We start from the raw sequence: 144,179 nt of genomic DNA, 5'->3' as shown, positions 1-144,179 counted from the left end.
TGGGAAATTGACTTATTTTTCATCCCCACTCGAAATTAAATGTTTAAAAATTGCACTCTAAAACCATCCCCCAAAAATAAAATTTCTATCCCCATTGGGATTTCAATAGAAATTTTCATCCCCACGTTTCACCGGGGCTGTGAGACAGGGTGTCAGTAGGGGATTGCACTAATACAATCTCGTAAAAGAAAAATTACAATTTGTCCAGACTTTAGTATATTCTCTACAAATTTAACTGATCAACCCCTGGATTTTCCCAGTTTAGTAAAATACCCGACGCTGAAGCGAATCTTCTACGATCTCGTAACCCTAGTACCCCTCCCGGGCTCACAACTCACATATCATTGAAAATCGTAACTTTTGGTAAAATACCCGACGCTTTGTAATCCATTGTTGTCTGAGACCACAATATTATTTTGATGAAATAAAAACAGGCTTAGAGGTACTTATTTTCTGTCTGGTATGTGGAGATAATCAAGCTTTCAGATAAAAAGACGTCAATTAAAGGGGCATTAGAGGGCTATTGCTAAATAAAACAGCTTTTACATGCAAACCTGCATGCCATGCCTTGTAATTTCTTTTACAATCTAAAGTATGTACAATATGGACGTCTTTAAAACATCTCTACATCGTCGTAATATACAATAGCGTCCAATCGATCATATATTGGACGTCTTTGTGACGGCTTATACACGTCCAATTCGTTTTTGGGTTCATTTGAACTTCTTAATTATAATTCTGGCTTTAAAGGCCAAAGCAGGATACCAAGGAAATTCTCTTAGACCTGATGATCTTTAAGATAATACATTTTTCAAAAGAGAAGCTTACCAAACAACTTATCTCATACAATGCACGTTGTCTTATAAGAACAAGCTATATAAGAACATAAGGCTTGGACGGCTAAAATGTTAAGAACAAGTTAAGAACATTTTAAGGCTTTATGAACTTAAAAACACTCTATTTCTTAGGAAAATGGGTAAGAATGGTCAAAAGTTGGTTAAAATAAGAACACTTTAAATCAAAAACATTTTTATGCTCGAAACACAAAAAGTTAAGAACATCGGAAAGCTTAAAAAATTCTGGATGTTCTTGTAAAAAAACGTGTATGTCACGTGAATTATGTGGAACGATACCTAAAATCCTACTAGTTATCCCTTTAAAACTAATCTCTACTAATCAACGTTGATTCATAACCATACAGCAGGGAGGACGAACCTTTTCAATTCAAAAAGAATTATTGAAAATGTGTGGATACCTTATCGGGGAAAACTTCGTCGGGAAAAATTTTCGTCGGGGAAAAATTCGTCACTTGCTGGTAGTTGGTAAACGCATTAAGGCCGGGGAAAATTTTCGTCGGGGAAAATATTCGTCACTTGTCCAAAATTTCGTCACTTTTCCCCGACGAAGTTTTCCCCGATAAGGTACCCCCTGGAAAATGGCAAAATTTGCAAAATTTCCCTTGGAAAAATTCTTTTCATACCTTAAAGTAAGGGTGGACGAACTTAAGTCTTACCGCCTGGAAATTATAGAATAACTTTTTAACTACTTGGATAAATGAAACAACACCCCTGGAAATTTTTTTCTCGGATAACCCTCTGGAAACGTTCGCACACCCCTCTGTATGGATATATAATGAACAAGTGATACTTAAATGGACTTACTCTTAGGTTCCAAATAAACGCCCCCCCCTGTTTATTAATTTTTAAAATTTTTCAAAGAGAAGGTCCCTTATTCTGCTCTAAATAGCCTGATTTTAACCTATATTTACCTTCGTTTTGGGTTTTCGTAATTACAATCTTCAATCCCCCCCGGCAATTAGGTGCACCCCGTTTATTAAAATTTTGAAAATTTTCAAACCCCCCCTCCCCCCAGTTTATTTGGAACCTAAGAGTACCTGGTTATGCACACACATATATAATTTTTTTTTACTTTTAAATACAATATATTTGGACCAAGAGATATACATTAAAATAAATATAGATATTAATAGACTAAATTACCTTAAGGGAACTATTTTTTGCGGGAACTAATTTTTGCGGTTCACAGTTCAATATTTAATATCAAATATTTGCGGGAACTTATTTTGCGGATTTCTCACTTGAAAGAAAATTAGAGCCGTACCGTGAATTATTCGACCTTTGTTTTTCGCATTTGAAAAGGTTTGCGGGAACTTAATTTTGTGGTTTGGGCCTAAATCTGCAAAAACCGCAAAATTCAGTTCCCGCAAAAATTAGTTCCCTTAAGGTAGTTAAAAACGAATATTAAGAGGAAAAAAATCTGAAAAGTATCACAAATTCACATCGAAAGGATGGTGGCATAACCTTGCGGTCACGACGGGCGCAAATTAATATATAATTGATATCTACTTGAGCGTGACCGCTAAAACAATCATTCGTCAATATTGAAGATTTATTAAAATTCGTCGTTTGTTTTCATCATTGATTGTCCCCATGCCCATTGGGGTGGTTTAAAGAGAGGGGATTGAAAGCAACAAAAAAACATCTATCTCATCAAAAAATTTAGTAACTTGGCCAAGAACATTGATGCATGCTTATAAATAATGATTTTTATAGATAAAGATTCAATACACGGGTTTCGAATTAAATCTGGCGCGAGAGAAAAAATCAAGTAAATAAAAAGAGCGATAAGGGGAAATGCCTTATAAAAGGTTGATAGATTTCCTTTCTTCTCTTTTGAAAGCCAGGTGTTCATTCAAAAGATGTTTTTCTATTTTAAATTCAATAAAAGAAATATGATTAAACGATTGACTTTTTATTTTAATGTTTTTTGTTTTCATAATGACCCATAAAGTCTGTCAAAATGGAAAAATGAGCTAAAATTGCTTGATACACGGCCAATTTTCGTTCTGTTTACTTGATATTTTTCGTGCAAATTTACATGGGATCAAAGCTAAAGCTAAGCAAAAATTTAATTCGAAACCCGTGTATTATTGAGACAAAAATCTGCTTCAACCATCTTTTATCAATGATGGTACCCTACTTTCATGCGAAAAATCAGAAAAAATTAATGGTCCAATTTTTCACAAAGTCCAAAAAAACCGTTTTTTAGCCGTTTTTGGGCAGGAATTTGCCTCCCGAAAATTTTTCCCAAAATCGGGCTCCGACGCATTCGAGTGTTTACAGTTAGGCACCTTTGTGCAAAAAAATCATAAAGAATGAAAGAACCAATCGCGAGAAAAGCTAATAACTAAGTAATTGGAAATACACTTATAAAAAAATATCGAATTCGGCCAAAAACACGTCAAGCAGCCAAATTTCATGTGTAAACACAAACATTCTACAAAATTAATCCTTCATGTGCAAAAAACACCAATCTAATCAAAAAAATGAGTAATTTGGCTAAAAACATTAATGTTCGAGGTGAAAAATTTCTATTGTTAAAACCTGCTTCAACCATCTTTTAATACAAAAAATCAGAAAAAATTAATGATAAAATATTCCAAAAACGTTTGGCTGAAATTTAACGAACGAACGAACGGTTAATTTATAGGACCTCCACCGGGCTAGGTCCAAAAAGTCAATAGATCATAAGTTATCAACTGAGAAATGTTATTCAAGGTTTGGGTCAAATTTTCATCCCAAGTTTGTGTGAAATTTTAATTATTCTTCCGCGAAATTAAATCCACCACAAAATTTTTAAAATCTCATTTTTGGCGGATAATCCAGAAAATTTCGCGATATTTTTCGATCGATTTAATCCGATTTTAGTAAAACAGGCAAACATTAAAGCCACTTTTTGCTGAGAAAATCCATAATTTTGGGCCTTTTTACATCCCGGCCCAATTTAAAGATGAGCCTTGACCCACAATGCATACCAAGATAACGCCAACAGGATGAAGTACAGTTTTGTCTCTCTAATTCGATCTTTAAGGGATAAAAAGTTTCTCTTCGAATTAGAGAAGGACTCGAATTACAGAAAGTAATTTATACCCCTCATTACCTGAGGGACTAATGTTTTAGGTCGAATTACAGAAAGACTCGAATAATAGAGGCTCGAATTATAGAGACAATATCAAGAAAGTTTGTTGGACGAGAAAACACAACCTCGGCCTGTTAAAATGCATCCAGATCGAACACAGTAGACTCTCCATAACTCGAATATCTATAGGTCAAATGTTTTCTTAACTCTAACAAGTTTTCTCGTCCTTTCAAATAACAATACCTTACTCCACAACTCTCAATTTTTTTCTGATCTCAAATAAATTTGCGTGAATGTTCGAGTTATAGAGACTCCGCTGTATCAAGATTTAAAATGTATATTCAAAATCACTAACTACACAAGCCCCACATCGCCCAACCTTGATTTTCATTTCAGCTGCTGCTCCAGTCTTCCTGGTATGTGTCCTGGCCAACTTCTCATTACCATTCGACGTAACTCTATAATACCAAGTACCATCAGCTTCCTTATATGATGTAACTATGATAACATATTCGACATTAGCTTGGTAAGGCTCAACAATGGTCTGGCTACCACTCACACCACGAAGACCCGTTAAAAGACTCCTAAGACTCCGATCTACACGGAAACTGATCCATTCGCTATTACTACCTGCATCAACCACAGAAAGAACTTTGTTATACGCAGAATTATATATGGCGGTCATCATAAATTTGAATTTGAATGTGTATTGAGGACAACCAGATGATGTTGTGCCAATTTCCATTATCTCTGAACTCAGTTCGTATGCTGAAAAATAAGAAAAAAATAAGGGATTAAGGTCGGTCTAAAGTAAGTCTGTGACTGCAGTCGGAGTTGACCCGAAGGCTCCTTTTTCGATAGTTATCTACCCGCCGAAGGTAGGAGAGGGCGCCACTCTTTCTCCCTGGATTGCTCCCTTACCTTTACTCTTCTCTTGATTGCTTATCATCAAGTAGAAGAGAGGCATCAAGTACCATTTTTTGAGTCTTTGGTATGATCTGGCCAAGGATTGAACCCACGACTTTGCGCACCGTAGCTGAATGCTTTACCTTCAAGCTATGACCACTAAGGTCGGTTTTGCATGTACCCCCCCTAGCACCACATACGATTTTTTCACATTTTTAAAAATCTTCTCGCAATGTCAACTGTGTATTCAGGTTGAATAAATATATCAACTTTTTAGTATTACATCAACCATTAATCCAGTATGCTGATATAATAACTCTGGTCACTTCAAGCCCTAAAATTTAATTTGGATGTGTAAATATTATAATACACCGTTTAGGTATCTCCACCGTGTTCTATCGTAAAAACGGTATCTCTATTGATAAACATCTTTTGCGAAAGTTGTCTATCATGTTTAAACCTATTAATAAGTAATTCTCGGTCGCCTATAGCAGTGCCTATAGACCAAGAGTAAGGCTTAAAAGCCTGGAGCTGTCTATTGTGTAGACTACAATCATGGTCGTAATATAGGGAAATTTACCGGGAAGTTTAGATACTATAATAATAAATTAGGTTGGAAGGGTAGATTAGAACTCTACGTTTTAACATGAGACTTAAGACTTAGGACCTTAGGATCTGAGGATCCAAAAATTCAAAAATGGTCTAATAAGGCTCATAATATAGCCTGGAAGTCTATAAACCCGAGACAAATTGAAATATGCGATTAAATTTAAGAGATGGCCCAAACTCGACTTTCTCGCCTGAACTCCAAATTTCGAAAAACGAGGAAATAAGCTTAATTCTCAATAGATTCCGACCATCATTGTACTTACCATCTGTATCATTTATGGTTGGACCTGGTGTACAAGTATAAACCACTGGATCTAAGCAACCTGGAAAACGACACTCACACAACGAGGTGTCTGTATCATAGTTTGGCTTACAGTATGTGAATTCATTTGGACATTTAAGGTTTGGATCTCCAACACTGCAATTACTCTGAAATAAATCACAAAATAACTCTGGTTTCTGATTCTGTATGGCAAGAGTTTGGCAAATTGTTTTGGAAATATAAACGGAAACAGACTTAAGTTGAGATCCTTGGGAAATCGACCCTTCTTGTCCTTCTTAGGAAAAATTTAGGTAACAGACTTAAAGGTTTTGTTTTTAAATAAGAGTGATATCGTTTGCTTACTCATCAATTTTAACTCACAAGCTTTTTCACATTGAATTGACACGGATGTGGAGCAAGATTGATCAAAAAGAGGAAAAGAAAATCAATTTTTTGTTTATATCAGCACAGTATAACAATAGGGAGACACTGTCCTGATATGAAATATGTGCCTGATATGAAACGGGAACACTTATGTAAAAAGAAAACCTCTAAGTTGAGCTTTGATTATTTTTGGGGAATTGGTTCTTCTGTTCCTTCTTAGGAAATTTTCAATGAAAAATTCTTTCAATTTTCGAAAAATTTTATATCCTTAAAAAAAAAGCTCCTTCTTTTAGTTTCCACACAGTATGAAGCCATTCTATTGGTTAGAAGTGACGTAACACTTGAATGTAACCAATAGAAAGGCTTCATTTCATTTTGGAGTGAAACGGAACCGTCACGTGCGAACATGGTCTAACAAAAGCTTCATATTCTAGTTTCCATACAAAATATTAATTTTGCTGAAAGTTTTTTGAATTTCTTTTTTTTTAAGAACCTTCTATTTTAGTGTAAGCATCGGGAAATAATGATATACAAGGGAGGGATTATGTGTCCAATTTCGGTATTCTTTAGGAATTCATACTTTAATACTTAGGATAATACAACAACAATTAGAGGGGGCGTCTATTCGGGAGACAAGAGTAGGATAATACCTTTATAACGAAATATTGATATCCCGTTTGATCTGTCAACAGTTGCTGGTCAATATAATGATCTGTATCAAAAAGTCGACAATCAAAAAATGACCCAGCCGGGAGGACATTGAAGGAGATACAGCTGTTAACCCGGATACATTCTGCTTTGCAATGAGTAACACTTTTAACCATGGTTGTTTGAATAGATGTTGGCCCTTGGAGCTTCTTGTTATTAAACCCGGTCATGATAATGTAATGGATTTTGATTTTGGATCCATTAGGTGATTCAATGATCTTGTTACGAACAATCTTTCCATTGTTGGATGATGCTTGGATCAAAATCAAGATCACGAAGATCAATTTAGGTGACATGGCCTGTAAAAAATAAATTAATATCAATCTTAGAAAATGGATCAAGAATTTGAAATATGATCTAAGTGAGGGGGTGGTCTTTTTTTTCAAAGCTAGCAGCAGTGTGTTAGCTTTACCAGTATACATTTTTTATAAGCAACATCTGATAGCTTATAAAGAATTGTGTAATTTCAGCAAACTTGGAAGTATTCTTGCGCTCCGTTAGTAATGAAGTTTCTACAGATGCTTGCAAGTCTTGCAATTGCAGAAATCTACAATTTTTTTGCTTAAGTTGAAAAACTGAAACTTGTAATCAAAGGCTTTGGCACCTCTAAAAAGTCGATCACTGGTTCATTTAATATCTCGGAATATGGTACTCTGCACCAGAGTTTATCTCACGTTTATCGCCTCAGAGTACACTCTGTGCGCATTGTATGTTTGATAAAAAAATTTCCGTACCGAGAGCTCTGAAGTATGATTTATATACATGGCCCCCGTCACCGGGGGGGGGGGGGGGGCCAGGGGGCCATTTGTAAAGTAATTTTTTTTTATCTTTAAAAAATCTTATATATACCTTTTAGAGGGGTGAAATAAGGGCTAAAAGTCGAAAATTTTCTTCGTCGCCCAACCATGGTGGGCGACATATATTTTTGGCCCCCTCAATTCAATTCGCACGCCGGGGGCCATGATATATAGCAACACTTCCCTCATCGTCTCCCCTCTCTCACCAACACTCCATCGCAGCGGTCGGTTTGCAAAATCTCTATGACAACAGACAAAGAAGATGGTCGAAGTGTAAGTTTTGGACCTTAATTTATTAAAATTCATTTTCTGTACCCTTTCTCAACTACCAATGGAAATAGACCACGTTTTATTTTATTTTATGAATAAAGATCTCTTTTTATATCAATTTGACATCCCTGTGTCACAGACCCGATGGACCCCCACCCCGGTGGGAAAATAGGCCAAAAAATCGTCCCCGGTGGGAAGAATATTTCAACCCCACTGCGAAATTGCTCTATGATTTTATCCCAAATTGAAAACTGAATGTAAGAAATTGCACTCTAAAACCATCCCCACTGGAATTTTCGAGCTGGAAACAATAGATTTTCTATCCCCATTGGCATTTTGATAGAAATTTTCATCCCCACTGAGGGAGAAAGTTCTACCGGGGCACTGGGACAGGGGTGTAATTAGGCTAGAAAGTAAAGACCTTGATTTAAAAGAACCTTGTTCCCAGGGCGATAATTTTTTTGACGTTTTAACCGTCCCAGTCCTTTTTTTGCACCTATAGACAATAGACGAATGCGTCAAAAAAGGATTGGGACGGTTCTAGTGTGATAAAGTGGACAAGAAAATGCCCGAGCGACTACGGTCGAAAATATATATTGTACTCACCAAATTTTAAACAATTCCTCTCTTTAGAAATTTTTTTATTTCAGTCTTCTTCCTTGTTGTTCCCGTTTCTTAGACCTGAACGAAGATAAAACATACAGTTGAAAAAAAAATTGAAGAAAAACTGAATATTAAAAATGGAAGAAAGCTCATGAATTGGGAATAAAAACAGGTTAAAATCAAGTTTTGAATGAATACTGAAAAAACTTCGTCATTCAAGCTTCTTTGATTAGTCATAAAACGAAGCCCAATGAATGCTGTTACCATAACAATGGAGACCCAACCACGAAAAATAGATCATTCCATTTTATATCCAAATAGGGGGGGGGTGGACGAACATTTCTAGGGGGTTATCAGAGAAGAATTTCCAGGGGTATTTTTTCATTCTTCCAAGGGGTAAAAGGTTATTTCAAAATTTCCAGGGGGCAAAAGACTAATTTTAGTTTTTCTACCCTCACTTTAAGATATGAAAATAAATTTTCCAAGGGTTCTTTTGCAAATTTTGACATTTTCCAGGGGGTATTCACACATTTCTAAAAATCTTTTTTTGCCTTGAAAAGGTTCGTCCACTACCCCCCAGTATGGAAATTTTATGGAACAGCCCAATGGGTCATTCCTTTAGACCCCCTGGAAATCCAGCTCAAATAACCCCCTGGAAATGTTCGTCCACCCCCTGTAAATATTTTGATATTTAGAAAGTGGACATTCTTAAGATCATTTTTTAATTTGAACCATTCGTTCTTTAAGTTTACTATCGAATTTTTAAAGTCAAGATTCCCTTTCCTCAAAGCATAGAAAACCCAAACAGTTCTGTAAAGGGCAGACTTAAACGCTTTTTTATAAGAATACACTTTATAAGAATATTCATGATGAAAATAGCCAAAGAATTATTGATATCGTAAGAATATAACCATCACGGATAAGGAAACAGAATCTAAGAATGCTATTTTAATAGCGCACCGCGCTGAATCTAAAAATAGATTTTATTTTTGACATAACCATTACTCTCGATGTGTTTGTACGAGTTCCAATCCCATCAACCTTTGCGCTAATCTCTTTTGCACATTAATTACATCGTTTGACAAAAGATATATAACAGCTTGCACGTATCTTTAATTGAGCCGCGTTGAATTGTGGGATTGCAACTCGTACAAATGTCAAAAAAAGTGAAAAGTAATAATTATGACGTATGTGTTGCGGAGCGCTATTGTAAATTGCCAGTTTTTCCCAATTAATCCATTAAAGGCTCAAAATATTCACAAAAATGCCATTTTTTTGCTTCAAGTGTATATTTCTTGTAAAATTTTGGTTGAATTTCGACCCTAACCTAATAAAATACCCTAAGAATATTTTAGGATGATTTTCCCAAAACAAGCTAGATGCTGAATGGACCTACCTGGTGATGAAAGTGTTCCCAAAAATCCGAATCGACCACATTTTGGGTATTACTAGTACGCATCTTTGTGAAAAAAATTGGGAAAAACTAATGATGAAATCTCAAGAAACTGGTTTTCCAGCATAATTCCAACATTTTTGGCCAAAAATTTTTTTTGTTTAAAAATCAAGCTCTGTCACATTTTAGATATTGCCATTTTGTATCACTGTACAAAAAATCAAAAAAAACTATGGATGAAAATTTGAGAAAATGTCAAAAACCGTTTTTTCCGGCATATTTCCGACATTTTCGGACGGAAAAAAATGTTTTTTGAAAATCGGGCACCGTCACATTTTAGGTATTGCCATTTTGCATCAGTGTGGGAAATTTCATGAAAAAATATAAAGTACAGCTCGAGAAATTCAAGAAATACTGTCTTTCCGGCGAAAATAGGTTGCTCCGGCGATTTTTAAATAGTTCCGGCTTCTAAAATGCTTGATGGTGGGCATTGCTATAACCAATTATAAGGAAAAAGTCCAATAAAAATCCAGAAAAACGGCGAATTCCGGCATATTTCCGGCCGAAAATTCTCAAAAATCGGATCCGGCCATATTTTGGGCATTGTTAATGCACATATTTGAGCAAAAAATCAGAAAAAGATAATGATAAAATCTCGAGAAAATGCCAAAAAAACAGTTTTTCCGGCATATTTTCGAAAATCCGGCTCCGTCACTTTCTAGGAATCATCATTTTGCATTATTGTGCCAAAAAAAACAAAAAAAAGTAATTAGCCAATCCTGAGAAAAGCTGGTAACAGACGAAGGAACGGACGGACGGAGGAATGTGGGGTAATATAAAGGACCTTCGAGGTAGGTCCAAAAATTAAGAATATCCATAATTTAATGAAAAAAATATCATTCTTATAAAAAAAGCGTGTAGTTACCAGGGACATTCTGAGGTGAATTAGAGGGTCCATTTACTACCACCGATGCAAACCATGCTTGTGAGTTATAAATTAAACTCGAATAAATAAAAAACATTGAAATATCGATCCCAATTGAGTTTCAATTTATCAATTTTACACCCACAAGCTGAAAAATCCTACCAGGGCTGTGAGAAAAGGTTGCAACTTCGACAAGTATAAACATATTGTCATGAGGGATTTATAAATAGAATTTTGTACGTTTGAATGTTTGTAAATATGCATTATGCATGAGATAAAAATATCTCAACCAGATATAGAAATTCAGATATTCTTCAGCGAGCGTTCGTCCGGACAAGACGTATTGAGGAATCACGGATTGCGTGGCCATCAGACCTAGGTTAGCCTGGTTCCACAAGTGGACCCCGTTGTCCCCAGTCTGACTGCCATGTGCATCCACAAAGAATGCTGAAGCAGAGTCGTTTAGAGACTGGACCGTAAGGTTGGTAAAGGGAAGTACCTGGATGAGACAGGTGGTGAATGAAACGGAGTGAACTGCAGAGTTATGGGGCTCTCGCGCAGAGTTAATAATAAAACCCAAGTCGCAAGACTTCGTTCTAGAAACAATTCAAAATAAAAAGGGTTACTATGACGACCAGCTAATGCAGTTAAAGGCCTTTATTGAGCAAATACCAGTCAAACTCTTACTCTTATGATGCATGAGCGATTTCTCAAAACTTTCATAGAGCAATTATTCATTTTTTTTGAATTTACTGCAATATCTACCTTTATCGCATTTTCAAGTTTTCTTTTATCGACCCTTACAAGGAAATTTTCTTTTCCTAGACCTGTATGGTCTCACGCACATAATGTCACTCATTTTGTCTGGTTGTTCCCTTTCAAATTTAAAATACCCATTGTGTCTCAAAATTAAAATTTTAGACACTTGGATTTTTTTTTCGGACATTTTCGAAAAAGAGCGGACCCGATTGAGCGCCCTTCGCACTGGAAAAATTTGCCAAAATACCATCCCCAGTGGAAAATTATACTCAAATTTTCGTCTCCTATAAAATTGATTAAATAAAGAAATGTTCACTGTAAAAGATATTATTTTTCAATCCCCACTGAATTTTCTTGACTTTAAAACAATGAAATTCAAATTCAAAGCAACAAGTGATACTTTTATGGACCTACCTGGTTATGCATTTAACACATTTATAATTGATATCTACGTGACGTGACCATTAAACAATCATTCAGAACACAAAAAGTGACGATCTATTAATATCAGTCGTTTATTAAAAAAACGTTTAGAAACCAAAATTTCATGCTTTTGAAATATTCTTTCATATTCAAGGCTTCGTGAGCAAAAAAAAAACATACAGTATGTGACCCCCAAAACGGCGATCAAATTTGAAATTTCTCTCAAATCTAGGGGAAAAGAGATTTTACAAAAATTTTTGCTGCATGAAAACCTTTAACATCTCTACTTTATTTCCTGGAAGTTCTTTTTCAAAATTTTCAATTTCCACAATATTTTTCAATCGCTTAAAGATAGGTAGCTTTTTTCTAATGGCCCCCAAAACGGAGGTTTGAAATTTCAGTGATTTCTCGAGATATCTTTAAGATATGAATACAAAATTTTGACCATAGTTTTGAAATATGATTTAGAGGGTTTTGGGCATAAATTTATTTGATAAAATTTTTACAGTATACCCCTGGTTGTCAAAATGCAGGTTTGGGGCCCCCAAAACGGAGGTGTAGCTAAAATCAAATTATTAAGCCCGGTGGTAATAGGGGGAAAAACTATGAACATATTTGTGTTTTCTCTTAAATTTACGACCCGATGGATGTAAAATTTATGATTTTTATGAAATATTTCAAGATTTTCGATCTTGCAAAGTCCAAACTGAAAATTTAGAAATTTTCAAAATGACAATTTTGATTTAACAACGTCTTAATCAAGTTTTTGAAAACAAATCTCTTTTGAAAATAGTTTCATTCATGTATGGAATAAGCTGTGAAAATTTTAGAAAAAAAGCTTAACTGAAACTGAAAATATTAAGCTTTAAAGATATTTTTCTCCTATATTTTGCAAAAAAATGACAGAATTTGCCGTTTTTGCTGATTCTTGAAAATTTTATATATAATGTCAATTTTTTGTTATAAACTATTAACTTCAAGGTGATAGGAATAGAATTCCAAGACTTTTTGCTTTTTCTCATATTTAGAATTTTCGGTTTTGTCAATGCTGATTCTAGGGCTCCAAAATACTTGTTGACCTTCAGAATGCTATATCTTTTACCCAGCCTCTAAAGTCACAGATGTATTTGCATTTTCTTAACGGCATTAGGTGTAGAAAGTTTCCTATACCCCGTTTTCATAACTTATTTTCAATATCCAAGGAGCTAGAGTGAGTTATATGCAATTTTCATCTAATTTTGGTGTTAAAATATTTCCTTTAGACCCAAATATGTTATTTTGAATCCGTCTCAAACCAGCAAAAACATGCTAATTTTTAAGTATAACCATCATTCTTTCAAAAGAAACAAAAATCGTTTAATTCTGATAAATCTACAAGTCAGAATCTTCATTTTAATGAAAACCTCCGTTTTGGGGGCCGTCTCCGTTTTGGGGGCCATATACTGTATATCTCATAAAAAAATTTAATAATTTGGCCAAGAACCTTTATGTATGCTTATTAGTAGTGATTCTTCGCTGAAAAATTTATTTTTTACAAAAATCTGCTTGAGCCATCTTTTCTCTACTTTCATGCAAAAAATCAGAAAAAACAATGATCCGATACTTCACAAAGTTCAAAAAACCCGTTTTTGGCTGTTTTAGATTACTAGTACAAATTTACCCCAAAACATTTGTTTCCAAAAATCGAGCTCCGTCACATTCGAGGGTTTATAGTTCAAATTCAAAGCAAAAAATCATAAAGAATGAAAGAAGTATCAAGAAAGCTAATACCTATGTAATTGATAATGTGCTTATAAGCTTATAACAAAATATCGAATTTGGCCAGTTTTTTTTTATAAAAACACGCCAAGCAACCAAAATTTCCTGTTTAAACACACATATTATTCAAAAGTAAGCCCTCGTGAGCAAAAAAAAACATCTATCTCATAAAAAGATTGAGTAATTTGATTGAAAATAATTCACCCCGGGGTGAAAATCATTTTAGGATACATGTCAGCAAAAGGCGGGGTGAAACCCTTTTTTTCAATCCGGGGTGGAAATTTTAACTTATTTTCACCCTGGCGTGAAAACCTAATTATGCATAACTCAACTTTTAGATTTTTATCAGTACATAATACATCGAGTAGCGTTGAAAAACACTCTTTCGTCTCTCATACGCGAGTAGGAAAGATGGCTCCTCTTGATAGAAAAAGCTTATTGATGTTAATTTCTAGTATCACCACAATATTATTGCTTAGCCTTCTGCTGATGCAAATTCATTTAGTTTTAACTAGACGGTTCCCGTCTTCGCAAACGCCGGTTAACGGTTTTGCTTGCACACCAAAAGCCTTTAAAATACTGTTGACTTTGTGTCGAAACTCTCTCCTGACAAGGGGGTCAAAACTGGTTCGACCTTAACGTCTTTACAAACTTGTGCCAAGAGAGTTGCCGTGGTGTCACGGATTGAGTTGTGTCTCTGTGTGATAAATCCACCTTTTTTGCATGATAGCGCATGGTCCAAGTTGAATTGTACACCACATGCACAAGTGGTTGGTAGACGATTGAGTTGATGACCATATCGTATCTTAATCAAGTCCCAGAATGATTGTTTGTCGATCTGGAAACCTTCATCTCTGATCGAGAGTGTCGATAGCCAGAGGGATGCTCCAGGTTCTTGATTGATTTCGATCAGTCTCTTCAACTCGTCAGATGATTGGCTTTTGATGGTGTCTAGCTTTTGACGGTTTATTTGATTTCGTTGTTTCTTGAAAGACGACTTCAGTTTTTTGATCTCGTCATTGTCGATATCGTTCAGATGGTTTTGTGTTTTGATGTTAGTCTGGAGCTGTTGCGTGAGTGCTTGTTAGTTGGAGAACTCTTGTTTCGAAAGGTCGCTGAATTTCGGAATACCTAGACACTAACCGAGACTTGGTGGTAAGATGAATAGCTCACGTTCGAGTAGATTTGGTTGAATTCCTCCCGTTACGGCTGGGATGAATTTGGTGGTAACAATTTCGTCCAGTCTTTTGAATTGTTCTTGGATGTTAGGAATCGTCCTCAGTGTGAAGCTTAGCTTGTGCTTGTACCCTGATGTGAAGTATATGTAAGCCTCTTGTGGAGCAATCTTTGCAATCTCCGAAAGAGTCTCGATCTCTCTAATTCAGGTGTCGACTTTTTCGATGACGAATTCTTTGCGGTGATTTTCTGAACCAATGGCTGCCCCGAGGTGTTTCTTTCCCTCGGTGGTGATTTGAATGTCAGTGCCTTTGAAGGCTTTTTCGAGATGTTCTTGCTTGACGATGATCCAGGTCTTTTCTGCCGTATTTGGGTCCCCAATGAACGATGGTGTCCCACATTCGTTTGAGTCCTCGAAGGGTGCCTCCTCCGAAGACATCGTCGGCATACCCAGCTGCTTTCGTCTCACTGTTGTGGTCGCGAAGCTCTCCAACCGTATGTAGGATGAGTGGGATTGTTGCGATTGCGTATATTAAGCCGGCTATAGGATCACCTTGAGTGGTACCTTCTGAAGACGGGATTTCTAGTCCCCCAATGACGAAGAGACGGGATGGTTAAATGTAGCAGTTTATGGTGAACGTAGCAATGGATGGGCAAACGATCTTGACGTTGTGAAGAAATGCTTCTCTATTGACTGAGTTGAATGCGTTTGAGGCGTCTATCAGCATTACGGCTTCACATTCGTCTTGTTGGAAGATTTCTCTTAGAGCGTGTATGGCGGCTTCGCAACCTGCATCTTTTCCGGCACATACTTGTAATGAATCAATTGAATCAGCGATGTCTTGTTTGAGGAGCCTTGCTACGGTCTTACCAACAATTCTACGTAACGTTACATCAATTCCGATTGGACGTAAGCCAGGATTTTTGTTGAGTGGGATAAGACGGCTTGTAAGGAAGGCTTCTAGTGATAAGTTATTTTCGATGTTGGTACACAGGTGTGTTGTCATTTTTGCAAGTGATGCACATAGGTCGTTTGATTCAGTTTTGAAATTGTTCGAGTAAAGGATACGCCTCCAACCATCACCATCAAGTCCTCAATGCTGACTGTCGGATCATTTCGCCGTCAATATCGTCAAATCTGACCAGGTGAAGTTTGATTGGTGAGTCATTGAGGAGAATTTCTTGGTCGGCTGGCTGGGATAATGGATGCTTTTGCTTTAGCGTGTTTAGCGTATCAGAATCGAGGGGAAGGATTCCATTGCTCATGTTCTTGCTTAACAGCTTTATTGCACCGTTGACGTTACCTTTTGACATCTTCTTCACGAACTCTTTCGATATCTTTTTGATCGACACACGTTTGACTTTTGACAATTGAAGGTGCCTTTGTATTGTTTCGCCTTCGTGGAGCAGTCCGAATAGATCACCTTTCTCCCATAAGTTGAAACGTCTCTTTAATGCATCAGCATGATCTTTAGATTTCGATTTTTGGGAAGGTTTTTGTAACAGAAGGGCTGGCATGACCATCATTGCTTTAAGGGAGATTGTTTTGATGGACGAGTCTTCTATCCAGCTGTTGACGAGTCGATTAAGCTCTCGGATGAATTTCTTACCGCTATTTCCGAATGGTAGACGAAATAGGTTTTGGCGCCAGAAAACTATCTTTTCGTAGACGGTGTTTAACGTTAGAATGTACTCCGATCCTTTGACGTCGCCCCAATAGAAGGTTTCGGATTTTTCGAGAGGGTTGAACACTGGGATGTTGGTGCCACTTTCTCTATTGGGAATTTTATCGTTCAAGCATTGGAGGTGGATGCTGGCCGATGGGTGTTCGTCTTGTATGTATGGTGGATCAGGAGGCTTTGGGTCCGGTTGTTCTGGTAGAGTCAAATCGACAAGTGAATGGATATCGGGGACAGTTTCTTCTGACAGGGTCCTATGTCAAACTTAGCGCGAGACTTTTTGTATCGAAGGTGGTTAGGTTTTCCAGCCGCGGCGTTCAAACCTTAATATGTTAGTGGGCTAGCGTTACAGAAATTTTTCATAAACTCAATTAGTATAGAAGATTCTAAAACTGTTGGCCCAAAAACGGGAGTTTGAGAGATTGAAGATTTTGCAAAAAAAGCATGTAGAATGTGTCTACGCTCGCGAGCACTTTTGCACGAAACAATTTGCAGGATTGCAAAAAAAAAAACAGACGCACATTTTTTTTCAACCTGGGGTGAAAAATAAATTGTGTATACTTGTAAAAATCTGCAAAAGTTTGCAAAAAAAATCCTCAAAAATTTTTTCACTCCGGTCCTCAGGGGAGAAAAAGAACATTGCTTATTAATAGTAATTCTTATAGATAAACATTTTTTTTGCAAAAATCTGCTTTAGCCATCTTTTACCTATGATGGTACACTACTTTCATGCAAAAAATCAGAAAAAATTAATGATCCAATTTTTTACAAGTCCAAAAAACTCGTTTTTTAGCCGTTTTTTGGCCCAAATTTACCCAAAAAACTTTTATTTCGAAAATCGGGCTCCGTCACATTTCGCCCAGCACCACTTTGCACCTTTGTACCAAAAATCAAAAGGTTTCTATGATTCAATCCTGAGCAAAGTTGGTAACAGACGAACGAACGAACGGACAAACACAGGTTAATTTATAGGACCTCCACTGGGGTAGGTCTAATAAAAAAACACGTGTGTTATTTTTACCCCTAATGGAGTTTTACCACGAGTTTTACCACATTTCCAGGCAGATCTTATCTGTTCATAAACTTCAAATTTCTCTACGGCTAATTCCAAAATTTATTGCCTTTTAGAGGGTCTCTTGTCATTGTCTTTTCTCATTTGAGATTTGTCAAACCGACCACTGCAATAGAGTGTTGGTGAAAGTGAAGTGAAGTGTGAAAGAGAAGTGTTGCTATTTATAAGTCATACTTCATCGCAGAGGTTTCCGTATGTACGGGAATCCTTTTTTATCAAACCGACAATGCGCACAGAGTGTACTACAAAGCGATAAACGTGAAATACACTCTGGGAATTTCTAAACGTCGACCAGAAATGACGACCACGACCGGCGACCACGACCAGCGACCAGATAAATTTGGGTTATCAAGTTTTTTCTATTTCTCCAACGTAGAGTGTCTCTCCTAATCATTTGAATATATATATCATATTTAAGAGTAAGCTCACCCCTGTCTCATCTAATTAAAGCCACGTGCCAAATACGTAAAACAACCATTTCGACGCTCTTAGAGCTTAATTATGGTGTCAATTTCTATCCTTTTGTATTATCAGCATCACAATAATTAGCGGCACAAATTCTTATGAAAATGGTCTGAGAAGCTTTGTATTTCATCATCAGATTGTTATTTCTGTCGAAATTAGTCATTTTGTCAGCATAAAGACAATAGAATGATTGATTAGATTCATATCTCTAAAACTGGCCTTCAAAACTGGCCTTTAGAACAAAAAGTTCTATCTATTCATACTAAAGGCATCAGCATGATTAAAATATTTGGTTTAACAAAGCTTACAAACATACTTAATAACCCTGTCAATATTGTTGTCAAATAGTGTCACTTTGTCTAGAAAATGACTGGTTACTTCAAAGGTCACTTTTTAGTATTCTGAGGACTTGATTAAAACATTCTCTACTGTGAAGAGAGCAGATAAACTCGATAATCCAAATTTATCTGGTCGCCGGTCGTGGTCGCTGGTCGTGGTCGCCATTTCTGGTCGATGTTTAGAAACTCCCATGAAAAAGGCCGCCTATGACCTCGGTACCTCAAGATTCATTTTATATTGTCCATCCCTTTGTTAAACATTCACATCGTATAGTTTGCATTCGTAAGCAATAGACAATCGGATTAGCAACGTTAAGAACATTTAATTCCTAAGTCAATTGAATGGTGACGAAAAAAAACTTGCAAAAATCTGTGGTATTTTTTCCCTGGTAAATTAAATAGAAAATATCATTTAACAGATGCAAGAATCCTATGAAAAAAGCTAATTAGGCTTCATTTCGGTACATCAAGATTCATTTTATATTGTCCATCCCTTTTAACATCTCCTGTATCTTTCAAAACAAATATATCATTGGTATTTATTGAGTAGACAGAGGTTAACTCTTTATGGTTCATCTCTCTATCGTGAAACTGTCCGCTAATATTATAAGATTCCTTACTGCGTTTTGTTGTGATTGATTTACATTTATTCAATATTCCATTGGAAGGACATAACATTGTTAAACATTCACGCCGTATAGTTTGCATTCGTAAGCAGTAAACAATCGGATTAGCAACGTGGATGGCCGACGCGAAACTGTACACCCAACATTTGACATACGTCGAAACGAACAAGTCTTTCCGGAAAAGCCGATAACCAGCATTAACTAAATACGGTAAATAACATATACCATATTGAATGATAATAGCTCTGGTCAATCGTGAAATACGACCCATAGCTCGTTTCACTTGAAGTCTCCCTTCCCGCTCAGAATACCTCAATCGTGAAGTTTCTCTATACACCACATACTGTACAACCAATGCAAAACCATAAACACTAGCTACTACAACTCCACTAGCAACTCGTATATGATGTCTATATTTTCGATACTTAACTAGAATAAGGAATACCGCCATAATTGTTATAACCCATAAAGAGAACATGGGTATCATAAAATATCGTCGCCGTAAACTTATACATTTCTGCATTTTCATAGGTTTTAGTATAGCAAGACATAGTTCCAAGGCGATAAACAACAAATTGATAAATGATACGAGAACAAGAGCATATCCAAATGCCTCTAGAATGTTAAAAACAGCACAATCGTAACCCCCCGTTTGACTGATGACCAGAAACAGATGCGAGGTCCAAGGTATGTGAATCAATCCACCAATGAAGTGTATACAGGATAATATAATAAGCAATAATTCGTTTAGTTTTTGGTATTTCTTGAGGCGTACAAATGCTCTGATAACGGCTAAGTTCAAGACGACTGCTAATAATGATAATAAAATGTTCCATGTAGCAACTAACACGAAATTGAGTTTACTCCCCGTTGTATAGTAAACGTATAAGCATGGTGTATTTATAATGTCATGTGGTGGAGTTGTTGAGTTCATAGTTTGTGGTCATTGGTGTAGAAATTCTTGGTCTTTATTTCTAAAACAAAAATAAATAATTACCAAGCTTGTAAAAAACACACCCTTGTCTCACAATACTATACACCTTTTCTTATACTTTGCATGAGATAAAAGGTAGGGGGTCATGGTTCTCCTGCCCCCTCCCCCGGTGGCGTGGACTTGCTTACAATATATGTTTTCGCGTTACAAAAAATGAATTCTTGATTTTGCCCTCAAAACATAATTTTTTGACTTGATTCCACTTGAGTATGGTCTCTGATCTATCATGTTCTCTTAAGTTGTTCTCTTAAAATCAAATTTATCTTTCTACAAACTCAAATTGATAATGGGTTTAAAATTTAAATAGCCATGATATGAATAAACCATATATTATTCATATCTCTACTTATATCTTATCTACTAAAGCTTCCTTTCTCTCACAACAAACAGAACAAACGACAAAAACTACTATAAAATGAAAATATTATCAGCTGAATCAACATAATTTGATTTCAAAATGGCTAAAATAGATATGCAAAAAATCAACATCGGCGGAAAGTCCCAAGGGGGGGGGACTGGCCCTGACGGCTGATGGGGACGTGCTGCTGGAGTTTGAAAATTGGGCCCTGTCAGATATGAATTTTTGGTAAATTTAGGAGCCTGTCAAAACATAAAATCAAAAATTAGAAAAACTGGCAAAAATGACTGAAATAGACAATGAATTTAAAAAATTTCTAATTGAGCCTAAAAAAGGGTCCCTGACCAGCGGCACGTCCACGTACCCAATTTTGCCTGAGTGTCCCCCCCCCCGGATACATGCACACAAACAACACAAAGTTGAAGTCAAATATTTGGTCTGTCAAAGAAGAAAAGCCACATAGCGCCAACAGTGTAAATTATTTGGTCTAAAAAACCAATGAAAATTTCCAATATTTTTTTATGACCATAATTTCCTTTTTATGAATCTGTCTCTCGAACCGAAATATTTTATCCCGTTATCATGAAAGAAACATTTTCCCAATATTTTCAATAAAGAAGATTAACCACATGAAACTAATTCAGTATTTTTTTTATGTTTTCTCTCAATATGTCGTCTTCTTTATCATTTTCATCATGTTTCAATAAAAAATCAATCAGTCAATATTCTCAATAGTCAATCAATTCCTAATGAGGGAAAATGAACAAAGACTATAAAGAAGTTCTTTTTTTAGACTCCCTATCTGACCCAAACCATTTATTTTGCCATTTATACATTTTAATTATTTTTCTCGAAGGGGATTGGTGTTACCGTGAGTATCACAGCGCGAATAAATTAATATTTTCTCTTTGAAAACTCAGGGTAGATTGGTGTAGGTAGCCCAGCTTACGCACAGCTTTTAAAAAGCAACTGGTCGAAGAGAGTTGACATTGTCGGGGCCTGTGCGCGCAATTATCCACAGAACAAAAAAACAGAATAAAAAATCGTGCGTGCTAAGAAATGACTTCAATTTTCTACTAATGAACTAAAGCACCCCCTTTCTCACAGACCCGATAGGATTTTTTCAACCACTTGGAGTGGAAATAATGAACTGAACTGCGAAAATCAATGGGGATTTATATTCCTATGTTTTTTATGGTTGGGGATTTGAATTCTATTTTTCAGCGGGGGAAAATATTTTCCCCATTTTTTTTTCAGTGGGTGAGGACCCCGTCCTTCGGGTCGGTGAGAAGAGAATTTACAATGTCATAGAATTTTTTATCTCCGAATTTGATATGAAAATTTTCCTTGACTCAATCATGATGGTTTGCTATTCAAATCCAGAAACAACACCCAAAATGTCATTCAAAAATGAAAATTTCTACCAAAATTTCTCAATGAACATGGTTCGTGAGGCTAAATTTAACAAATTGCAAGTGCATCTTCCCCAATAAAAAGATTTGATGAAAATCACACAAATATAGATAATTTCGCGTTAAATTTATAATTAAAGTTTGGCAAATAAAAAATCTCTTTGCTGGTTTTTCCTTAGCTTTGTACCAATAAAATAAACTAATATTTGCTTCAAAATATGCATGCCATAGAGTTCAACACTTTATCTGTAGCTTTTTGGTTTCTAGTTTTAGTATCTCGACTCTTTTTACTGAAAATAGTAGACTAAGCTATAGTCTAAGATAAATCACTATCTAATAAATAAGCCAAAAGAAAGAAAATTCGCAAACGGGTTTTTGCCAAAAAAAGTTTAAGGTCGGTAGAGTTTGTTAGTCTTAGACTAGTATCAAGTGAAATATCTTAAGTCCTAATTTCAAATTATACCAGGACGTTTTTTAAAATATTCCAAGTAAAACAATCTCAAAATCTCAAGGGCACCGGTAAAATAATACTATACCGCCATAACGCCATAACGCCATATTTTCCCGTCTTTACTATCACTGTAACGAACGATAACATTGACTATGAAAATAGTTGCTATATCAACGTCATATGACTGATAACATTAGGGCAACTTAGACTACACAATATATTGGTGAGCAATATTCCACAATATAGTTTGCGGACCGTAATGTACGGAGTAAACAACAGGTGCTCTATTATAAAAAATAATTTTCTTTCTGTAAACATCGAGCAAATCGAGCTGACAATATATTGCTGACACCTTTTCAATATATTGCCGGTATTCAGCAATATATTATCAATATATTTCCTGACAATATATTGTGTAGTGTATGTAGCCCTAAACGTCTTGGGTGTGACAACCCTTCTAGTACATTTGATGTTTAAAACAATTCCGTTCAGAATTTATGGGATTTAGCGACCTTATACATCTTTTTGACCGTAGTAGTAAATTGCTACTTCATTATTTCATTATTCACCTAAAGTCGATCCAATCCTTTTTTACACCTTTTTCTATTTTCTATTATAGATATGAAAAAAGACTGTGACGGTTTGAGGGTAGCCTATACTAGACGTCACCCGCGTTTTTTTACGCAATTAACGTCTATTCCACTTTACGATTTTTTCGAATGTTTTGAGCCCAGGTTTTAAGGCTCTAAACATTCGATTTTTTGACGTCACTTTTAACTTTCGAAGCTCCTGCAGTAGCAAAATAATCGAATTTTCGTCAAAACACTTGAAAGGCTTCTATTTTTCGAAAATCGTCAAAGTGGAACTCACTAAGAAACGAGATGAAAAATCCCGGTTTTTAATGAGGTGCTCGCTAGTTTTAGGGTGGTAAAACGGACAAAAAATGCCCGCACGGCAATTGGCGGCTACGGTCGAAAAGGTGTATTGGAAAGGTAAAGTAATTCGACTAGGGTGCACAAGGTTGCGAGTTCAATCCCGGAAAGGTCACACCAAAGACTTCGTACCATCTTGCTCAGTGATTGAGATAAGGATTAATGGTTAGTGGAGCATTTTAAGGGAGGAAGAGTGTTGCCCTCCCCTAAGTAAGTCTGCGACCGTAGGCAAAGGCACCTTTTTCGATAGCTATATACCCGAAGGTAGGGGAGGGCGCCACTCTTTCTCCCTGGATTGCTCCACTTTACCCTCGATCCGAAAATCTTTGGTATGACTCGGCTGGGGGTTGTACTAACAACCTTGCTCACCGTAGCCAGATGCTACACCACTGCACTACTACCCCCCCTACCTTCGGGTTATCAATCATGAGTGTCATTCAGGCGTTCGGGGTTCGATTCTCACTCGATGCAGTGATTCACTTGGTAACCATGTAGGGGGAAATAGGAAAACGGAAACTCAAGAAACCTGTCAGTGACCGTGGGTTAGATGAGTGTGCTGGTCTTGTCCCTAGTGGTTCGTGTCCGATTTACGCAATTGATCCAAAAACTGTGTATGAACTACTGCGTACGGTCCGGTACTAACAGGACAATGCCTGAAAAGCTCAATACTGAGAACCTCTATAAGGAAACCTATGTCTCACAGCCTGTCTCACAGGATAAAACTTTCTATTGAAATCGCAATGAGGATAGAAATTTTATTGTTCCAAGGTTAAAGAATCCAGTGGGATGGTCTAGGAGTGCAATTTTAAAAATTGAATTTCAAATGGGGATGAAATCAAAGTCAATTTCCCAGTATGGCTAAGATTCCAGGGTATTTTCCCGACGGGGACGAAATTTTTGACAGAATTTCCAGTGGTCCCGGCAGTTCTCAGAAGATAAAATTAGCTGTTTGAAAAGGTTATTCAGACATCCTTTAGATCTTGCAACGAAGACAAGGCTCCTTCTTTTATAAAAATACTATCAAAACAAGCTCAATAGTTGCGAGAGGGTAAATCACTAGAAAAATCTTGAAAACCTTGAAAATAATATTCAAAAGTGAATCATAAATAAAAAATCAATAAAAATCTCGAACACAATTTTTCGAGTGATTTACCCCTCGAATAGTTGTGGAAACAAAAATGGAATACAAATTTTGTTCTTATCTTTATATTTTCATTTTTCCGTTTTTTCCATATTCCAGCTCCAGATAATATTTCTATTGAACATTTCTCATATTTTAAACAAAATATTATATTTCTATTGGTACGGTAAAATTGTGAAAATAAAAGGAAGCTACAACCTAAAAAATTTCAAATTAAAAAATAAAAAAAAGAAAAAAAGTGAATGTTTTTAGTCTTTTTCTAGACGACTGCCCACCCTAGAAACTTTTATTTTTAACTAAAATTTGAAAATTTACTAACTTTTTGGAACGGTCTTTTCGTATAAGAACAAGGAATAGGAGGGCACAAGGCGTTAAGACTCAAAAAAATTAAGAACATTCTAAGAACAATATCAAACGGTTTGAAGGTCCTAGAACATGCAATTTCTTAGAAAATTTCGACTAAAAATTTTCAAAAAGCAAAAAAAGGAAAAAGCTCAAATTATTTCAAGAAGATATTTAGGCTTTAAAAACGCAAAAGACAAGAATATCTAAAAGCCTCAAAAGATTTGGAGTTCTAATTTAAATATTTCTTTCATCTTTCAATGCAAAAAGGGAAAATTGGGAATTTACAATATAATATCAGATTATCAAAGAATTTTCTTTCTATTTGAACTTTAGCGTTGTCAGTAAAGCTTTTTCCACATGCACGTAAAATTTTACTTTAGACCTTACGGATAATCGTTCGTAAAGCTTTTTTCACATGTACGTAAAATTTTACTTTAGACCTTACGGAAAATCGTTCGTAAAGCTGTCTTTTGGGAATTTCCCCGACATTATGTAGAGTTCTTGTTGATTAAGAGGGACTTACGCGACTCTTCCTTGTTCAAAACTTTTTGAACGTAAGCAAACTCTACATAAGGCCTTAAAACACTACGTAAGCTCAGGGAAATTCCCCACCCTTCAAGGTCTTAAGTAAAATTTTACGTACGTGTGAAAAAAGCTTAAATATCAGAAATCTTAGAATCAGAAGTTTAATAATCCATCAGATATGCGTATACTGTCAGATTGAATTAAAGTATGCTCTATTGTGCCATAAAGTCACGTTTTTGAGTTCTTCTTTGCAAAGCTTTGCAACGAAATAATCATTTTTATTGTTTTGTATGTCTCTTCTTTGTTTTCTTTTTTTCCCTATACTTCTTCAGATGCGTTATTTTTTGAGAAATCAAGCAAAATTGTATACCCAGTCCCTTATTCAGACTTGGAGCCATAGATTTATAAAGCCCGAAGGGCTAGATGGCGTACTTTTTCTGAAAAGTGTGCCGTGGTTAGGCATGAACCCGGGGGGGGGGGGGGGCACTGGGTTTGCGGACTGACGGTATGTGCGGGCCAAAAATTGGCTTTTAAAATTGCACCCTTACAGTGCAGCAAAAATCAGTGAAAATCATACCCTTAGAGTGCATTTTCCCCAAAATTTTCGATCCCTTTCGTGCAAAAAATGGTCAAAATTCTAGCATTTTTGGTAAAAATATCTAGATTTTTCAAGAATTTTCTGAAATTTCTACCCTAACAGTGCATCTCTAGTTTTTCCGACCCTTACAGTGCATTTTAAACATATTGGAAAAGGTACCCTTAGGACCTGCACATACCCGTCGGACCTTTTGCCCAGCTGCCCCCCCCCGGGGTATGAAATCCTACCTAGGTCACGTGACATTACAATAGAATTTCAGTGCTTGACCAATCAGAAGCTTTGCGGGTTTTCGAAAACAATAGTAGCAATATTTTTTCCGATAATCACTTTTTTTGCCTGCACGACATCTAGCCCTTTGGGCTTTATAAACCTATGCTTGGAGCTAACTCTCTCTCTTACATTCTGTCAGCCACGTTTTATGAGTAAATGATGTGTGCTTCTAATCAACTTTTTTTTACCATGAATCTGTATTTAAGTGTGGGGAGTGGAAACTTATACAGCTGGCACACAACGTGTTTCAACGTTTTTCTAACGTTCACAACGTCCATATAACGTTAGATGAACGTTAAAACAACGTTGTGTGCCAGTTGGGTATGCAAAACGACGGTATCAAGTGAGATCTTCAACAATGAGTTTTTTTTCTTCTTTGTTACTTGTTCTTTCTAAATAGGTGCTAGGTCTCTCCTGGCGAATAGAGCCATTGATATGAAGTCATCATTATCATAAAATCATCAGAAAGATCGGATAAAACCTTTTCATAAATTACGTCACGAACATCACTTGCCTCGTTTTGAAATTATCGCCATGGTGATTAACCTCCAGCAGATTTTATTAAAACTACTTTCTTTTCATAAAAAAATAATTTTTTTCTCAAGGGACATAATAACCATTGTAATTGTTTGAATACGAGGCAAGTGATGTTCGTGACAAGATTTATGAAAAGGCCTTTTCAGCAAGCGGGTTTTCGTTTCCAGGTTTCTAGACCGGATTATCAAGTGAGATCTTCGACAATGAGTTCTTTTTCATCTTTGTTACTTGTTCTTTCTAAATACGGGTAAGCAGGTAGATATTCAACTTCATGTGTAATTTTGCAAACTTCTTCTTGTTCATCGTTGAAACTGACCGTGCATGCGTTTGGAATTGATTTGTACGAATGTGTAACGTTTCCAGCTAAAAGAAAAAAGAGACTAAGTTTTTAGTCCTTAGATACACTTTTACTCAAAATGCATGAAATAATAGCACAATCAATGATTTATCATAGCCCGAAGAGCTAGATCCTTGGCCTTTATTGAAAAGTGAAGCAAGTTTTGGTAGGGTTTCCTACCAAAGAAATCACGTGACAACAATGGAAAATAGCGTTTGCCGCCTACTTTTGTTGATCTCGTAAAACGTCACTTGAAACCAATCAGCTTTTGGGTCCGTGGAAAACATTCCAATGTTGCATATCATGAATACCTTATCAGGGAAAGAAATGTCGGGGAAAAGTGACGAAAATGCCTCGACTAGGTGACGAAATTTTTCCCTGACGAAAAAAAACCCCGACTAAATAAAACTCCGACATTCTTTTCCCCGGTAAGGTATGCTTTATTTTTCTGCAGGCTCAAACTTACATTGAATATGTCCTGGTATGGTGCCAACGATGAGTTCAAATGGGACGCAAACATTGTTGAAACATCTGACATCGACATAAATGACAATCACATATCGTATATTGATCAAACTGCAGTTATGGATGCTTGGTTCAGTGATTGGTATCTGCAGTGATTGATTTGACCATTCAAGTGTTTCTCCAGGGTAAACTTTTGGCCCTGGAAATTTGATATTTTAGAGAATAAGGGTTGGAAAATTTAGTGGTTTAATGCTTGTGGATTTCTAATTTCTTTAAATCCAGTCGCAACGAATTATTGGAGATCAGGACTAAATGACCTCTTTTTATCCACAGCTTTCAAAATGTTTCTCCTGCGTGAACTTTTGGCCCTGAAAATTTGACATTTTAGAGAAATACAGTGTTGAAAAACCTAGTAGTCTAATGCTTGTAGATTATTAATTGTTAAAAAACCATTCGCAATGAATTATTGAAAATTAGGACTAAATGACCTCCTTTTATTAGTCGTCAGCCTTGAAATTGTTTTTTCTGACGGAAAATAATAACGTAGTAGTATCGTTGTTGACGTTCTCTAATTCGACTTTTAGGAGAAATTCTATTTTGATTGAATAAGGGAGTTTATCGAATAGTAGAACGTCGCTTCCCGGGGGAGAGAACACTGACCTTGACGGCTGAATGGGATGTGCCACTGGAGTTTGGAAAGTAAACCCTGTCAGATATGAATGTTTGGTAAATTTGGGAGCAACGAAAAATTCAGAACGAAAAATCGAAAAACTTTACATTTTCACCCTGAAAAGAAGCAAAGCGACTAAAAGGAGACGAAAATTTATACTTTCCACCCTAAACATTTTCCACAAAAACAAAAGTGCCTTGTCAGGTACACATTAAGAAAATTAGAAAAATTTGAGACCCTGTCAGATATCTTCAGAGCCTAAAAAAAGGACCCTTACCAACGGCACGTCCCCGTACCCAACTTTGACAAATTTACCCTCCCGCCGGGCGTCGTTTCTTGTAGACGGTAAGCCTTCAATATTATCGAATAATGCAGTGTTGCGAATAGTAGAACGTCGAATTTAAGAGCGTCGGCTGTATCCATATTCCTTGTACGGAAATTAACACTCTCTATCATACTTTAATAAGATAAATTCTCGCGGTTGAGCTCATGTTAACATTTTAAAAGTAACTACAGTTGACGCTCTCTAATTCGACGTTCTACTATTCGATAGGCTCCCTTATTCGATGAAATTTAAAGTCCCCGTCAATAAGAAACACTCATAAACGACGCTCCCTTATTCGATAAGCTTCCTTATTCGATAAGCTTCCTTATTCGATGAAAATCCAATTCCCCTTGAAGATCGAATTAGAGATCGTCAACTGTATTTGACATTTCTTAAGTCTTGCTCTAAAAAATTTCGCGGATAAGACCTTTTCATATTTCCATTGGAACTTAATTTCTCGGAAGACACCCAAATTCGCGAAATTTTGCGAAATTTAATCCCCGTTAAAATTTATCTATATACGACTGGATAATCTTACCTTTGAGTATCACCAAGAAAGTTTTTTGGTATCACTAGTGTTTTCCTTGAAATCTTACCTTTGAGTCTCACCAGTGTTTTCCTTGAAATTTTATGTCCACTTCCATCTTCGGCGAAATAATCCACCACTTGATCTAGCCTCGCTTTCAAACCTTTCAATGTCTTTTTAGAATGATTCTCGACATGCGCATTAAAGACAATATATTCACCAGGTATATAACAACCACGATCTATGTCCGCTTTGCAAAATACAGGCCCTGATTTTATACCAAAACAACCAATGGTTTGTAGGATTTCATCTTCTTTTCGTGTGAAGCAATACATTTCCGTCGTATCGATTCTGTCAATTACTGTTAATGGGACTTTGGTTATAAAATCTAATTTGATACCTGGTTTATGGATTTGTCCTGGAAATTGAAAAGTTATATAGTATGACACTTGAAATGTCACAGACCCGCTGGGACCCCATTCCCACTGGAAAATTTGACAGATATTTGGTCCCCGGTAGGAGAATACCCTGGGAAAATGACTGGGAAATTGACTTTGATTTCATCCCCACTCGAAAATCAATGTCTAAAAATTGCACTCCAAAACCATCCCCACTGGATTTTTTAACCTTGGAACAATAAAATTTCTATCCTCATTGGGATTTCGATAGGGATTTTTATCCCTCCTGAAGAAAAAAGTTCCACCGGGCTGTGAGACAGGGGTGTTGAAATATAGGCCATGCCACAGTCAAAATAAATCATCGGTACTCAAGACCGTACTGTGATAACAACTTTCTGTTGGTCTAAATTTGTTGATGTTTTTGCGTATCTAGCCAACGGGAAGCCGTTATGGAAGCGCAATCAGTCCTGATTACCCATGATTCATTTCGACTGTGAAATGGCCTATGTGGAAAATGGAAGTAGGTTATATTGCACTTAAATTTTCTTTTCTATTACATTCAACACGATTAAAACAACATTGGATAAAATACCTTTGCACACAGTGCATCGGGCGGCGTCAAGTACAGGGTCGTAATATTAAGCAGTTTCATATGATACCAGCTTCTTTCTTTTTAACCCCCCCTCCTTCGCTCCTTTTCGGAATGAACACCTCCATTTCCGTTGTTTTCCATAAGATTCCCATTTCCGCACTAAGATTCCACTGCCACTTTTCTAGTGGAAAAAGACCAGAACTTTGGGTAGTTGAATTTCTATTTGGTTGAGTTGCAGAAGGCTTTGAGGCCTATTTTCGCAACTATAGACGCTTTCAATGAGCGCCCCGTCAGCACCTTGGACTGACTACCCAATTCGCCTCACATGGCATGGGTTGACCCGGGCGAAGGTTCATTCACTTGCCAAGTGAACCGCTGCGAGTGGGAATCGAACTTCAGTCGCCTGTGCAGTAACCAAGGTCAATGACCACTATACCACAGCGCCTTTTTTCCTTTTGAAAAATGAGCTTCGAAAGTTAGAAAGTTTCGTGAGTAAACACAAGATTTTCTGTACCTTTAGAAAGATACCCTTTTCAATCTCATGTCGGTTATCCCAGAAAAAATAGAAGAAGAATTCCGGAAAGTAAGAAGAATCTTAGTGCTTGAGTAGTAATCTTATACAAAACGGCGGTAATAAACGCCCCATCGAATAAAGTATTTGATAAACGCCCGGGCGTATGTTAGCGCAAGAAGAGAATAGATAGTACTACAATCATGGTCGTAATATTTGAGAAAAAAGGGAAATCCACCGAGTTTTGAAACCACAATCTATTTGTAAGTGCTCTAAAGTAGGTTTGAAGGGTAGAGTTTTAACTCTGAGTTTTAACACTAGACTTAAGATCTCAGGATCCAAAAGTTCAAAAATAGTCCAATAAGGCTCAGAATATAGCCTGGAAGTCTACCCCCTCCCAAATTGAAAAATTCGATTAAGTTAAAGAGATAGCCCAAAATCGACTTTCTCGCCAGATCTTTAAATCTTGAAAAACGTTAAAATAAGCGGAATTTTCATTCTATTTCGACCATGATTGTACCGGGTACAAACTCACCTTTAACGTAATATCGGATACTACCAAAGGAACTTTCAAAAGACGATGGTAAAATTTGTGGGAATGTGAACTTGAAGTTGTAATCAAACTCTCCAGCTTTGTGCGGTTTTCCTGGCATCGTTCTCTTCTCAATTGATGTCGGTGCGTTGCCGAACAAAACCTTGTTGTAAGATACATAGTTGACTTTAATAAACCTTTTTGGCCTGTGATCTAGTTGAATTATTAGGGGTCAAAATTACTCAATATTGAATGGGCTTTTACAGAAATAGTCCGTGCCCCCCTGTTGAGGATATTGGATATCCAGGGGATTAACGATTTTTGCTCAAAAGTGGATATCCAGGGGGTTAAACATCTACAAGAGAGCCGATATCCAGGAGGTAAAGTGTCTTTTCAAGTAAAAAATATGATATCCAGGGGTAAGCATATTTTTAAGAGTAGATATACAGGGTCCAGGGGTCTTTACTAATAAAGTAGGATATCCAGATACTTCGAAAAATCAATATCCTCAACAGTGGGGTATATTATTTTTCTGGAAAAGCCCAATGTGAGGTTACTCTCGAAAGAATCACCACTATCAGTAAAATTAAGAAAGTGGTGCGAGTGGCTATGGGTACGATTCGCTAATTAGCCTATTCGCTCAAATTTCTTCGCATCATTTGAGTTCAGTAAGGAAAACGAGAATCTTTTGTCACTTGAAGAACACGTCGTGATGGTCCCCTTTTAAATTCCTGTGTCATCAAGCTTACAATCAAATGGCTGAAAAATATATCAAATAGATCATTATAGTTCATATATTCTCAATATGAACAGCCTCTGTACCTTAGATTTTCTGAACAGCACTTCTTCGCCAGTGAATGTTTTCTTCTCTTCACCTGCTCCTTCATGCCAACACGTTTTAACTTGTCCACAAAATGTTACACTTATGCCAGCTACCATCATTTGTTCTCGCAATGATACGTGTAGTGTGCCAGCAAACGTTTCACCTGGGTAGTAAACCTGTGAAATCGTGACATTTTATAGTACAAATAACTCTCACTAATTCGAACTTGAAATGGGGGAATCTTACTTGTTCGAATTATGGAAATGCGAATCAGTTAAATAAGTGAGGGCTTACTGCAACATTTTTTTTGTGATTAAATCCAATTTATTTTCATGTCTTATGTTTCAAATTCAAAAAATTTGGGACAGTTAACTTTAAAATTGAGGACGTTTCGCCTGGGTGGTAAACTTGTGAATGAATTTTAGTACCGTTTGACTGTCGCTAATCCTAAGCACTTCTAGCCAGGGTATTAGGGAAATATGGTGATAAACTCTCTACCTTCACATCACTACACCCCTTTGTCACAGCCCCGGTGGAACTTTTTTCCTCAGTGGGGATAAAAATTCATATTGAAATCCTAATGGGGATAGAAATTTTATTGTTCCAAGGTTAAAAGACCCAGTGGGATGGTTTTGGAGTACAATTTTTAAACATGGAATTTCGAATGGGGATGAAATCAAAGTCAATTTCTCAGTGGGGCTGAAATTCAAGCATGTTTTCCCACCGGTTACGAAATCTTTGCTTAATTTTCAGTGGGACACAGGGGTGTTTCACTCATTCTCATTAACATTCTCTCTCAATGCGGCTGATGTCCGAGGGGGGTACTACCCTTGTCGACCGACCCCCGTGCTCCGCTGAGGTTCGAAAAATGGACCCTACGTGGGACTCGAAATTTGCGAAAAAAGTGACCCTGAATGGGACTGAAATTCCAAAATTTTCTACTTTTTCCCCAAATTTTCCAAAAAAAGGCACCCTACGAGGGACTGATTTTTCTATTTTGGTGTTTTTGCAACCCTACCTGGGACTCTTGGAGGTTAGAAAAGGTACCCTGACCAGCGGAGCATCCCCGTAACCCATCTTGCCCTAGTACCCCCCCCCCCCCGGGGGCTGATGATCGAAGTATCGGTTGCAGATGTACGGTATACACCTATCGAACAAATTAGATTTTCCAATTAAGACATTAAGCTCAAATTTTGTGAAAATCATCAATTTTGTACCTTTTTTTCTTCATCTATGAACACACAAAATTGTTCTAATTTCATTGGTTTCTCGCGCTTCGACATTTTGTATTCTCGTGCCCGCTCAAATAACTTCTATAATCAAATCAACCAGAAATCCTAGTCCTGGATTTTTTCTCAGTGTAAATGATGGATCTTTTCATTTATTTTCGTCCAGAGAATTCCACATCATATCCATAATAAACTTCTTCGAATGTTTTTTATTGTATTCTTTCTTCTTTTCAATTTCCTGCATTATTGATGGTGGTGCAATTCGTAAAATTCTTTTGTCAGGTCAGGTTCTCCTTTAAAAATGGTCACTCCAGTTATTCTTCTTCTCATCATAATATTTCCCTTTTTATTTAATATGATGTCGATTAGTATATAGAAAGAAAGCATAAGGAAAAATCTTTAACAATTTCGAATTTCCGTTTTTTTTTTCGTACCATAAATTTTAATGAAGGTGACAAGTAGGAGGAGAATTTGGTCTATGAATGGATCATACAATAATTTTCATTTTTATTGGATTGTATTTAATGTATAATTCATGATAGGCCTATAAAGTAAAACTACTGACTTTGCTCTTGAAAGAAAAAGAATTAGACATACCTCCGAGAGACTTTTTCGAAAAATTTTCTCTGATTCTCGAAAATTTCCTACCCTTAGTGAGACTTTTTTGTAATTTTTTCTCTCAAAATCAAAATTTTTTCCTAAAAATCGTGATTTTTCCAACCCTTAGAGAGACTACTTTGAAATTTCCTGATTTTTGTAACCCTTAGAGAGACTTTGAAAGAAGAAAAACCCGACCCTTACCGTCTGCACATACCCAGCACCTATTTTTGCCTAAGTACCCCCGGGACATACCTTAAGGTGGGAGTCACATGAAGAATGGAGAAAATTGAAATTTTACATTTTTCATCATAATTTTTGAAGCAGAAAAGATTTCTAAATGAAACTTTCCAGAAATGTAATATAACAATAGACAATGTGAAAAATTTAAAAAAAATTCTAAAAATAGCCAAGACGGGGGTAATATCAGCCAGGGGGTAATACACTATCAAAATACTTTGGCAGCGTTTCAGAAAAATCTATAAAAGCTATTCCAAAAATTTTTTTTGGAAGTTGCTAGTATTTGGATAAGCTGTGGAATGAATGGATAATTTTTTCAAAATTTCATTCCAGGGGGTCTGGAACCTAAAAAATGGAAAATTTGAGTTTTAAAGTCGAAAATTGATTTTTCTAGATTTTTTCAAAAATTTAATCCATTCATTCCATAGCAAACCATAAATGGAGCAACTCCTGAAAATTTCATGATCATAGCTCTTTCCAATCCTGAGAAAACGTTGCCAAGGTGTGCGAAAACCCCCTGAAACCTATTTTGAGAAAACGGTCCGTAAAGTCAGAAGTAGATATATCTCTCTATTTCTCTGTAATAAATCGACCGTTTTACAAAATTCTTTCTCTGTTTGACAAAAATGGAATAAAGTTCTACTTTATATACTTTAGAAAAGGCTTTCAAATATCAAAATAGTCCAGAAATTCCAACTTATCACTTTCCGTGATGTGCGCCAATCCTTAAAATTTTGCGCCAAACTCCACGTCAACATTGATTTAAGTCATTTTAAGTGTGTTTTCACAACAAATACCATATTTTCAATGTAATAGATCATCCTAGTATATTTTCCTCACTGATTCTGTCAGTCATAAGTTAATTTAAAGTTGATCTGTTGTGATACAAGAATCCACTTGGACATCTAGCCGTGCACGATTTCTCGTGAATGTAAATAATCCAGCCAGAGGGCGCGAAGGGAGTGTCGCAGACCTTTAATAATTCATCACACACAATTGTTAAACCAGCCTCCAGGCTTTCTATTCCCTAAACAATTGGACATTTAAATAGATACATCATTGAATATGCCTTTCATCTCTTTGGCCTTCAAAGTTTTTTGGTAGGTGTCGTCGTCGTCCAAACTAAGTTCATATCGGAAACGTTGAGTTTGAGAATCAAGTCTTTGGTTTCACCTCACTCAAGCTTTCTTAGTTGAAAAGAATGACATTAAAGAGTAAAAAATGTCATCAGTCAATCCAACATTTCCCAATTAAAGCAGTTTTCATAGTCAAAAACACTGGCTGGCTCCAAAATTTGTATGTTTTTAAGAATATCACTTCTTTGGTTACCATCTTTGATATTAGGAAATCCCGCGAAAAAAAGGCGGTATTGACTTAGACGCCCGAAAAGGGCGTAAAAAGATCTTTCGTTTGGTATGTCATGATCCTATGTTTAGATCAGCCATAAAGAAATCAGGCCCTAGCAACGGGTATGATTTTTCGTTGCTAAGGAAAATACTTTAGATCAGGGTCTAGAAAAAACGTTATATCTCAGGAAATATAAATGCTATGGCCTTAAAATTTTCAGGGTGTGTTCAGAAAGGGTATAGGGTCATGAAACGCGCAAAATCCCGAAATCGATATTTTTTTCACCAAATCTCAAAGCTTCATGTGACTCCCACCTTAAGGAATTAAACCGAAGGAAACTTGTTACAGGTTTCAATTTCTGATTAATTTCTGTTTTAATACGAGTTTCATGATTCCGATATCACGCAATTTTTTTTCTTCAATCACGATCACGCAAATCAGCAAAAAGAATGGACAATCACGCATCCCTTTGAAGAAACTCAAAATCACGTATCGCCACAGCTAAAAAATCTTTCAAATCACGATCACGTTTTGACCTCTCAACGTCTCATCACGCTATCACGAAGAAAAAATTTCCAAGTCACGTAATCACGCTGCAAGAAAAAGCCCTTAAATATTCTTTGAGCAATCCTTAGATTAGATTTGAAAAAAAGGGCAATGATTTTTTCAATATTATCAAAAAATTTCCCATTTAAAAAAGTCTATTCACGATAAGTGTGCACTCTTTTTTCTTTTACCTATAACTTGTGAAGGAATTCTTCAATCTTTATAAATTTGGTATCGTTGGAGAGATATTTGTGAGTGGAACAATTTGAATAAAAAAATCTTCAAAAGAATTCTAAAAATGAAGATGAAAATGAAGAAGAAAAAAATGAAGATCTTGTAGAAAAGTGCTATAACTATCATTTTCACTGGAGAGATTCTTTGATCTTTGGAGGTCATTACTGTGAAGAAATTTCACTAAAATATTTATTCAATACAAAGTTATGATACAAAGTTGATAAGTGATTGACCCCAAAAAACAGCAGAAAACAGCAGAAAACAGCGTTTTTAGACGTCAATTAGCTTATAACTTTGTTTGATATCTTTTGACTGAATGATTATTTTTGAGAAATTTTTTCACAGTGATGACGTTCGATAATCAAGGTTTCACTTCAGTGAAAATGATAGTTATAGCACTTTTCTACAAGATCTTCATTTTTTTCTTCTTCATTTTCATCTTCATTTTTAGAATTATTTTAAAGATTTTTTTATTTCAAATTGTTCCACTCACTAATATCTTTCCAATGATACCAAATTTATAAAGATTGAAGAATTCCTTCAAAGGTTATAGGTAAATGAAAAAAGAGTGCACACTTATCGTGAATAGACTTTAATTTTATTCAACTTATATTTTAATATTTTCGAAAACATTGTTCTCCAAGACCAAACAGCAAAATAAGATAAGAGGAGGAGGAGATGTGAAAGAGTAGACAAAATGTTAAATTTCAAAATGCTATTATAAGTTTGAAGCATTATGATTCTTAAGTTTTTAAATTTTTGCAAATTGAGCATTATGGATTCTTATAAAAAATCTCTCTCGCTCGCTCGGACCAAAGACTTTGCTCGGACCACCACCCCATAACTTTATCAGATGGGATGGAGTTTTTATAAGATACTAAATAATTGGTCATTTGAAGTGATAAAAATGACGCGTTCTTTAGAACAAGTAACAAAATATCTTTATTACTGGTTAACGACCAACCAAATCAAACAAGAGCTTGTAAAAACTCCATCTCGTCCCAACTTTATTACGCACGAGCGAGCGCAGCGAGCGAGTGCGATTCTTTTGGCAAAAGCGCGGGAAAAAAAAGCTGATATGCGGAGTGATAAAATCGATTTTTACCCTTTTTCAGCCTCGTTTCCATTCAGACTTTCGTCGTCGTGTGCAACTGTCTTAAGTCCCAATATGGAGAACTATCGCCTGTACCCGACTGACTGTTGGAAGCATTACGTAATGGATTTTTTCCAAATCGAGCTCCGGCGTGAAAAACAGTAGGATGTTTTTCATACGACGATGAATACGTCATTTCTTCGAGAAACGTCGCGGGAAAATATAAGTATCCTTCTCGATCGGGAAACGTCGCTCGGTTCGGAAGCGTATTGTTGATCGGACCATACTGCCTTTTAACAGTCAAAACAAAGATGGCGGCAAAAATAAACAACTGGTTGCTACCGCTCTTTCGCTATTTTTCTTTGGTTTTTATGCTTTAATGAGTTGAATTGGATCATGATTTTTGTGTGATTGTTACAAGAAATGGTTGATGATGAAGTTTTCTTATTATTCCTTCCTGAATTTGATGTTTCGTCTGGTTTGGCATGAGAGATTGATGCAATCTCTTCTTGAAAAACAGGATATTTTATCCGGTCGATATTTTATCAACTTTCACAACAAACTAACTTCAATTTTGCCCGTATATTTACACAAATTCTAACAAGGCAGTTGACTGAATATTTGTGGATAAATCTGACCATGCTATACTGTATTTGAAAAATTAAATACTTGCGACATCAAAAAAGTTTGAACTCACTTTTTAATGATGGTCGTTTTTAATGTGGTAGATGCGGCAACCCAAGGAAATGGTTGTGGTTAAAAATGAACTGGTTAGCTTTTTGTTTTGGACAAAATTTTCTGCCCCGTTTAAAACGTGGAAACTTTTGCTGTGAATTTGGACATTTTCTTCCACGTGCATTTTAAACGTGGAAAACCTTTGGTTGTGAATTTGGACATTTTCCTCCACGTGCGCTTAAAACGTGGAAAACTTTTGGTTGTGAATTTGGATATTTTCTTCCACGTGCGTTTAAAACGTGGAAATTTTTGCTGTGAATTTGGACATTTTCTTTCACGTGCTTTAAAAACGTGGAAGTTTTTGCTGTAAACTTGGACATCTTTTTCCCCGTGCGTTTAAAATGTAGAAAATGTTTTCTTTAACTTGACATTTTCTTCCACATGCATTTAAAAAATGTAGAAAAATTTTGCTGTCAGGCAAAAATAAAAAAAAATGTAGTGTTTCCGGAATGCGGGTGAAGGAAAAAAGCTTTGATGCGGCCGGCCAGAAAAAAATTTTTGTTTGATTTTTTTGATGACTTAAGTAATATATAAGATCATTGAAATAGAACTTTAACAATAACTTTTATGTACAAACAGTATGAAGTAAGCCCTGGATATACTAATGTATCAACTACTAACTAACAAACAATTCTTGATCTACAAGTGGGAATATCTAACCAAACTACTTTTATAGCTTAAATGCTCCAACTTGATTTTTTTTATAATGAACTATACTGTATAGATGAACCCATAGTCTGTGGCCAGATCAGAAAATTATTATTTTTCACCCGGTTGGTTCCAGAAACGCTATATTTTTTTATTTTGCAGGATTCTTTAGAGGAACAGACTGAAAACATCGTTCATCATATTTTTTTTATACCTTGCAAAACAACTAGAATCTGTTTTACGTCCGCCTAAGTGAAAACTAAAAATTAGAACTACCATATAATACGGGGCAACTTAATCGCGAAATCCATAATAGCTTTCATCATAGCTTTTCAAAGATATAATAGCTTTAAGTGGACCCCGACGATGTAAAGTCAAAGGAAAAATATATTGCGCTACGCTAAAACTTAGTACTTACGCCCCTGATGAGTTAACCTTTTTTTGAGGTGAAGTTAATTTTACATTAGACTATAATTCGGTGTGAAACCAGTAGGTTAAGTAATTTTACTTTACTAAGTAAAATGCATTACCCTACTCATTTTTGGTACGTTGTATAACTTAAGATGACTTTTCGTCTTCTTTTTCAGAATCCCGAGTCGCACTGGTGTTGGCATGAGATCTTCCAATCACCTACGCTCTCATCCCGTCGAAAAACATGAAGAAACAGCCTTCGGGCAACTGCTAGTTATCATCAAGAAAAAAGCACCTTGGGAGAGAGCGGTGATGAATCGAATAATAAAACACCTGCGAAGGAGCACCAATACGCGAAGAATTCCACGAAGTGCTATCGGGGTAATTATTTTCGTATCTTCTTCTTGTTAATTGCTGGACCTTAATTTAATTTCAAAAGACTAATGAACCAGTCATTAATTGAAGAAGTATATTCTTTTTGAGAACAAATAAGTTTTTGGTTAGGCTCCGATGGCCCCTCCTGCTGCTTAGTGATCTTTGGAAAGTATTCCCTCTTTTGCCCTAATTCAAAAGTATTGGCCCCTTTTCAAGACTTTTCGACCCGACATTTCCATTCCAATCCCCCTTCCGCTTATTAAGTTTTTGAGAAAGCATTCCCACCCGCTTATTCCAAACCCCCGTTATTAGGTACCACGAGAGTATGCCAAAATTAAGTTCTTTTATGGTATAGCCAGAGCTTAATCAATAACGAAATCCAAAGCCCGCAGCCATGAATCAATGAGTTAAAATTAGTTACAATTTTAATTAGAAATCAAAAATGATATTTATTCTTTTTTTTTCTAAGCTTCTTTCATTTTTAGTTGTTTCAGGGTTTTGCATTATGGCTGAAGAATCCAGGCTACACGACCCCAACTTGTATTTAGACTCACTTCAGATGCGTACATGCCCGATCTATTGGATGAAAATCTTTCAAGGAAATCAGGTAGTGATTTGTTTTGTTTTATATGTTTTTTTATAAGAAACTTCAAACTTTTTTAAGGCTAAGATAACATAGTGGTGTGGAAGTATTTTGTGCATTTTCTCAAGAAATCGGGTGTTTTAAGAGTCCACAATTTTATATAGTTCCTAACTTTTTCTTAATAGTTTGGTCGTCGAGCCTTATTTTGTTATAAAGTTTGTTGTTATTAAAAAACGTGTATTTCTGAAAATAGGTATGGATATAAGCGAACACAACTCTGACTTCCGTGTTCAGGGTTTCGAATCCCACTCAGTGATGCGAATTATTTTACCTAGGAAGTTTTTTCACCTGAGCCACTCCTGTAATGTAAGGGGTTATAAATAGTTTTTTTTTATAAGAACAAACTTTATAAAATGTGAGTTTGGTCGCCCGATTCGGATTAAATGTTCGGGGAATCAGGAATAATTTCCTGCGTAAATTCTGTGCATAAGCTTTTTTATCTCCGTTATATTACGCCATGCAAACTTATCAGACAGTTTTTGTGGTATAGATAGATTCTAATTAGCTCCGTAGTAGCTTGTTTAATGAAATCTAAATAACGGAGATAATTAAAAGCCTCGTGAAAGGTTGCCGAAAGTTTCTACTACAAGTGCAAATCTAAATTGAAATTGAAATTTATGGTTCTTCATTGATATTATTCCATACCACACTCGTGATGTTGTTGAAAACAAACCTCCTTTCTGATAGATAAGATGAGAAGAAAGTTTATTATTGTTTCTATTACTCGAAATCTATGATAACAGTTGATAGCATGTCCCAACCAAGATCACTCGCTGTATATGGCAACCTAACCATTGTATTATTGCCAGATCAAGTTATACCATGAATTATGTTAGGTACAATTAGCAGATTTGAAGTGAAGCAAAAGAACATTTATCACCTAAACGCTATAAAGCAAGATTTGATCGATGATTCACCGTTCCAAGACGAGTAATTTTGTGTAACCATTTGGGAGTATGACTTAAAATTTCTTGAACAAACATACAACTGTCGGCTGTCCAGTTGTCAACTGCATTATTGAGTATATGCCCGGCTGAAATTGATTGCGATATGTTATGACATAAAGTGTGGTTGATAAACTTGGTGGTATCAAAACAAATTTGTTGTCAAAGAGATTCAGGAGATATAACTTTCACTGATAGCGCGCCCTTTTTAACTTTTTTGTTTTCATTCAAAATGACCGGACGCCGATTGGAGAATTAGAGCCAGCTGCCTAACCGTCCATCACCCGATAGGATTAACAATTAACCAGTGTGGTAACGTGCGCGCGAGTGACGTTAAACGCTCCATCGTTTTGCCACTATATGGTCTTCTTCGTTCCAGACCACATTCGCACGTGTTCCACTACAGATTTTTTTCATAGTTCGATTTAAAGGCTACTCGGTGCGAAAGAGAATCGTGTATTTTTTAATATGCCGTTCATTAATTCAAATAAAATGACTTTGGAGGTTCGGTGAAATGGTGGCCGAATTGCCGTCTAATGTTTTGTCAATAGTCCAAGTTAGAGCAGTTGATGGTAAATTTAGCGGACTACTTACTTGGTGATTGGGCCAAAATCATCCAAATTTAACTTTTACTGCCATCCGCTGCCAAATTTAGATTATTGTTTTCTTCTCCATGTTTATCTATTAAGACAAATAAGTTCCCGTCAAATTTAATTTTTCAAGCCAGCAGCCATATTAAATTCCCTCCAAATTATTTTTACTTTGTTTAAGATTACTTCAACTGTATTATTAGATTTACTATAATAATTCATTGAAACTTTCTAGCAGCAATTTTTTTATTGTAAACACGAAACATTCATTGATATAAGTTAACATGATATGATTAAGTCTTCAAACTCGAACCCTATAACTTGAATGTGTCCTTAACTCGGACGGTTTTTTTTATCTCTTCAGAAAAATTTAGGCTATTTTCACCTATGTCCCTAATATTTTAAAAAATGATAAGTTTTCTGAAAACCTTAAGATTTAGGGATGACAAAAATAATATTATATTACATATTTGTTTCTGAAGAATATTTTCAGGCTGATTCAATCTCATTTTATCTTTTCTAACATTAACTTAAAATCACTTCAGCCATTTTGACATTAACGCAAATCAAAAGCACGTTGCTTATTAACGATTTTGCACATTCGCATATACGTGTTACACTGTTAAGCTTTTCGTCTTTTACTTTTTCAAACTTTTAAGCTCTTTAAGGTATTCTTTCAGGCGACCTTCCCAGTGCAGCTGGTTTATTTAAATAAAAAAACATTTGGAATTAGAAATAAAGCGGGGGAACCTTTTTTGACAAATATGTATATTGTAACATACATAAAGATTAAGAAACGTTGTATTTCTTCTTTTCAATACTTAAAGTTTCTTGCTTTCGCATTCATCAGTTGATTAGAAATAACTATCAAAACAAATTCCACTTTATTTATATTGTAACATAAATAAACGTATTAAACAACTTGTAAGCTTTGGACTTTAAGCTGCCATTTCTCTAAGAAATTTCTACTAAGACAACTTACTGAAAGAATCTTCCTTTTTATTAAATCCTGTATATTAGTCCGGGGGAGGTCAACTATGACAGTCGTAGAGGCAGGTGCAAAACAATATCATCATGTAGCACTATGTCTGAAGTTTCCGAATTTACTTGTTTGCTGTCCGAAATTTTCTTGTAGGTGTCTATTTTACGGACCAGAATGCTTAAATAGCGACATTTTTTGACGTCAATTTTGTTTACTAAATTATATCTAACTTCTAAACGGTTTATGGAATTCAAACGAAACTTTGCCAATTTGTTACTGATAAATAGGGCTAACTTTCAATAGTAAAAAAGTTGCTGTGTCGCTGTTGATTGTGCAAAAGTATCACCTTTTTTCCACTCCTACTGACAAACGTTTTTGTTTTAAACTTAATTTTTTGACGTATTTTTACATCGAATTAATCCTTAGCATATAAGTAAGCGCTGTTGAAAGTTTTGTTTCAAAAGCTTAAGTGAAACTCAAGATATTCAATTTCTAAGACAACCATGTATAAATCAAAAACATAACAAATGATAAAACTGACGTCGAAAAACGAAAGGAAAAAATACAGACCTAGACGTCAAAATTGTTCAAAAATTGTTCAACAAACAATATCCAACCATTCTAACTATTTTGAGAATGCCAAGACGAAACGCGAAAATATAATGCATTACTAACAGTGGCGCCTGGCAGGGGGTGCAGGTGTGCAGTGCACCAGCCAGAAAGACTGAGTGTGGCGCCAAAACGCTTTTCAAGGGGGCCCAAAAATCTTTTGATCTTTGGTTGGGCTATTTGGCGCCCTTTGACACGTTTTTAGTGCCTTCTATAAGTGCAATGTAAATTTTTTTCGCTGCGCTCTTCCTTCCACTTCCAAAACTACTATCAACATTGAATTGCGAAAAGTCAAAGCAAGAGAAGTGTTGTGTATCCACCAGGGGTTAAAGAGGATACTCACCCCCAAATGAGAATTGATTGATCGAAAACTGCTCGCTGTGGTTTTTGGTGGTCTTATGCGGACTAACTTCTCTCCTTTTTAGAATATCTGTTGAGCTGTTTGACTTTTTTTACACACACAAATTTTTTGCCTGCAGCGCCAGAATTTACAAAGAACCCTTATTCCTGTCAACTTTCGGATTTAGGGCCCTTTCAGCCATTGATCTTTAATGGAGAGTAAGTACCACCAGAAATAACAAGGAAATAGATATCAAGTTATCATTACCACCACCTTCGTATAAATAAAAGTTTGTTAACTCAAAGATTCCCGGCGTTACTTTCAACTAGTCACTGCTCTTACAGTTTAATATTTTCACTTAATGGTGGAGGGCGCAAATAAGGACAAAAATACCAGGGGCGTCAATTTCATAGTTTGCACCACCAAGAAAATTAAGCCAGGCCGCTACTGATAAATAAACAATTTTCCCCCAAATATGCTTTTTGCGCATTAATAAGACAACTTTAGGCTATTGATTAAAAGTCTGTGGTAGGAAATTTGCTAGGGGTAGGAAATACTGCATGAGGTGCAAAAATACGGAACGAAGCTAACAGTTACTAAGTATTTAGTGTATTTGACGGAGAAATTTATGGCAGGGGTGTCAAATCTAAGTGATAAAAGTTATATTAGCTCTTCTCTACCGTAAGTTGGTCTAATATCGACATCACTCGTCTAATTCTGACAGCCTTCTTTAGAGAAAGGAATAATTTGAAAGTTGGAATCATTGATTGAAAAAGATTTATCCTCTCTGACCACTAAGCAAAGAAAACAGTTTCAATCGTTCTATAAATTTCAGCTGATAAAAAGGTTGTCGGAATTAAGGAGGGGTGTCGTCGACTTTAGACCAAGTTACGTACCATTTGTTTAATTTAACTTTGTATTTTAATGACCAAGCAGGTCATTCATTTGGAGGGGTATGCAAGTTTCCTCCACTGATAAGTTACCCTACCCGACTTCACGGTATAAGCCAACACAAGCAATAGACCTTTTCGCCTTTCCATCCGCCATATGAATTGTATGCAAAAATTATGTTGGCCGAATTGCCGTGGTGAAATTCCCTTAGAAAGTATGCAAAACATATGCAAAAAGAAAGTATTAATATAAAACTTACATGCATAATTGGCATTATATTAAAGTTTAATCTTGTAGAAGAACGATTAAATTTGCTTCTTTTGAAAACTAGAAATAATCAAATTCGCCCATCTCTTAAAACAAGCACTTCAAAAAACCATAACATTAGACATAAACTAGAGCTGAAAAATCACCCGCGAAAGTACAAAAAATAATCCCTATTCGTCTGACGGTAAATTATTCTCCTGGGAGAGAACCGCCAAACGATCAAATCAAACATTGATCTGAACCCGCTGAATGTGTGACGTCATAATTACTGCTTTCAGTTTGCGTGTTTTGAAACCCGGCACAGTGACAAGCCGTTACTAGCAACCCTGACCTAAGCAATTCAAAACAACATAACCCCCGGAAATTTTAAAAATGTCGGAATGAGCATTAGACAAGAGTGTTTCCTTTTAGGACAAAAGTGTTTTCCTTTTAATGGCATGAAACAGAATATGCTATGTCTTTAAGAAACAAATTCTAAAAAGCTTTTGTTTTTTTTCTGTAAATATTTTCTTTTTGGATTAAAGAAATTCCATCTTTTATTGTTCTAATGATCATAGTATTTCTTTATAAGATACTTTTTTGGCTTTTTAATCTTCGTGTAAACTTGCATATGTTTTGCATATTTTCCAACTAAATCCAACCACGACTTTTTTGTTCCTGTATTTTTGCATACACTTCAAGATGGCGGATGGAAAAGTGAAAAGGTCTATCGAACGGTATTTTTAATCGAACTTTGTCGAAACTTTGTTGTCCGATTAGTGTTCGACTGAGTTGGGTTCTTAAACTTTACTAGAATACTTTAAAAATTCCTAAAAATATAAAGTTCGATTAAATTTGATTAAAGAAATCGAACTTAATCAAACCTTTTTTAAAAAAAGACCTAAATAGAGTTTGATTAGTTTGATTACATCAAATTTTGTCGAAATTTAATCGAACAGTAATTCGAGAAAATACCCTTCAAACAGAATTTCCATCGAATTTTTTGAACGTGTTTATTGTTGAATCGTCAAACATTTTTTGTCGTCAAACTTTTTTCGAACTTTTTCGAAGGTATAGATTTTTGTTGAATTTGTCGAACATTTCTTGTTGTCGTACTTTGTTGAACTTAGTATGTTTTGTCGAACTTAATCGAATAGTCACAATTTTAGCAACTTTTGGGGGTTCGATTATGTTCAACAATGTAGTTTGGTAATCGAAATGTTTGATCAATTACTCCTGGCCTATAATAGTTCCATACCTTTTGCTAGGTGCAATGTGTCATGGTGTTGCTTGTGGTATAGTACCAGTAGTCATTGACCTTGGATGCTACACAGGTTTCGATTCCCACTCGCAGCGGTTTCACTTGTTAGTGAACAAATCTTCGCCAAGGTCAACCCAAAATGCAAAGAAAATATAACAATAACCAAAGTTACCCTTGCTGCAACCATTGAAACGTGGAGTTAAGTTATTCTGATTAGTGCTGGAGTATTAAAATTATCCAACATGACATCGCGTCTAGCAAAAGGTCCATTGAATCAAGATGACCTAACCCAATCACAAAGCCAAATTGATTCAAGCTGAAGATTAATTTTCACTGATGCATATTTAGCTAGGAAAAGTGTGTATTTATAATATTTTCTTGACATTATTTTAATGCTGAAGTTTGTAGATGTCTGATGTGAATATTTTTTCCCGTGCAAATTTCTTCCCCTAAGTTTATAATATATCAACTATCGGAACCAAATGATTGGTCATTGATTAAAAATGTATCAAGTGGGCGAGTCTGTTTTATGAGAAATGAAAGTCAATCAAAGTTGATCGATCTGCTCGAAATTGATAACATTAGTATAATTTCATGTTTCAATGATATGGATCTGAGGCAAACAACAGCAGTAACAAAGTTTTAGTTTTAAAGAAAGAAATTTATGCAGAAAGATTGTTGGCCTCATGATTTATCTGAAATCCAAACTTAATTTCCTCCAAAATATAAAAAATTTCATGTACTTTCCAAATTTGTGCTCTATCAAGCTTTAAAGTTATTTTTCTTATCTAATATCAATATTTCGCCAAAAATACCCCCACAATGGCTGAACTAAATTCCTGTCATATTATATTTATGCCTTGGCATCAGCAAAATTAAATGTCCGCCAATAAGTTTATTGTGTTTAAAGTCTGTCATCTCAAAAAGTATGTGTATACTTTACTTTTCAAGCAATTTCTCAGCACCAAGTCATGCTAAAATTGGAAAGATATATTAGAAGTGAATAATCTAAATGATAAAAGGTTTTTGAAATATTGAGAATAGAGTTTCTACGGAATTTTTGTCGCCATTTTCAAGGTTTTCAAGGTTTTTCGGAACTCAAATCGACTTAAATAGTAGGATACAACTTGTTGACAAGGTGCAAAAGATGTTACTACCAGTATTTGGTCTAGAAACAATGATTGCGAGCGAAGCAAGCAAGAAAATTCTTAAGGTTTAGCATAGACCAAAACTTTGGTGAGGACCCAAGCCAAAACAAGACAACTAAACTGTCACAATCATGCATTTTTAAGGTTTTCAAGGAATTCTTTCCCATTACATCACTTTCAAGGTTTTCAAGGTTTTTAAGGTCCCGTAGACACCTTGGAGAAAGTAAGAAGAAAAATTTAACGTTTAACCCCTTTTTTGTTTCTTTGTATTTGTGTGCGAGTTTTGATTTATTTTTCTATGTTTGTTAGTTTGTTTGGACTGCGGGTTGGTTCAGGGTTATGGAATCTTGGGGAGGCTGAGTGTTGGACAATCAAAGATAGATACACAACTAAGCCACACTGGGACCGTTCACTTTTAGGTGACAATAAGGCTGTTTTCTAGCCCCGTTCTATGTATTGCATTCTATTAATGGTGAGGGTGGGGGTTAACTTAGGCATAACTAGGTGTCAGGTATGAGCTTTTGTCTACCTTCCCAAGTCTCTGAATTATTTAAGGTACGAAAAGTCAAAAAATCTCTAGAAGGTTAGAACATTTCTTGAGAATGTGCTCTAAGAATCACTTTTTTACCTTTTTTCTTTAAGGGTAACTTTGCTCTCCAATCAACTTTCCTCCTATTATGGCCAGTTTTCTCAGGTCCGACCTGACATTCTCCAACCGTAGTACTTCCCTGCTCCCCGGTCGTTTAATATGATTATTTCATCTATGAATAATCGAACATTATGCGAAATTTTCGACTCTGAGTCGTCTTGTTCTTATTAAAGGGGAACTCAACAAATTTTGGATTTTTTCGTTTCTATCTTGAAATGGTTTGTTTCAACGATAATAATCGTCATCTAATTGAGGAAAAAATCTGCATAAATCTATTGGCATTCGCATGGAATATCAACGAGTTAATCTAAAAAGAACAAAAAATAGAGAAGAAAATTCTCTTTATCTTTTTCAATCAGTAACGAAAGCAGCCGGTGAGGCGACCTTTTTTTCCGATGTGTTCTGAGAGCATATTTCAGCTAGAAATTTTGATCTGTTCTGATCAGATCTTTCAAAATTAATCAGCCAGAAATAATGATCTGTTCTGGTAAGACAAGGGTATAATCAAGGTCATCTACCGTGCAGTAGCGGCCTGGCTTAATTTTCTTGGTGGTGCAAACTATGAAATTGGCGCCCCTGGTACTTTTGTCCTTACTTGCGCCCTCCATCATTAAGTGGAAATATTAAACTGTAAGAGCAGTGACTGGTTGAAAGTAACGCCCAGAATCTTTGAGTTAAAAAACTTTTATTTATACTAAGGTGGTGGTAATGATAACTTGATATCTATTTTCTTGTTTAATTTTAAATGTCATAGTTTTCTAAACAAGGAAAAAATTTTCTATTTTCAACTTTTAAAATTTCTAAAAATGCCTCAATTTATCTTATACCGATTTAGCACCAAAAATAAAGCTCTTAAAATAAAAAACATGAGAAATATGGCAAAAAATGGCCCCCAAAATTTGAAAGTTGGCAGGACTAAGGGTTCTTTTTAATTTTGGCGCGGCAGGCAAAAAATTTTGATGTAAGAAACGTCAAAGATCTTCTAAAAAGGAGAAAGTTAGTCAGCATAAGACCACAAAAACCACAGCGAGCATCATCAAGTTTCGATCTCTCATTTTGAATTGGTTAGCATCCTCTTTAACCCCTAGTGGATTCACAACACTTCTTTTGCTTTGACTTTTCGCGATTCAATGTTGAGAGTAGTTTTTAAAAAAGTCAAGAGAAAGGATGCAAGAGCGTAAAATAAAAGGAAGCGCCGCAGGCGAAAAAATCAACATTGCACTTATAGAAGGCGTTATAAACTTGTCAAAAGGCGCCAAGTCGCCCAATTAAATATCAACAAAATTTTGGCGCCCCTCTCAAATCTTTCTGGGTGGTGCACTGCACACCCTGCACCCCCTGCCAGGCCGCCACTGCTACCGTGGTTTTGTTGTTTAGGTAACCCTAGAAAGCTTCAGAACACATATTTTAAGGAGACAGGGGTATAATCAAGAGGTATAATCTTGTTGCCTAGTAACCCTAGAAATTTTCAGAACACATCTTTCGTGGAGCAAAACAAATATCTTACAAGTTTATTTTGGCAAACTTTTTTTCCTAGATTTTAGAACACATCAAACCATAAAGTAATGATAAGTTTAGGGATACAAGAAGTGCGATAAAGGTTTCCTAGAAATCAGAACACATCATTTGTATAAAAAATTGAATGTTCATAACATAGAAGATAAGAACACATATTTCTAAAAAATCTCTCCGCCGGCTGCTTCTGAGGTATTTATTCCTCACTTCTGGAGACTTTTAATTGAACATTTAAAAGGGACGCTAGCTTGATCCTATTTCCTTTAATTCATTAAGTCTGATTTTCACAATATATAAAAGGATTAGCTAACCTTCCATAGGGCTTATTGCATATTAATAGAAAATTTAATCCCATAATACAAAACCTTAGACTAACCCTGTTCTTTAACCCTTTATAGGCCAAGGTATCCATATGGATACCTAAACTTTGAGTCATCATAAAATTACGCACGTTTCCCCTTTTCATCTAATTTTTTCTTTACTATTAAGGCAAATTTATCTTTAATTATGCCAATACGTAAGTTTTTGAATAACTTTTCAATAACGTTAAATACAGTTAATTCATTTAATCCCACTTTTTGCACACGTGAAAATGTACTAACTTTGAAATAGAATATCTCGGCGAATAATTATGCTATTGACATGCGGTTTTTTGTATTGGAAAGCCTATAAAACAGGCCATTGGCTCAATTTTATTTCAGTAATGTAATCTCCTTAATTTTGCATAATTAATTTTTGAAAATTGGGGTATCCGTATGGATCTTGTGGCCCAAATGGTATTGGAAAAATGGTATCCATATGGATATTGTGTATCGATTAACTAAAAATCGATTCACTCGAAAACTGCAGGAGATTCGAAGGGCAAATTTTTTCGTCAATTCTACACCCTACTAGGAGTATAATATAAAAAAATTCGTCCTGATCTAAGAGGTGCCCTACGAAGTGACACAAATCACTACCTGGGCCGCTGGTCACCAGCTCTTTAACAATGGAACCAAAGTGCTAGAAAAGAAATTGCTTCTTAAGCAGCTAGACCCAAGCAATCCCCTGTCAAGGAGCTAATAAAACTACCACCAAGAAAGTAAAAGAGGATTGAGCTAAAACAAGAAAGACCAGCATCAGATGGAACAGCCTACTTCATCAGATCTTCTACCTACTGTAGTAAATGTTTGATTTGTAATGTGTAAGAACCCATTTGTATCCAAGCAAGATAAAGTGGCGAATTTTGCATTGTACTTGAAACACTTGTACTGTTGATTGAGATTGAGAACTTCAGCATCTGAGAGGTAACTTTCACCATCTGAGAGGTAACTTTCACCATCTGAGAGGTAACTTTCACCATCTGAGAGGTAACTTTCACCATCTGAGAGGTAACTTTCACCATCTGAGAGGTAACTTTCACCATCTGAGAGGTAACTTTCACCATCTGAGAGGTAACTTTCACCATCTGAGAGGTAACTTTCACCATCTCGAAAACACCAGTTTGTTTTTAATTTCATTGAGCTTAGCAAACAATTATTATAAAATGTATCAAAATGAAGTAAACTGCTACTTACAAACTGGATTTATTTGGTCACGAATATGGTATTTTTGATATGTGCATTCTCCGTATAAGAAACCCCGGTCTGGAAGCCTTTTGTTGTAACTTTTTGTTAGCTTTTTCCTTTGTTTATGATACGTGATAGATGATTTCAAACGAGGCTAAAAATCAGGACTTACTCCTGTTTACTCAGTATTTTTATAAGAATATTCTTATGTTCCTGGTGTTTATAATGATAATTTTTGCTATAATACTATCTTGTCTTCTTTCAAGAAATTTATATCAATAGACCTTTTCATAAATAACGTCACAAACATCACTTGCCTCGTTTTGAAATTATTGCCATGGTGATTAACTCCCAACAGATTTTATTAAAACTCATTTGATTTATATGCACAAAAATTATTTAAGGTCTCAAGGGACATAATCACCATGGTAATTGTTTGAATAAGAGGAAAGTGATGTACGTGACGTAATTTATGAAAAGATCTATTTGTTAACTTAACTTTTCCAAAGCCTACCGGGTGACCCACGAAAAGTGACATTCTACATATATCAGTATAAACTATTTTTTATAAGAACCATCTAATTATAGATTTTTGTGACGCTTGGCTGTTCTTATTTTTTTGGCACTTTTTATACTCATATATATAGTTGTTTAGGAGAATGATTGGTCTATGAATAGCAAATTACTCCAGCATTCATTACTTTCATTACATTCATTCAGCCAGTACAAACGGGATAGATTATCTTGTCACTACGTAAGGTAACATGTTGTAAAAGAAAAATAAATTATTTTGATCAAAATTTAGCCATTCCAGGCTTAGAGTTGTTTTTAAATAGTTTTTTTGGCGTTTTTGAGCTTCATTGTTCTTATAAAATTGTTCTAGTTAAAAAAGAGTGTATTTTTGGAATATTTTAGCCATGTTAAGTACAATGTTCTTAAAAATAAACTGTTCTTATACTCAAGTATGAATTGAATAGTATGCCATTTCTTTATGTAGTTTATGTAACAATGATGGCATCGAATGTGGTTTCCTCGATATTTCGCCTCAAACGAACTTTTAATCCTACACTTTTATTATAAAAACCAGTAAAATTTTATACAGGGTCAGCTGCTCTTATTCATTTTGGTACTTTGAGCCTCAAATTGTTATTATCGTTGTTATTATTCTTATTTATAGGGTGTAATTGTGAGGTATTTTAGGCGTTATACTCAATCTTTATTACTTACTTCTCAGCATTGTTTATAAATTACTCTCATTTTTTGGCGATTTTGAGGCACTTTTTTCGACCTCAACAGCGGGACTATTTTGCTCATATGAATATAGGTATACCAGAACATTTTTGGACCTACCCCGGTGGGGTGGAGGTCCTATAAATTAACCTGTGTTTGTCCGTTCGTTTGTTCGTTCGTTCGTTCGTCTGTTACCAACACATCTCGGGATTGAATCATAGGAATCTTTTGATTTTTGGTACAAAGCCAAAAAACGGCTAAAAAAAGGGTTTTAAAGACTTGCATCATTAATTTTTTCTGATTTTTTGCATGAAAGTAGGGTAACATCATTGGTAAAAGATCGCTGAAGCAGATTTTCACAAAAAAAATTTTCGGCTCAACAATTACCAATCTCATCTCATTAATCGCCTAATCGACTAATCTAGTCCCTCTCTTGATATTTTGGTGACTTAAAGTTCCTTCTCTCTTGATATGTTTTGTGTAGTTCGAACATTCCAAAGATCATTTAGCAAAAATTCTTGATATTGGCGATATGCCAAGCTTCACTTTCTATTTAATTATGCGATATCATGATAGGGAAATCAATGGAAACGGCCCGCGCAACGGCCCTGTTGTTATTCCTTCTCTTTTAAAGCTTTCTTTTTTTCAGTCAAGCCTAAATTACAATTCATTTATCAAAATATATAGCAAATCAACAAGGTGGAATGATTTTAAACATTTTTTTAAGCAGGCGTTGTGCATTGTGTTTTTGTTTTTATGCTTCGAAATATTTTTTGTTTTTCAAAACAATCTCTAATGAGTAATCACTTTTAATATAGAGATGCGTACTGGAAAGTTTTTTGTTAAATGAGTATGAGGTTGCATGGTGGCATGGTTGCTAAATGATTTCTAGCGTATGAGATTGAAAGTCACTGTGGCTTCACGAATATATGCTGGAAAGTATTTCATATCACCGTCTATAAAGAGTTATTAATTTGATTCTTATAGAGTATATGTTTATAAAAAAATAAATATGTTTATATTGCGCGCCATCTCTTGTTTACTTTGTAACAGCTTATTACCGAAAGGTATATCACCGTCTATCAAGAGTTATTGATTTGATTCTTATAAAGTATATGCTTATAAGAAAAATAAATATGTTCATATTGCGCTCCATCCCTTGTTTACTTTGTAACAGCTTATTACCAAAAGGTATATCACCGTCTATCAAGAGTTATTGATTTGATTCTTATTAAGTATATGCTTATAAGAAAAATAAATATGTTCATATTGCGCTCCATCCCTTGTTTACTTTGTAACAGCTTATTACCGAAAGGTATATCACCGTCTATCAAGAGTTATTGATTTGATTCTTATTAAGTATATGCTTATAAGAAAAATGAATATGCTCATATTGTGCGCCATCCCTTGTTTACTTTGTAAGAACTAATTACCGAAGCCTATATCATCGTCTATCAAGAGGCATTGTTTTGATGCTTATAAAGTATATGCTTATAAAAAAAATGGATATGCTCATATTGTGCGCCATTCCTTGTTTACTTTTTAAGAACTAATTACTGAGGGGTACATCACCGTCTATCAAGAGTTATTGATTTGATTCTTATAAAGTATATGTTTATAAAAAAATGAATATGCTCATATTGTGCGCCATCCCTTGTTTACTTTGTAAGAACTAATTACCGAAGGCTATATCACCGTCTATCAAGAGTTATTGATTTGATTCTTATAAAGTATATGCTTATAATAAAAATAAAAATGCTCATATTGTGCGCCATCCCTTGTTTACTTTGTAAGAACTAATTACCGAAGGCTATATCACCGACTATCAAGAGTTATTGATTTGATTCTTACAAAGTATATGCTCATAAGAAAAATAAAAATGCTCATATTGTGCGCCATCCCTTGTTCACTTTGTAAGAACTAATTACCCAAGGCTATATCACCGTCTATCAAGAGTTATTGATTTGATTCTTATAAAGTATATGCTCATAAGAAAAATAAAAGTGCTCAAATTGTGTGCCATCCCTTGTTTACTTTGTAAGAACTAATTACCGAAGGCTATATCACCGTCTATCAAGAGTTATTGATTTGATGCTTATAAAGTATATGCTTATAAGAAAAATGAATATGCTCATATTGTGCGCCATCCCTTGTTTATTTTGTAAGAACTAATTACCGAAGGCTATATCACCGTCTATCAAGAGTTATTGATTTGATGCTTATAAAGTATATGCTTATAAGAAAAATAAAGAAAAAATACATACTGTGAAGCTAAAGACTCAAAGATATATGACGTAATCCAAAGAAAACCCGCGTACAGTGAAATAGACCGATTCCATGTGATTTTCTAAGAAGTGACAGAAACAATAGGTACACTTTGCTTAGCTCCGAGCCTTATATAGTGTACCCGTTTGGACCTGCACATAGTTTCTTGTTTGCTTTTATTTCATTAGCGAAAATTAGTCAGTTAGGAACAGACAGCTTGCTTGAGATTTGGTTGAAGATAGTGCCTAACTGGATATTACCGAATCAGTCTATTTATAAATAAAATCACAAAATGCCCAAGAAAATTAAAAAAAATTCGTCATGGATAGCTGTAAATAAATATATGAGCTTTTTTTTTTTGACCTACCCCGGTGGGGCGGAGGTCCTATAATTTAAACCTTTGTCCGTTCGTCCGTTCGTTCCTTCGTTCGTTCGGTATTAGCTTTTCTCGAGATTGGCTCTTTGATTCTTTATGATTTTTTGCACAAAGATGCATAACTATAAATCCTCGAATGTGACGGAGCCCGATTTTCGAAAAAAAAATATTTTTGGGCAATTTTTGGCCAAAAAACGGCTAAAAAACGGGTTTTTTGGACTTTGTGAATAAAATTGGATCATTAACTTTTTCTGATTTTTTGCATGAAAGTAGGTTACCATCATAGGTAAAAGATGGCTCAAGCAGATTTTTTCAAAAAAATTTTGTTGGCTCAAAAAACGCATATTTATCTATAAGAATCACTATTAATAAGCATACATCAATGTTCTTAGCCAAATTACTCAATTTTTTGATGAAATAGATGGTTTTTTTTGCTCACAAAGTCTTGAATATGAAAGAATATTTCAAGAGCATGAAATTTTGGTTTCTAAACGTTTTTTTTATAAGAAACAAACGACTAATTTTAATAGATCGTCACTATTTGTGTTCTGAATGATTGTTTAATGGTCACACTCACGTAGATATCAATTATATATGTGTTAAATGCATAACCAGGTAGGTCCATAAAAGTATTACTTGTTTTTTAAGCATCCATATATTAATACGCTAAAACGTGTGTGTTTACAACATTCTGTAAACAGTTTTCGAAAATCTAACAAAGCTCTACAAAGCCTCCTCTTCACGGCGTTGAACCATCGTCTTTTTGCACCTCATGCAGATTTCCTACCCATAGGAAATTTCCTACCACTAGACTTTCAATCCATAGCCCAATTTCCCTTAAGTTGTCTTATTAATACGCAAAAGCATATTTGGGGGGAATTGTTTAGTAATGCATTATATTGTACGGCGTTTTGGTATTCTCCAAATATTAGAATATAAAAAACGAAAGCTGGATATTGTTTGTTGAACAATTTTGACGTCTAGGTCTGTATTTTTTCCTTTTCGTTTTTCGCCGTCAGTTTTATCATTTTGTTATGTTTTTGATTATACATGGTTGTCTTTAAAATTGAATATCTTGAGTTTCACTTAAGCTTTTGAAACAAAACTTACAACAGCGCTTACTTATATGCTAAGGATTAATTCAATGTAAAAATGGTTATTACTATAACGAGGAACAAGAAGTAACGAGAAGTAACGAGTAAGTAACAAGAAGTAACAAGAAGTAACGAGTGCTTAAATGGAAGTAACGAGTACTTTAGTCCAGAAAATGACGCTCCATTTTTGCTATTGTCACCAGTTAATTGTTTTAAGATTGATGACGTCATTTCTAGATTTTTGTTAGGCACCTATATCTCGTGATTGGCTTGTCTGTTTCCTTTCAAATTTTTCTTGTGACACCTTGACAATAATGCCTTGAAAATAACCTAATTAGATTTTGTCAATTTTGGTGATGACGCCATCATTTGGGCCCTTTTTTGTACTGGAATCCGGACACCTTTATCTCGTGATTGGCTTGTCCGTTTCCTTTCAAATTTGGCATGTGACACCTTGACAATAATGCCTTGAAATTAACCTAATTAGATTTTGTCAATTTTGGTGATGATGATATCATTTGGGCCCTTTTTGGTACTGGAATCCGGACACCTATATCTCGTGATTGGCTTGTCCGTTTCCTTTCAAATTTGGCATATGACACCTTGACAATAATGCCCTGAAATTAACCTAATTGGATTTAGTCAATTTTGGTGATGACGTCATCATTTGGGCCCTTTTTTGTACTTGAATCCGGACACCTTTATTTCGTGATTGGCTTGTCCGTTTCCTTTCAAATTTGGCATATGACACCTTGACAATAATGCCTTGAAATTAAGCTAATTAGATTTTGTCAATTTTGGTGATGATGTCATCATTTGGGCCCTTTTTGGTACTGGAATCTGGACACGTTTATTTCGTTTTTTAATTCTTTGTCCAATTCGTCTTAAAATCTCATGGGGGGGGTTGGCAAAACCTGTCACGGGTTTGTGCGGGTCTAAAGCCAAAATCACGAAAATCAAAAATCTTTCTCTCAGCTTCGACCAAAATATGGGGAAAATCAACAAAACTTTTGAAAACAATTTCTCTAAGCGTCCTTAAAATGTCGAAATCTTTCACTCTCTAAGTATTCATTTTCAATTTTTGGCTCGGATATACTGGACACGTTGCGAACTTTTAGTCCTCTAAGGGTTGTAACAGTAGAAAAATTTCAAATTTTAGCTCCTAAGAAGGTCGAAATTTGGTCATATCAGTTCCTGTAGAGTTTGTAAAATTCACAAAATATTTCCTTTTTGGACCTACCTGGAGGTCCTATAAATTAACATGTGTTCGTCCGTCCGTCCGTCTGTTACCAACTTTTCACGGGATTGAATCATAGGAATCTTTTGATTTTTGGTACAAAGGTGCAAAATGGTAGTGGCCAAAATGTGACGGAGCCCGATTTTCGAAAAATATTCTTTTGGGCAAATTTGGGCTAAAAAACGGCTAAAAAACGGGTTTTTTGGACTTTGTGAAAAATTGGATTATTAATTTTTTCTGATTTTTTGCATGAAAGTAGGGTACCATCATAGGTTAAAGATGGCTCAAGCATATTTTTGCAAAAAAATTTTGTTGGCTCAAAAAACGCATGTTTATCTATAAGAACAACTATTAATAAGCATACATCAATGTTCTTAGTCAAATTACTCAATTTCTTTATGAGATAGATGTTTTTTTTGCTCACGAGGGCTTACTTTTGAAGAATATGTGTGTTTAGACAGGAAATTTTGGTTGCTTGGCGTGTTTTTATAGAAAAACTGGCCAAATTCGTTATTTTTTTATAAGCACATTATCAATTACTTAGGTATTAGCTTTTCTCGAGATTGGCTCTTTCATTATTTAAGATTTTTTGCACAAAGATGCATAACTATAAACCCTTGATTGTGACGGAGCCCGATTTTCTATAAAAATGTTTTTGGGCAAATTTGGGCCAAAAAACGGCTAAAAAATGGATTTTTTGGACTTTGTGAAAAATTGGATCATTAATTTTTTCTAATTTTTTGCATGAATATAAGGGTACCATTATAGTTAAAAGATGGCTCAAGTAGATTTTTGCAAAAAAATTTTGTTGGCTCAAAAAACGCATGTTTATCTATAAGAATCACTATTAAATAAGCATGCATCAATGTTCTAAGTCAAATAACTCAATTTTCTTTATGAGATGATGTTTTTTTTGCTCACAAAGTCTTTAATATGAAAGAATATTTCAAGAGCATGTACGTTTTTTTATAAGAAACAAACGACTAATTTTAATAGATCGTCACTATTTGTGTTCTGAATGATTGTTTAATGGTCACGTCACGTAGATATCAATTATAAATATGTTAAATGCATAACCAGGTAGGTCCATAAAAGTATCACTTGTTTTTCTCATTTTAACCCTTTTGCATACCGCTCCGTTGGACTCTTGTTCCCTTCTTAGCTTCATAAAGCGTCATTCTCATCATTAAGAAGATCCAATGTACTTAAGGTTTTTACTGATCTTTTTTTTAGCAACAAATTGTTTGTTGTGATATTTTTGTCAGAGAAAATGCATAAATGGATGTAAAACAACCAAATTTGAGAAGAAAGCCCGTTACATCATTACAATCTATTGTGTCAATTTTATTTAGCTTTATGATAAACTAGAAAACCTATTTTTAGGCCTCCAGAGCCGCCTTGGCTTAGGCTGTAAGCTTACAGCGCTTCACTGGATCCTTAGTTAAGCTTATTCTGAGCTCTATACTATAGGGCTGAGCTGGTTCTCCATTGCAAAGGATTAGACCCATTGAAGTTCAGCGAAGGCAAATTTTGCTCGTTCTTTTTCTCTTACAAAGTGCTTTTAGTCAAAACAGAAATTGACAAAATCTAATTGTGTTAATTTCAAGGCATTATTGTCAAGGTGTCACATGCCAAATTTGAAAGGAAATAAACAAGCCAATCACGAGATATAGGTGTCCGGATTCCAGTACCAAAAAGGGTCCAAATAATGACGTCATCACCAACATTGACAAAATCTAATTAGGTTAATTTCAAGGCATTATTGTCAAGGTGTCACAAGTCAAATTTGAAAGGAAACGGACAAGCCAATCATGAGATATAGTTGCCTGAAAAAGAATCTGGAAATGACGTCATCAATCTTAAAACAATTAACTAGTGACAATAGCAACACAATGGAGCGTCATTTTCTGGACTAAAGTACTCGTTAGTTCCATTTTTAAGCACTCGTTACTTCTCGTTACTTCTTGTTACTTCTCGTTACTTCTTGTTCCTCGTTATAGTAACAACCCAAAAAATTAAGTTTAAAACATGTTTTTTTGAAAACGTTTGTCGGTAGGAGTGGAAAAAAGGTGAATCACCTGGAAATGAAAAACACTGGTAGAGACACAGCAATGTTTTTGCTATTGAAAGTTAGCCCTATTTATCAGAGTTTCGTTTGAATTCCATAAACCGTTAAAAAGTTAGATATAATTTAGTAAACACAATTGACGTCAAAAAATATCGCTATTTTTGCATTCTGGTCCGTAAAATAGACACCTACAAGAAAATTTCGGACAGCAAACCAGAAAATTCGGAAATTTCAGACATAGTGCTACATGATGATATATGTTTGCACGGGCCTCTACGACTGTCATAGTTGACCTCCCCCAGCTCCCGGACTATAATAAAAAACATTTGGAATTAGAAATAAAGCGGGTCCTTTTTTTGACAAATATACCGTGGCTGATATGGGCATACCTGCGCCTATCTTGCCGTGGCGGTTTAAGTCAGGCGGCCGTCTATCTTTTCGGGCGGCCGTCTAACTTATGGATGGTCATCAAATTATCTTTCTGGTCTGCATTTTATATTTGAATCTTAGGCGACCGCCTATTCTAACTCAGGCGGCCGCCTACTTTGTTAAATCTTAGGCGGCCGCCTGAGTAGGGATAGGCGGCCACCTATTCTAATTCAGGCGGCCGCCTAACTTAAACCGCCTAACTTAAACCGCCGCGGCAAGATAAGCGCAGGGATGCCTATATAAGCCACGGTACAAATATGTATATTGTAAGTTAAACGTATTTCAACTTGTAGAGCTTTGGACTTCAAGCTGTCATTTCTCTAAGAAATTTTCTACTAAGACAACTTACTGAAAGAATCTTCCTTTTTATTAAATCCTGTTTATACAAAACCGAAAGTTTTTAAGAAAACTGGAAAGTCATAGTTACCCGGGAAAGATTTGAAAAATTGCAACGTGGCAGAATCTGCAAATATTTGCATGGTAGTCTTCCTCCGTTCCGTTCCGTTCCTTCCTTAATATTTGTCTTTCTTGTTCGCACAGACATAAAAGTTATGTTTAAACCTGTTATAAATTTTGTGAAATAATGAGATAAGCATTAATATTCTTTCTCAAGAAGACTCTAAAAATTTTGATTGGTTTTTCCTGATATTAAGAATTTCAATGCCTTATAAGCCTTTTTTATGCTTAAAAACTATTTTGCTTGGAATGTAATCTGTCGTAATTTTTTAAAGTTGATTTTTTTTCTCACTAATATAACTTTCAAGAGGTAAAGATATATTAGATGTTTGAAACTTTAACCTGTATTTACTCTTTCTTAATATGATTTCTAGCTTCACACACTAATGAAATCTGTCTTTGCTAATAAGTTATTGTGTATTTAGGGCTCTTGTTTTTTTTCGCTAGGCCGATTAAGTCTTATTGTGACTGTTTGCTATGAACTTTTTGGATAAAATATTTTTGTCTATTTTTGTCTGCCATTCATGGTTAAAGTAGGGATAGTGTGTCTGCTAGTTCTTCTTTTTTCTCTTATTATTATAGTTTCGTTTTCTAATTATGTTCTTTTAAAAGATGACTTTAAGCTGCTTGCTCCACAAATGTATTAAAAAAAAACCTGCCGCTTTTTATCTCGATTGAGAAAGCCCAAAGAACGAACGAAATATCTTTTATCATATATATAGGTATTATAAGACAAATGAAGATGTATAGAAAAAAATAGAGACAAAATCTTCTCCCAAGAATACGATTATTAGAGATTTTTCTGTTATCGGAAGCAAGAATCTCCTTCTCCCCTTCAACTTCATGTATTTTTCTTTTGAGATACGAAAAATATGATATACAAGTGTTTGTAATGTTCCTTAAAATTATAATATCTTTAATATTTCTGATGTGCAAATTTTTATAGTGCGTGTAATAAACAGACGTATACAGTTATCATATGAGTCACCAAAATAACTTTATGAAATTTCATCTATTTTCTGTGGCGTTGTGGTTTAGTAATAAAATGTGCCGAGAAGCTTATTAACAGCGCAAGAGGAAACTACTATATTGATTGTTATAGAAATTGATAACCTTTTTAATGTTCATTGTCGCTACAATTTATTGGAGATGTTCGATTAACCGCTTGCTTTTTTTGGAAAGTGGATTAAATAGATTAAATCAATATTCTACGTGGATAACCTAATGATCTTGGTCTTTAAGACGATTCTTTACACGGGGTCTACGGCTAACCGTCTAGGCTATCTATGAACTTAACGTGATATTGAACGGAGTAGGAATTCGAACCGGACGCTCTGTTTTGTGGTCGTGACACGTCAGACCAATCAACAATCGCCTACAATGAATTCTAAGCGGTATCTCTTATTTTTCCTGTTGGTACTTGTCTCCTATGGACTTTTGTACTTGTTTTCTGCTTACACGAATGGTAATGATACTTTCGATTATGCAAGGTTGAAATTCTTTATTAAATCTGGCATGCAATTGAGCAATGCAAGTGAAGTCGAATACCCGAGTAATAATTCTTCAATTTTAAAAATCACCCGTGAACCAGTGTTGACATTTACAGCAACATCAAAACCTTCAACACAAAAACTAAAATCGTCAACAATGTTTTCAAAAACAACAGTCAACGCTCATTCTACAACACCCACCACGTCAACAAAAAATACAATCAACGCTCATTCTACAACACCCACCACGTCAACAAAAAATACAGTCAACGCTCATTCTACAACACCCACCACGCCAACAAAAAATACAGTCAACACTCATTCTACAACACCCACCACGACAACAAAAAATACAGTCAACGCTCATTCTACAACACCCACCACGTCAACAAAAAATACAGTCAACGCTCATTCTACAACACCCACCACGTCAACAAAAAATACAGTCAACGCTCATTCTACAACACCCACCACGACAACAAAAAATACAGTCAACGCTCATTCTACAACACCCACCACGTCAACAAAAAATACAGTCAACGCTCATTCTACAAAACCCACCACGTCAACAAAAAATACAGTCAACGCTCATTCTACAACACCCACCACGTCAACAAAAAATACAGTCAACGCTCATTCTACAACACCCACCACGCTAACAAAAAATACAGTCAACGCTCATTCTACAACACCCACCACGCTAACAAAAAATACAGTCAACGCTCATTCTACAACACCCACCACGCCAACAAAAAACAAGTCCACGCCCGAAAATCCAACATCTTCGTCAACGCCCAAACCAACCACCACTGGACCGCCCGATCTTTGTCCCCATCCAACACTCCCACACAAAATTGAAATCCAAACCAAAGACCAAATTAGTTGTAAACCTTACATACTGACCCCAAAATCTTGTAAATACGTAGCAAAGGAATATGTTTATAAATACAAAGACCACAAATGCGGGTCACAGAATGACGGGATAGAAAACATCGATATTTGCCAATTCGTTGAAAAAGATGTTAAATTTAAATGTAACTTTGAAGCATGCGGTGGCAACAAGGATCAACAAATTTACATACACGTGTTCAAAGACGATACGGGGTGGCATGAAGCTGTCAAACCTGGATTGAACAACTCCAAATCACTCGAAAATGCTTTACTAGAACACGTAAAGAAATTGAGAATAGCAAAAGATTTTGTATTCTTAAGTTGTGGTGAAAATAAGACTAGAACACAACTGGTACACTTTGACTCATCGCATTTTAAAGAAACCAAGCCACAAAAAGAACGTAAAAACATTAACGGATCTGATCCTACCGCTAAAATTAACATAAATGTCGTTTGGTTGGATTCACTATCACGTCGTCATTTCTATCGTTCATTGCCGAAGACGATACAGAGAATCACCGACATAAACAGTGACCCATCAACCAAAACTGAAATATTAGATTTTGAAATGATGCAAGCTGTCCATGGGGCCACCCACGAGAATTTAATTGCATTATTTGAAGGTCGTGTTTTACCTAAAGAAAAGAGGAGTAGACAACCACACCTTGACAATCTTTTGAACTTCACGAGACAATCTGGATATCGGAATGTGTACCAGGAGGACATGTGCTATAAGGGAGGATGGGGATTCAATGGGAGAGCAAAAGCTGGTGGAAAATGGACAAATATTGTTAAAGGGATCAATAAATTTGCCATAGACGATACAGGTACATAATTTAGCTCTGTAAAATTAGTTGAGCCCGCGCCTACACATTGGTTCTGTCTCTCTTGTCTTTCTATTATTGTTTCAGTATTCATCATATATTTGTGCTCTCAGAATCAAACTTATGTTTAAAAGCAATTTCAAAAAGTGGTCATTTCGGGGTTATCATAAAAACTTTTGAAAGTATTATACTGTAGCCATCATTTTCTACACCAGTACCAACCCGGATGCTGTTTCCTTTAATTAACCTTCAACAGCTTAAACTTTCGTTGTTCTTCTGTTTCAGGTTTGACTTTCGCTTCCTGCAAAATGATCGAGTCCTATCACAATAGTCTAAGCATTTTCCACGACGATAAAGACTTTTGTTATAACGGACTCAACTACAATACGTATTACGTACGTCATATCGCTAAGAAACTGAAAACCACGGCTTCGAATTTATTCTTGTTTTCAATACTGTGTATACCGCACGATTACGGTGGTTACCGTGTACAAGGAGCTGATCACGGTCTCGCGGAATTTATCACTGATATGAGCCAACTTGAGAACACGATCACGTTCTTATTCGCGGATCACGGTAACACGTATACGAGATACGCTAGTTATACGTTAGACGGACGTCATGAGCAATTTAATCCTCATTTCTTTATGATCGTACCGGGAAACGTTATCGGGAAAATCGGTAAATCATCAATGGATGCTCTACGTCGAAATCGCCTTCGAATGGTGACTTTGATAGATCTCCACCACACTGTTAAACATCTCGCTAATACCAATTACCAAAACAAAGGTCTTTTAACAGAGGTTCATACCAATCGAACGTGTAGCACTGTCGAGTTATCGACTCCCATTTATTGTATTTGTGAAGGTTGGCGTAAAACTGAGCAAAATAAAACCTTATTTTGGCCTTTTGTTGAATTCGCAGTTGGACAGTTGAATAATATTATTTCCGATGCGTCACCCAAGGGGCGTTGTAAACGGTTAGTCCCGTCCGGTTTTGAGAGCCTAAGTACTGTTTTAGCTGGTTCGGATATAGACTTATCATTCGATGTGTTAGCAAAACCAGGTCCTGGATCTAGTAATACGGAAGATAAATTCTCCTTCCACATCTTGTACCAAAGAAATATGAAACAGAAGACATTCAGCACTAAACTCGTTTCGTATTCACGTCTATCTCCTTACTTCGGATATGAAGAATGTAGTGATACGAAACCAAAAGATCTCAGGTTGTGTATATGTGATTTGAATTTTCCGTCCAATAAAAGTGCACCTAAATTATTAACACCTTATAATCTGTTACCAGCAAGGACAGACTATGTTTCCACAATCAAGCGTAAAGACTTCTTTTCCAATGAAAGTATCTCAATTATAGATAAAGAATACTTGAGTCTCATAAAGAGGGATATTTACGAGGAACCGAACCAGAAATCAAGGATTTCAACAACTTTCGAAGTTGTCAATTATTCGTCTCACAGAACCTATGAAGTTAGCATCAATGTTACCAGACTGGATAACATAAAACCGATGAGTGACCACAAATGTAATGACACTGTCAAACCAAACTCTATCAGATATTTATGCACTTTGGGTAGAATTGAATTTTCAGGTCATGGGACATTTGACTATAAAGTGAAATACAAGCTTATTAACATGGTCAACTTGAACTGACATTTTGATTTAAGTGCGACGCATGTAATTTTTACAGATAAATTTTATTTGTGATAGCTCAAGAAAGCTAACTTTGGTGAATTTTTGACAATCACCCTTCCATTCGCAAAAAATAGTTCTATTTTAAAGAATATGTTATTTTATTTATTATTAATTATGATCGATCAGACATCCAATTGTATATTGCATTCGACTCCAGTCTAGTGTATTGTATATTGCATTCGCACTTTTTTTAACCTTCACACGCTTAACTTACGTTCAAGTAGCCAATAGCAAAAATTTTTGCAATTTAACTATTTATAACTTTAGTCCTAGGATTTTTGAAAATTTTATGAACGTTTATCATGAAAACTAAGGTTAACCAACTCGCACTTTTGACTCTCATTTGGGTATTCCAGATTTTCCGTCTAAAGGGATATTCTACAAAAACCCAGGGGCTTGGCAAAAGACGGTTGACATGACTGTAACGTCCTGAAACAAACCTCACACATGATTTACAAAAACCCAGGGTCTCTTAAATACGATTAGCATAAATCAGAAGGGGTGCCTCGGAAATTTGACAAAGAAATCTCAGGAAATATCCAAAATTACAACATAAATTTTAGTATTTGGAAATATATTTTCAACGATAACAAGTTAAATTAAAATTGAAATATTGGTAAGGAGTGGAATAGAAATGACTTTCGAACAAGACTTTGGCGTCTGAAAGCATTTCTCGTAATTAAAATCGTTAATTAAAAGTCTATCAACGATTATCAGAGTTGAGAAAGCTATCTCAGTCAATCGTGACGAATAAATTGAGAACACTGATTTGCTTTTCACTTTTACGTTCTACCGTAAGGTGTTTACGTGGATCACAGGGGAAAATATTCACCCCAGAAAACATTTTATAGATTATAATTTTACTTTTTATTAATTTTTTAGAGTCTTTTCAGTTTCTTGTCGTTCTGGTCTTCTCAGGTTTCCTTTTGTTTTGTGTGTGTGTTTGGCCCACTTTTCAGGGTGCATCTGTTTGGGTTCCATTTTCATTTTTGATATTCATGATATGCACCACTGCAATGACTTCACGAAAATATGCAACTTATCTGTTTTTGTTCCACCCAATACGTCACTTTTTCTATTGTTTAAGTGACGTATTGGGTGGAAAATTTAAAAAATTCTCAGAAGACTCTCCAGTGGTGCATATCATGAATAGTGCAATATATATAACAAGTATAAATAGAAAAAACAGTACGGGTAACGACCCAGGAAAGTTTAATTGTACATATTATCTTCTTTTGTGTGTAGTTAAAATAATTATGATATAGTAATTAAAATCGCTAAGGTATAATTAGCCTAATAGTTAACCCTCCTATCAAATGTTGGTCCAACAGGTGGCTAGTTTTATCTCTGATTCTCTTTCCAGGATATCTGGTATGAATATGTCAGTGCTGAAGTGTTGAACTCGGATTTAACTTTTCTTGCATCTCTATGGCAACCCGCACAACATTCTATATCTACAGCTTCCTTAGAAGCCTTCTCATCCAATCAGCAATCATCTTGTAAGTAACCTGACCTGAAGTGTTTTTATAATATGATTGTAGTAATCTCAAATGTGTCATTGTGATACGCTATATGGATTTGGGTTGACAAGGCTCGAAAAACGTTAATCTTTTCATAGAAAAAATAATTAAATGAATTATTTCATTTAAGCGTATTATCAGCTTTTTGAAGCTTTTTGCTTGGTGCTAGGGTATAAAACCTGGAATGCGCGAAATAAATGTATGAGAACGTGTTAGCAGAACCGTCAACCCTGTTACAACAGGACCCAGTCTACTTATTATATACCTTTTGACTCAAGGGAGGATAGTTCTAAAAATGAGTTGTATTCGTTTCCAACAGCCTTTAAGATTAAGGTTAGGCTGTGAGTAACTTTGTAATGTATTTCTCAATCTCAATTCCAAGTGAACATTTATCCCTGATGTTGGAGAGATCAGACTTTATGTCCAAGGAATTGATTCTCAAAAACCCTTGGAAATCCAAGATTCTCTTTAAAATGTCAAGCCTGTTAATAACCTCAATATTACGTGTTTCCAAACCTTAAATCCAGGTGAAGAACGTGTCGTCAAACGTTTATCAAACGAAGGTGCGCCGCGTCCGTCACCAAACGTGCGACGTCCTGAATCTCCCGTCAAAGACGTCACGCTACGTGTAATTCTGACGCAACCAAAACTTTTCCAGGAAATCAACCATGATTTGAACCGAATCGTCGAGTATGCTAAAAGATCATCTAGCCTGCAAGCGTCTCACGTTGGCCTGGACAATGAGTACCTGGAAATGCTACCGGACCTGTATGAGACGGTTACCGTGCGTCTAACAGTCCATATTCCGTGCGACGGCTCCAAACATAAAACTGGTTGCAAAGCTCCTGCTGTTGTAACTGTTAAGGTATTTCCTTTTTGGACCTACCCCGGTGGGGTAGAGGTCCTATAAATTAACCCGTGTTCGTCCGTTCGTTCGTCCGTTCGTTACTAGCTTTTCTCGGGATTGGCTCATTAGTTTTTCCTAATTTTTGGCACAAAGATGCAAAATGGTAATACCCAAAATGTGACGGAGCCCGATTTTCGAAAAAAATTCATTTCCGGCCGAAAATGCCGGAAATATGCCGGAAAAACCGGTTTTTTGGCATTTTCTCGAGATTTCATCATTAGTTTTTTCTGATTTTTTGCACAAAGATGCGTATTAGCAAAGCCTAAAACATGGATTAGTCCGATTTTTGAGAAAAATTCTATTCCGGCTGAAAATGCCGGAAATATCCCGGAAATCGCCGTTTTTGCAGATTTTCATTGGACTTTTTCCTTATATTTCGTTGTTTTTTCACACAAAAACATTATTTGTAGCAATGCCCACCATCAAGCATGGTTTAATTGTCAATAAAAGTGATTTTTGAAGCCGGAACTTTCTAAAAATCGCCGGAACAGCCTATTTTCGCCGGAAAAACGGTATTTCTTGAATTTCTCGAGCTGTACTTTATATTTTTTCATGAAATTTTGCACACTGGTGCAAAATGGCAATACCTAAAATATGACAGAGCCTGATTTTCAATTAACGTACTTTTCCGGCCGAAAATGCCGCAAATATGCCGGAAAAACCGGTTTTTTGGCATTTTCTCGAGATTTCATCATTAGTTTTTTCTGATTTTTTGCACAAAGATGCGTATTAACAATGTCTAAAACATGGCCTAGTCCGATGTTTGAGAAAAATTCTATTCCGGCTGAAAATGCCGGAAATATCCCGGAAATCGCCGTTTTTGCAGATTTTCATCGGACTTTTTCCTTATATTTCGTTGTTTTTTCACACAAAAACATTATTGATAGCAATGCCCACCATCAAGCATGATTTAATTGTCAATAAAAGTGATTTTTGAAGCCGGAACTTTCTAAAAATCGCCGGAACAGCCTATTTTCGCCGGAAAAACGGTATTTCTTGAATTTCTCGAGCTGTACTTTATATTTTTTCATGAAATTTTGCACACTGATGCAAAATGGCAATACCTAAAATATGACAGAGCCTGATTTTCAATTAACGTACTTTTCCGGCCGAAAATGCCAGAAACATAAATGTCCAGTATGGACAGAAGAGTCAGATTGACAACAAATTGAATCAAAAAATTCTTTTTGCAATAGGAACTAATGGATGCTCTAAAAGACCCTTCACCATCTGGTATCTAAAGGAGATAATAATTCAAACTGACCTCAAAAAGACTCAAAAAAATCCTTTAGATCTTTTTGATCAATTAGGGAACTTGACGTCAAAAAGACACAAAATGAACTAGGCCCATAGTCCATTTGAGACATAGGGGGGTATAGGGGCATAGGGGTCCTCGTGGATTTTGATCTTTTTGATCAGTTTGATCAATTAGGGAACTTGAAGTCAAAAAGAAGCAAATTGAACTAAGCCCATAGTCCATTTGAGACATAGGGGGTATAGGGGCATAGGGGTCCTCGTGGATTTTGATCTTTTTGATCAGTTTGATCAATTAGGGAACTTGAAGTCAAAAAGAAGCAAATTGAACTAAGCCCATAGTCCATTTGAGACATAGGGGGTATAGGGGCATAGGGGCCCTCGTAGAATTTGATCTTTTTGATCAGTTTGATCAATTAGGGAACTTGACGTCAAAAAGACACAAATTGAACAAAGCCCATAGTCCATTTGAGACATAGTGGGTATAGGGGCATAGGGACCCTCGTAGAATTTGATCTTTTTTATCAATTAGGGAACTTGACGTCAAAAAGAAGCAAATTGAACTAAGCCCTTAGTCCATTTGAGACATAGTTGGTATAGGGGCATAGGGGCCCTCGTAGAATTTGATCTTTTTGAACAATTAGGGAACTTGACGTCAAAAAGAAGCAAATTGAACTAAGCCCTTAGTCCATTTGAGACATAGGGTGTATAGGGGCATAGGGGCCCTCGTGGAATTTGATCTTTTTGATCAGTTTTATCAATTAGGGAACTTGACGTCAAAAAGACACAAATTGAACAAAGCCCTTAGTCCATTTGAGACATAGGGTGTATAGGGGCATAGGGGCCCTCGTGGAATTTGATCTTTTTGATCAGTTTGATAAATTAGGGAACTTGACGTCAAAAAGAAGCAAATTGAACTAAGCCCATAGTCCATTTGAGACATAGGGGGTATAGGGGCATAGGGGCCTTCGTGGAATTTGATCTTTTTGATCAGTTTGATCAATTAGGGAACTTGACGTCAAAAAGACACAAATTGAACAAAGCCCATAGTCCATTTGAGACATAGTGAGTATAGGGGCATAAGGGCCCTCGTAGAATTTGATCTTTTTGATCAATTAGGGAACTTGACGTCAAAAAGAAGCAAATTGAACTAAGCCCTTAGTCCATTGGAGATATAGGGTGTATAGGGGCATAGGGGCTCTCGTGGATTTTGATCTTTTTGATCAGTTTGATCAATTAGGGAACTTGACGTCAAAAAGAAGCAAATTGAACTAAGCCCATAGTCCATTTGAGACATAGGGGGGTATAGGGGCATAGGGGCCCTCGTGGAATTTGATCTTTTTGATCAGTTTGATCAATTAGGGAACTTGACGTAAAAAAGAAGCAAAATTGAACTAAGCCCATAGTCCATTTGAGACATAGGGGGTATAGGGGCATAGGGGCCCTCGTGGAATTTGATCTTTTTGATCAGTTTGATCAATTACTTTTTGATCAGTTTGATCAATTAGGGAACTTGACGTCAAAAAGAAGCAAATTGAACTAAGCCCATAGTCCATTTGAGACATAGGGGGGTATAGGGGCATAGGGGCCCTCGTGGAATTTGATCTTTTTGATCAGTTTGATCAATTAGGGAACTTGACGTCAAAAAGAAGCAAATTGAACTAAGCCCATAGTCCATTTGAGACATAGGGGGTATAGGGGCATCCTGGGGGGGGGGGTACTTAGGCAAAATGGGTGCCGGGTATGTGCGAGCCATAAGGGTACCTTTTTTCGATCCTCCAAAGTCTCTCAAAGGGGTACAAATTCAAAAGTTAGTCTCTGAAAGGGTCCCAAAATCAAGAAAATCAAAAATTTCTCTCTCAAAGGGTCACGATTTCCAAAAATTTTGACCAAAATTTGGTGAAAATCAAACCAAAATTTGGAAAAAATGGACCAAAATTTAGGAAAAAGTCTCTCAAAGGGTCCCAAAATCACCAAAATTTAGTCTCTCAAAGGGTCGATTTTCGATTTTTGGCTCGGACATACCCGTCACCTCGCAAACCTAGTACCCCCCCCCGGGAGGGGCATAGGGGCCTTCGTGGAATTTGATCTTAATTTTGTCTAAATTTTCAGCTGTAACCAGACACCTTTACAATCCTTCGACGGCTTGTCACTGTGACGGGTGTATGCCCGGCGCCCTGGGCCCCGCAGGGTTGTTAGTAACGGCTCGAATTTCAATATGGTTATACCCGCTTGAACTATCCCGGGCCGACCATCTTTTTTGAATTTGCGAAACACCAACATTTTCAAAAGCCCTAGAATTGTATTTTGGACAAAAAAAGCCATTATCTAAATGAAATTATTTTATTATCCCACTAACGATTTCATGGTATTTTTTTCAATCATCTTTTTAAGAACAACAAAATATTTATTGTTCTTTTAAAACAGCCAAGAAACATTCATTGTTCTTACGAAAATATTTATCTCGATTTCAACATTTGCTGTACAATTTCAAAGTTTGCTGCGCGGTTTAATTTTTTTCTCTGCGCGATGTCAATATTTTGCTGCGCGCACATTTAGTGCAATACAGTCAGGGACTGAAAAGTATATACAATATTGCAATCGCCCAGGAAATATTGAAATCACGCATCAAATTTAGAGCGCGCAGCGCAAATAATGAAAGGTGTTGAATACCTTAAGGGAAGAAATTTTCGAGGGATTTAATTTCGCGTTTTTTGGAAAAACCGCGAAATTAAATTCCGCGAAACACATAGAATCTTGAATTTTGAAATTTTACCCCTAAAATTGGCGTTTTTTCCCTCGAAAATTTTTTCCCTTAAGGTACATAGAAATATTACCAAAAATAATGAAATAGTGCCAAAACTTTGAAAATTTCCAACATTATTTAAATGTTTCCAAGTATTGAGAAATTACGATGGTACTTCCGTTCAAAAGACGCTCAGGAAAATATCCGTCATTATTAAAAAAGAGCACTAAAGTCTATTCACGATAAGTGTGCACTCTTTTTTCTTTTACCTATAACTTTTGAAGGAATTCTTCAATCTTTATAAATTTGGTATCAATGGAAAGATATTAGTGAGTGGAACAATTTAAAATAAAAAAATCCTTAAAAAAATTCCAAAAATGAAGATGAAAATGAAGAAGAAAAAAATGAAGATCTTGTAGAATACTGCTATAACTTTCATTTTCGCTGGAGAGATTCTTTGATCTTAGAAGATCATCACTGTGAAAAAATTTCATTAAGATATTTATTCAATATAAAGTTATGATACAAAGTTAATAAGTGATTGACCCCAAAAAACAGCAAAAAACTGCAGAAAACAGCGTTTTTAGACGTCAATCAGCTTATAACTTTGTTTGATATCTTTTGACTGAATGATTATTTTTGAGAAGTTTTTTCACAATAATGACGTTCGATGATCAAGGATTCACTTCACGTAAAATGGTAGTTATAGCACTTTTCTACAAGATCTTCATTTTTTTCTTCTTCATTTTCATCTTCATTTTTAGAATTTTTTTGAAAATTTTTTAATTTCAAATTGTTCCACTCACTAATATCTTTCCAATGATACCAAATTTATAAAGATTGAAGAATTCCTTCAAAAGTTATCGGTAAATGAAAAAAGAGTGCACACTTATCGTGAATAGACTTTAGAAAACTACAAACTTGGTCCTACTCCGCTACTTTGCTCAGTTAAATATTATCATATGCGCCACTTATGAAAAATGTTCTTAAATTTACTTTATTGCATGAAAATTTTGCGGCCATTTTAATTTCGTGTTTTCTTTGCCAAAAATTGCATTTGTTGGCGTTTTAATTTCGCGGCCGAAGCCGAAATGCGAATTTCGCGGTATCCAAAAAAAAAGGGTACTTACTTGTGTTTCTAAGGTATTTTTTAGGACAAATAACTCGAATTGCACGATTTTTAGCTAAAAATTGCATTTCAATTTCAATTTGCATTTTAATTTCGCCCATTGAACTCCAAATACATTTATTCGCGGCATTTTAATTTCACGGTTTTTCTAACTCGACCGCGAAACCGCGAAATTTTCATTCCCCGAAATTTTCATGCAATCCAATAAAGTACTCTTGCTATGCCCTTTAAAAACAATCTACGAAATAATTATACAAAGTTTAAAAGAATACAGAATGATATAAATATTAAAGCACATTCCCCTGAAGTTTTTGACCCTCACGTTGGAAAGCAAATAAAAAAAGATAAAAGACTTTGATGATAAAATTATGGAGCAGTTGTCCGACGATGAAGACATATCCGACGAGCTGAACGCTTACACAGAATTTGAAATAACAGTACAGAAAACCATTTCACGATTTAAACGATTAGAACGCAGTTTACACTCGAACGTCGCAAGAAGAAACAGTTACCAAACGTTGTTGCCGGGGGAGTGCGAATAATTGATTAGTCACGTGACGAGAACATATAAAAGAAGCGCGTTCATTGTACAATAGAATTTGTTGTTAGCTTATTTTTAAAGTTCGGGCTGCGTTTAAACCAACTGGCATTTGTAATTGCTTGCAGTATTCTTTTGAATTCTATTGTTCCGCGCTATTGTTCGGTTTGTCAACTGCCTAATGATGTCAGCGTCTTGGCATTTCGTTGGCATTTGAAATGCCATTTTGAGCGAAGGAATCCCCTTTTCTGTCATTTCAAATCAAACAAAGGAACCAAGACAAAGAGAAAAAATGACATTTTTTATTTTTTAAAAGTGTGTGCACGTTTTCTATTCAGTTTTTTCTATACGTTTTAAAATTTGCAAGTTTTGCCGTAGCCTTAGCCTACGGCAACAAAGTTGAATCTTAAAACATTGAACGATAAGAAATGCGTGATTCCAATTTGAAGTGAACTTTTGATTGACGTCAATCTGGATCTTTTTTCTAATCAACTCGAATTAACGTTACATCATAAACAGCCAATCAGATTCGTAGAAAGTCTCTATAAAACTGACGGGAAATATCAAATGAGAAAAAATAAAATAATTATATGTAATAACCTATAATTAGCTATAATTAGCTATGTTCGCTATCTTGGATTTCTGGTAGAGACTTTCTACGAATCTGATTGGCTGTTTATCATGTAACGTTAATTCGAGTTGATAGAAAAAAGATCCAGATTGACGTCAATCAAAAGTTCATTTCAAATTGGAATCACGCACTTCTTATCGTTCAATGTTTTAATTACATCAATTTAAAAAAAGTTCGACGACGATTCCTTCATAATATAACAAGAAGAGAGTGAGAGTTGTTTATGGAAAAAGATTGTGCTACTTCGATCGTGTCGACAAACGAGAAAATTTCAATAAAGAAACGTCTTTCCCTTAGTACCAGAGCTGCAAACATGGTATTCTCATAAGCATTATTTTTCTTTGGCTTGACTACCGGAAAAGACAAAACAACATCATTTGCTTAGCCCTTAATTTTCTTTTCCGCGCTATTTTTTCTCTTGTATAATTTGCTTGCAGCAGAGCTACAGCAGCCAACTTCTCTCTTGTCAACATGATTTAACTCTTTGCTATTTACATATTTGACTGTTTTTACACTGTTTTTCTAACATAACATTTTCGCAGGTATCAGGGAATCCTTTCTGACAGTAACATTACACAAATGGAGACACATCCTGTCTATCTCTGCGGATTATAGACAATAGAAAGCACATGAAAATTGTGATTAAAAGTATTCTCTTGTGAACAAATGCCAAATTACAAATGCCACTTGGTCTAAACGCAGCGGAAAACATCTTTTGAGTATACAGTCCTCTTATTTGTTTGAAAAGAACCACATTTGCCAAAACTAAATCCCTAGCTATTCACCTAAAGTCCACGTTTAATTCTTTACACTTTACACATTTTCATCAACCCACAACCCTGCTTGTGGTCAAGTCAACTAGGTTCGAATCCTAGCTGGGGTGTTGAAGTGTTATCATTAACTCAAAGTAAAAATAATTTCCATATAGCAAAAACCAATACCACGCAATTTTTGTCTTTTCATCCACATAAGCCGTTGTTGTTGCCTTTCCAGACCGATGCATCTGCCACAATACCATATAGATGTCAATATTCATCGAAAAGGAACATTTGTCATCTATTCATCAGCTTCACCATTTTCAAGTGACACCCTTTCATTATGCATATGCATAAAATATAACACGATTCATTTTATTCATCTCAAAAATGGCTGAGACACCATCGGTCATATCGGATTCATCACTGACTGCGCTGAAGTATAAACTTTACTTTAACTCTCAAAATTTTGTCGTTGAATCTTCCCAGTCGTCAAAGACCAAGTTATAATGTTATAAAAGTGACTGATTTTGGGGTACGTTTTACGTGCAGGTTTTGATTGGATCCAGGAAAAGAAAAGGATAAGCAAATCCGAAGAAAGTGCCCAAAAATTCTGAAATTTTGAAAGTACCGCAAAAAATTGAAAGCATGTTACGACATTGACATGACTGTGTATATCATATATAATGGATTGTTATTGTTTTGGATATCCGGCATACCGTCAACAGCTCTAACTTGGGACGAGTGGTCATATCATGGGATGGTTGACTTTCTGGACTGTATTTTCACTGTTAAATCTCTGTTGACAACAAGTTTGTTTTCTATGATTTGCGACTATGTTAATTTAAATGACTTTGAAGGTTCGGTAAAATGATTGCCAAATTGCTGTCCCATGTTTTGTCAGACTGTCCCAGGTTAGAGCCCTTGACGGTAAAAATCCACTTTGTAGTCATTGCATTTTCAGGCAAAGTTATGATGTCTAAAGCACTGTGTGAAATTATTTTTTTATTTGGATTATATTAGTTATCAGTGCTCAATTCTGTTTGGTGGAAAAGCTTACAACTTCCCAACAGAATAAAGTACTGTCATAAAAATTATAATAGTAATATTTCGAGATGTTTTATCCGTTTTTACTTTATCATTAAATATATAAAATTTGTAAAAAATTTGCTTCAGCCAAATATTTTTATGCTTGAAAATAATTTATAAATTCTATTTTGTTGGATAATTTTGGTGTGGTAAAGATAAGAAAAACATAACATGAAGTCAAGTCAAAATACTCTCAAACACTCAAACATGTTTATGTATAATTTTACTTTTTACCTATTTCCTACGATGGCCCCGAGGTTTCTCCACTTCTAGAAAAAGACAATTCAAGAAGAGAAGTAAAAAATGAAGAAGGGAAGTAAAAATTTTAAGAAGAGAAGTAATTTTTTTTGTATTACTTCACTGAAAATTTTACTTTTCTTCTTGATTTTTTTACTTCTCTTTCAAGCTTTGAAAAATGAAGAAGAGAACTAAAAAATGACAAAAATACCACGTGGTTTTGATTACAACCCCTGTCGTAGAAAGTTTATTGTTATTACAGAGAGACCCCTTACCAGACTCCAGAGGATGTTTGTAATGGCAATTATGTTGATTAGTGTGATTAAACGTTTAAAAGCTATCCCTTAAGCAAAAGTTATAAAGCTTTTCATAAATTATAAAAACACTTTGGGAGAGTACTTATATTTATATAATCTTTGTTGTAGGATCACGTGTTCTAGACGTTGTCTTGTGCTTTAAACAATTTAAAAAGGGTTAAAACCATTTCGGCAGCTCGCCAATGTAGAAATCTAATCACAATTTCGATACTTAAAGACATTTTACTTCCCTTTTTAAAATTTTTACTTCCCTTCTCGAAATATTTACTTCCCTTCTTTAAATTTTTACTTCTCTTCTTGAAACTTTCAGAACTTTTTTTAGAAGTGGAGAAACCTCGGGGCCATCGTAATTTCCCAACCCAAAATCTACCTATCATACTCAACTGAGGCCCAAAGTGGGCAGAAAAAGTTTTTCTACGAAAAGTAATAGCCCAAATAAAGCATATACAGTACAAAAGTTCATAGGCTATAGGCCAAAGACTGAGGCCGGGATAATTGAAAATTCCCCAAACTATGAGTGATTATAAACGTTAGGAAGAGGTTTTTTCTTGAAATCCAATAAAAGTTCCAACATAAATCCAATCTCTTTTTCCTATTTTTTGCTGGTAAAAAGAAGGGGGAGTCTCACTGTTTTCTTACCAAATATCTGCGAATGCCGCCTAAAAACGAAAGCGAAAGTAGTTTTTGTCCCTACAAGCTGCGCACGGCAGCGCAGCGAGCGGCTCCAGAATTTGGCTAATACTATCAGCCTGAAATACAACCTTTTAAGGGAGAGGTCTGACATTTTTTTGTGGAATTACAAATTTTCTCTGCGTGAACGTGAAATGCGATTTTTTTGCCCGTGAATACGTGAATTAGGAAAAAATTGCGCGTGAATGTGTGAATTCAAGGTAGACTGGGGGAGCCTCAGAAACAACATACTATAGTCAAGTAATGTCTTTTCTCATTTATTTTTACATGTGCTACCATGAGCCACATGACAATCTCTTCATAAAAAAGTAGCACTCAGAAAGAGAAAAAATATTGGCAAATAATCAAAACAAAGATAAAAATGTTTCCCAGAAAAAAACAAAAACATAACTTTCAAACGCTTTTTTGAAAAGGAAAATGACCGAAACCGAAATAACCTTTATATGGAAAGTACATAATGCCCATACAGTACTCTTAAAAATATCTATTCATTCCCTTCGTTCCTTCCAATTACATCATAATATAATTACCCCTTCCTCGAAACAAAGAGAAATCGACCAATCAGATCTTTTATTTGTTCTACTATTAACCAATCAAATTTCATGCCAGGTGAAGAGACACGTGCTGAAATTTGTTATTAGTTGTTTAAAAGTATAACTTTAAGGAACGCAATCTCCCTTTAATTACTTTTTTTTTAATTATTTATTCTGTATATTTTCTCCATTTTGATTGGTTGAATGATTTTGTCCTCTCACAAATTAGCCTTGAATTAAAATGTCCTTATTTCTATACTATTAAAGCCTACAAATGTTCTTAGCATGTTTTTAATTCTTTGACCTCTCGAAGCCTTATGTTCTTATATACTTTGTTCTTATATAAAAAAAAACGTGTAGATACACCATACTGTATACATAAAAAAAAATTCGCCAAGATTCAGTGAAACTCTTATTATATATCTTGGATGGAAAATCTCTTGCTCAAAAAACTTTTTCCCCACCAAAAAGTAAGAACAGAATAAGAACAATTTGAGGCTGAAAGTGCAAAAAAATACTCAACTCGAATTTACTGGTTCTTATATAAAGAAAGAGTTTATAAAAATTTCACCTAAAGCAAGGTGGTTTGAATTTATTTTTATTCTATCAAATTAAAGAAAATACTTTGGCAAAGATTAAAATTATTTGGCGAATCGGGCCAAAGTAGTAGAAAAATGCTTTTGTCTACCAGCAGGGCTTTTCTTAAAAAAAAATTACTTTAGTCAATCAAACTTTGAACATTTCTTCTCTAAGACCTCTGATCAAACTGATCAAAAAGATCAAAATCCACGAGGACCCCTATGCCTCTATACCCCCTATGTCTCAAATGGACTATGGGCTTAGTTCAATTTGCTTCTTTTTGACTTCAAGTTCCCTAATTGATCAAACTGATCAAAAAGATCAAAATCCACGAGGGCCCATATGCCTCTATACCCCCTATGTCTCAAATGGACTATGGGCTTAGTTCAATTTGCTTCTTTTTGACTTCAAATTCCCTAATTGATCAAACTGATCAAAAAGATCAAAATCCACGAGGGCCCCTATGCCTCTATAACCCCTATGTCTCAAATGGACTATGGGCTTAGTTCAATTTGCTTCTTTTTGACTTCAAGTTCCCTAATTGATCAAACTGATCAAAAAGATCAAAATCCACGAGGGCCCCTATGCCCCTATACCCCCTATGTCTCAAATGGACTATGGGCGTAGTTCAATTTGCTTCTTTTTTCACGGCTAAAAATTTAAGTTTTCTCGAGTTGGACGAATGTCGGATAACTTATCGGAAAACTGGTTTTTCTAAGTTTGACGGACCGTTAGTTTACCTACTTCGTATACGCCCGGTAAACTAGGCCACATCTCGGCAAACTCCGTATTATGCTGCAAATTAAAGATGCTTCATTCTTAGGTTTAACGAAGTTAGGCAAATTCCGGATAAACTTAGCATCCGAAGCTAGGCAAATTTCTATTTCTTTGTTAGTTTACATACGTTAAGTTAACTTAGGTTAAACTCACAGGCACTATTTAATTACTCTCGGGTACTTAATAAGCGGGGTGGGCCGCTAATTAATTTTTCGAAAATTATCCGCCCAGGACATTCTCATTCCAACTCTCCCGGTTATTCCAAGATTTCAGCTAAAGCTTTTAAAGTATCCTTGCTTATTCCAAACCCCTCGGATATCAGGTACCCGAGAGTAGAATTGGAGAAAATAAATATTATCTTTAGTCTATTGAATAAAATTGTCGGGAATTTTTTCTTGGACTTAATTTTTGGGATCCCAGCGGAACTGACACAGATTTTAAGTTTTGTGCTTCAAATGTAAGCAGGTTTTCAGCCAATTTCTGAGTAAATCCAAAAATTCAAGTTGTTTATAAAAAAATGTGTAACGGAATTCAGATGAAAAAAATTTTCGGTGTACACTCATTTTTTTTTTTATAACCATAACGTTTGGTTTATAAGGGAATACTGAAGCTCAGATTTCCGGAAAAATTAAGCATATGCTAAGCATACCTTGAGGCTCAGCCAAAGAAATTTTCAGAATCATAATTTCCAAAACTTCAGAAAATAACAGAAGAATGACGAAGAGAATTACAAACAAAATTGGTGATTTTATTTTGTTTAATTTCTTATAAATAACACAACTTGGTCTCTAAAAAATGTACACTTTCTAAACTTTTCGTTTTTGTGACCGTAAAGAATAAAATTTCCTCTAAAATATTAACAAATCTTTACACAGTAAAAGATTAAAGAGAGGGGAAAATGCGCGAAAACTTTTACCCCCCCTTCTTCATAATTTTTTTACCAAGCATAGGTTAAGCATAAGCCGAGGCTCAAAATTGAGCTTTACTTAAGCATAGTGAGCTTCAGCCGAAATTTACCGTATGCTTACAAAAAAAAATGAGTGTATTTCTCACACCGGGGTCAATTTCCTTTCCATATTTTAAACTCGGATAATAATTTTTCGATTTTTTGTCAATCCCCTTCTTACCTCCCGACCGATTAAGACCCCTGTTTATTAATTTTTGAAAATATTTTCAGCTGTCAAAAGAGGAGTCCCTTACTTTGCTGCAAATAGCCAGTTTTAAGTCTATAATTCACTTGTTTTGGAGGTGCTTAGAAATACAGACCCCCCCGCTTATTAATTTTTGGGAAAATGTTTTTGAAAGTTCCCTCTTTTGTCCTAATTCTGCTGTATTAGCCTCCTTTTCAAAAATTTTCCACCCAGGACATTTTTATTCCAACCCCCCCCGCTTATTAAGTTTTGAGATTTTTTCCAACCCCCCGGCTATTAGGTACCCGAGTGTACAGGACACATATCTCGTTTTAAACATTGTTTTCTTTGGTACAAAATGTGGCTTAGTGAATTATCTAGAAATTTATGACTTCCTTAATGACATATTTTGACTTTCAAAGTAAGGGACAAAAATATGATGATTACGGATTGATTACCAAACATGATCAAAATAGTAATTGTAGGGAACTTATGAAAATAGGTCAGAACGATAAGTTAGAAAAGCTTTCACGGTTATGCGTATGAAACTATCTTAAAAAACCTACACATCAAATCAAAAAATTCGGACAGACGCTCGTTTAAATTAGTCAGAGCCAAACCTGGATAGTTTCGTGAAAACGGCAAAACAGCGAAAGGGGCCATCCATATAGTACGTACGCAGTGAAGAGGGGAGAGGGGGGTCTAGCAAAAGCGTACATCTATTGTTTAAATGACAGCATTTCCATTGTTCTCTGCGTACAAGGGGAGAGGGGGTATCAAATTTTTGGAAAATCTTTGCGTACGTACTATATGGACGGCCCCAAAGTTTATGAGATGATAAAATACAGTAGAAATAACAAAATATATTAATATTACTGCGTCAGTCAGAAAATGCGAGAAAAATCAATCAATCAAATAATATTATAGGACGCATTAAAAAAGGAAACTTGTATGAATCGTTGACCTCAAATCTTCAACGACTCAGTGATTTAATAGCACATTCGCGTATAAAAGGCTAGAGATTACTTTCAAAATCTTATGAACGTTGTACAAGCAATACTAATACGAAAACAAGCACTAACTCAAATTACTAGCCATCTTTCTAACCTACTTTCGCGGACAATTAGCTACAGAAATGTTGGTTGTTTAGAAAGTGCACCGAACCGACCCCCTGAAAAGGCAGTTCTTTAGTCGATTCCACCCGTCTTAAACGTCAAATCGAGCAGGTGTGCGAGAAACGTTGCTTAGCTATCTAAAATGACTAGCCAACTTTCTAAACTATTTTCGCGGACAATTAGCTACAGAAATGTTGGTTGTTTAGAAAGTGCACCGAACCGACCCTCTGAAAAGGCAGTTCTTTAGTCGATTCCACCCGTCTTAAACGTCAAATCGAGCAGGTGTGCGAGAAACGTTGCTTAGCTATCTAAAATGACTAGCCAACTTTCTAAACTATTTTCGCGGACAATTAGCTACAGAAATGTTGGTTGTTTAGAAAGTGCACCGAACCGACCCTCTGAAAAGGCAGTTCTTTAGTCGATTCCACCCGTCTTAAACGTCAAATCGAGCAGGTGTGCGAGAAACGTTGCTTAGCTATCTAAAATGACTAGCCATCTTCCTAACTATTTTCGCTGATAATTGGCTATAGAAATTTTGGTTGTTTAGAAAGTGCACCGAACCGACCCTCTGAAAAGGCAGTTCTTTAGTCGATTCCACCCGTCTAAAACGTCAAATCGAGCAGGTGTGCGAGAAACGTTGCTTAGCTATCTAAAATGACTAGCCATCTTCCTAACTATTTTCGCTGATAATTGGCTATAGAAATTTTGGTTGTTTAGAAAGTGCACCGAACCAACCCTCTGAAAGGGTAGTTTTTTAGTCGATTCCACCCGTCTAAAACGTCAAATCGAGCAATTGTGCAATAGAAAAGAGTACTATCAGTAATCTAAAAAACTTGCCAAAAAGCTGTCTAAGTATATTTTTGTTCAATTTCCAATTTGTATAGAAATTACGAAACGATTTAAATTAGGGCACTAAACCAACCCTCTGAAAGGGTAGTTTTTTAGTCGATTCCACCCGTCTTAAACGTCAAATCGATCAATTGTGCCATAGAAAATAATAGTATCAATAATGTCAAAGACTTGCCAATAAGCTGTCTGGGGATAATATTTCAACTTGGAGAAGCTACGAAACGAGCACCAAACTAACCCTCTGAAACGGAAGTTTGTCTCGGAAGGAATTAAATTTGACGGATGGACGAAAAGTATAAATGAAAAATAAACCTTAAAATGACTTAATAACAGTTAGCAAATAGCAAGACAGGGTTCATATTTTCAAAACCTTCAAATTGGCGGGATTTAAATTTGGCAGATGGCATGAAAAAAAAAATGAGGCGGAGCTTAAGCGAATTTCTGCCCAATACGTTGAATCCGCCAAATTTGTACGAATAAGATTATCTTTTGTTCCTAATCTCCGCGCTCCTTAGTCCCTACTTTCGAACTATAAAAGCTATTCACAAAAGTCTTGTTATATTTTACTTAATTTTAATAAAACTTCTGAAAGTTTGAACCGCGATTCTGGCTGTGGCATCATCATAAAGCTTGCAATGAACCTAAGTCCAGTATTTTCAACATAAGTTCCAATTTGGTCAAAGTTATAGCCTAGAGTGTAAACGTCACTTTCACAAGAAACATACGATCCAGGCTTATTACGCAACTCGACAGCAAGATGTTTATGCCTTGTGTTGTATCTCTGATGCTTTTCCGTACCTGGTTGAATGGAATACATTACAGGGTCACTGATCAACGTACATTTACCAAAGTCGATGATTTTTACGTAGCGGATGTTTCGTAGAAGAATATTCCCGCTATGCAGGTCGTTGTGCAGCAGACCTCGGTCGTGAAGAGCATCCAGCGCTCGGACTAAATCAACACAAACGGTTAACCAATGTTGAAAAATTAACTGCTTAGTAAGCACGGTTGAAAGTGAAGGTGCTGTTAATTGATCTCCAACATATTCAAACAAAAGTCGATCAGGGCTTGAGATGGTTCCAAAGAGATGAACAAAAGAAGGATGACCTGACATGCGCCGGCAAACCATTGCTTCAGCCAAAATCGAAGTATGTGAGCTTTTATTTGTGTAATTTTTGACAGCCACTTTTTGCTGTAAACTTTTGATAAAGCCTGTATAAACAATACCATAAACACCTGAGCCAAGTTCTTTGGAGTCTATATCAACATCAATGGATTGAAAAACAGGAACATGCTCTTTCAATTCTTTCGTAATGGAAAAAGCCTTATCGTTGAATGATTTCAAAAGCTTCACCGAATAGTTAATTGGACCGTTGAATACACGCCTTTGAGTTGCTAAGGCTAGTTTTGACGGTTTAACAGCTTTTTTCAAGATTCTATTTTGTTTTTGAAGTTCCATATTTCTTGCTTCAGTAGTTATATGCGACTGCTTCTGGTTAGCATGAGCTTGCTTCTTCTTCTCCTTTTTGATGCCATTCTTCCTTTTATTTCTACGTGTTCTTGCTGTTTCTGATCTTGGGTGAGTGATTTTTTCCATATTTTTTGTTATATTGTACTTTTCTCTGTAAAAAGAAATAAATAAATATTTTACAATCAAGTCTAAGATTTATAACGAAAATATAGATGCATTTGACCTTATGTACTTGATGATCCATCATTTCCAAAATTATCTCTACCCTTATCATCACACATTATGCTTGGATATAAAGTCTAATTCTGTACAAATACTAAAGAGTTTAGTAAGGATCATTAAATTGCATTTGTAATTTTGATGTGAGACTTCTATACGTCTCAACCTAAATTTTCTAGCTGTCCCTTCCTTTCTTAGCCCTCCCTTATAGATAATTTACCTTACATTTACCTTTTTTTAGCGGTTTCAGAAGGGTTCTACCCTCCCCGCATTAAAAAAGAGACAACCGTAATGATCTTTATTCTTATGTAAAAATGCACTTTCTACAAAAGAGAGGGTACACTACACAAACCATTAAACCTACTTTGTTTAAATATCCTAAAAAATGATAATTAATAAAAAAAATTTACATCAAACAATATCCTAATGAAAAAATATGATAAAATAGAGAAATAAAATGACATTAAATGACATAAAAGTAAATATTGTGAAGTTTAACCAGTTTTGTTCTAAAAATGTCAAAAACTGTAGGAGAGAAATTTGTTGAATCCTTTGAGAAAATTTAGGGGCAAATCAGTGACAAATAGTGAAAGTGTGCGAACTACACAATCATTTATCCTCGACAATGCAAATACATGAGTAAAAAAATGATTCAAATGACACGTCAAATCTGAAACAAAAAAAACTTACCCAAACCTTATAAATCTAATACAAAATGTACTGTATCATAAATTTTCTTTTTCCGTCGATAAATTAAATCGTTCCTTTTAAAGGTGCAGTTTTTTTTTATACATATAAACTTTGTCTTTATATCAGAAAGCCTCACATAAGTATAAAACTTCCAGTGTTCATAATTTGAATTCCAAACCTTCAAGGGACAATCCAACCCAAACTCGTCCTGATAATCATACGGTTTAAACCATCGACACTCAGCCACATAATCAAATTCACATCTTGGTTTAACAATTTGAATTTTATAAAGATTCAAAATTTCTCCTGGACGCAAAATGATGTTGTTAGGCTCTTTCTTGTCCGGTATTGGTACCATAACGAATTTATCAGCTGACTCGCCATTTTTATGCTTGATGGAAGAATACTTGATGCCATCAAATGTGACATGATCATAATCATTATAAAACGTTGAAAGGTTTACTTGTTCCATTGACAGGGCTGAGGCAATATGTTTGTGTTGATCATCAAGAAAAGACTTTTCCTTTTTCTTCCGACTTTGTATTTGTCGAGGAGCAGACTTTGGTTTCAAAAATGAGTCATACAAACTGTGGTCCATGGACGATATATTTTGACTCAAGACAATCTTTTTCATGAAAGTTGATACAATGTTGTAATTATTGGTGTGGAAATTACCCAGTGTCCCGTTATACCTTTCAAAGGAGAAGCACCAGAAGGCATAAACTGGACCAAAATTTTCCAAACATTCTTTCAAGTGCAAGTGAAGATGCATATTCGGGGTGCAATTTTCTTTACCATATAACTCTTGAAATCCTTTGCAAAAATCTAGAAGCAACTCATGAGCGCGACTGATATCCTCCTTCTTAATTGACTTGCGACACAGCAAACGACATGCATTGACATATTTTGTTAAGTTTGCTAACTTTTTACGTCCGAGAATCCTTTTGCAACAGTACAAAGAGTAAATCAGAAGAAATGTTTTGCATTCTTCTGCTTTGAACCTCTTGTAATACTTTGATATATGTCTAGCCATCTTGCTGTAACCACTTGGAACTTTAATATGGTTTTGCAACCTGTCGATTGTTTTCAGCTTCTGTTCCGTCAAAGTTCCAGTTTTCAGCCAAAGTTTTATCAATAATTTACCAGTTCCTTAAAATAGAGAAGAAACTTTAGGCTTATTCTGTAATTTTGGTACAATTTGGAAAGAATTTTAATCTAGGTCTATAACCTGGAATATCTCAGTTGGGAGAGGTGTTTTGAAATAGAGATTGAGAAAAAAAAAATGTAGCAAATATGGGAAATTTTAGACGATTCACTCTTTAAAATCAAAACTTCAAAAAATATTTTCTCGGTAAAACCTATGCTTAATATACATTCTTTGCAAGCAACCAAATTGTTATAAAGGATCAAGCCCTTTGACAAGTTAAAAAATTAGCCTTGCAAATCTAAGGAATCTTTAGGGTGTAAACAGTACGTAGCAATATTCCTTCAGTGAGTCACAATAATAAATAAGCCTTTAGCCTGAGATTTGAATTTCAATACTCCACCCAGGGAACGAATTGTAACCTAAAACCATGTGTCGAATTGAAGGCATTAAGTAAAAAATCTTACCTAACAGGAGATTATGCATTGGGTCTATGACGTGCATCTCAATTGGATCAAAGTAAGGTAAATCAAACAATTGTGAAAATCTCACTCCAAGCTGTTTTTCCATCTTTTCCTTCCCTGTCTTGGTTTTGCACCTTTCTATCAAGCCAGCAGCTACCTTGTGTTGTTTTCCAGTTCGTAAATCCCAATTTTCAATATCGAAGCCGGAGTAATCAGTTTTATCTCCAAAATTCTTTGTTGGAAATTTCTTAAAACATTTGCTACAACCTGAAAAATTGAAAAAAAACTTAAATATCAAAAATGTTACATGATTCAGTCTACACTACATTTTCTTCTTTTCGTTAAAATTAATCCACGCTAAATTAAAAAAAAACGTGATTTACTAAAATAAATCCACACCAAATCAAAATTTTTGTGATTTGCTAATTAGCGATAAAGTTGTTCTCGCAAAAATTTCTGATTAAAGTATATGGTGAAAACATGTAATTTTAGGAGACTGATTTTATCGCTGTTTACACCTTACATAGAGCTTTAAAGAAAACTCTGGAGGAAAACAAAATATATTTACCAAGCTTTGCTGAGAATCCAAGAAAACCACAACATTTACGTGTAGCTGGGATGTCACTGGATAGGCTTATTAGTGCATACTTGTACAAACTTTTGCCATATATTCCATCCTTGAGCATCACACCTTTCCAGCCATTTAATAGGTCAGTCACGATAGGTTTTAAAAATGTGTTAACATTTTTTGATGGTTCCTTAGGGCCAGGAATAATCCCGCAAACAATTACATTTTCGTATTTAAATCTCTCCTCACGTGGTAGGTTCAGCAGTACCATATAAATGACACCCAGTGAGTAATCTGAGTTGGTGAAAGGTTGGAACCAGTCAATATTCATCATCAACCCTAGATTTCTCTTATCAGTGAAAAATAATTCCCCTTCCTCATCTGTAAAGTTTTTCCATGTTTTTCCATCGTAAATATCTTTAATTACATTATCGTCTTGTGTTGCTTTTTTAGATTCTAGAAGAAGCTCTTTGAATTTTGGTCTCTGAAGATACTTCTGAACTGTTGAATCAATTCTTCTTGTACAATAGATTTTCTTCGGTACATATGTTGTGTTTCCAGCTGCTGTAAATCGAACTTTCAATAATTTTGTGTTACATTGAACAGCTCTTGTAAATGGTGGTTTGAAGGTACAGGATTTCACTGTCTTTTTACTATGTCCTTTTCTAGTTTCAAAACAATTGTCGAATTTGTATAAAGAATTACACTGAGGGCAAACAACCCAGGTTTCGAAATCATCAACTGTTATGCCTGCCTTCTTGTATGCGGAATACAATGTTGATGGAAATTCTTTTGCAAATGAAGAAAGAATATCGAAACAAGCCAGCGATGCAATTAAGTTTATGACCACCCTGATCATCCCAAGAAGCACTACGATGGATGCATTGGAAATAAAAGCATGAACTTGGAAAAGGAAGATTGCACGCAAAACCAATGCCAAACATTTTGCTCGAGGGCATTCAACATCCACAGAATGATCTGCGACCTCATCATTCTCACTATCTGATGGATCGACCTGAAATGAGATACACAAACTAGCTTTGCTGATTACTATAAAAAAACAAAAGATTTTTAGGCAAGAAACTTCACAGGGCGATATATAAAATTTAAAACGAGAAAACCATAAATTTAATTTTTAAGACTTTTTTAGAAGCGCGCATTACCCCCTGTTTAGAATTTAAAAAGCAAACTTTCACGAAAAAGGTCAAATTTACAAACATCCTGAAACCTAACGTAAAACTAAGTAGAGCAAATGTGTTAATAAGATGACTTGCTATTTTCATGTAATAATGTAAGCCTCTTTACGGAAAAGAAACATTAAAAAAGAAAAATTCATGCTCAATAGGAATAGGATAATTTCTTAAGAAATATGAGTATGTCGAGGATAAACATGTTCTAAGAAAGAAATATGTAGACCACAGCAGAATTCAGAATAGAAACAGACCATTTCTACAGATAGAATACTAGCCAGACTTACTTCATCCAATTCACTATCACTATCTGAATCACTTGAGAAATCATCATTTGAGTCAGCATCACCGGCTTCTATAAAAGGGAAAGGTTGAAATATTAAAGATTATGTTAAGTTTAAATTAAGGCATACAATGACCTTTATTTAGGAAATGACATACATTACGAATAATGAATAATACATTATGCTAATTTAGTATTGAAGAAGGCATTCACCCAAATATTGATGAAAGAAATGTGTTTTCTCTGATGAATTATATATCATATAATGTAATTAGCGCAGTTTCTAGAGGCATTGAGACCTCACCCCCCTAACATGTTCCTTCAAATTATTATTTTTATATGGCAGAGAAGGAGCAAATTCCCGGGGAGGGGATACCGATTAGAAAAGCCTGACTTTTTGCCGCCCACCTGCTGCCTGCCTGCATGTATCAAAATGTGCTGCGACGAGAGCAAAACATTTTTTAATGTCCCACTTTATTATATAATAAAATCTCAAAATAATGATATAAGGCAAGTTATTTCATAATATCATTAAATATTCCAGGCGATCCTGACTGAACTAGTCATAGTTGCCACTAAGTTTAGGATCGATTAATCCAGACACAGTCAATTGATGCTGTTGATTACCGATTTAATTACGAGTAATCTTCATTAAGGTAATCATTGATTGATCGGTAGCAACCGAATGTTTGTCATTAAAGCAAATGACAAATAACAATACTTTTGAACCTTATGACAATGTCACTCATTGTTGTCACTCTCATGTCTCACACCATTTTACACCATTAATCTTCTAGAAGAGAAGAAATTAGGAAAGGAAGACGCAATATTGAAAAGTTTGAAAAGTTGACCTATAGCCTGGTTCGGCGTGCCATATCTGAGTGGCCGTACAACTGAAAGAGAAGAAAGCAATGACGAATTTAAACATAAAACACATACTATATCAATACAAATGGAGTTTACTCCATTGGAATTTACTAGTGTGAGTTGCTAATTGACAAATCTTGAACATCCCACACATCCATCATATATTTATTCTGTATTTTGAACTCATTTATATCAACATTTTCCAATATCATCATGAACAAAAAGTTAACAAATATTTTAACTACCATTACAATAATGCCTACCACCTGGTGCAGCACCAAAACACTGTAACTAAAAAAACGCGTCTGGTGCAGCACCAAAATTTATGACTCCCCCTTGAGAAGGAGTTTCTTTTAGTTTATCGCTTTCGATTTGTTGTTCTATTAATTTTGACTAGAAAGATCTTCAAGATGGTGGGTGTGAAATAGTTACAAAGCTTGATTTCCTAGTGTGACTAACTGACGTTAAGCAAGGTGAATTTAAGGAAGATGGTAAATACCTTGAGATCGGGTAACTTGCATCAGTGGAGGCAAACATGCATAACCCTCAAATGAATGACCTGTCTGGTCATTAAAATACAAAGTAAAATCAAAACAAAAATGATAGAGTAGAGATTTCATTTGTTTGAAATTTTACTGCTTTGATTGGTCAGTCATTTGATGGCTATGCAAGTTTTACCTCACACTGATGCAAGTTACCCCACTTCACGATAGCGAACCACGACCATTGTTCCCCGCAAAAACTGACTGATTCTCATTTTAATTTTTTTTTTGCGTTACAAAGCGCATGTCGATATTAGACCAACTTACAGTACGCAACTGTTTTTTGCGTGGTCACGATATGCAAAACGATCACATTGCAGCTCACGCACTTGATAATTCACCTAAACAAACCGATGATTTTATCACCCACCGCCTGACTGCCTATGTTCAGAGCGCCGATATCTACCGACCAACTCACATTTTAAGACTGGAAATGACACGAACATAACTTATTTGTGACCCAGGCTAGACCAAAGAACAATCACAAATAATTTTAAAACAATAACAAATATCTATTCAACTTCTGCCTCCTATTTCAAGCCTTTCCAGTTGCAAAGCATTATAGGATAGAACTTTAATTCCTAATTATATTATATAAAACAGAATTTTCATGAAGCGCCATTTCAGCTGATTTCTAATTTTGAAGTTTTCAGCTAGAGACAAAAATATGACTTAAAATTTTCTGTATAGATAGGGCCATTTTCCTCAGATGTTAGTTTTTAGCCATCTTTAGAGCTTCAGCGTGTTGCGTTAAGGAAACTTCACAGCTGTTATCAGGTTAATTTACACTGACACACCACATCTCCACACGGTGTCAATTGAACAACTTCGAACAAAAATCACAATCGAACCAATCGAACGGCCGATTCCTGGGTAATATTCAATTGTGTTCGATTGCATTCGAGTAAGGTTAGATTGGTTCTCGATTGATTGTCAATTACCTTCGATCATGTTTGATTACGATCATGTTTGATGAGTTTGATTGCAATTAAATTAAATCACTCCGTTAGAGCTTTTTAGCGTGGACGGCTAAGCGCTTAAAGTCAGTCAGGGCTTCTTTTCACTTTATCGATATTACGCAAACGGCAGTGTGCGCTAAATTATTTTGATTTCAATTTCGATTTCAAGCAAAGGTCTTAGCAACAGGGTAGAAAAATCTAAACAAAACATAGAATTCAAAAAAATACTGATCATCATATAGAGCACTAAAAATACCCCCTTTCTAAGTTTAGTTTGTTCTACCTTGGATTATAACTGAAAATATCTTCAAATATCCTTTGTCCGCTACCAGCCCGCGCATTATTCTTAGATAATGAATAAGAGAGGTGCGCTTAGCTAAGTCGTGCTCGCGGGAGATAAATTTATGTTTACTTTGTATATTTTAGTGGTATTTATCCAATGAAAATGATGTTGACAAAATATGTACAGCGCTGACAAAATATGCACGGCATTGATTATGACCAGATGATCTTAATTGAACGGAATCGACGATCGAACCAGTCGAACCAAATCGAACGCAATCGACTGATTGAAATTCGATTGTGGAACGCAATCGAATCTCAATCGAATATTACCGAAAATTTCAGATTCGATTGTTATTCGATTGCCGATTCATTGACCCCGGTTGTTCATCGCATAATTTCTACGGGAAATCGAAAGTAATTTCATTCGGCTTGTGATATTTCAGAGCTTGGATGTTGGGAAGCTGCAAGAATAAAGCCAGACGATCTCAATCGAACAGAATCGACGATCGAACCAGTCGAACAACAATCGAATATTACCCAGAATTTTGACGTTCGATTGAGATTCGATTGCGTTCGACAATCGAATTTCAATCGGTCGATTGCGTTCGATTCGTTCGATTTGGTTCAATCGTTGATTCCGTTCAATTGAGATCGCCTGGTTATGATATCATTAAATATGTCAATGTTGATTCAGCACTCGTTAAAGAAAGTAATTTGTAAATAGTTCTTTTCATCGTGGATATTAGAAATACGAACAAAAAATGAATCAAATTTAATATTATCTAGATTATATTTAGCGTTAAAATACGGTAAATTTTCACTAAAAATATTTTACGATGGCAGTACCCCAATCACGCCCACGGGAAGTTCCAATTTCTAATTATCAGGAAATTAGGGAAACCAGTTCACCACGTGGATAAAAAACGTACAGAACGAAACCTGACAGAAGGTTTTCAACCCGATTTATTCAGATAAAGCTTTAAGAGGTTCATTACTTGTGGATTTTAAAACCTACATAACCAAAAACAAAAGTTGTTGGGAAGGAAAAAGTACAGATGCATTCATTAGGTCGGGAATTCGAGACCTGATGATGTATCTCCACTTTCTAGCTTGCTGGACGGACACTTTTATAGGTAACAGCTGTAAAGAAAAAAACTCAGCGTACATCGCTTTGGCTGATCATCTGCTTTTTCATTAACATAACCATAATTCCCCGATTAAGCGCCCCGCTTGACCAGTATGGATTTCGTGTAACTAACGCCGAAGTTCTTAGGCGTACAACTGAAACGTTTTTGGCGCATTGGCATAAGGGTACTTACAAAGATTGTTTGATTTTCAGTTGGCGTAAAGTAATAATTCCAGCTCGGCGTGAATGACTCCATAATCCATCGATTTTTAGATTTTTAGCTCCCGTTTGGCTAAATTTGCTTTCGCTCGCTTGCGCTCGCGTCAATTTATTAATTATGTTGGCGCATGCGCCTCTTTTCCCATCTTGCACCCTTATTGAAAAATTGAATGTTGGTACAAAAGAAATTTTGCTTGGCGTGAGGCTTGCTGCACGGAAAAATATCTTCGGCGCGAGATTTCGTGGAATCCATACTGGCCGCTTGAATAAGCGCCCCCTTAGAGCCTGAAAAATTAAATAAGCACCCGGGCACTTATTCGAAGATTTACGGTACGTAATTTCTGCTGGACTATTTTATTATTCAACAGGACATCCTCTTTATTTGACAAATGTCTATACAATTGGATCAATCAAATGTAATTGAATATAATCAAATACAATCAAACATAATCAAGAGCAGCCGCCGGCAGATTTTTTTGAAATATCTGTTTTTTTTTTCCAGGAGAGTAAATTTAATGGATAAATCTAGGAGAGACTTTCCTCAAAACACCTAGGTAAAATCCAGGGGTCGCCTTTGAAACTTCTGTTCTTAAAATCCAGGAGCACATTTTTAAGGAAAAACACATACAATTTTCCAGCGGGCAATCTGTTCAAAGAATCCAGGAGCTAAATTGTGAAAAACACAACCAAATGCGACATTTTTTCCAGGGAGCTTCATAATTTTCTTAAAAGGTCTCATTTTCTAGGAGCTTTATAACTTTCTTAAAGAATAGCTGTTATATTTTCCCAGGAGCATAATATTTCTAGAGAACAGATATACATTTTCCAGGAGTCCCATTTTTTCCCAGAACAGATGATATAATCCAGGAGAGCCCAGGATACAGAACAGATAGTTTTTTCCAGGAGAAAGGGACCTCAAGAACAGATATTTCATAATTTCTAGCCGGTGGCTGCTCTTGCATAATCAAAGCAATTGAACGGCAAATTCTGGGTAATATTCGATTGTGATCGATTGCATTCAACAATCGAATAGCAATTATTCGATTGCGTTTAATTGATTTGGCGACCGTCTGGATAAAACTGGCAATAAAAAAAAAAATATGGATAACACACAAACTTACACTTACCAGCATTATCTAAGTCAAAATCTACATCATCAATTGTGACTGGTTGTGATTCTTGTTGTTTCTCTTCTTCCTCACAAGGATGATTGCCAAAATTTTGGTTTTGTAAATTGGATGATTCCTGACGCTGACTGGTATCAACTTGTTTTGAAGCATTTAAAGGGTGGAGAAGATGCTTTTTGATATTGGCACATAACCCTCTGTTATGTCCAAATGAATAATAATGCGAACGTGATATTGTAGATTTGCAATGAATACAAAACTTTCTGTTTCCTTTAACTTTTGGCATGACTTTTTTCTATTAAAAAAAGGTATTGAGTGAGTAATGGCTTAATACATAATCACACAAATGTGTTGACACAATGGACAGAGAGAAGTATCATCATTATCTTCATGTAAATAGTTAAAGCCCACAAACCAAAAAAGAAAAAACCGAGTTTTCATTTTCTTCCATCAAAAAGCACGCCATGTTCTCTCGAAGCAAGCCGCCATGTTAGATTCGTCTCAGATTTAAAATTTTCCAAATGGATTATGGGATATGTCTAGGTCATACAGACTAAACAAACTTTGATGAAGCCGATTGTCTTGCAGTGTGACCACGTAGTTTTTTTTTCATTCGGGAAAAAAGGGAATTATCGGAAATATCGGAAATTCCGGAATCAATCTATCACACCGCCTAACATAAAAACTTCATTTTATAAGCGTAAACTTTGAGAACATATCCGACCACGGATCATTTTCACATGGCCGTTAATAATGCACGAATTTTCAAAAGTTCTTTCTATACAACTCTCATCCGACGACGCACGTGAATTCCAAATCAAAGAAGATGGCCAAATCAAAATCTCAGAATGTCAGTGTTAATGCTGGTGCATTTTACAGTAAACAGACAGTCAGGGAAAGTACTCGAAAGAACAATTTAACACCAGACGAAGCATTTGGATTACAAAGTGCATCAAATCCTAGAAAGAGAAAGGCTGCGAAAGTTCTACTACCTTCTTCTCAAATTCCCAAGAAGGCAAACACAAGTGAAGACGGAAATGATTTTTCTGATGATGATACATTCAATTATACTTCCATTGAAAACACGTGAGTTTATTAAATGCTTCTTTTTTACAAATTTGTTTGGAGATTATTTACTTTGCCTTTAAATCTATAAATCAAAGTACCGCAGTAGGTAGGGTGCAGTAGTTCGCTCTCTCCCCTGGCCTGCTTAACCATTTTATTTTTGCTGTAAATATTTTCAAGTGAATGAATTAATTCATATTTGTCTAAACCATATTTTCTCTTTGCCTTTGGCCTGTTTTACTCGTTAAAATAAATCATGGTCAAGAAAGTCAATGTTGGTACAGTATTCAAGCTGAGATCGCAAATAACTTGTGTTGTTGTTATTCAATTTTCTCACTTTATCTGAGAAATCTCTGATTTTTTGAGCATTTATAGTGGGGAAGTTAGGAAATATGTTGGATTTTTGGGTGATATTTTTCAAAGAACATTCTGAGATTTAGCAAAGGCCTGTCTCCACTTTTGCGTGAAATGGGTGACAGTTTTCTTTTTTGCCTGAAGAAAAGTTTCCGTCATAAAAAAGTTCTGCGCAAACAACAAAAGTTTAAAGCAGTCCTTTTTTTCATCCATTTGACCAATGGAATTACTCCATTTTTAACCGATGTCCTTACGAATATGTCAAAAAGATTTCGCTAATGTTGCGCAAAAGTGGAAACCGGCCTGAAGAGTATCAATTAAAATTAATGCAGGATAAATTGATGCGAATGACATTCAAATAATCATGTTTTGATGAATTGATTAATGAACTTCTTCAATGTAATTTGAAACTTCAAAATTCGACTTTTAATCTTTTTTGCAGACCTGAAGTAGTGGTTCCTAAAAGAAGTGCTTCAAGTAACAAAGCTACACCAAAGGGAGGCAATAATAAATACAACAAACTATTACGGTAAGTTTGAGCTTGTTTATGTCTGATATATTGAATTAATTTTTACTGTCTCAGGGCTCGAAATAATGGTCGGACATCAGACATTGTCCGACCCAAATAGCTTCATGTCCGACCCAAAAATCGTAGTTTTCAAGCTAAAGCAACCCTGATCGGACATTTTGTCTGACCCGCTTGAAATCGTTATTTCGACCCTTGTGTCTTGAAAGGCGGTAATCACAAACATCTTCATTTTGCGTGACCTGACTGTCTCTTGAAAATCAGAGAGTCGAAGAGTAGCTAAATTTGTTTTCTTTTAATGTTTGCAGGAAGATTCAAAACAACAAAGAATCGACAGACGAGAGAATTCGTTTGTTGGAGGCAACTGTCGAAACAATGTCTGAGCAGATAGCTGAATTGGAAAGGAGATTGGAAAATGATGAAATACAAAACAAAAAAGATGAGCCAATTCCTGCTGAATTACAGGTATTATTTGTAAAGTAGATTTGAGTGTTTTAATTTGATTTTTTTTTGCAGCTAATCATTTTCCAGGCAATGTCAATCAAATGTTTGGTTATCATACAAATCATGCAATATGTGTTCCATTACAGGGATCAGAATAGTTTACTTTGAACTATCCATATCAAATTGTAATTTTCATCCCATCAAACTTATTTTGCACATATTTTTCAGGTCATCATGTCACATTCCAATTAAGGTTTTTATTCGTTAAACATTTGCAACGTTTATTTATTTGTTTTTTCAGGCAAGAGTTCATGCCTTCATTGAATCAAAAATTGTTGAAAGTGAAAGAACTCAGGAAAATCACAATTGGAACCTTGAACTAAGGTTTGACAGAGGAGAGAATATTGGGTTTGCTACAAATATGGTGAAAGAAATAAGCAACGTGGATAACAACTCAGAAACCCTCATAAGAAGTAAGTATATTATACGTATTTACTAACTATTCTTGATGATCCTCTCCCTTTTTTGAAAATAAATGGTATATTTATTTATCACTGATCTTAAATTGCACTTCTCTGTACTAAACTTGGCTTAAATACTAAAGTTTCTTGGGTTGGGGGTTTTATTGAATGTTTTTGAAAGCAAATGATTTATTCCAATATATCTATTTCCCTCTGTATTGTCAATTTTGTAGTAACAAAGACTCTTTCTTAATCTTAGCTGCGTGTCGTAGATATTTCAATCATTTAAAACGTCAAAAGAAGAAAAGAGAAACAATGACTGAAGCCCAACTGCAATCCGAAAGTAGTACCAATCGATGCACCTCTAGGAGAACTAAGGTGAGTCAATACTCTTCAAATTTTTCTATCTGTCCATATTTTTTCAATATTGTTGCCCATGAATTCCTTGTTAGAAATGAAAATTTAAGGAAAGGGTACTGCAAAATATATTTCTAGGCAAGTGTATTGCAAAATTTTGAGTTAAAAGTTACGAATTAAAGCTTTTCAGCATTGTAATCACGTTTATTTTTGTTTCTTTCTACAGGCATTTCAAAGAAGACGGACAGTTGGGTTGGAAATGGAATTGAATGGTGAAAAGCAAGCCTTACTTGGACATTTAAAAGGAGAATTGATGACAGACGAGGAGTCCGAAGTTGATGATGATGGAGAGAAAACTGGGCGTTTGGTTGTGAGAAAACTTCTTTGGCGCAGTCAAAAGCTGGACGATTTGATTTTGGAGATAGACGCGCACAAACCCTTAAAAGCGGTCAAACCAAGGGTCTTTGGTGAACCCTCAGAAAGAGAGCCACCTGCTGATGTGAATGAACTATGTGTTATTGTTTTGCCTCTTCTTGCTGAAGAATGATTAATTTATATTGTATATTTATTTATTTATTAACTTACTAAGTTACATATGTAATTACTAATTTTTATTTAAGCTCTGTATTAATTGTATTTTTAACAAACGCAAGGTTACGCAAAGGGCTATCTGGCCTTTCACATAACCTACTGTAGTTAAGCTGAAGTCCAAAACTGTTCTTAACTTGACAATTTTATGGTATTTAAAGGACCATGTGAGTGATTTCAAAGTCTAAATCAAAAATTATGGAAAATGTAGGCCATTTCCGCAGTACAATGTTGCAAATAGTCAAATAATAAAAAATTGATTTGTAACTATCACAGCAGATTTTTAAACTTAGTGTATTTATTTAGATTTCTAACAATGAGTGTAAAAAAAATTTTTAACTTAACTTTTCATTTTAAAATTTTATATTTATGATTATTCTCAAACCCTGATGATTATAACAGATTCTTAAACCTAATGAATTTTTATTATATAGATATGTGTGGAAAATTATTTATGTACCATTTATGTATTTTTAAACAATATATTGAAAGTAAAATATATACATTCCCTTAACTGCTAAAATTATATACATTGATTGCTTGTTGTGTTTGGACGAAAAGGTAAACAGATTTTGTAAGAATAAAAAATTACCTGAGATAAAAAAAGTTAATGTCATCGAATATTTCTGTCTTTTTCTACCAATGTTTCGATAGTATTATCAGGAGAGGTCTATTCAGGAAAACCCGATATTTTAAACCCCGTCCTAAAGTAGCCTAGAAATAGTCCTAAAGTAACATTTATTCGTTAAACCCCGCTTGTCTGGTTTTATCCGATTCCGTACAACTCAGTCCAGCTCAGTCTTAAGTTTTACGACTGACGGTAAACTAGGAAAGCACGGTTTATCTAAATTCGTCTAGCTCCGTCCTAAAGTAACATCATTTCGTTAAACCCCGCCTGCCTGGTTTTATACAATTCCGTATAACTCAGTCTTAAGTTTTACGACTGGCGGTAAACTAGGAAATATTGGTTTGTCTGAATTCGTATAACCCCGTATAATAATCAGTTACACGACTTTCGGAAAACTACGGAAGCAAAGTTATGGTTACATTCGTCTAACTCCGTTAAAACCAATCAGTTTTCCGCATCTAAGAAAACTGCGCAATCCTAGTTGTAACGAAGTGCGCTTAACTCCGTGGTTCGCTTCCTGTAATAGAACGGAGCTGGGGAAAACTGAGACACGCAATTCAGAATAACTCCGTAAAACTGTTATTTTACGGAGTTGTCCTAATCAGGGAAACTGTTTATTTCAGCCGTGTTTACTTCAAGTTCCCTAATTGATCAAACTGATCAAAAAGATCAAAATCCACGAGGGCCCCTATGCCCCTATACCTCCCTATGTCTCAAATGGACTATGGGCTTAGTTCAATTTGCTTCTTTTTGACTTCAAGTTCCCTAATTGATCAAACTGATCAAAAAGATGAAAATCCACGAGGGCCCCTATGCCCCTATACCCCCCTATGTCTCAAATGGACAATGGGCTTAGTTCAATTTGCTTCTTTTTGACTTCAAGTTCCCTAATTGATCAAACTGATCAAAAAGATCAAAATCCACGAGGGCCCCTATGCCCCTATACCCCCCTATGTCTCAAATGGACTATGGGCTTAGTTCAATTTGCTTCTTTTTGACTTCAAGTTCCCTAATTGATCAAACTGATCAAAAAAATCAAAATCCACGAGGGCCCCTATGCCTCTATACCCCCTATGTCTCAAATGGACTATGGGCTTAGTTCAATTTGCTTCCTTTTGACTTCAAGTTCCCTAATTGATCAAACTGATCAAAAAGATCAAAATCCACGAGGACCCCTATGCCCCTATACCCCCTATGTCTCAAATGGAATATGGGCTTAGTTCAATTTGCTTCTTTTTGACTTCAAGTTCCCTAATTGATCAAACTGATCAAAAAGATCAAAATCCACGAGGGCCCCTATGCCCCTATACCCCCTATGTCTCAAATGGACTATGGGCTTAGTTCAATTTGCTTCTTTTTGTTTTCAAGTTCCCTAATTGATCAAACTGATCAAAAAGATCAAAATCCACGAGGGCCCCTATGCCCCTATACCCACCTATGTCTCAAATGGACAATGGGCTTAGTTCAATTTGATTCTTTTTGACTTCAAGTTCCCTAATTGATCAAACTGATCAAAAAGATCAAAATCCACGAGGGCCCCTATGCCCCTATACCCCCTATGTCTCAAATGGACTATGGGCTTAGTTCAATTTGCTTCTTTTTGACTTCAAGTTCCCTAATTGATCAAACTGATCAAAAAGATCAAAATCCACGAGGGCCCCTATGCCCCTATACCCCCCTATGTCTCAAATGGACTACGGGCTTAGTTCAATTTGCTTCTTTTTGACTTCAAGTTCCCTAATTGATCAAACTGATCAAAAAGATCAAAATCCACGAGGGCCCCTATGCCTCTATACCCCCTATGTCTCAAATGGACTATGGGCTTAGTTCAATTTGCTTCTTTTGACTTCAAGTTCCCTAATTGATCAAACTGATCAAAAAGATCAAAATCCACGAGGGCCCCTATGCCTCTATACCCCCTATGTCTCAAATGGACTATGGGCTTAGTTCAATTTGCTTCCTTTTGACTTCAAGTTCCCTAATTGATCAAACTGATCAAAAAGATCAAAATCCACGAGGACCCTTATGCCTCTATACCCCCTATGTCTCAAATGGAATATGGGCTTAGTTCAATTTACTTCTTTTTGACTTCAAGTTCCCTAATTGATCAAACTGATCAAAAAGATCAAAATCCACGAGGGCCCCTATGCCCCTATACCCCCTATGTCTCAAATGGAATATGGGCTTAGTTCAATTTGCTTCTTTTTGACTTCAAGTTCCCTAATTGATCAAACTGATCAAAAAGATCAAAATCCACGAGGGCCCCTATGCCCCTATACCCCCTATGTCTCAAATGGACAATGGGCTTAGTTCAATTTGATTCTTTTTGCCCCTATCCTATACCTTCTATGTCTCAAATAGACTATGGGCTGAGTTCAATTTGCTTCTTTTTGACTTCAAGTTCCCTAATTGATCAAACTGATCAAAAAGATCAAAATCCACGAGGGCCCCTATGCCTCTATAACCCCTATGTCTCAAATGGACTATGGGCTTAGTTCAATTTGCTTCTTTTTGACTTCAAGTTCCCTAATTGATCAAACTGATCAAAAAGATCAAAATCCACGAGGGCCCCTATGCCCCTATACCCCCTATGTCTCAAATGGACTATGGGCGTAGTTCAATTTGCTTCTTTTTTACTTCAAGTTCCCTAATTGATCAAACTGATCAAAAAGATCAAAATCCACGAGGGCCCCTATGCCCCTATACCTCCCTATGTCTCAAATGGACTATGGGCTTAGTTCAATTTGCTTCTTTTTGACTTCAAGTTCCCTAATTGATCAAACTGATCAAAAAGATGAAAATCCACGAGGGCCCCTATGCCCCTATACCCCCCTATGTCTCAAATGGACAATGGGCTTAGTTCAATTTGATTCCTTTTGTTTTCAAGTTCCCTAATTGATCAAACTGATCAAAAAGATCAAAATCCACGAGAGCCCCTATGCCCCTATACCCCCCTATGTCTCAAATGGACTATGGGCTTAGTTCAATTTGCTTCTTTTTGACTTCAAGTTCCCTAATTGATCAAACTGATCAAAAAGATCAAAATCCACGAGGGCCCCTATGCCCCTATACCCCCTATGTCTCAAATGGACTATGGGCTTAGTTCAATTTGCTTCTTTTTGACTTCAAGTTCCCTAATTGATCAAACTGATCAAAAAGATCAAAATCCACGAGAGCCCCTATGCCCCTATACCCCCCTATGTCTCAAATGGACTATGGGCTTAGTTCAATTTGCTTCTTTTTGTTTTCAAGTTCCCTAATTGATCAAACTGATCAAAAAGATCAAAATCCACGAGGGCCCCTATGCCCCTATACCCCCCTATGTCTCAAATCGACAATGGGCTTAGTTCAATTTGATTCTTTTTGACTTCAATTTCCCTAATTGATCAAACTGATCAAAAAGATCAAAATCCACGAGGGCCCCTATGCCCCTATACCCCCTATGTCTCAAATGGACTATGGGCTTAGTTCAATTTGCTTCTTTTTGACTTCAAGTTCCCTAATTGATCAAACTGATCAAAAAGATCAAAATCCACGAGGGCCCCTATGCCCCTATACCCCCCTATGTCTCAAATGGACTATGGGCTTAGTTCAATTTGCTTCTTTTTGACTTCAAGTTCCCTAATTGATCAAACTGATCAAAAAAATCAAAATCCACGAGGGCCCCTATGCCTCTATACCCCCTATGTCTCAAATGGACTATGGGCTTAGTTCAATTTGCTTCCTTTTGACTTCAAGTTCCCTAATTGATCAAACTGATCAAAAAGATCAAAATCCACGAGGACCCTATGCCCCTATACCCCCTATGTCTCAAATGGAATATGGGCTTAGTTCAATTTGCTTCTTTTTGACTTCAAGTTCCCTAATTGATCAAACTGATCAAAAAGATCAAAATCCACGAGGGCCCCTATGCCCCTATACCCCCCTATGTCTCAAATGGACTATGGGCTTAGTTCAATTTGCTTCTTTTTGTTTTCAAGTTCCCTAATTGATCAAACTGATCAAAAGATCAAAATCCACGAGGGCCCTATGCCCCTATACCCACCTATGTCTCAAATGGACAATGGGCTTAGTTCAATTTGATTCTTTTTGACTTCAAGTTCCCTAATTGATCAAACTGATCAAAAAGATCAAAATCCACGAGGGCCCCTATGCCCCTATACCCCCTATGTCTCAAATGGACTATGGGCTTAGTTCAATTTGCTTCTTTTTGACTTCAAGTTCCCTAATTGATCAAACTGATCAAAAAGATCAAAATCCACGAGGGCCCCTATGCCCCTATACCCCCCTATGTCTCAAATGGACTACGGGCTTAGTTCAATTTGCTTCTTTTTGCCCCTATCCTATACCTTCTATGTCTCAAATAGACTATGGGCTTAGTTCAATTTGCTTCTTTTTGACTTCAAGTTCCCTAATTATACCCCCTATGTCTCAAATCGACTATGGGCTTAGTTCAATTTGCTTATTTTTGACTTCAAGTTCCCTAATTGATCAAACTGATCAAAAAGATCAAAATCCACGAGGGCCCCTATGCCTCTATACCCCCTATGTCTCAAATGGATTATGGGCTTAGTTCAATTTGCTTCCTTTTGACTTCAAGTTCCCTAATTGATCAAACTGATCAAAAAGATCAAAATCTTCGAGGACCCCTATGCCCCTATACCCCCTATGTCTCAAATGGACTATGGGCTTAGTTCAATTTGCTTCTTTTTGACTTCAAGTTCCCTAATTATACCCCCTATGTCTCAAATGGAATATGGGCTTAGTTCAATTTGCTTCTTTTTGACTTCAAGTTCCCTAATTGATCAAACTGATCAAAAAGATCAAAATCCACGAGGACCCCTATGCCCCTATACCCCCTATGTCTCAAATGGACTATGGGCTTAGTTCAATTTGCTTCTTTTTGACTTCAAGTTCCCTAATTGATCAAACTGATCAAAAAGATCAAAATCCACGAGGACCCCTATGCCTCTATACCCCCTATGTCTCAAATGGACTATGGGCTTAGTTCAATTTGCTTCTTTTTGACTTCAAGTTCCCTAATTGATCAAACTGATCAAAAAGATCAAAATCCACGAGGGCCCCTATGCCCCTATACCCCTATGTCTCAAATGGACTATGGGCTTAGTTCAATTTGCTTCTTTTTGACTTCAAGTTCCCTAATTGATCAAACTGATCAAAAAGATCAAAATCCACGAGGGCCCCTATGCCTCTATAACCCCTATGTCTCAAATGGACTATGGGCTTAGTTCAATTTGCTTCTTTTTGACTTCAAGTTCCCTAATTGATCAAACTGATCAAAAAGATCAAAATCCACGAGGGCCCCTATGCCCCTATACCCCCTATGTCTCAAATGACTATGGGCGTAGTTCAATTTGCTTCTTTTACTTCAAGTTCCCTAATTGATCAAACTGATCAAAAGATCAAAATCCACGAGGGCCCCTATGCCCCTATACCTCCCTATGTCTCAAATGGACTATGGGCTTAGTTCAATTTGCTTCTTTTTGACTTCAAGTTCCCTAATTGATCAAACTGATCAAAAAGATCAAAATCCACGAGGGCCCCTATGCCCCTATACCCCCTATGTCTCAAATGGACATGGGCTTAGTTCAATTTGCTTCCTTTTGTTTTCAAGTTCCCTAATTGATCAACTGATCAAAATATCAAAAGATAAAATCAAAAAAGAGAGACCCTATGCCCCTATACCCCCTATGTCTCAAATGGACTATGGGCTTAGTTCAATTTGCTTCTTTTTGACTTCAAGTTCCCTAATTGATCAAACTGATCAAAAAGATCAAAATCCACGAGGGCCCCTATGCCCCTATACCCCCTATGTCTCAAATGGACTATGGGCTTAGTTCAATTTGCTTCTTTTTGACTTCAAGTTCCCTAATTGATCAAACTGATCAAAAAGATCAAAATCCACGAGAGCCCCTATGCCCCTATCCCCCCTATGTCTCAAATGGACTATGGGCTTAGTTCAATTTGCTTTCTTTTTGACTTCAAGTTCCCTAATTGATCAAACTGATCAAAAAGATCAAAATCCACGAGGCCCCTATGCCCCTATACCCCCTATGTCTCAAATCGACTATGGGCTTAGTTCAATTTGATTCTTTTTGACTTCAATTCCCTAATTGATCAAACTGATCAAAAAGATCAAAATCCACGAGGCCCCTATGCCCCTATACCCCCTATGTCTCAAATGGACTATGGGCTTAGTTCAATTTGCTTCTTTTTGACTTCAAGTTCCCTAATTGATCAAACTGATCAAAAAGATCAAAATCCACGAGGGCCCCTATGCCCCTATACCCCCCTATGTCTCAAATGGACTATGGGCTTAGTTCAATTTGCTTCTTTTTGACTTCAAGTTCCCTAATTGATCAAACTGATCAAAAAATCAAAATCCACGAGGGCCCCTATGCCCTATACCCCCTATGTCTCAAATGGCTATGGGCTTAGTTCAATTTGCTTCCTTTTGACTTCAAGTTCCCTAATTGATCAAACTGATCAAAAAGATCAAATCCACGAGACCCCTATGCCCCTATAACCCCCTATGTCTCAAATGGACTATGGGCTTAGTTCAATTTGCTTCTTTTTGACTTCAAGTTCCCTAATTGATCAAACTGATCAAAAAGATCAAAATCCACGAGGGCCCCTATGCCCCTATACCCCCCTATGTCTCAAATGGACTATGGGCTTAGTTCAATTTGCTTCTTTTTGACTTTCAAGTTCCCTAATTGATCAAACTGATCAAAAAGATCAAAATCCACGAGGGCCCCTATGCCCCTATACCCCCTATGTCTCAAATGGACAATGGGCTTAGTTCAATTTGCTTCTTTTTGACTTCAAGTTCCCTAATTGATCAAACTGATCAAAAAGATCAAAATCCACGAGGGCCCCTATGCCCCTATACCCCCCTATGTCTCAAATGGACTATGGGCTTAGTTCAATTTGCTTCTTTTTGACTTCAAGTTCCCTAATTGATCAAACTGATCAAAAAGATCAAAATCCACGAGGGCCCCTATGCCCCTATACCCCCCCTATGTCTCAAATGGACTATGGGCTTAGTTCAATTTGCTCTTTTTGACTTTCAAGTTCCCTAATTGATCAAACTGATCAAAAAGATCAAAAATCCACGAGGGCCCCTATGCCCCTATACCCCCTATGTCTCAAATGGACTATGGGCTTAGTTCAATTTGCTTCTTTTTGACTTCAAGTTCCCTAATTGATCAAACTGATCAAAAAGATCAAAATCCACGAGGGCCCCTATGCCCCTATACCCCCTATGTCTCAAATGGACTATGGGCTTAGTTCAATTTGCTTCTTTTTGACTTCAAGTTCCCTAATTGATCAAACTGATCAAAAAGATCAAAATCCACGAGGGCCCCTATGCCCTATACCCCCTATGTCTCAAATGGACTATGGGCTTAGTTCAATTTGCTTCTTTTTGACTTCAAGTTCCCTAATTGATCAAACTGATCAAAAAGATCAAAATCCACGAGGGCCCCTATGCCCCTATACCCCCTATGTCTCAAATGGACTATGGGCTTAGTTCAATTTGCTTCTTTTTGACTTCAAGTTCCCTAATTGATCAAACTGATCAAAAAGATCAAAATCCACGAGGGCCCCTATGCCTCTATACCCCCTATGTCTCAAATGGACTATGGGCTTAGTTCAATTTGCTTCTTTTTGACTTCAAGTTCCCTAATTGATCAAACTGATCAAAAAGATCAAAATCCACGAGGGCCCCTATGCCCTCTATACCCCCTATGTCTCAAATGGACTATGGGCTTAGTTCAATTTGCTTCTTTTTGACTTCAAGTTCCCTAATTGATCAAACTGATCAAAAAGATCAAAATCCACGAGGGCCCTATGCCTCTATACCCCCTATGTCTCAAATGGACTATGGGCTTAGTTCAATTTGCTTCTTTTTGACTTCAAGTTCCCTAATTGATCAAACTGATCAAAAAAAGATCAAAATCCACGAGGGGCCCCTATGCCTCTATACCCCTATGTCTCAAATGGACTATGGGCTTAGTTCAATTTGCTTCTTTTTGACTTCAAGTTCCCTAATTGATCAAACTGATCAAAAAGATCAAAATCCACGAGGGCCCCTATGCCTCTATACCCCCTATGTCTCAAATGGACTATGGGCTTAGTTCAATTTGCTTCTTTTTGCCCCTATCCTATACCTTCTATGTCTCAAATAGACTATGGGCTTAGTTCAAATTCATATATGTTTTATTATCTCCCTAGTATTTTTGACATGATAAGTGATTATTGGGGTCTTTTCTTTTGGGGGTTCCTTTTGAGTGCAATCTGACTTTTTTTTCCGTACTGGACATAGATCGCCAGAAATATGCTGGAAAAACCGGTTTTTTGGCATTTTCTCGAGATTTCATCATTAGTTTTTCCCTATTTTTTAACAACGCCAACGTCATCAAGCATGATTCAATTATCAATAAAACTGATTTTTGCAACTGGAACTTTCTATTTCTTTTTTCCCTACTCTCCTTCCCTCTCCCCATCAACTATCAATGATAAAATTTAAGGCGTTTTGCAATCTCGCTATAAACGCTATATTTTCTGACCTGATTGTTTTCATTTTTCTCCTTATTGCTATCTAACTTTCATCATCAGGTAGGTCCATTCAGCATCTAGCTTGTTTTTTTATCATTTTCTGTTAACATGTCTTAGTGGACGACGTCAAAAGACATTCAAAAAGCCGCAAAACGGAATAGACATTCCTACGTACAGAAGAAAAAACTATGACGTCTTATAGCCTACAAATTCGTTAGTTGTGCCAGAACATCCATCGTCTAGAGTAAACTGCTGGCCAAATTTAAGTGTTGAATAAAAGAATATCGTTGGTGTTCAATTTCGCCACTTTCGTGTTCTCCTACACTTAAACCAGCTTTTTATGGTTTTGATAGCACTCAAGAAAGATATAACAATTGTATCGCATTCATTAGTAAAATGAAAAAGTGATTCAAGTGGCTCTGAAAACAAGATTGCCCTTCATTATTTTTCTCGAATTATTATTTCAGTTCGACGAACTTCGATTGAGGGAGCGTGTCCAACGTCTGCTCGAAGACAATCGATCAGCGTTCGATCAACTCGTACAAAACGCTCGAGAAGCTTTCCCGTTCGATTTATGCGTTTCAACCGTTAACATTGAAAATATAATCGAGAAACTGTCGCAAGTTTTTCAAACGATTGACGCTCAGAGGCGGAATGATCTGCAACAGAGCGCGCGCAAACTGTTTTACCTGCTAGCAGAGCTTATTAATGACGACGTGAAGAGATGTTATCCGGCTATTCAATTCTTCTCTTCTGGAGTAGAAGTCTTGGGAAAGGTAATTTTTTTCTAAATCTCCTCGGATTCACTTTTAATGATTTGTTATGGAGTTTAATTGGAAACATTGCTACATTCTTTATGCTGAGAAAACGCTTTTCGCCAAAGCTGAACATTTCCTCTACATGCGGGTTTGGGTTTTATGTTTGGGAGAATTATCTTGTTTCGTTTGGTATCAAATCTAATTCTTGACGCTTATTTGAGACTTTCCTTTATTGGTTCTTAGATAATAAGGAGGTTAAGTATCAAAGATAAATCTACGCGACGAACGGACCTTTTCTCTGCAAGTTGGTAAGGGTAGCAAAGTAGATGTTATATCTTCTTTGTTCAACAAGGAAGATTTTCACGGTTTTTCGTTCTTGAGCTGTTTTAGCCTGGATTCTAGAAAATGCAGGTCCACATGTTTACTGCAGGTTGCGGGTCAAAACCCGTCCGTTCGTCGCGTTGATTTATCTTTGATACTTAACCTCCCTGATGTCAATTTTCTTTTACAGGCATACATAGCAGACAAGGGATCAGAACAAATGCCATTGCTAGAAACCACCCTCACACATACGTCATCAGTTATGTTTCTTGCTCCACATTTTAGTCCAATGTGTACCTCAAACGAAGAGTTTGTCGAACTTTACTCGAAAGTGATTTCCTACATCCCGCAAAACATAGATACAGTCATTTTTGTATTGTTATCGAAATTCGAAATTTTAAACTGGTTGAATCATCAAACGCCAACCAAACCAATCATATCTAGCCTCTTAACGCACACAATGAAAGCAATCGGGCTAATCGGACGAGAGCCTGACTCGGAAGGGTTCGTTATACTTGAAGTGCTTCGTAATCATTTAAACACACTCCTTCGCAGTGACTTGGATACAAATTACTGGGTTGTTTTTACCGAACTTTTAACCCTCTCCTCTCAAGCGAACGTGTCGACCCTGTGCTGGTCCGATTTTCTGTCGGCATTCGATTTTGAAGAAGAAATAAATAGTAATTCAACTTGTCGTATCTCAATCGATCGGGTTAAAGAATCGTTGTATTACATGGGATGTTATTTCCAAAACGTCTGTGAATCTTTGAATCATGAGCTAGAAGCATTGTACAAAATTTGGGAACCTTACACCAAACCATTAGTCATCTTGCTAAAGAATCTTTTCTACCATTCAATCATACATTCGTTCAGACACAGAGCAGGTCGGACGAAAGAGACCGTCTTACGTGAACTTTGGGAAAATATCGTCAGCGTTTTCAAGCCTTGGATTATTCCGCAATCTTCCGGAAAAGTCTGGACACTACTCCGTGTTGAAAGTATCATCTTATTGGTCCAAACATTCACAGATACGATCCGATTGGTTGTTGATTGTTCTTCTGAAGACAATGAAATCTATTGTTTCATTTTGAATGATCTTTTGTCTTTTTACGGCGCCGAAATCGCACGCTTTGTTATTGAAGAACAATCGATCGAGATTTTTCACACTTCATTGAGCATGTTGCCATGGCAAAATTATTGTCCTACTGTCCAAGAGATGACATACACAATTCAGGTAATTTTCTTATCATTGTTTAAGTAATTTGCACCAATAATCACGTTTTGGAGGATGATTAGGACTAATGGCTCAATAACATATCCAAAGACCTTATCGGTCCATTTTACACCGGCCTTTATTATGCCAGCGATGAAATAAAGCGCCAATAAGGTCCGCTAAAGTAGTCCAAACTTCAACAACTTATTGTGTTTCATTCGAACATTCAAACTGTATGTATGTTATTATTTTTGAGCAAGTGACCAACATTCGGGCTAGAAGTTGGAAACTCCGATTATTGGGACTTTTTAATCCCATGTTGAGCATGATCCTTGGTTTTTGTGGGAATTGAAGCGACCCGCCCTTGATTTCAATGGGCCCCCTTCCCCCTGGATTCCCATTTTTTTTACCACAAGTCCCCTCCCTGGACGCGAAAAATAACTTCCTCAACAAGAAGAAGGATGCGAAAGACTTTTCTGAAATGAGCCAACAATTTACCCCAACTAACAGCCATTGTACTGGTGATTGTCACTACATTCACTCTTAAAAAACCTTTCCAAAGATTTGTTACCCCCCCCCCTCACCTTAACTAATCAGGAGAACTGTGGAACCTTTCCGAATCATCAAACCATTTGTTTCTTTAGATTTACAATATGCACCTCAGCAATGTCTTCTGACATTAGATCATAAACCCAATAGCTCATTGTTTGTAAGTGTCGTAAAATCAGCCAATACATCACTTGTAACCAATCAGCTATTGGATCTATGAAGACATGGCAAATGTGCATATCATGAATAGGTGTGTGAGTAGAAGCAGTGCTATTGTGTTTAGGTTCCTACTGACTATTTTGCTCAAATGAAAATAAAATTGAATTGAATTGAAATGTGATTCTTTTACTTCTTCAGATTTACAACACAGATCGAAACACTTTCAAATTCTACGCAAGTGTTCTTCTCGACGTCGACTGGGAGAATGTGGGTGTCACATACCTCAACTCTGGTAATAACAGCTTGGTCAGCCAGTTCCACCAACTCTTGCTCCACAACATTCTCATGTTCACCACAAGTAGTTATTTAGCAAACAAATGTAAAGTGAAATTGTGCACCATGTTGGTAGCTATAAAGAATTTCCGCTGGAATACCTTGATATTAGAAGATACAGCACGCGTTTGCCAATGGTATTCACAAAACATGGATTCAGCTCTTATACTGGAGAAAGAATCGATTGTATGGAGAACGTTAGATTTCCTGAAACAAGTCTGCGGTTTCTTCTACTTGGAAGGACTCGTGACGGACGATATTGTCATCACGAAAAGGAACATCTATATTCAGGTAAGGAAAACAGTTATGGGGCCGTCCACATAGTACGTACCAATATAAAAAGAAAGCAGAACCCGCCTGCTTTAGACAGATTGAAAAGTAAATTTTATCAATCGTTTGCTAGATTCAATCTGTCATCAAAAATTTTTTTCTTCACTTTTGCCTGAGAACTCTAGCCCTTCGGGCTTTAAACTCAATTGTACGTACGCACTAAAATGTAAACGTACAAATGGATGACCCCCTGGTAAGTACGTACGTTTTCGGATGAAGAAACTTTTTCAATCGTTTTCGAACCTTTATTTCATGAAAATGTTTGTAAAAACTATCTTAAGAAACTATGAAATTATTTGAACTGAAAGTAAACGAAAATCTATATTAAAGTGACTATGGCTAAAGATTATTTAATAAGCGCCCCTTCTTTTAAACTCCCCCTGGAATAAACGCCCCTCTGTTTAGTCGAAGTAATACAGTAGTACGGAAATCCTAGACTCCGAAAATGAATTAATTCTTACACTGTGATAATAAGTAAGGACCAGGATCTATAGGTTTGCCGGTCCAAATCTCATCCTCTTAGACGGGGATAGCTAGGGATCATCTTTATTATTTCTCCAATCATATAATTCAGGTTATGACGACGCTTATCACAAGATGTTCTTCGCAAAAAAAACAAGTTAGTGAATTCCAATGGGTCATGAAACAACTTCTCTCCGACATCGAGTCAACGGTGGGTTATAACTCGACAAACCCGATGTATGAGTTGATTACACATTGTTCGAACTGTTTATCCTTACAAAACCACATTGCGCAAGGACCGATTGCCATTGCCATCAAATCCTCTATCGATTCGCATCTATTATCAACGAGCTGTGCTATGATGGTTTTAGCTTGTATCTCATCTGCATCTCGCTGTCTAGCTAACCTAGCAGACATGGTTTCTCTTCTCGAGCAAGCCATATCATGTCATTTCGTCCGCCTGAATGACGCGGAACTAAGAAACGCGTGGACGCCTATCATGCAGGCTTTCGTCATTCCAGAGCTGAGTAAAGAAGATTTTGTAGCAGAAGCTATCAAACAAAACGCGTTATTGACGCTTTATTCATATAACTTACACCGCATGAACAACTTAAGGACTCAGGCTGAACATCTTGACATCATGGTAGACTGTGTGACATGGTGTTCAAAACCACAACTTGATAAAGATTCTGAGGCTAAATTATTATTACTATGGTTGCAAACCTTTGATATAGTGCGAACACAGGCTGCACAAAAACAACTGTCGAACGAGCATTGGAAGAGTATTGCTAAATATATGATGTTTTTGGTCGCATCTACACATGTGCAAGGAGAAGATAAATATTATAGCGGTGTGTTGGGAATGGTTGGCATCGGAAGACGAAGTGATTTGTCAAAAGAGTAAGTCTTTCTTTCTCTTTAATTAATCTTCCTGTTATTAAATTTCCCGGATTTAAACTTTTGAATAAGCTTTTTGAAAAAATTTCATAAATTAACTGAAAATAGCATCAAAAACTCCATCGTTCAAAATAGAAATGTTTTTTTTTTCACACCATAGATGTATTTTTGAAAATCTCGCCTCGGGTATAATTTCAGCGATCTCACGCGATTATTGGAGATTTATTTTTTGAAAATTGTTATTTTCATCTTTTAGGTTCCGACTGGCGGCCAAAGCGTTACACCTTTTCCTTACGTGTCAACTTCCATCATCACTCATTCCTATCCGAAATGGACCTGATTCACCGGGCGCCATTCGAAACGCCCAAAACAAAAACTCACGCCCGACCAGTGAGGCGGAGAAAGCTTATACTGCATTTCAAGGACTAGTAAAGAATAAAACTTATCAACCAATGAGAAGAGAGATTGAATGGGTCATTCAATTTGTATCGAAACCTGAAACAAACATAAATGATGGTTGTACCTTGCTGGCCTACCTCGCTCAACAATTTTTCTTTAAAAACAACTTCATTGGTGCCATCATTGTATGACCTCATCTTTATTGCTATACTTTCTTTAGTTTGTTTTTCATTCACCAGAATCACTAACGTGGTGTAGGCCTCAGCAACTTAAGGGGCTCCTCTGAACTTTGAACAGAATTTGAGAAGAGCTAAAATTGATTTGATTGATTAATTGATTGATTTTTCTTTGCACACTAATCGCTTTTTAATTGCGTTTTAATACAAAGGAAAATTTTGGTTTGTGGGAAGGTACCGGTTAAAGTTTGACACGTTTGCTGCCGATTACGAGTCCCGAGGAGCTGATACTAGGTTTGCGAAATAACGGGGTGGGTGGGGGTGCTACCCGATTTGTGAAAATTGAAAATTTTAAGGTTTAAAATCGATGAAAAAGATGTGAATTTTGGTACGTTTACCGGGACTTTTTCCTAAAATTTAGCCTATTTATGAAATGCTTTTTTGTAAGCCTTATGAGACCTAAAATCAAACATTGTGATTTTTACGACCCTTAAGGGACTTTGAAGGTCCAAAAAAGGTACCCTTAATTGTAGACTGGCACGCCAGTCGGGCTGGAACGGTATCACGCTGGAAAAGTGAGCGTAGGAGTTAGGTAAGCGTAGGAAGAAATTTTGTCGGCGGCAAGGACTGAAAGCTAATCAGCAGCCTCTCACTAACTTTTGCTCGTTCTCCTACGTAGGTCCTATTTTAGCAAACGCCCGCCGCCCTTATGTTCCCACCCTCTGACATGATTAATTAACAGACTAGTTTGCTAGTCTACCTTAATTGTGGCACATATGCGTACCCTCCGTTGCTTGAATATACCCCCGGTATTATTTAATTAGTCATGTAGGTGGAGAATTGTTAGAGGAGTTGAGTCGTTTACGCACCCTACCGCGATAAACACATACACAAGTGTAAATTGTCTTTAAATGAAAATACTTTTATATTGTATCTTAAATAGTTTTGTAGGTTTTAGAAACTAAATTATGTAGCTATATTCTCAAGAATTTCATCAATAAAATTTCCAGATATTTTCATAACAGTAGTATCAAAAAATAAAGCACATTCTACATGTTAAATTAAAAACTATTCTTTTTTTAACAAATACTGTTTTTAATTGACGTGCTTTCCGAAGAAATAGACCAAGAAATTGAGATGATCTTTCTATTTTGATCCCGGGTGGGGGGCACGACCGTACGTTCGGCCAAAAATCAGGTCTCTAAAATCGGACCCTTACAGTGCAGGAAAAATTTGGCTGAAAATCGACCCTTATAGTGCAATTCTTAAAGGGCAAACTTTTTTGAAATTTCTCAAATTTTACCTCAACCAAATTTTACACAGTGCACTTTCATAAGTCATAAAAAACCTACCCTTAAGGGCCGCACGTCCGGTAGGTCACTTACCTGGAGTGCCCCCCCCCCTGATTTTGATGATTCTGATTCTGTCTGTTGAATGAATTTCTTAACGAAAAGAAAAAGCTGGATTAGTTTTCATTATTTCTGTTATGATTCAATGGGAATATCGGGTAAAACAAACTCAAGAATAGTCCAGGGGGGGGGGCACTCAAGGAAAGCGACCAAGATCATGTGAAATGCTTAAGGGTGCGTTTTCAGGCTTCAAAAAAGTGTACTGTACGGGTCGAAACGAGCAAAGATGAGAGAAAGTGCACTCTAAGGGTTGAAAAAATCTGTCGAATTTTTGCCTTCGAATGGAGTAACAATTTCAAGAAAATGTACCAAAATATTCACCCGAATTTGGCTTTATTTTCTCTGCACTGCAAGGGTCCGATTATAAAGGCCTATCTTTGGGCGGAATATACGGTATTTTATAAATCGAGTGTGTCCAGCACTTCCTATCCAAAAATTGCTAAGCGGGCGTGATTATTTAACCCATCCCTTACAATAGGGGCATCAGCTACTTGCTAGGCTATATTAAGCAGCTTTGCTCTGCACGAAATCAGGGCATCTTTTAGCGTTAACTACTTTCTACTGTATCAAATGATCAGTGGTCTGCTCTGCACAAAGTTGGCTATTCAATTCGCAAAAGAAAGCGGTTGAAACAAGCTCCTTGGTTGAAAAGACAACAAAAAAGAAATGACATTTTCAAGAAATTCTTAAACATTGTTTAAAAAACAATGATACATCCAATCAATGCATGATTCTAATTATTTGTTCTGGTCTGTAAAATACACACTAGTGCCCAAAATAAGAATTGGGTGATGCGTATTAAGACTTGATAATTGTATCTTTCATAAACGATGAAGTGTACCTTCTATACGTTTGTCGAGCAACTTCATGGAAGTTCTTATTCAAAATCAAGAATAAAAAGGTATCTGTCACTGTTGTTATCTTTGTCACCATGGATGCAATCTCAATCTCAAACGGTATCTTTATATCAAAGAGTAGCTCCACTAGACCACATGTTACTAATGGAATCCAGGCTATAGTGAATATTGTCATGGAAATAATAACAAACAATGAGACAGACACATTCACTGGATGTGTTTTATTCAATTCGCGGACACGTTTTAAGAAAGCGATATTCAATATCATAATGATAACATATGGCAAAGCAAAGCCTAATATGATACATGTCACCAAATAACTGATATTTCCCGCGCTTTTTGACCAATCACTCCCGCAATGCATTCCGCCATTTAATACATAATTTGATGACCAGCCAATCATTGGAGGGCACGCAAATAAAATGGCTGCCAGCCACGTACTTGTTGAGATCATTTTTAGATGGCTCGTTGGAATAATTTTGTGTTCTGTTAATGGATTGTGTAGTTTCACAGACCTATAAAATAATCAAAAAGATGATAGCAAAAATTAATTGGATGGGGAATCCAAAATGTTCTACCCTGAGTATCAGAGGTTGAGTTTTCAAAGAACATATCAACCTCTGAAGACCAATAATAGAAATAGATCTTGGATTGTCGTCATGGTTACTTTTCTCTGCGTTGATTGGTACGCGCTGAATATAATCTGGATTGGTCGGCACAGGTCGATATACGTTTTCGGCCTGTGCTTTTCACAAAAAAATGTTCGAATTACATGATCACAAAAAAATGTTCGAATTACATGATAGCTTCGAATTATGAAAAGCATTTCACCAAGGTTTCTCAATGACAGAGAGGAAGTATTAGATCCAATCCGTCATTCGAAAGGATCAGAATTTAAACTCAACTGGGTTCTGGTATAGAGACAATAATAATCAGCCAGTTACCTTTCGATTGTAATCACAAGATGAGTAAAGATGATTTCAAAGCCGGTCACAGCCATCACAAAAGCGTCCACTCGACACAAATCCATCGAAAACACCCATTTCGAATGAAATAAACTATTGATTAAAATTGGGAAGGAGAATAGCGTCTGCATTAGGTGAGCTACTATCAAGTTCACCAAAATAAACCATTTCCGCTTGAATTTCCGTCGGCCGTTTATCAGAAGGATAAGTGAGATGATGTTGGCAGGTAATGATATTGCTGTCAGTGAAATAACGAAGAGCAGAGAAACAACCTTCATTTTTTTCTTTCTTCTTCTGTGAAGTTTTAAAGCTAAGATAAGAATGAAATTGGTTTTATAACGACTGGTACCATACCTTATTCTGTGCTTAATACAATCTTCTTTAAATTATTTTGATTCGGTTTTTCTGATTATAAAGACTTCAATGTCCCTAATTAGACCATCATCAAATTCTTCAACAATTTAGAATAATCATTTAAATAGGATACTGAAAGCTGTTCTCTTTAGACAAATATTCTCGTTGACTTTGTTGAGTTTTAAAGGGGCAGAGATCGAAAGCATCCAGCGAGGACCTTGTTTTAAACATCTGTTTCGGAAAATTTGATCTGTTGTCAAAAATCTTATTCCTAGAAATGAAGATCTGTTTCTCCTCAAAACCTAAAATAGATATCAGATCTCTGTTTCCCAATTTATTATGTCATCTCCTAGAAATATTGATCTGGGGAAACAGATAGTTTTAAGGAAAAGATTTTTCCTAGAAAATCGGTTCTGTTTCCCCATTTTTCAAAAATAGCTCTCTCCTGGAAAAGGAAAACAGATATTTCGGGGGAAATGGGCTCGTTGGCTGCTTCTGAAAGATAAAACTCTTGATAGGAAAATGTACCGAGTATAATCACACTTTGGTTAATGACGGATGACGGTCCAAAGAAAGAGCTAGATTCAATCTGTCATTCTATAAATCAAAAATCCTAAGACTTAACTTTTTTTTTCGCCTGGGAACGGTTGGAGATTCAAATCCTGGGGAATACTACCCTTGCCGACTGACGGGGATGTGCCGCTGAAGTTCGAAAAATGGATCCTACGTGGGATCCTGAATGGGACTGAAATTCCAAAATTTTCCATATTTTTTCCAAATTCCCCCTAAAAAGGTACCCTACCAGGAGCTGATTTTTCTATTTTAGTGTTTTTGTGACTCTCGGTAATCATGGAGGTGAAAAAAGGTACCCTGACCAGCGGCACATACCGTACCTATTTTTACCCAAGTACCCCCCCCCTGGGATTCAACTTTCAAGTCCTTCAGGGCTTCAAACTCGATGATTAATACAACCTCCAACCATAAAAAAAGATTGGAAATACTTAATCACCATTGGTCTTCAGTATCCCCAAAGAAAAAGGTTTCCATTTTAATGACAGTGGTTCAGGTTGTTGGTATGCCCCTGTCAACAGACTATAATTGATTGATCGAAAAAACACTCCATCGATGGAGAATCTTTTGATGTTTATACAGTTACTGCGAATCCTCTCGCGATTGAGTCAGTCAGGGATATTTTCAAATGTATATGTTGAAACTCTGAGTTAAAATTCTACTTACCAACCGCACTTTATTAAAGCACTTGCGGTTTTAAAATTTTGACGGAATTCCCCTTTGTGCCAAATATTATGGCGGTGATTGTATATGGAATGATTTAGTGCCAATTGATAGTAAAGAATCGGCTTAAACTTTGATATGTTTAACGAGAGTTTGAAAAATGGAAGATAAGAAGTGTGAGATAAGCTACTTCAGCTAAGTTTAGTTTCAGTTTCGATGTAACCTAAAGTCTGTCTCAAAATAATTTGCAGCTGAGACTGATAAAATTCGAATCATGTTGCGATTTTGTGCTCGTCGAAAAGATATTTGTGAGTGGAATAATTATAAAGAAGTAAAAAAAATTGGAAAAAAAGGAAAAATTAAAAATGAAGAAGCAAAAAATCAATATGCTGGTTGACTCTATAAAGTAGTAAAAAACGACAAAAAAAACAGCCTTTTGTATCAACCAACAACAAACTTTGTGTGATATCTTTTGATTGAATGAATATTCTTGAAAATTTTTCGATTTTTTAGGAAAATTTGTTCTCGGCGCACGGCATTTCTAGACTCTCTAAAGCAAACTAGGAAAATTCCCGCCAAAACTTGGGCCATATGAGGGACATTTAACAGAGTCTCTACAGTGGGTACAACCATCTTTGGCATTCGAATAGTTCAACTAAACGTCACTTTATCACTTATCTTACAGCCACGAACGATTCGGAAAAGCACTCTAACTTAGGTTGGAAGGGTAGAGCTTTAACATTACACTTAAAACATTACACTTAAAACCTTAAGATCTGAGGATCCAAAAGTTCACGAATGGTCCAATCGGGCTCGGAAAAAGTCTATAAACCCCTCCCGAATTGAAATATTCGATTAAATTTAGCAAATAGCCCAAAAGCGACTTTCTCGCCCAAACTTAAATTGCTAAAAACGAGGAAAAAGAAATTATGAGTAGTATTGTCACCAATATCTCCTGATTGAACATAATTGTACGGCAATATTTGGTGGACACAAAGTCCAACACAAAACGTTATCGCTCGTAAACAAAGTACCATATCGAGTGAAAAGTACCGTAATATTCACAATAATATATAATTTGGTAATTCCATATGCACAAAATTATCATAAACTAATTTAAAATGTATATAAAAGACAGCAAGCGCTGTTTTAAGGTTTTAGCTCGTCGTGAAAAACCATTTGAAGTCAGTCCCTTGCTCGAACGAAAACTTAAATATTTGGGAATCACCTCATCCGCGCATGCGTAGATTATCAAGGTCGCAGTCATCGACGCCGTCGCGACTTCGTAAGCTCTCTATAAACAGTGGGTGTGAAACCTTTGCTTTAAAATTCCATACACTACTCTATTATATCATGTTATAGTCTATCGTGCACCGCAACTTCACATTTCCCTACTATTCAGAATCAAGATTGAATCAAAAACATGATTTAAAAAATAAAGAATCACCACTTTATGGTTATCCAAGGAACATAAACAAATTCCAGTCAAATGAATTCTCAAAAAAAAATTTTTTTCGGGAATAAAAAAACGCCCCCATTCCCAAGGAACAAATGAACCAAATTTCAACCATTTGAGTCGATTCAATCAAGTCTCCAGCCTACTTCGAAGCATTTTCAATACTTCGAAATTGAGAATAGTGGTCATCCGCAAAACAAGTCGAGAGCACTGATAAATATCGTAATCGAAAACGAAACTCCTTTTCACACCTTCTCACCATATATTCATATGACTATGCTCTCACTAAACGAACTTTAACCTGAAAATCTCCCATTCGTTCTAAAGTTATGTCGTTTCGAAGAGTTGTTTTGGTTTTCTTCACTATACACAGACTCTCTATAAGAAACAATTAAAAACAACAAAAAAAGCAAACTAAAAGCTTCATAAAACGACTTAGACAATGAAAATTTTAAAGCCAATATTTTAATAGTGTATGTTTTAAAAACATTTAAGCCTGAAAATATATATAACGAACTACTTTGAACAACAGAGCGTCAGTCAAAATTTAATAAAGTTCTGTATAGGTTATTTTGAGAGACTATCAGTCAAATCTTTAATAAAAAAGTCTTCTTTATCTTATGTTTAGGAACCAAGTCGAGCCCCTTATCAGCCCATAATCTTATGTTTAAGTAACAAATTTCTTAATTCAAATCTTTAAAATTGTAGCAAAACCTCAAAATTCATCCTGTAAAGCAAAACAAAAACAAAAAGAAGACTTCCCTTCAAACACAAAAAGAAGATTTCCCTTAAAAAAATGTTTCTTTTAGACCTACAAACGAAAAAAAACATTGATGACTGACTTTCCTTCTTGAGTGGGAGGTTTTTTTACAGGAGCACGTTCTCATGAAAGTACGAGAATTGCCCCTTGCCGCGTGTTGCTTTCCTTATTTTTAGAGCTTAAGTTTCACAATACAGTAGACTCTCGCCTATTATTTATTCAGACCTTTTTGTTACTTTTTTAAAGCCTATCAACAAATGAAATTTACCTGAAATTTCGCACAAAGTTATCAATATGAATTCTTTAGAAACCATTAAAATTTCGAAGTGTTTTAACAAAATTACGGCAAAATATTAGCATTTGAAGACATGTAAAGTTTCTTTTGGGACACCCAGTAAGTTATTCCCAGTCAACCTCAAGGAAGACACTCACTAAAAAAACTATCCAAATATCTCTGTAATTCTAACAATTGAAATTCCACGCTCGAGTTAGAATTTTAGCGAGAGTCAACTGTAGTTTGTACGTAAAAGCCGAACAAAAGCGACCCAAGCTTAATTACCAGCCATAATATATGGAATTATAGAAAGATATCCAAGTTGCAGATCATCCCCATCCATTAAAACTGCATCAAACGTCCCATTGTATCCATAGGATCATTAATAGCATTTCTAGTCCATTCATCATCATCTACTCCAGAATCTTTTCGTTCGCGATTCGAATTATTCTCTCGTTCGTTATTAAAGTTACTCTCCCTTTCGTTTTTATCATTATATGGTTTTCTATGCCTGAGCTGTTGCTCAGGTTGTGTATTAATGTCTTCTACAGTAATGGCGTCATTATTGATGACGTCATTGACTCCTTCATCACCTGAACTGTCACTCAAATTACCGTAATCGTCTTCTGGGATTGGCATCGATGTCAAATCGCGCGGTCGATTTTCATCATCGCCTACGAACTCGCGGCGTATAAAGCGGAACAGCGAGACAAGGAAAACAGAGGAGAGAACAAAAGTGAAACCCATTGCGCTGAACGTCATCGGCCAATGATGCATGTAATACCTTCAAAAAAATAATAATAAAATCATCAAATAAGATTTTCTTGCTATCCTGCTATATCAATTACGTTACCTTGTGGCCAAAAAGGTACTTTCGGCAGGGCCACATGTTTTGTATTATTGTCTAGACTAGAGTTAGAAAAACATCTTAAAACTTTTGTAATACAAGGCCGTAAAAAGTTAGAATACAGTGGGAAAGAAATTCCCCGCATTGCAACAAGAGAAGAGTTTCATTTATAGAGTTAAATATTTCAAAATCTAGAAAAACAAACCATTAAACAGCTTGTAATGTTCCAACGTAACAGAAAAACGTCAAGAAATTCATTTTTATAGGTGAAAAAAGAGAGGCTGAGAGAATAACCTTCGCCATTTCTCATCACTTTGTGTTGGACTTTACTAAATACTCACAAAGTCGTTTTAAATTAAGTCCCTATCATATACCGCATAACAACGGTAATAAACTAATGTTTCGGTACGTTGTTACATTTAATAAACTCTTCTCGAGATGTATCAAAATAATTCCAGGTCTTGTTTACAAATAGAACATAGAATCCAAGCCACATTTTCATAATATATGTTTCCAAAAAACCATTATCAGTTTTGATACAAAAACATTATAGCATTGACAGAAATACTTTGAAAATAAATCTTGCACTGATTTCAAGCATTTTCCAGAAGAGCGTATAAAAAAGATTTTGAGAGAAGTTTTTGGGAGAAATTGCATCATCGAAGCAATAACCGTAAGATTAGATTGGGTGGGATTAGAGAAGGAGAAAAAAAAGTTATCTTAGAGTTACTTTGTCGAAAATTAAAAACAAAAGTACCCTGAAACAACTTTTTGAACTCCCGCAAGGAAAGAAATTCGTTTCTTTATTAATAAGGATTTCCAATTTTCCCAAAATACAGTTAGCTTCTGATTTGTCTAGATCCTGATCAACTGAGGACGACGGTAAACAAGCACTTTTACTCAATTTTGCAGGTCAAAACTGCGGGGTTTTTCTAAATCGCCTCGGTCAATCCGCCGTCTTCAAAAATATTAACTCGCTAACGATTTACCTTAAGCCGGTGAATAGAGCCTTCAGTCGTAGCTTTGCACCATAGATTTGAATTCGTTTTGAATGTAACGTGACATTGATAGAAAATGTTGGAGAGTACTAAAAAATAATCATTCGAAAATCATTAAAAATGTCGGACCCTGAATCAAGGTTATTAGAATCAATAGGGTTCTCAGGTAGTTTACAAGAACAGGATTTTTTCCAGTAAAAACAGTTTTTATCATGCGCGAATAATTCAAACAGATTCAAAACCTCATCATCTACAAAAACTGATATTTTCCCGGATTTGGTCTAAAAAGTAATCACATCAGTAGAGACAAATTGATTTCATTGGTTGAATAAAGCTTTAAATTTGCAAAGCCAAAACGATGATACACAACGATAAATATTTTATCAAATAAAGAAAAGAAAGAACGGCTTACAGAATCGTCGATATAATTTTCCACTAAAGGTATGTTCAATTTCTGTCGTTCTTCTTTCCAACCCGTCAAGAGAGGAACGATATAAAACACAGTACTCATAGTTTGTAATAAACTACTTTGAAAATTCAACAAACCCTTAAAAAAGAAAAGCAGGAAAATTAATTAATAATAGTAATCTTCGAAAAAAGAGAGTAGTTATTACACATAGCTTTGGGAACAGGTCTAAGGATAAATTAAAATTCTTCAAACCTGTAGAATAGACGTTAAATAGCGTTAGAAATTGAGAATGTATAGAAAGAACAATCAACTATCTTTAATACAAACATTAAACGTATTGCAGTGGAGTCTCCATAACTCGAACCAAGGATTTATTATACACTGGATATACAAGTAAAAGATTTTTGCCGATTTCTCGTGTACTAGCTATGTCCGCAGTAATGATATTATTGTTCACTCTCCTTCCCTCATTGAATGTTTTTTCGAAGCATTTTTATTGCATTTCTTATCTAAAACCACTCATCCAATTCCCAAAAGAGTCTTAAAACTTTCCTGTGAGAGTCAGATTCTTCCACTTAATTGATAATTATAAGTCGTTATGACGTTTCAAGCTGTGAGAAACATGCAAAAGTGTTGTGTATAAGAAATTGAATGTTGGCACCGGAAATTTTCAAACTTCAACCTAAAAAAAACCACCTTGCCACCACGTGCCTCCAAAGGATTTTCATACCACAGTGGAGCCAAGACACTCAAGTCTTATGTATGCTAATTTCAGCTCTTCTGGGGACAGTCTTGGAAAGATATTTCCAATTGAAAATTTCGTGTCAATATAAGCATTTTGTCTGAATTTCTTGTCTAATGGTGATTTTCTCACACCAGATTTCACAAATGTATCCAGCTTGGTATGCTAGCCTTACTTTCAAACTTTTTTTCTGCAAATGTACAAAAAGAAAACGTTGGAGAACTTTTTTAAAACTGATAAAAATTTTTTTTTAATCAGACATCTTTGAGCCGCCATGACAGTTGTCCTTTGCGGACAAAGCTTAAACATCAATTGTTTTCTGAAACAATGAAAATACAATGATCGCTCTCCATCGTTTTATGAGTCGTTTATCCAGTGTATAATAAATCTTTGCTCGAACCTCTATCACTCAAATGTCTCCTTTACTCGAGATTGCTAGTCCCTTTAGAAGTCATTACACTCTTAAAAACAAGTCTCTCTAACTCAAAATTTCTATAACTGAAACAAGTTTGCATTTCCCGTGCGTGTTCAAGTTATGGAGACTACTTTGTATCAGAAACAGGAAATTATAAGTTTATTATTATTGGACTAAATTGTCTAAACTTCGTCTCTGATGGCCAATATAAATATGGTCAGTATAAAATTAAGTAGGGAAAAGTTCAATATCATTCAATCCTATTATTATTATGAAGAAGCTTACAGAGCGAGAATGCGAATCCACCACGCTGTTGTCTTTGTGAAGAAATTCCAGTTGAATTAAAAACATGCCTGGCATTGAAACGAAAATAGTGAAAAATTAATAATTTGAGGGAAATTAACTAAACTGGATTACACGGTCCAGCTTTGATCCTGGGAAACGTGAGAAAAATTGCTATGGTTGCTGGATGTTTGAATAAAAATAAATTCAGATGAAACGATCCGCTTTTTAATGTGATTCATTTTTGAGTACGCAAGTTTTGTTAAAAAATATTCCCAATGCTTGAATACTTAGAAAAGATTAGTGAATAAAAGCTAATAGAAGGCGTTGGTTTTAAAAAAAGGTATCAAATAATATAGTTCTTACCAAGGTTTTGGTTGATATCAGACAATGGCATATCTAATTCCAAACTAACGTCATAGCCTTGACCTCTTGTTAAAACCTAAAAAACAGGAGGATGTTGTTGTTGCAAGTTTTAAGTTTTTAGATCGGAGTATAATTAAGTTACACTTGACGGTATCACTGGAAACACGTATGAATCCATAAATATAAATTCTCTTTGCATTATACTGATTAGATCAGATTAGATCAATCTGCACGAGACACTGATTAGGAGGGATATAATGAGAAAAAATGAACCGAGAAGGTTTTACCCTGTGTGCATTTTTAGCTTCTTTAGAATGTGGTCGCCTATGCAATTTGACATTTCCTGTAGGAAAAGAACATAACTCTTGTGTACTTGCACTATCGCAGTCTGTCCTAGAAAATAAACAATATTATGAAAATACTTTTTTTAAAGTAGTTTTCTACCTGAAATAACCACAGCATAATACATAATACAATTTCATTTTATTTTCATGGTAAATAATAACCGTATTTGAACAAAATCTTTTTACTATATATCTTAATAACTATTGAACGTTTGAACTAGCTAAGTGAACAATAATACAAACTCTTTTAAAGTTAGCCTTTCCACTTTCCAATGCCAAAAAGCTTAGATTGATAAAATTTCTAGTTTCCTTAGTTAGAATTTTGATTCAATGAAAAAACTGTGGGGTGTCCACCACACCTCTTGATAAATTTTCTTTTGAGAAGAATCAAGAAGAACTTACTTGTAAACAAAATGAACATCAAGGGTGTGTTCACTTGGAGGTAAATACATGACATGGAATGTTGCATACATCATTAAAGAGACTATCAGTGCATAAATTCCAACCCAATACAGCTTCCATCCTGACTGCATCAGTTTTAGAATAATTGATAGCACCATTTTTTGTGAATTATTATCATGAAACTCTGCAAAGGAAAGGGTAGAAGGGAAAGTGGGAACATATAACCGAGTAGAGGCCAATTGTTGCTTTGTTAAATTCAAAATTAAAAAAAAAGTAATATATATTCATTATTCATATCTGACTCTCAAAATTCTTCACAGACTTTTCAATGTTTTGATTTCAACAAAATTTTCTAATTAATTTGAACGCAAGTCGCAAACATACTAAATTTGATTTGCCATAAGTTCCTATTATTAACATACATAAATGGAGCTTTAAAAGGAGGGCCAATTGACCATCAGGGAGTTTTTGTAGTCAGCCCTATCTCATGCTGGCTTGCTGTTGATCATTTCTATACTTCTTAAAGCGCTGCCAGGCTAAATTCCATAATCCGTTCCTTCCAGTTGTTAAAATTTGCCCAACCTTGGTGTCAAATTTCCACATCTGGCAGTTACTCACACTAGGAATTTTAAGCTTTCAGAAAAAACAACATCAGTCATCTATAAGATTCATTTGCAGCAACAACATAGTTTCTAGAGGGGTCCAGACCCCCTTAGGTAAGAGGACCCTCCCTTAAGTGCTAACCCCCCCTTAGGAAATTCATTTAAAATTTCACACCCCCTTAGAAAATCATTTTATTATATGCCTTGACTATGCTATGCGTTCCTCAATCGTTGATTCTGATGGAATTGTTCTCAAACGGCGCAGGAGTCGAAGACACCCTCCACAAGTTCTCAGTGACCTCGATTTTGCCGACGACATTGCCTTGATTGAGGCAACTATCGCCAAGGCCCAAGATCTTCTACTGAGAGTGGAAACAGCCTGCCAATCAGTGGGCCTATTTTTGAACGCAAAGAAAACTAAATTCATGATGGTCAACTCAAACGATACCACTCCATTAAGATCGTCGGACGGAAGTGACATTGAAAGGTGGATGATTTTAAATATCTGGGTGGTTTCACAAAAACTGAAAAGGATCTAAACACCCGCCTTGGTCAAGCTTGGGGTGCACTCAACGCATTAATTAGTGTGTGGAAAGCTGATATCGACAAGAAAATCAAAATCAAAGTCTTTAAACAGACAGTAGAATCAATTCTCCTATATGGGTCAGAGTCTTGGGCGCTTTCAAAGTTTCTTACAAAATCGTTAGATGGAAAGTATACAAAAATGCTTAGAACCATATTAAACGTTCCGCCTAACACTCGAATAACCAACAAACGTCTGTACGACAAGCTCCAACCGATTTCAAACATTGTTCGCAAACGTAGACTAGCTCTTGCTGGACATGTTGCACGTCGCAATGAACCCGCCTCTCAGCTGCTGTTGTGGTCGCAAGATTCCAAGAAGAAAGTCGGAAGACCATCCACTACCCTAAAATCAATCATCATGGAGGATACAGGATTGAAGAAAAATGAGCTGCTTACCATCTGGCAAGACCGTGATGCATGGAAGAAATTCGTCATAGCTTCACCTTCTCGCTGAGTAGGATGAAGTTATGTATGTATGTAGAAAATCAGTATAAATAAAACGATTGTACAAGAGTCATAATTAGGTTAGATGATTTTTGTTGAATATAGACTTCTATTTACAAAGGAAAAAGTTACTTGTTTAGAAAATAAAGCTAAATTAGTTTAAAGCTGGAGATATTTTGCAGGTTCAATTCCTTATCTAAGAAGAAAAGTGATACTTTTAACACCCCCTTGCTTTTGGTTCATCAAAACCCAAGACCCCCCTAAATGTATGGGGGTAGAAACTATGAACAAGGATGAGAGTTACCTGAATCAAGTTCTTGATCCCAAGACAATTGATTAAAACTTGAAAACTTTAAATGAAATAAAATGATCTAGCGTGCAAATTGCTAGAGTGCAGCAGCCAGCTAATCAACAAATCAAAATTTAGCATTTTAAAAATTTGCGAGATAGCACTTCAACTTATTAGGCCTTGATGCGACGTTAAAGTAAAAATAACTCCGCACACGTAAATGGATCGGTGTTTGAGGTCTGGCAAAATTTCTGGGAATAGCCTATCATGCAATACAGATCTAAGTGGGCGTCTTCTTGATGAACTATCAGATCACATGGATTCATGATTTTTTAAACCCTTAGAGATAGGATAATCTTAAATAACTAATTACTCCAGCAGTATTTTTTAAAGATAACATCATATAATTGTTTTGTCATTTACGATACAGCTGTCAGTCACCTAGGTACTAAGATACGTTGGGAACAGTAGTCCAAATGAGGAATGGCTAGTGCTTTTCACAAAGTTATAACATGGTTTCAATTTTCCTTAATTTGAATGTGCGGTATATCCATGCACTTATATTTTTTACTTTTTTAATTTGTTCTTGGATATGTTTCTCATAAGTCAACTGAGTGTCTAGGGTGACTCCAAGGTCTTTAACTTCGTCTTTATTTTCGATCAACGTTCAGTGGTCAAAGCAAGATTTTCGTCTGAGACGGAAAATGGATTTTACACAGCAAATTAGCACATATTCTTGAACTTTTGGTGAATTATGCAGGATTTTGAGACGGAAAAGTCTCTCTATATACTTCTCTGAGACGGAAATCCGTCTGAGACGGAAGAACTTTTAACACTGAACGTTGCTGTGTCAGAAAAATAGCGAGAACGTTGCTTCAGAGCGTCGTTTTTCCAGTAGGCAAGGTGCTCAAATTTGAGACCATTCAGCTGCATGTTGTTGTCTTCTGTCCTCTTATAGACAGTGTCTAGATCATTCTGTAGATGATAAACATCCTCCAGTTTGGATATTTCTTTCATCAAACGGGTGTCGTCAGCAAACGATGCCAAAATAGAATGAAGGATGTTGTAATCAATATCTTGAATCATGATTAGAAACAATAGCGGTCCCAGCACAGATCCTTGTGGCACACCTGAAATAACATCTGTTTCTGTAGAGGACAAGGTTGAGTATACTGAAACTCTCTGTGTTCGATGAGTCAAAAAGGATCTGATCCATTCAAGGAGTTTACCGTTTATGCCACTTTTCTGAAGCTTGTGTAACAAAATGGTGTGGTCTACTCTATCAAAAGCTTTACTGAAGTCTAAATAGATAACGCCAATGTTGTTTCCATTCTCTAGGTAATGGATCAGTCTTTTGGTGTGTTGAAGCAATTGACTAAGACATGACATGAGCGGCCTTTCCTAAAGCCATGTCGATTATTGCTATACAGATTGTTTTCTTCTAGATGATTCTGTATCTTGGCTCATACAATCTTTTCAAAGACCTTTGAAACGTGGGATGTGAGGGCAACGGGTCTATAGTTTTCAGCAAGTCCTTGATTCCCTTTCTTGTAAACTGGGGATATATGTCTAGTTTTTAAAAGTTTTGGAGTGATTCCTTTGCTAAGTATGTTTCTCCAGATGATTGAAAGTGGTAGAGCAATGTTACCTTAAGTTCTTAGCAAAGGAATAGCTGGAAAACAATCAGGTCCAGGTGCTGAAGTTGGTGACAGTGTACCGATTTCTTTGACAAATTCCTCGATAGTCAGATTGATATCTTCAAGTGTTGGTATTTGTGATTCTAGTGGATGAAGGTCGTAGTTTTGAAGAGGTTGGGTGAAGACAGGCTTGTATTGGTTTTGTGGGATATTGGCCATCAAAAGGGGATCATTAGTCAATTTGTTAGTGTCTGGATCAATTAAGGGTCCAACTTTTGGTTTAGATTTCGAGAAGCGATTTGTGTACGAGTAAAAGAATTTTGGGTTGGATTTGATTTTAGAGGTTGCTTGAGCTTCTTTCTGTTCCCTCTCTTGAGCAAAGGATTTTTGAAGTAGCAGTTCAATTTCAACAAGTTTTTCTGTAGTTTTAAGATTTTTGAAATCTTTTTCTCAGTTTCTTTATTTTTCACATTAAAATCCGCCTGTCTCTTAGGCTTGCGTTTCTACTTGGATGAAAATATTTTTGGAGGTACATTATTTGAAGATATAATGAATATGCATTGTTTGATAAAAAGCATCATATTGGGCGTCAGGGTCTGAATCAAGTGGGTTCAAAATTTTGTGCCAGTCAGTGTCTTTGAAATTCTCATTGATGATAGCCCAATTAATTTGATCATAATAGAAGTTAAAACTATCTGATTAAATTTTTATTATTGTTATTATTATAGTTGTTTTCAGTCATAGAAAAGTTCAGATGGCTTGTAACATCAATGATAAAGTGATCTGAGAGAGCAGTTGGTGTGCATAGGTAGTTGAAGATTGAATCATTAGAGTTATTAGTCAGTAAGAAGTCTAATATTTTGCCATTAGAATGAGTAGGTTTATGGATAATCTGGTTCAAGTTTAAATTGAAGTAAAATTGTTTAAAACATCTAGAAGTTGTTCGTTGCAGCTAATTGATGGTATATATGTAAGAGTCATTTTTATGGTGTGGGGTATATTGAAATCACCACATAGATAAATATCTGGGGTATTTCCTTCGATTGTTTCGATGATGTCCTGCATTGCTGAAATAAGGTTCAAGAATTCCGGAGCTGCTGATTTGTGCAGAATGTTTGTTGGTTGTCTATAAATGACACCAAGAATAAGGTTAAGGTTTTTTGACTGAAGTAGTAGAGCTTCATTGACTCCATTTGAAAATTCAAGTATTGGCTCAAACATTGGAGATACGTTGTTTCAAAGATAAAATGCGACACCTCTGCTATGTCTGCCATATTTGGATTTGATGCGATTTGTATCCTTACGAAAAAGCTCATATTCCTCAATTTCAAGCTCTGCTTTCTTGTGCGAAGATGATAGCCATGTCTCAGTTAGGCCCATAAAAAGGTGGTTCTCAGAATGAAGAATTGATGCCAGTAGACAAACTGATGATTGAGTGGTCTAGGGACATAAACCCTGAATATTCATAAAAGAAAAAGTATTCATTGATGTGGTATCCTTTGTTTGTTGTGGTAAAAATTGCTATGGTTGAGTGGATAGTCAGCCTAGAGAAATGTTAAATTTTGTTTTCTCGCAAATTCGTCGCATTATGTCTCGATAGCCTCATTCCTACGGAACTTGTGCTTAGAGGCAATCGAGAAAGAACAATAGAAAAATCTTTATTTGGCTCTGTAGAAAAATTGAAAATTAGAAACTTGCTTAAATTCACAATACTGATTCTTTACCCCAAAACGAAACTTTTCTATTTTGTAAATCTTTCTTACACTTCCCCATACGTAAAATATAGAGTACTTGCGTCCCCCCCAAACTTGCCAGGAAAAAATGTTAAGACCGCGTGTTGTCCTCCCGGACTTTCCCAGCATAATTTATTTTTCTGAAAAAAGAATACACCTTTCGCGTAATTCGTAAAACTAATGCGCGCGCATTATTTTGATGCTCTCCACCGTTTAGGCTCTGGAGGTAAACAAACCCGTTTTGCCTACGTTTCCTTAGGGAAAGTTGGTTTTTTGAGCTTTTCTTAAGTTCTGTTGAACAAAATCCCCTCAAATTTTCGTATGTTCAATCTATTCATGATATCATACCACCCTGAAAATCTTTTGCCAAAAGAAGATCGCTATCAAAAGTTAGAAGCTGAAAACCCACTTTCCCTAACCTTTTGCAGGCAAAAACGCGTTCGTTTACCTCCCAAACAATTTTATACACAACGGGGGAGCGCACATTTTCACGGGCCATTTCTGAGAAGTTTGAATTACGGGAAAGGTGTATTAACTTTTTGCTAGACTGATAGTCTTGAAGACAAGGGTGAAATTGGTGTGGGTATTTCTGATGGAAAGTTTGAGACGGTTGCTGAATATTTCGTACATTCAGATTGGTAGTGATCATTGATATCATTTCTGTCAGAAAATTGTCTAAGATTTTCAGAAAATCCAATGATTGTTGTCCAGACGATCTCAATCGAACGGAATCGACGATCTAACCAGTCAAACCAAATCGAACGCAATTGACCGATTGAAATTCGATTGTCGAACGCAATCGAATCTCAATCGAATATTACCGCAATTTTCAGATTCGATTGATATTTGATTGTGTTCGATTGATATTCAATTGCGTTCGATTGCGTTCGATCGTCGATTTATAGACCCCCTGATTGTTCATTGCATAATTTCTACGGGAAATCGAAAATAATTTCATTCGGCTTGTGATGTTTGAGAGCTTGGATGTTGGTAAGCTGCAAGAATAAAGCCAGACGATCTCAATTGATTGGTTCGATCGTCGATTCCGTTCGATTGAGATCGTCTGGTGTTGTGTGTTTGTATGGTTCTTTAGTACTGGGTCCCTTTTAGCCCCCTTGACATGAGTAAAAGTGCAATTTGTGTTAAAAACATTCACCTTTTCTGATCGATGAAGAACACATATGTGGATGAAACATGTTGCATTTTGTGCCAGCATTACAGCATTTTGGAGATTTATTACCATGTCTCAGTAACTTGGTACAGATTTTTGGATATTATACTTTTTCTGTCGTGTTTTCCCAAACAAAGCCTTTGTACACAATGTTTTTAATGACTTTTGGCAAATCAAGACTACACCATACATATTAAAAAGAAGGTCAGAATCCAGTCACTGAGAGTGAGACCCACTGCGATTGAAAAATAATTGAAAGAAAGATATTTCCCTCTCTGTTACTCTGACCAATTTATTAGTGATCAGTATTCAGTATTTCCCACCTTTTATTATTGAGCCCCCCCCCCCCCCCCCCAGCGGACCTTCAATTCACACACTAATGCAAATTTTTTTCCCAAATTCACGCATTCATGCAATTTGTTTTTAATTTTCACGCATTTACGCAAGTGAAAATGCCCATTTACGCAAGTGAAAATGCCCATTTACGCATTCATGCAAACCACTGGGGGCCATTATTCCCATGTTCTATATTAGACCAACTTACAGAACTATTTATAGCTACCGCCAGTCCAGACACCAGAGCAGAAGTAAGAGCAAACAAAATAAAATAAAAATGAAGAAGCCAGACGTCCGCGCTCGATAGGATCGATCATTGGAACGGCTCGATGACGGATCGATATGTGATCGATGGATTACTTAACGATCCGGATAGGAGATCGATGGAAGATTCAGCCATTAAAAAGTCTTGAGTATCGATCCTTCTTTGATCCATTATCAGTCCGTCACAAACCGCCATATAAACAAAATTCAACATTCTCACAAAAGTAGTCTTTTTGATTTCCCAAACATTCCTCTAAAGCGTTCATTTCCACAATAATTTATGTAAATTGCAATTTCGGTCAGTCCACAGTCGGCTTCAACATATACACGTGTTTTTATTTACGTGACCGAAGTGTCTACTAAAACAATCCGGGGGAAAGTGGCGAAGCAACACAGCAGAAGAAATATCTTTTGGCATTGACAATCAAATATAATATATTATATTATTATATCCTTAATTCAAAAATCAAAGACTCATTTTTCATTTGCGAAAAAAAAATAAAATAATGAATTATTATTACTGAGACGCCCCCGTTTTTTACTCTCGTTTAATTTCCGATCTCGGAACGTGCAAAACGCCCGTCCGCCCCGTATCCACCCAATCAGCTTAAATTCACTTTAATTGTCCATTGACTTTCAAAAAATAGTATTTAAAAATTATGAATTTATAATAATTACAAAAAACAAAAAGTTTGATACTTCATCAGTGAAATATTCAATAAATTCCTAGTTTCAATTTTCAGTGGGCGTTTTTCTAGGGCTTTGTTTATCGCGCAATTTCTGCGTCACACAAACTTTCTCGGCCGCTCGTAATAATTATGCATTGCCAAATTTGGTTCTCCATTGTCAAGTCAGGATCGATGGTGACGTCACCTAAGCATAAAAAAGAAAGGATTTCGTCAGTTTTAAATATGCATATATTAATTTGCGAGATATTCTATTCGCCGCGCGAGCACACTTTTCGTAGACTAGTCGGAATACTTTTTTTTACTCGCGGGATTGATGGTAACTTTTCATCTTCGTTATTTTTAAAATGAAGCACAACCGAAAAAAAACAAAACTTCAGAAAGTTGCGTATTTCCAGTGAGTAAACGATTCTGACAATTAACAAAATTGATGATGATGATTTTTTTTCGGTCAGGCAAATGTCTCGTATTGGAGGTTCTAGTCTTGACCACTAAGCCTACGCGAGATTGAAGCGTTTGGGTAAACGAGACAAAACTCCAAAAAAGCTGGTGTTTTGAAGCGCTTCCGTGCTCTCGAAATATCCTTAATCGATTTGTTATCGATCGTAAATCGAGTATAAGTCGATAGGGTCGATAAGATCGATAAAAGATCGATAAAAGAAAGATCGATGATAGATCGATAACTAATCATAAGCTTAAAAAAAATCTTGAGTATCGATCCTCTATCGATCACATATCGATCCGTCATTGAGCCGTTCCGATGATCGATCCTATCGAGCGCGGACGTCTGGATCTGGAAGAAGGGAGAAGAAAATAAAATATAATTAAACCAATTAACAAACAACAAACTCACAAGTACTTTTGGGGTTTGAGACTAATCATATGGAAAAAACTAAATAATAGAAACATAACTATCAAACATGGTCTGATGTCAAAATGTTACTGTAAAACTTCAGTTCCAAGGTTCATTTCATCTCGTTCAGTTCAGAAGAAATACAGTCTGTTTCAACAATAATAAACTTTAGAATTCGCAAATCGTATGATACCAAACATAATATCATTGAAGAATCTGGCGTTTAAATTCGTGTAAGATATACTATGTTATAATATACAACCTATGCTTCTTTTTTGACTATTTAATTTTGATGCACCCGACTGCCACAAGTTACGTTTGATTTTTTTTTTGAGATTCACTTTCACTTTCCCAAACAAAGTGGCTTGGGTTCGAAAAACATAGTATTGAAAATGATGATCATTAAGTAAGTATAAATTAAAGAAATATATTCTTAAAATTAATATTTGAAATCAATTTAAATTACTAAAAGTTACAAATTAATGTAAATTCTTGGAACTTTTTTTGATTATTGAGTTTAACAAAGAAATTGTTACATTTAAGTTTCGGTCCTGGAATTACACAACCACGCGCGAAATAAATAAAGTTTACGGAAATCCTGGAATGGCATGCAAAATGACTAAAATGACATGACTTGACGACCTGATCCAGCTGTGCTCAACTTTTATGGTCCATAAACTTAGCAATTAGAAGAAGACGAGATGAATGAAAAGCTGTGATTTTCGAGGTAAGTGAGACTGTTTTTATATCCTTGTCATTTGTCTGTGTTTGTCAGTACTACATCTGTGAACCTACAAATGGAATTTGTGCTTGTATATATTTTCATGTTGTTTTCTCTTAAATTTTCTTTCGTTTTAGTTTAACAAAGACAAATTATTGATTATGTTGAATGTGCAAGACGATTATCAGTTCAGTGTACAGAAATAAGTTAAAGGGATAAACTTGATACTGTAATTCATTTTAATCAGCAATCAGAGCTCGGCCACCTGCCAGCAGTTAAAATACATCCAGTTACAGTAACCTGAGATCAGATTGTAATTGTTTTCTGCCCACCACACACACACTGAAGCTCTAAAGGGATGGGTGAAAACGTGACAATCTGACAAATATGCTCTCAAAATCCTACAGACCGCGTTCAGTAAAAGGAGTGAGGTGGATGTGTTTATGAATAGGGCGCTGTATCAGGAAAATTTAGTTTTTGACTTTCCGGCGCACAACAGACTATTTTCCTCAGATGGTTAATTTTCAAGAGCCTTCAGAGGTTTACCGTACACTACACTTGTAAGAAAATTATGATCGGCTGTTATCAGAGGTCAACACCCAGTGCGTGGGTGTCCAGCCGAAACCCGATTTTCTTAATTGAACCATCAAACTCAATCAAACTTAAACGAAAGATAAAGTGAGACCGGTTAACTTGCATCAGTGGAGGCTAACATGCAAAGCCCTCAAATTATTATTATTATTATTATTAAAGAGAAATACGGTTTCAGGCGCTCATTGGGCCTCTTAAACCTGGGATCTTTTACAAAATATTTTCTTAAAATAAAGTTTGTCGCGAGGACTTCTTCGGACTCTGAATACATGATCTTTCTCCGACATCGCTTGATTTATTTTGTTCGCTTTTTTTCGCCACTCTTTAACTTGTTCTCTTTCCATTTTGGTTAGGTCGTCTGTTATGCTAACGTTGTTGTACTTTTGATGTTGTTTAGTTTTTAACCTTTATTCAGAAACAGCTTTAATTGATATGTTGGGAGTCCAGTACATGCATAATGTATTGTCCTCTTGCAATTTTGACATTCAATTCTCATATTATCATTATCTTTGATACTGTTCTTTTCTGTGCATCGATCGGTGCCATTTTCACTTTCTTTTTTGGTTGATGTAGCAGTAGGGGAAGTTGTTTGTTGTTGAAATTTGGTTGTTTTTCTCATGTTTTTGTATTTTTGTTAAAAATTCTCCATTTTTTAAAGAAAATGACTGGTATTTCTGAATTTTTCCTCAAGTGCAGCCTTGCCATACTCTGCAAACTGAGTTGTACTATGGTATTTCATTAGTTGTGAGAGCTGAAATACCACTTACATGAGGACAGGGATGCATCTGATAAAATAATATTTTTTGGGAAAATTCTTCCTTCCCCTTTTTACTTTTCCTTAATATAACGCTTTTTTGGTCAAAAACCGGGAGCGGGAGCTACTTTCAAAGGCTCTAATTAGCATATTTCCATGATGCTGAAGCAATTTAGGGGGATCAGAACTGCCTTGGAACAGTAGTTTTGCCAAAAAAAACCTAGTTTTTAGGCCTCCAGAGCCGCCTGGGCTTGCAATGTAAGCTTACAGCGTTTTACTGGAGCCTTAGTTAAGCTTATTCAGAACTCCATACAGGGCTGAGCTACATGCTTTTTTTTATAAGAATACACTTTATAAGAATGTCCATGATGAAAATGGCCAAAAAATTAAGAATAATGCTAAGAATATCACCAACATGGAATTTAGCTACTCAAGCTAAGAATGCCATTTTTAGAGCATTTTCAATTATAAATTTTATGCTTGATGTGTGTATTAAATGTTGAATCTAGTCTGAATTAGGATCCTAACCTAAGAATGCTGTAAGAATATTTTAGGATAATTTTCCCAAAAAAGTTAAGAATAACTATGATGAAATGGATTTACACCATTGAACACAGTCAAAAATTGTGTGACATTTTTGGAAAGTCAAAAAATTGCTCTTTTTGGTAAATTTAGAATAAAATCATAAATAATCATTTTTAGGCTTTGAAATTTTACACCCAGGGTAGTAGTAGTAGTAGTAGTAGTAGTAGTAGTAGTAGTATTTTATTTTTCATGATTGTAGTAGTAAATATGATACAAAGTTTTATGTTAAATTATATAATAAAACTAAACAATGCTAGAATGGAGACCTCATATTAGCAAGCTATTCGAGATGGGCCACCTTTTTGTAATTCCAAGGAATACTAGTATAATTAGGAAGAATTTCTTAAACTACGGAACACATAAAAGTCTTAAAACAGACAAATTAAAATGAAGGAGGAGAACAAAAAGTTGAAGACTAAACTTAAAATTATCAAAAAACAAAAAACAAAAAAAAAAAAAAAGATACACAAATGAAATAGACAAAAAAAAAAAACAAAAAAAGAAAAGATACACAAATGAAATAGACAAAAAAGAAAAAAGAAAAAGAAAAAATATGTATGTAATATATCAATAATGAGATCATTATGAATAAATTGAATAAGTATTTAGGTATCTCAAAATGGAAACATGATTTTGAAAGGTGAATTTTGAAAGTAATTCAAAGAAAAAAAAAAATAAAAATAAAAATAAAAAATAAAGAGAAAAAACAAACAAAAAATATAAAAAAAAAAATTAATAAAAATTTATAGCTTTACTGTCACTGCTCAATCAAAGCAATTAGTAATCAGATACAAGATAATTGTGTAAGTTTATCCTAAGTTCACAACCAGTTAAGTCAGTCAAGGGATAAGCAGGAAAATTCTGTTATAAATCATTCCACTGGACAATGGTACTATAGGTGATAGATTCTGTAGGGTCGATGTCTTAGCACGGTATTGTCATAAATTTTTCGGAAAATTTTATGGGGTATTTTTGAGGTTACCATCATTTTTATAGGGTAACCTTTGAAACACCACATCTTTTAGTAAAAACTATTTTAACCTCTAAAAACTTGAGAGCATACTCTATACTGACATGGCAACACTTGGTCAAAAAAATTGCGAAAAATATTGAAGATTTCGTCGCATCAAAATAAGAAAGCCTTAAGTCCATTTTTGTAGTTTTGAGAAAATCAAGTTTAAAGGTTTGAAATGGCTGCCATTTTTGACCATGTTGGGCTAGCTAGCTGCTTTTTTGATATGAATATAAATGAAGAAAGATCTTTCAAGTTCTAAAGTATCAACATTGTCACTTATACCATTGCGGAGATATGAATGCTTCTTCATAGCATGTTTTTCGAGAATGGACTTAAACCTTTTTTTCTATGTAAATTTCCTTGATTAAAACTGAAAATTTGAAAAATTTCCAGTGAAAAAGTGTCTTAACTCCAAAATGGACTTAAGACTTTCTTGCTTTAAACTTTCTTAACTTTTTTGAACTCTTTAACTAAAACCTTAATCTAAAAGGTCCTAAAGTCCAACTAAAATGACAATGGACTTAAGACTTTCTTAACTTGAGAAAATTTCAAAAATAAAAATTCTTATTTTTCAAAAAACTTAAAATTAGGCCACTTTAGGTTGGTTTTTGATGGATTTAAGCCAAAAATTTGATAAAAAATGGGGTGTAAAGCATCGGTATGGTCATAACTCAATTTTTGAAAAAATGGACTTAAGGCTTTCTTATTTTGATGCGACGATTTGGTGTGATTTTTGAGGTTACTTTTCGGTGGATTGTAGTAACCTCAAAAACCCATCAAAATTTGAATTTTAAAGATTCTGATTTCTTCTAACTTCTAATAATCCATCTTGAGATGTGATTTAGTTTATGATTTGATGTTATAGTCATGCAAAACAAATAATATTGATCTTTGATTAATAGCCTTATTAGCTTTAGCTTAACACAGGATTACAGTGAAAATGGTGCTTTTCTACAAGAGTAACCTTAAATATACAACCTTTTTGTTTATCAGTCATAATTTTCATGATGAATTTAGCTTCTATTACCTTTATCAAACCAATTGCCAACAAAATATCCGCTTTTTTTGAAGCCAATTAAATGATAAAGGGGTTGTGAATTGGTAACCTCAATTTAGCCCCAAAAATACAGCTTATAAGAAATCCAAATTAGTTTTTGCTTAGAATGAGGCCTACTTGAGGCATATTTAAATTTTGATCAATTTTGCTTCAGTAGGTATTGATTTATAAGCTTTAGAATGAGGTAACCTCATTTGGGTAACCTCACTTTAACCACATCATATTTTTAAGTATTACTCAGGATTGAAGTAACCTCTTAAATTCGTGTTTCTTCTAAAACAACGAGAAATTTCTATACTTGAGTTCTTCAAAGTTTTGATATGGTAACCTCAAAATTCCACCAGATATGGTATCAGATATGACAGAAGGTAGAAATGTCACAAAACCCCCCTTTATTTTTGACTGTGTTCCATTCTTACAAAAAAAAAGCGTTTACTTCCCAATGGTCCTGAACCTTGTGGGACACACCATTGCAAACGATTAGACCCATTGGTCCAGCGAAGGGGGCAGAACCAATAAATTTTCACTAAAATAGCTTAAAAACGCTTAAAAGGCCTTATTTAAGCAATTATATACCTTGAATCAATGGTTTGTTAAAAAGCAAGCTTTTTATTTTTATAAATAATACCTTGAAGCTCATTTGCACGTCAATGAACTTCACAAATTAACTAACCTTAACCACAAAAATTTGATTAAGCACAAAGCAATCAAAAAGAAAATTGAAATTGAACCTATCAAACTTTGATCAAACCTCATCGAACTATGAGCGAAGCTTTATTTACAGTGGTAAAGTAAGGGTCTGACTGTGTTGAAGGGGTGTGGATAGAGAGCGAAAAGCACAAAACTCTTGATAAGAAAATCAAACCTATGAACCTTGATCGCACCTAAACTTCTATCAAATCACAATCAAACATCAATCGAACAGTCATCGAACTTTTCCAAAATTTCTTGGTTCGATTACTGCCAAATGGAAGGCCATCAAAAGCATTTCCAAGTATTCAAAGTAAGTAAGTATCATATTCCATCTTTAGCCCAACAGATGGAACAAAAAACCATCAAACAAGCAATTTCATATAAAAAATCTCTTAAACATCCTAACAACACAATCAAAATCATCTGCTGTAGCTTGATGCTGCTATTTGAAAAATGGTATAAAACAGCATTATGTGTGATGACAAGGACCGAGATGAGTTTAAAAGGCCATCCCCCAAAATATGTACAAGGACTCATAGATGAGCATATTTTAATTCTCCACCGACCCGAAAAAATCCAAAAATCAAGTTAGTACCCTATGGTCCAGTACACTGACTTGGTGTTGGTACCCCTCTCTGATATCATTACTGTATACCTTTATTTTCATTTCTGGAACATTTGCAAAAAAGTAAAAAAGTATTAAAGTTGCATTTCTGGTTGTTTATTCCAAATTATTCCAAACCAAGTACTAAAAGGTTGCAATTTAAAATTGTCAAATTATGCCAGACCTCTGAACATTCTTTTCAACAACAATTAAAGAGCACAGAGTGACTTATATATTATATAAAATCAATTGTAGGGTACTTTAAATGTAAATGGAGCATTATTCACAATTAATATAGTAGACAGACAAGTTGGACAAATGAACACTATCAATCATGGAAAGTGAAAATATGAAAGAACTGTATAACTTTCGCAGCGGATCAAGACTGATCTAAAAATAGAATTTTCTGCTTTTCTAAAATTTCAAACAGCTCTAAATAGTTAATCTAAATGGTTCAGAGCCGTAATTTAAAATTTTTCAAAAAATTTGAAAATTAAGATAAAAAAATTGAAGATTTTTTGTACTTGGCCAAAAATTACATCACAACCTGGTGCCTTTCAGTGATTCATCTGCTGGATATTCATTAAGGCAATGAAAGCGTTTACAACATGCTGTCAACGAATTTTGGACTTGTTGGCAAAGGGAATTTTTATTGAAACTCCGAGAGCAAAGAAAATGGACAAGTAAGAGACAACATTTTCAAATTGGCAATATTGTGCTGCTAAAGACGGATGACAAGCAAATCGATGGCCGCTCAAGCGCATAATTGTTGCCAATACGAACTAACATAGAGCCTGTAGAAAGTTAAGTTAAGACATTGTATGGTGAATTTGAACAACGTATTTCAAACATTGTGATGTTGGAAGAATGTGATTCCCCACCAAGGAGTGTTCAAGATTAAGAATCTTGAAGGGGAGCCAGTTGTATAACTTGTTTTATTTTAATTATGTTTTTTAATTTGAAATCCTGGTTTAATATAAGTTCTTATGTTTTGTGTCTTTCATTTCATTGCTTCTCTTGAGGTTTCTCTTTCTTCCTTTGCATTGCGTCTCATTCCCTTGCGTCCACATGGGAAATTAGATTTGGTTTACATTTTGTAACTATTTTGCTCGTAAACTAGTTGGAGCAGGTTAGGGGGAGAGAGAACGTGTAAGAGAACGTCTCATCTAAAAAACTGAAATGAGCCAATAAGATTTCACTAATTAACAAAACAGCTCATTAAAAATGCACAATACATGAGATTATGATGCAAACCTCGTATCTTTTTTAATCGTAGGGCGAGCTTGGTAATAATAACATACTTCTCCTGTTTATCTTTATACCTCCATGATATAATCTACCCACACTAATATATCAGAGTTAATGGTTCACAATTCCCCTCATATGGCATGGGTTGACCTGGGCAAATATATTCACTTGCCAAGCACATCGTAGTGACACAGAGGGTGTCGAACTGGGACCTCTCATGGGGGAGTCAAGGATGATAACCCCTACTACCACTATGTCTCTACTATGACTTTAGAATAAAAAGTATGCTTTCTTTTGTGGCTCATTCAAAGTGCAAGTCAGACCATACTTTAAGAAGGCCAGCGTCTGCTGGACTCCAATAAGGGCAGTTGTTGTAGTTTTTTTCTCCTATTTTAACACATTCCTAATTTTCAAGAAGGAAAGCACTTGTTTGTTGACACTTAAAATTCATGGCAAATCATCTGCAACGGGTTACAGGTCACATTTATAAACTATATTAAACGTAACATTTCTGAAAGTTTTGCAAAAATATACTAAAAAAGTTAAAGACCTTTTTTGAGCTAATTTAACCAGACAGTATTATAAAAAGGTTTCAATTAAATGAATTTCGATTCACTTAAATGATCAATTTTTTCTTTTTTTAACTTCATAGATAATCAATTTAATGAAGATTCAAGTAAACTATGGCATGTGTTTGGTGTGAGGGGGACCTAGAACTCCACGAGTCATTGTTCAACATATTGAAAAATTATCTAAATTCAACACAAGATAATCTGAGAAGAGCTGTTCAAGATTTTTATCATTGCTCAGATTGTATAAATACTTATCACCGGATTAAACCAAATTTCATCCAAACTCAAGAAGACTCCAAGGTATGTTTCATTCATAAGCGCAAGCTAAGTGTGTCTGTGGGAATAATATGAATAAATTTTAAGGGGGTTTTAGTTATGTGCTCCTTAACCCTTTGTGCGCTCTGTTTTTTTGAAAAAGTTGAAATTTTTCTATAGTGCTATAAAAGCTTGTAGCTAATGCTTTAGAAGATGGTTTTGGTACCGTTCGAAAGCTATTTTTATATTCTTTCTAAAAGCATTCGGTTTATGCCCCTTTAAATCACGTGGTCAGGAGCTATGGCCTCAAGTCTGAGACTCAGTATTTTGGCTTGTTTTGGACGCATATACGCGTCCCTCGCGGGCTAAGGGTTAAGGTAATTAAAATGTGTGTATGTCTAATTTCTCTTTTTAACGCAACACAGTAACTAAAGCTTAACACTGGCTACAGTGAATAAAAATAAAATTGTGTAATAAGATATTTTTATGAACATCCTATTCAAACAAAGTAAAAAAACCATTGCATTATAGTAGTACATACTAATTTTTGACTCGAACACACACAAAAATTTTTCTGTTTGTAGTCGTGTTCTTACACAGGTCTTTTTTTCGGGACACCCTGTATTTCTCTGGTATAAAAAAGTACTTGGAGAAGTTTTTTCCCTTTACACCCTTCCTAAAACAAACTACATGAATCACAATGTGTTATCTATTTTCTCAAATTTTTAGGCTTTGCACGATGTAGACTTGCTTCTAGTGACAGATCAGCTCGCAAAAGCCAAAGAACTGATAAAGAACAATGATGATGACTTAGACTATCAACTCCCAATTATTGAAATACTTCAATATCCTTATTTTCTGGTTAATGAGACAATAGCTGACTCACTATTTGAACTGATATCAGATATTTATGACAAAAGTGAAGGGGTTGAAAAGCTTCCCTTGGACAGTGATGTTGATTATCCGGGGTTATTTCTACTGTTGCTTAACGATAATAAAAAGGTAAAAATGTTTTTCCTACCTCGGCCCAAAATCAGCAAAATAGAACAAAGTCAATTTTTCAGTATTGATCGTTATTAAAATAGTGCAAAATATGGGAAGGCTAGTAAAGTGTTTTTTTTTTTACTTTTAGGTACACAGTTGGGCACTTCAATCTTTGAAAGATATAGATGCTATTAAAAGTGATCGTATCCACAGATATTTTGGCATTGTCAATTCCATTATGAACCTAACTCAATACCAAAATGGCAGTCAATGGACGCAAAATGATCAATCACTTCATCAGGGAATCTTTCCTGATAGAATACCAGAATTTTTGTTTTCCAAGGATTGTAGAATACAACTGATTTCTTACACGCACATTCTAAAGTTACTCCCTAACAGACTTGTGAAAAAAGCATTGTCCAATACATCCAACAAAGATTTTCTTTCAAAATTATTAACTTACATGCAAGGTTTGCAATGTTTTTTCTTTATATTGTGTAGATGATACAAGATACTAAATTGGGATATGAACATTTCATTTCATATTCATTGCAGTAATTCTCTCAAGAGTCTTTCAGTTCTAAGAGTTCTCAGAGTGTAATATCTCACACTCCCAGGTTTTGCTTGAAATCAGACTAATTCCTTTCACAAGATCCTGAAGATTTCAGCTTGAGGTGTCTCAAAAATATTTTTAGATAGGGCCTTCGAAGATAGGCTACTAAGCCAAAATTGACTTCCTAAAATCCTTAATTCTATTGAGAAATAATAGATTTTTATTTGAGTCCATTTGAAAGTTGATTTCAAGTAAATTTGAAGAATTTCTGATAGGGAATCTTGTGATTAGTGTTTACACTGTCCAATATTGCAGAAATATTCGTCAAATTTTTAACACTTTTTTCTCTAGAATCTCAAGAACTTTTTGCATGTGGAATCAATCTACTAAGTTTACTTTTGGAGAAGCTTGATTCAAGTTTTTGGTTGATATCAAACATAGCAAATGTACCAACAGAACTTTTCACTATGGTCAAATCAAATTTTTGGTATAAATCTTCTTTAAAAAGTTCCAGAAAGAAAACTTTTAGAGAGAGCTTTGTCACTGAAGCAGATGATGTTATCACACAAATCACAGGAACGGAAGGCATTGGAACTGTTTTCAATGACGTAATAAAGCAATCAACACAAGCGTTCTTATTCAAATGGTTCATACCCTTAATCAAAACATTGTCTGAATTTGAGAATTATTTTGCAGCAATGATAACAGCAGTGACTGATTTTCTTCTCCAACTGGTTGGTAAGTGACCAGACTCAGTATGTTGCTTTTTTTTTGGTTTTCTTTTCTAATGAATTAGATAAGGGATCTTCTCAAAAATAAATTCGCTTAAATAATCGAAGTACTTCGATTATTTAGTCACCTCAGTTCGATTATTTAGTCCCCTCGGTTCGACTATTTAATCTTATTATTCGATTAATTAATCCTTTTGATTCCAAAATATGATCGAATTTTTTCCAAAACATAGTCGAATATCGGTTATTTTTTCTTACGTAGATCGAAAACAGCGCAACGCAGCCTTTGTCTACTGTGGATTTGAAAGACAGAAGAAAAAATATTTTCAAAAAGCCGTAGTCAAATCAACCAATGACTGCATAATTCTTCTTACCTTTAAGGATTTTTGATCTACCAAGGGGCATCATAAATTATGAAATGATAGAATAATCCTTTTGTGAATCACATTATCGCATCATCTTTAAGTTTCTTAATGATTGGATTTTAACAATTCCACGATCTCTCCACGATAAAGTACTTCTATCTTTTTAATTTCCACACACTTTCCTCTGTTATCAACCTCTCAACACAGTTGCTTCTTATGTCTTTGTTATTGTTTTTCGATTCGAAAATAGCACTCCATCGTTGTGTTCATGTTCAAATCAAAAAGGGCAAAACAAAAAAAAAGATAAAAGTATAAAAGGGAGAGCGCTCACAAGATCAAGAATACGTCATTACGTCATATAAAAGCAGGAAGAAAACATTCTTTTGCTCTATTGTTTCAGTTTTCGATGGGAGCCTTTATTTATCTAAACTTTGTTTTTATTAATGGTGATTCATTTTTGGATATCAAAAACTCCCAAGGATAACCAGTAAGTTTTATTTATTTTGGAGGTAAAAAATGCTAAAGAGAATGAGTAGATATGTGTCGGTGATTTGTAAAATAAAGGGATTACTTTTTCGAAATTGCGCTTCCATTGAAACGTGAGGTTAAAATTGACGTTACAGCATTTGAAAAAAGATATAACTTCAAGGCAAAAAAATCGATGAAAATTGGATTACAACCTGTACTTTTTTATATACTTATTCACTTGCGATGGGTGGGAAAATTGTCCAAAACAAACAGCCGAATTTAACCGAAAACCATTTTACCGAAATTCGGTATTTTTCAGAGGATCCCTAAGATATAAGCGAAAAAGGATTAATTAATCGAATACAAGGATTAAATAATCGAATAAAGGAGATTAAATAATCGAATATAGGAGATTAAATAGTCGAAGCTATTCGACTAAACGACGGCAGCTATTCGATTAAATAGTCGAATCATTAATCGAACTTAATAATCGAAAATTGATTATATTTTTGAGAAGATCCCTAAACCTAAAAGCTAAAGATCTAAAAATCACGAAGCTGCAAATTATTTTAATGATTGTTTTCAATAAAGCTAATAATTAATGGAAAGTCAAAATATCAACAGTAAAATTATTCATTTTTCAATTTTATGATGTACATGATTTGATTTGAATAACTGGATTGTATTACGTTCATTTTAGATAGCGCAGAAAAAGCAAGTGATCTTTACATACAATCACTTTGCTGTTTGATGAATACCTTTCAATATCTATCTGACATCAAACGTCTTGACCTGCTACACGAAAAGTCAAACAAAATTATTCTTCAAATTATTGCTGCCGTTACCCCTCGTGTACCATATTCAGAGATATTCAGAAAACTAGTAAGCATACTTTTCTGTCTTCTCACCCTTTGTTTCTCATAGATTAAAAGGTTTTACAGAATGCCCTAACTCCTACAAAACTTGAGCTTAAACTTTATTCTTTTATATTGGGAAG

The 144,179-nt window shown here is 35.7% G+C and overlaps 7 protein-coding genes across 7 annotated transcripts; 3 read left to right on the top strand and 4 right to left on the bottom strand.

Annotated features, from left to right (window-relative positions):
• Positions 1-3,705: 3,705 nt before the first annotated feature.
• LOC136819489 (uncharacterized) lies at positions 3,706-8,574 on the bottom strand. Its single transcript, XM_067075721.1, has 4 exons — positions 8,482-8,574; positions 6,751-7,107; positions 5,718-5,883; positions 3,706-4,707 (listed from the first exon to the last, which is right to left on the bottom strand). Exons 2-4 carry the CDS (start codon positions 7,102-7,104, stop codon positions 4,268-4,270), a joined length of 960 nt encoding a protein of 319 aa, XP_066931822.1. The 5' UTR covers positions 7,105-7,107; positions 8,482-8,574; the 3' UTR covers positions 3,706-4,267.
• Positions 8,575-26,839: 18,265 nt separating this feature from the next.
• LOC136819518 (arrestin domain-containing protein 3-like) lies at positions 26,840-33,916 on the bottom strand. Its single transcript, XM_067075753.1, has 6 exons — positions 33,052-33,916; positions 31,834-32,010; positions 31,015-31,174; positions 29,049-29,396; positions 27,459-27,656; positions 26,840-27,018 (listed from the first exon to the last, which is right to left on the bottom strand). The coding sequence occupies exons 1-6, from the start codon at positions 33,115-33,117 to the stop codon at positions 26,840-26,842; spliced, it is 1,128 nt and encodes a 375-aa protein (XP_066931854.1). The 5' UTR covers positions 33,118-33,916.
• A 5,878-nt stretch (positions 33,917-39,794) lies between these two features.
• On the top strand, positions 39,795-111,805 carry LOC136819517 (ectopic P granules protein 5 homolog). Its single transcript, XM_067075750.1, has 8 exons — positions 39,795-39,896; positions 66,087-66,222; positions 66,771-67,108; positions 106,144-106,452; positions 106,946-107,989; positions 108,875-109,300; positions 109,914-110,701; positions 110,955-111,805. The coding sequence occupies exons 1-8, from the start codon at positions 39,795-39,797 to the stop codon at positions 111,286-111,288; spliced, it is 3,477 nt and encodes a 1,158-aa protein (XP_066931851.1). The 3' UTR covers positions 111,289-111,805.
• Positions 60,754-64,774, top strand: LOC136819492 (uncharacterized). Its single transcript, XM_067075724.1, has 2 exons — positions 60,754-63,017; positions 63,300-64,774. The coding sequence occupies exons 1-2, from the start codon at positions 61,190-61,192 to the stop codon at positions 64,679-64,681; spliced, it is 3,210 nt and encodes a 1,069-aa protein (XP_066931825.1). The 5' UTR covers positions 60,754-61,189; the 3' UTR covers positions 64,682-64,774.
• Positions 83,782-93,098, bottom strand: LOC136819487 (uncharacterized). Its single transcript, XM_067075719.1, has 5 exons — positions 92,674-93,098; positions 87,553-87,620; positions 86,076-87,090; positions 85,511-85,774; positions 83,782-85,048 (listed from the first exon to the last, which is right to left on the bottom strand). The coding sequence occupies exons 1-5, from the start codon at positions 92,957-92,959 to the stop codon at positions 83,907-83,909; spliced, it is 2,775 nt and encodes a 924-aa protein (XP_066931820.1). The 5' UTR covers positions 92,960-93,098; the 3' UTR covers positions 83,782-83,906.
• On the top strand, positions 93,129-96,917 carry LOC136819488 (uncharacterized protein C14orf93-like). The gene is made up of 6 exons (XM_067075720.1): positions 93,129-93,759; positions 94,535-94,621; positions 94,927-95,083; positions 95,364-95,535; positions 95,783-95,901; positions 96,107-96,917. Exons 1-6 carry the CDS (start codon positions 93,500-93,502, stop codon positions 96,425-96,427), a joined length of 1,116 nt encoding a protein of 371 aa, XP_066931821.1. The 5' UTR covers positions 93,129-93,499; the 3' UTR covers positions 96,428-96,917.
• Positions 111,806-118,909: 7,104 nt separating the features above from the next.
• LOC136819477 (seipin-like) lies at positions 118,910-123,566 on the bottom strand. The gene is made up of 7 exons (XM_067075712.1): positions 123,387-123,566; positions 122,928-123,033; positions 122,641-122,716; positions 122,278-122,345; positions 120,839-120,973; positions 120,418-120,515; positions 118,910-119,365 (listed from the first exon to the last, which is right to left on the bottom strand). Exons 1-7 carry the CDS (start codon positions 123,542-123,544, stop codon positions 118,924-118,926), a joined length of 1,083 nt encoding a protein of 360 aa, XP_066931813.1. The 5' UTR covers positions 123,545-123,566; the 3' UTR covers positions 118,910-118,923.
• Between the last annotated feature and the right edge of the window lie 20,613 nt (positions 123,567-144,179).

This window comes from Clytia hemisphaerica, unplaced genomic scaffold (assembly GCF_902728285.1).
Source record: "Clytia hemisphaerica strain Z4C2 unplaced genomic scaffold, Clytia hemisphaerica genome assembly, whole genome shotgun sequence".
Taxonomy (NCBI): Eukaryota; Metazoa; Cnidaria; class Hydrozoa; order Leptothecata; family Clytiidae; genus Clytia; species Clytia hemisphaerica.
The sequence above is the reverse complement of the archived record's forward strand: the minus strand, read 5'-3'. Positions and strand labels throughout refer to the sequence as shown.

What these genes read in the sequence shown, in the direction of transcription:
- LOC136819517 (XM_067075750.1), top strand. Translation starts at nt 39,795, where the DNA reads ATGGCTGAAGAATCCAGGCTACACGACCCCAACTTGTATTTAGACTCA. An exon ending in CTGCTGTTGTAACTGTTAAG is followed by an intron (nt 67,109 to 106,143) that starts GTATTTCCTTTT and finishes TTATTATTTCAG; the next exon opens with TTCGACGAACTTCGATTGAG. An exon ending in GAGTAGAAGTCTTGGGAAAG is followed by an intron (nt 106,453 to 106,945) that starts GTAATTTTTTTC and finishes TTTCTTTTACAG; the next exon opens with GCATACATAGCAGACAAGGG.
- LOC136819492 (XM_067075724.1), top strand. Translation starts at nt 61,190, where the DNA reads ATGAATTCTAAGCGGTATCTCTTATTTTTCCTGTTGGTACTTGTCTCC. An exon ending in ATTTGCCATAGACGATACAG is followed by an intron (nt 63,018 to 63,299) that starts GTACATAATTTA and finishes CTTCTGTTTCAG; the next exon opens with GTTTGACTTTCGCTTCCTGC.
- LOC136819488 (XM_067075720.1), top strand. Translation starts at nt 93,500, where the DNA reads ATGGCCAAATCAAAATCTCAGAATGTCAGTGTTAATGCTGGTGCATTT. An exon ending in AAATACAACAAACTATTACG is followed by an intron (nt 94,622 to 94,926) that starts GTAAGTTTGAGC and finishes TAATGTTTGCAG; the next exon opens with GAAGATTCAAAACAACAAAG. An exon ending in GCACCTCTAGGAGAACTAAG is followed by an intron (nt 95,902 to 96,106) that starts GTGAGTCAATAC and finishes TTCTTTCTACAG; the next exon opens with GCATTTCAAAGAAGACGGAC.
- LOC136819487 (XM_067075719.1), bottom strand. Translation starts at nt 92,959, where the DNA reads ATGCCAAAAGTTAAAGGAAACAGAAAGTTTTGTATTCATTGCAAATCT. An exon ending in TGGATTCTCAGCAAAGCTTG is followed by an intron (nt 85,775 to 86,075) that starts GTAAATATATTT and finishes TCAATTTTTCAG; the next exon opens with GTTGTAGCAAATGTTTTAAG. An exon ending in AATGCATAATCTCCTGTTAG is followed by an intron (nt 85,049 to 85,510) that starts GTAAGATTTTTT and finishes CTCTATTTTAAG; the next exon opens with GAACTGGTAAATTATTGATA.
- LOC136819489 (XM_067075721.1), bottom strand. Translation starts at nt 7,104, where the DNA reads ATGTCACCTAAATTGATCTTCGTGATCTTGATTTTGATCCAAGCATCA. An exon ending in ATCAATATTTCGTTATAAAG is followed by an intron (nt 5,884 to 6,750) that starts GTATTATCCTAC and finishes GATTTATTTCAG; the next exon opens with AGTAATTGCAGTGTTGGAGA. An exon ending in AACCATAAATGATACAGATG is followed by an intron (nt 4,708 to 5,717) that starts GTAAGTACAATG and finishes CTTATTTTTCAG; the next exon opens with CATACGAACTGAGTTCAGAG.
- LOC136819518 (XM_067075753.1), bottom strand. Translation starts at nt 33,117, where the DNA reads ATGTCGAAGCGCGAGAAACCAATGAAATTAGAACAATTTTGTGTGTTC. An exon ending in TCATAGATGAAGAAAAAAAG is followed by an intron (nt 32,011 to 33,051) that starts GTACAAAATTGA and finishes ACGATTTCACAG; the next exon opens with GTTTACTACCCAGGTGAAAC. An exon ending in TGCTGTTCAGAAAATCTAAG is followed by an intron (nt 31,175 to 31,833) that starts GTACAGAGGCTG and finishes TCTTACAACAAG; the next exon opens with GTTTTGTTCGGCAACGCACC.
- LOC136819477 (XM_067075712.1), bottom strand. Translation starts at nt 123,544, where the DNA reads ATGGTGCTATCAATTATTCTAAAACTGATGCAGTCAGGATGGAAGCTG. An exon ending in TGATATCAACCAAAACCTTG is followed by an intron (nt 122,346 to 122,640) that starts GTAAGAACTATA and finishes TTTCAATGCCAG; the next exon opens with GCATGTTTTTAATTCAACTG. An exon ending in GCTCTATTCACCGGCTTAAG is followed by an intron (nt 119,366 to 120,417) that starts GTAAATCGTTAG and finishes ATTTTTTTGAAG; the next exon opens with GTATTACATGCATCATTGGC.